Source organism: Adiantum capillus-veneris, chromosome 30 (genome assembly GCF_014529385.1).
Source record: "Adiantum capillus-veneris isolate H3 chromosome 30, ASM1452938v2, whole genome shotgun sequence".
In the NCBI taxonomy this organism is placed as follows: domain Eukaryota; kingdom Viridiplantae; phylum Streptophyta; class Polypodiopsida; order Polypodiales; family Pteridaceae; genus Adiantum; species Adiantum capillus-veneris.
Window position 1 is genome coordinate 18,105,717 of NC_140960.1, and position 144,179 is coordinate 18,249,895.

Genomic DNA, 144,179 nt, shown 5'->3' on the forward strand with positions numbered 1-144,179 from the left:
TAGGTGGAGAACCACTCCCTGTGGGGAGTAACATGGAAACTAGCACTTGAATCAATTATCCAATTTTGTGCATAACACTCATCAAGAGCGAATAACACATCTGGACTCAAATCTTAAGTGAAAACAAGTACATGTGACGGTTGTTGTACATCATGAACAACATTTGAAGGTGAAGATTCAACCACATTTATCTCCTCAATCTTTACATTGCTCTTTGGAGCTTCATGCTTCACAATAGCTTTGCCCTTTTCACGCTGCTGAATACAACAATCTTTCTTTAAATGGCCTTTCTTACCGCAATGATACCATTCTACATTTCTCAAATCACAACCTCGACTCTTTCTACAATTGTGACGAACTTTATGATCCATTGACGACCACGACAGAGACTACCTCCACCTCTTTGCCTATGGCAATTATGACCACTTGCCATATATGCATCTCCATGCCCACGTTTAATCTCTTTGGTAAGCAATGCACTAGTAACGTCAATGAACTTCCGTTTACCGCCCGGTGTGGAGTTACTAATCGCAACATTGAAAGTATCCCAAGAAGAAGGCAAAGAGCATAGCAAGAAAATGGATTTCAATTCATCATAGAAATTCAGCCCCTTTGGTGTCAACTGAGAAAATGTACTATAAAATGCTTCAAGTGTGCATTAATGCTGGTTCCTTCTTCATATTCAAACACATAAGTTTCTTCATCAAGAAAACATTGGGAAGCAGTGAAACATATCTTGAGATATATCAAGGGTTCAAACAACAAGTGCTTACACCTTGGGAACAGTGATGCATGCATAGTTGGATACACTGATTTTGATTATGTGGGTTGTGTGGACACTAGGAGATCCACGTCTGGCTACGTTTTCTTGTTTGCTGGAGCAACAATTTCTTGGAGATCATGTCTCCACAATTGCACTTCATCTTCCACCACTGAGGTCGAGTATGTTTCAATTTCTAGGGGTAGCAAAGAAGCTATATGGGTATCTCATCTAGCGGGAGACCTTGGTATACACCAAATTCCAGTGACGAGATGACCATATAGCAAAGAAGCTATATGGTTATCTCTCTAGTGGGAGACTTTAGTATACACCAGATTCCAGTGATTCCAATGTTACATTGTGACAGCCAGAGTGCGATTGCATTAGCAAAGAATCCAGTTTCATTCCAAGTTGAAACACATCGAGGTTAGGTATCATGTGATATGAGAGATTTTGGCTAGCAAACACATTGACTTAGCCAAATTCCACACTGATGACAACCTGGGCTACAAAGCGGTTCGCACATTGCATTGAGATGATGGGCGTAGGGTGAAGACTAATGATGCTTAAGATTTTGTACATATTTTTACTAACATAGCTCACTTGGGCCACTATGGCCTTCAGGTGGGAGATTGTAAGGATGTAGGTGGTTGGGCTTCGGGCACCACCCATCACTGTAAATCTAACCTTATTCTTTATAACTAAAAGTAATAATGAGTAGTGGTTTTTATCCACTAAAGCTCCACCCCAAATATAAGTGTACTGCTCTCTTGCACAACACACTGTACTCCTTCACTTCACGCTTGCACACCTCCACACGCCTCACAAAGTCAACATCACTAGTGAAGAAGACAATGGAGCAATGTGCTACGTAGATGTACTCTAACACACTCACTTTGTTCCTTTCCTACACCCTAGTTGCTTACAATTTTCTAGGGGAAGAATTTGTGCCCTACACCCTTGTTGACTAACATTCTGAAGGGGAGGGATTTTTTGGCCTACACCCTACTGCCACTACTCTCTAGGGAAGGAACTCCTTTGTACAACTATCTAGATGGGAGACTTAGACCCCACTAGAATGTACTTTTGACATTTGATGTGTTCAAACATAAATAGGGGAGGATTGTTAGGATTTGTGAGTAAGCCCACACCATGGAGCTTTCTCCGTACTCTATTCTGTTTAGATGCAATGTATCTGCCTATTAGACTTGCCTACCACTTTTAGTTGATGCTTGCATTGAGTCCACATGGTACACACAACCCACACACAGACACACACACTCATGGAGAGGTATGCACGACCTAGAAGAGATTTGGATTGATCTTGATGCCTACCATCACCTATGATGCCATTCAAAGCTCCCCCCAGAAGCCTATATAATGGCTCACTATGTACTTGCAAAACTAGCTCAATAAAGGAGTCTCCTAATTGTGCTTAGTGTGGCTACACATGATGCTCTCACCATCATCATGAAAATGAAAGCCTAATCTATCCACCTTAATCTATGTACTTAACATTTGTGTGTGTGTGGAGAGAGAGAGAGAGAGAGAGAGAGAGAGAGAGAGAGAGAGAGATAGAGAGAGAGACCTATATGATTAAAACATAGAAAGTGAACTAATTAGTTTAGACATATTTTGGGATTCGATTGATAAAGTGGATTCATAACCATGAGATTGCAAATGAGCTTGTTACATGCATCGATATAGTTCACAAGATTAGTTAATCTGTAGATGCATGAGCTTCTTAAGAGCATCAATACAGTTCACAAGATTAGTCAATCTCTACATCTCGTAGTTGAAAATAATTATCACAATTTCCATTTTGTCATGCATACATACAAACTACAGTCACATAAAGCTATATCTTAGGCTCTTTTACATTGAGTGCCATATGTGGCGCTCAAAGTATGCCAGATGACATGGATGACACTTGTTGCCTCTACATCTTGGGATGCAAAAATCTTGGGCAATACTTAGGCCCCGTTCAAAATTAAAGATCGTGTTCGCAACTTGAACCATTGTTTAGCGATCTAGAACGATTTGATCGAGCAAAGAGGCTACAAGTGTGCACTAAGACAATATTTTGGAATATGCTAGAAATATTGCTTATGTGTCCTCTTGTGATTTGTTTAAATTTGTCCATTAGTAGGGCTCCCGTATCTCTAATCTCTCAAAAGCCTCAAAAATCAAATAATCCCAAATAGATCATTGAGATGAAATATCATTCTTGGTATCATCTAGTTAGCCTTTTCACTACCAATCTTCACATTACAAATTTGACTAGATTTGCAATTCCACCTTAGAAATACACATTTTGACCTAGGTGTCTTTACTATGGCCCCTCTACCCTAAAGAAGGGAGTAATCTCAGACAAAAGGGAAGTTATCTAACACAATGAATGAACCTTTCAATGTTCTAGCCATCACTAGATATAGGAGGTGACTTTTTCTTTAAGCGCATAGTAAATTAGAGGTTGGAAATATGCCTCTAGAGTGAAGTCAAGTGATGAAGCATCCTTGAGAGAATTCACTTGCATCCATACAACACTAGTCTTGCTAAATTCAATCTTTATATCTCATTTGTGAGTGCCTAAGGTAAGCTTTAATGTGTGTGTGTGTGTGTGTGTGTGTGTGTGTGTGTGTGTGTGTGAGAGAGAGAGAGAGAGAGAGAGAGAGAGAGATTTAATGCACTAGTAACTTGTGTGTAGCAAAAATTGATAACATAGTGAGCATTTCATTAAGAACAAGTTCCTAATGAGCATAGTGAGAGTACTTAATTTGAGAAAGCAACCTAGTAATTTACACCTAGCTAATTTGGCATTGACAATACTTGAAACGGGAGAGAAATAGAACAATTGACAACAGTTGAGGATCGGATTTACATGGAGCCTGGTCCCCTCCATAAAGGCTTTGTATTATAGCTTCTGCCATCAAAGGAGACTTTTGTACAATACAATTCTTGTGTTCCTTGACAAAACTCATTGGTGCAATAAAGATGGAAGCTTCATGCACCAAATTATGCTTGAAAAACACACCTAGTGTCCCTAGCCTCAGTCCCAAGACCTCACACACCTTCAAAAATGGTGAGAGCTAGCACGGAATGAGGATGGATAGAGAGGAAGAAGAGGTATCTTATGAGAAAGAAGTATTCTCCTCACATAATCAATCTAATAGCATAGCTTAGCTTAGTAATTAGCATGGTAGAGGAGATGAACATGCCATTGAATCTTGGTTGGATTTGCATTCCATAGCCAAGAGTTGTTGGTGTAGGCCTCTACTTCTCAATGCTTGGAGAAGGAGATGGAGTTCTTGCTCAACACATAACATGTGTGTGTGTGTGTGTGTGTGTGTGTGTGTGTGTGTGTGTGTGAAAGTGTGTAAGCCTAAAAATGCCAAGCTCTCCCTCTCTCTTGGTCGACCCCTCTTGATTTTTTATCATGCTAGCCTCTCATTGGCTCCTGCAAAGCTTATCCAATCACAACTTAGAAGCATAATTGATAGCCTTGTGACATGGGTCCCCCTTTCCCCTTTTGTGAGAGCTTCAGGTAATTAAATAATTCAACTAATCTCTCATTGGACCTCTTAGTCTTCTAGCCAATAGGAACCAGGCAAGCCATTGGGCTGCTGAATGCTCATTGGACCCCTTGGTAGATTGTCCAATAGTCTTTTAGGGAGCTTAATTTCTATTGGTTCTTTTATGAAGCATTTTTAAATTGATTAGACTAATTTTACTCTAGCCTAATTCTCTTTGTACACCTCTATGGCCATCCAATAGGAGTTGAGGGGAGGTTGGGGGCAACTGGCCTAGGAGCCTAACATGTGTCCAGTATTCCCTTTTATGTAAAGGGGAAGCCTTGGAGTGTGTGTGTGTGTTTCTCTCTCATCCCCTATTGTCATGGCTCTCCCCCTCCTTGATAGGGATGTGGGAATACTTTTTAGTCTTCCCATGACCATCCAATTTTCCCCTATATTGGCCTTTAGACAATTGATTAAAAAATTAGGAACCTTAGCCTATGGAAGTATTAATGGAGCTGAACCTTAGGTCTTTTAAGCCCCATTGAAGCACATTGCTCTTTTGCAGATTGTCCCCCTTTGGATCCCTGTAGAGACCAGTCTAGCAGCCTCAATATTCTAGCTTTTACTCACTTGGTACTTCCCCATATTAAATGATCAATTTAACATGAGAAAATCATTTGGGAGTTTTAGATATTAGTTTTTATGACATTACCTCTCTCTTGAAATCATAGTCGTCCTCAACTATGAGGTAGAGAAGATAAAGCCTAGTCATTAGTGCATTTGCTAGCGGGTAGAGGATCCCTGTTTTACCCTACGACACCATTCCAGAATGGATGACTAGTCCATTTGGTGCTTGAGGCCTTAACTGCCACAAGCATGTCTGCACATTAGTCCGTATCAATCTTCCATAGTAGAGTGACAAGCTCTACTTGGTGTTCGAGAGACGTCGTCTCCACAAACATGATCCTAAGCATGCATACTCATTAACATGTGCGCACAATAAAGAAAAAGAGAGTCTTATAAGACAAAAAAATTTTGTTCATTTATACATATTCACATTTGCTTACTCTAGGGAGTCATTTTTGTAAGCGTTGACAAGGTTTAGGTTATCCTTTGGTTGTATGCCTTGCATCTATCTAGCATCTTCAAAAGGATAATTTTTAAACTTGATAAGATATCGGCCAACAATCTTACCGCTTTGTAATACCTTGTCTTCGTGTCGGAGAATGGACTTGGGCTGCAACACCTCTTCTTGGTCCTTGATCTCCGGTGGGTCTTCAATGATTGCTTCTTGAGTTGGCTCTCCTTTGTAAGGCTTTAGTAGGCTCGCAAGAAAAGCATTGTGTATGAGCCAGTGGTTGGGCAACTTAAGTTGATAGGTCATGTCATTGATTGGCCTAAGAATCTGAAAGGGGCCATAGTACCTTTTTTCTAATTTAGCATAGTACTTTTGGTGTCTCCTAGGATTCTTGTCATCGTGTGCCTTAATCGAGCCTTGGGAAACTTAAGCAAGACCCAATCATTTTGTTTAAAGGTTAGGGCTCTTCTGTGCTTATCAGCAGCAGCCTTTTGCCTTTGTTGAGAGATGGATATAGCATCCTTGATCTTTTGGAAAGATTCTTGTAGGTCTCGGCTATATTCATCTGCAGCGAAGATCTTCCCATGTACCTTGAGTAGTAGGGGACTTTTTTACCTTCCCTCTATCACCTCAAAAGGTGTTTTTCTCATGGAAGTATGTACAATGTTATTGTAAGCACACTCCACTAAGGGTAAGTACTTCTCCCATTGGGACTTTTGATCTACTTTTGTGACATAAGCTTTTAGTAGATCAAGAATTGTTAAGTTAGCTATTTCACATTGGCCATCCATTTGGGAATGATAGGCCGAAGAGAAGTTTAGCCTTGTACCTAAATTCTCAAAGAGACCCTTCCAAAAATTACTGGTCATTCTAGGATCTCTATCCAACACTATGGACATTGGCAAGCCGTGGTACTTGAAGATTTGTGATATAAGGAGGGTTGCCATTGATGGGCTTGATAGTCTTTTTGACAGGTATGAAATGTGCTTGTTTGCTATACGTGTCTACTATCGTCCATATTCTTTATTCCCATGGATAGACTTGGGCAATCCAAAGATAAAATCCATGGATATGCTCTCCCACAGTGAATTAGGGATTGGCAAAGGTTGAAGCAATCCAAGTTTCTTCCCTCTATCAAACTTCATCTTTTGACATATGACACATTTTGAAACATACTCTTGTATGTTTGCTTTCATGGCAGGCCAATAGAAATATGTTTCTATCCCTTTTAGGGTAGACTGAATCCCTCTATGCCCTACATAAGGAGGAGCATGATATTCATACATTACTTTCTCACGTAGTGAGTTAGTAACGTATAGCCTATTACCATATAGAAGATAACCATCTTGTAGGGTAAATGGTTCCTCTTTCTTTCCTCGTGCAAGGGCTAACATTACATCTTTAAAATCAAGATCGATAGCATACTCATGTATCATAGAAGATAGATCATTGTGAGTTGCTATGGAAACCGCATTTACTCTCGGTTGTCTTGAGAGTGCATCGGCTACTTGATTATGCTTGCCAGCAATGTGAGCAATATGAAAATGAAATTGCGAAAGGAAATCTGCCCACCTCATTTGTTTGTCGAAGAGCTTGGTCTGTGTCATGAAGTACTTAAGGCTTTGGTGATTCGTTCGCAAAATGAAAGGAGTCCCCAGTAATAGTGCTTCCACGAATCTAGAGCATGTAGAACTGCTAATAGTTCCTTCTCATATATGCCTAGAGTTTGCTCAATAGGGTCGAGCCTTCAACTTTCATAGGCCATGGCGTGTCCTTCTTGGAGCAAAACAACTCCAAGGCAATCACCACAGGCGTCACAGTGGACCTCAAATGGCTTTGAGAGATCCGGTAGTGTAAGCACAGGTTGAGAGATAAGCTTTTCAAAAGCATTTTTCTCCTTGGTGGACCATATATACCTAACGTTTTTCTTTGCTAGGTCATGTAATGGTCACGTAATTTGTGTGAACTTTTCTATGAAGCTTTTATAGTATGCACACATACCTATAAAGCTTCTTAGTTCATGTAGATTCCTTGGTTTAGTCCATCCTTTTATTACCTCTAGCTTTGATGGATCCTTTTGGATGCCATCTTGAGAGATAATGTGCCTAAATACTGAATCTCTTGGAAGTTTTCTTTTGATTAATATAAAGTTTATTCTCTCGTAAAACCTGAAATATTACTTGGAGATGTTGCTTGTGTTCGTCTAATGAATTAGAGTAGATGATTATATCATCAAAGAACACTCTAGTAAAGGTTTTGTGAGGCTTGGATAGCTTCTCCATCAAGCAGTTAAATGTGGATGGTGCATTGGTCAAGCCAAAAGGCATGACAATGTACTCGTAAAGGCCAAACATGTGCGAAATGCGTTCTTTACAATGTCTTTATCGACTATCCTTATTTGATGGTAGCCACTTTTTAGGTCAATCCTACTGAAGTAGGTTGACCCTTGTAGCTTATCAAATAGGTCTTCTACCCGTGGAATGGGAAACCTTTTCTTGATAGTGATCCTATTTAGTGCTCTATAGTCGACACATATATGATATGTGCCGTATTTCTTTTGCACTAATAACACTGGTGAACAAAATGGAGATGAGCTAGGCCTAACCATGCCTTTCTCAACTAACTCATGCACTTGCCGCATAATCTTCTCTTGTTGAGCTTGGGAAACTCTATAAGGAGGTTTATTAGGCGGTGAACTTTATGGAAGAAAATCAATTGCATGGTCATCATTGCCTCGTTTGGGAGGTAGTTCACAAGGGATATCAACAATAAAAACATCTTGGAATCCCTTGAGGAAATTCGAGAACTCTAATTTCTTTTGATTCTTTATATTTTCTGTTGCTAAAGCATTAGGTTCATTTTCAGAATCTTTAACAAAAATCATGTACACAGAAATATAGCTCTTTATTGACTTATTAAAAGCTTGCTTATGTACAAGAGGTATGGTACTACCCAAATCCTTAGCATCTATGTACATATCTTTTTCCAAGAACCTAAAGTAGATTTGTCTTTCAGGGAATTTAACATTGGCAGCCATGCGATCAAACCATGGTGCCCCTAGGATTACATCCTCGTGCTTGAGAGGAGAGATAAAAATCCTCCTTGTCCACATAGCTTTGGACATAGAGCCTCAATTTCCCAATTAAGGGAGTGACTGAGGCTTCTTGCCCCTTGAAAACACCATCGGCAGGTAGGACATCTCCCATCTCACAGGCTTGGATGCCTAGCTTGGTGGCCAACTATGTGGATATGAAATTGTGAGTAGAAGCAGGGTCAAAGAGAATAAAAGCATCATGTTCTCTTACCTTTTCCCAAGCATGGCATAGAGGAGGTCCTTTGTAATGAGCATCCTCTTCTTGAATTTGGACAAAGGTAGCTCTAGGAGGCTCATTACGTGTATTCTTGTGGGGGCAAGCATGATAGGCATGCCCTTGCTCCCCGCACTTGAAACAACGGTTATCTTTCCGATAATGCTCTAGCTCTTCAGGAGAGAGTTTATTTTTGCCTTTATAAACTCCCTTCTCCTTAGCTTTGTTGTTGTTGGCGTTGCCTTTGGGAGACTTTTGGACGTTGTCCTTCCCCTTAGGCTCGTTACGGTCCTTGTTTTTTGTGAGCTTAAGATTTCTCTTTGCCCCTTGTTGGAACTTGATTCATGAAGCCACCATGGTATGGTGTATGACCGCAGATATGGTGCGTGGCCTTTGGAAGTTAACACACTCCGCCATATCCTTAGTTAAACCCGCACAAATTTATTTTTTTTGCTCTCTAAAAATCCATCTTTTGAAGATAGTGGCTTTGAGATGTAAATCCCAAAACTTGTCTACATATTTGTGAATAGATTGGTAGGGACAGAGCTTCAAGCTTCGCCATTCGGTGAGTATTTTTGCCCATAGGCTAGACCACCATTGCTTGACAGACTTTTGAAAATGCATAGCTACATGATGTAGCTTAGAGGACTCCACGAAGCCCTCATCTCCAAACGCCGCATCAAGTTGTTGGATAAAGGCCAAGACTTTGTCCGTAGCACCAAAGGTGCCATCGTAGGTAAGGAAAGAGATGTTCTTTGCTCCCTCTTTGAACTTTTTGATCTTGGAAGACCTCTTCAGGCGGCATAGGATTTTTTATGGCCTCTTCTTTTAGGTGGTTCAAGAGCTGCACCATCACTTTCTTCAGAAGAGGAAGAGTATGAGGAGGATGGAGAAGAGGGTGACCTCTTTCTCGCCTTTTTCTTCCTTTGTTCCTCCTTGTCTGCACCATCACTTTCTTCAAAAGAGGACGAGGATGAAAAAGATGGAGAAGAGGGTGACCTCTTTCTCGCCTTTTTCTTTGCTTGTTTTCTCTTGTCCCTCTTTGAATTATGGTGTAGAGAAGTATGCGATGGTCTTCTCTGTTTAGGGGGGGTTGGAGATCATTTTTCCCGCCGTCTTTGTGGAGACATCTCCATCAAGGTGGTAGGAGACTCACTTATTTCTCGTTCTTTTGGTGGGGACTCTACCGTTGAAACTTGGGTTCTCCTTTGGGAAGGAGATGAGTCATTGAGTAGTAGATTTTTGAGCCCTTCATACGGATCCTCTTCTTCTTCCCTTATCGGAGTGAGTCCTCTTTTGGAAGTCTCACCAGGAGCTTTCCTAGGTATTCTCTCTTCTTGGTGAGGAGTTTGGAGAATACCATGGGTGCGCAATTGCTGTAGCACTTCACCTTGGAGGGTTGGGTTGTGTCAGCCAGACTAGCAAATTTTAGGTGTAAATTTTTACTTGTACTTTGGCACTTCAAGCCCTAGTTGCAACTCCTCTTTACCTTCAAAGATAGCACTCAAGCATCTATACCCGTGGCTTGAATATTATTAATTGCAAGGAATAGAAGAGAGGGTTCAAGAAAGCCAAGATAGCACTGGTTCTTGTCAAGTTTCTTATAGCTCAATAATGGTTAAGCCATAGGCAAGCCCCGTAGGACTCTATTATTAAGACCATAGCTCTCGACGGTGTCCCTATTTTACTGCATAAAGCAGGCGTGCTTCAAGGATGAAAAATCCCTATTCTACTTGCTTTTTTGCAATTAATAACACCAACCATTTGTAGCAACCTTGAGGACCTCTCTTCTTGAGCAAGAAAAGAGAAACCAATAGCTCTGATACCAATGTAACATTTAGTGCACTAGTAACTTGTGTGTAGCGGAAATTGATAACATAGTGAGAATTTCATTAAGAACAAGTTCCTAATGAGTATAGTGAGAGTACTTAATTTGAAAAATCAACCTAGCAATTTACACCTAGCTAATTTGGCATTGACAATACTTGAAAAGGGAAAAAAATAGAACAATTGACAACAGTTGAGGACCGGATTTACATGGAGCCGGTCCCCCCTCCATAAAGGCTTTGTATTATAACTTCTCCAATCAAAGGAGACTTTTGTACAATACAATTCTTGTGTTCCTTGACAAAACTCGTTGGTGCATTGAAGATGAAGCTTCATGCACCAAATTATGCTTGAAAAACACACCTAGTGTCCCTAGCCTCAGCCCCAAGAGCTTACACAACTTCAAAAATGGTGAGAGCTAGCAGGGAATGAGGATAGATTGAGAGGAAGAAGAGGTATCTTACGAGAAAGAAGTATTCTCCTCACATAATCACTCTAATAGCATAGATTAGCTTAGTAATTAGCATGGTAGAGGAGATGAGCATGCCATTGAAGCTTGGCTCTTGGTTGGATTTGCATGCCATAGCCAAGAGTTGTTGGTGTAGGCCTCTACTTCCCAATGCTTGGATAAGGAGATGGAGTTATTGCTCACACATAACATGTGTGTGTGTGTGTGTGTGTGTGTAGCAAAGTGTGTGAGTCTAAAAATGCCAAGCTCTCTCTCTCTCTTGGTCGACCCCTCTTGATTTTTGCTCATGCTGGCCTCTTATTGGCTCCTACAAAGCTTAGCCAATCACAAATTAGAAGCATAATTGATAGCCTTGTGACATGTGTCCCCCTTTCCCCTTTTGTGAGAGCTTTAGGTAATTAATTAATTCAACTAAACTCTCATTGGACCTCTTAGTCTTCTGGCCAATAGGAATCAGGCAAGCCATTGGGCTGCTGAATGCTTATTGGACCCCTTGATAGACTATCCAATAGTCTTCTTAGGAGCTTAATTTCTATTGGTTCTTTTATCGAGCTAGCGTAAGCGCCCGTGAGTGAGTTTTTTGAAGTGACACTTGTACATAATTAAAACTCATGTAAAAACTTAAGTGTAAAGGGGAAGCCTTGGAGTGTGTGTGTGTGTGTGTGTGTTTCTCTCTCATCCCCTACTCTCATGGCTCGCCCCCTTCTTGATAGGGATGTGGGAAGACTTTTTAGTCTTCCAACGACCATCCAATTTTCCCCTATATTGGCCTTTAGACAATTGAATAAAATATTAGGAACCTTAGCCTATGGAAGTCTTAATGGAGCTGAACCTTAGGTCTTTTAAGCCCCATTGAATCACATTGCTCTTTTGTAGACTGTCCCCCTTTGGATCCCTATTTTCTCTCCTTTGGATCCCTGCAAAGACCGGTCTGGCAGCCTTACCAATATTCTAGCTTTTACTCCCCTAGTATTTCCCCATATCAAATGATCAGTTTAAAATGAGAAAATCATTTGGGAGTTTTAGATATTAGTTTTTATGTGAGAGAGAGAGAGAGAGAGAGAGAGAGAGAGAGAGAGAGAGAGAGAGACCACATAAAGGAGAGTGGAAATGTATAGGTCCATATGTTAGTCATATAATATCAATCCTTAAAGTGGTTTTTTCAAAAGGTAGAATTGAAATGAGAACCAACACACTTAACCACATGAGTTGGAGGCAAATCCAATTCAACAAGGGTGATGAACCCATCTATCTAACAAGCATAAGGAACAACCCTCAAGGGCTAGGTGCCACCTGAACATCCAGGGAGGGTTGAACCCTAGACCTTAAACCTTGAGGATTTTGCTCTAATTAATTGAGCTAGGCCTTGTTTGGCGGTCCTTGGTGTACTGAAGGAAGGAGATAAAGAGGGAGGAGTCTTAGTTCAAAGGTTTCTACCACATTGTTACCATGAACTCAATGGAGATTTTAAGCTTGCTTAGTATACACATTCAATATGTACGTCTCCCTTCGATGATGGACAAACAAAGCAAGTGCTCTAACCAAGTTTATAGTCTTCTATTGATGATTTAGCTAGTCCAACTAATTTACATGAACTCTCCACATTTGTTTGTGTATTGGATTGAACTTTTGCTAATGGAGATGTGCATTAACATGCTCGAAGCTAATCTTTGACCAATTTGCTTTCCCAATATGTAAAGAATGTAAACACTAGAACACTTGAGGTTTGCCTATCCCAAGAATATGAAAGACATCATAGCTAAAGTTGATCACAATGAATCTTCTTTCTTTCTCAACCAAGGCTTCAAAACACTAACTATTTAAGTCCTCACCTTAATGTAGCAATGGAGGCTGTTCTTCCAAACTCGAGGGCTGATGTTTTGGCCATTGTGGTGTGCACCTTGGAAAATCTTGCCGCCAAGAAATTGCAAGTTTCCTGTGAGCTTCTGAACAAAGGCTATGATGACTTTCAGAGATATATTTTTACCTACAAGTACAGAATTCATGTCGTGTCGACTGCATCAACCAAATTATTTAGGTATGTAATTTGATTCCTTTCTATGAACTCTGAACCATCTTGTTGGTGCTTGGGGAATTCTCAAGCGTAGCATTTCCATAGACACGTTCTGCTGCTTGCGGATGGTTCTTTGCTTTGCTACAGTGAAATTTGAGTGCCGCAGCTCATGTGGCTAGAAGCTGGCGACATTGTCCATTCCAGCCATTTGTGATTGAATCGACAAAAAACTTATACAAGCGCTTTTTGGAGTGCATTCTAGTCTTGTGTTTTTGATGAGCAGTTGCTACCCCTGATACTTTCCCAACCCTTTGATAGGACAGCACCACTTCTTTCAAAGTTACGAATTTATGGGGCCTGTTTTTCGAGTTTCTTCGACATGGTTCTCTTAAGCAGCTCAATATATCCTACCGCTCACTCATGTGAGTTTGGGGTATGGTTGTGAAACAACTATAAGGAAGCATCTTTTGGCTACTTGGATCGCCTATGGACACCTGCCAGAAGAACCACCCAACCATAGCCACCATCCGATATCACCTCCTAGCTGGGCAATGTACGAGGACGTAGGTGCACACCTGTAAGCCCAAGCGTTCCATACCATCTGGCATCACCTCCTCCAGGTGACCTCATGCATGCCTAGTCTCATGGGTTGACCACGGACTCTTTGCTAATGGAGGTTGTTGCTATCTACAAATGAGGCCTTGCCTCATTTTAAAAGTGATCGGCCACATTGGCTGGGTTCACGCTAGGTGTGCTTGGACACTAGACACCCATCCTCGGTGATGAGGACGTAACCTGCTCCTCCGCCAAGGATCGTTGATGTTGTGCCAACCACTGAAGACGTGTCAACGTTGAGCCTAACCCTAGCCAACCTGCAGATCCCGGTCGATGGGCCTAAACCCTAAGAGAAGAAGCAGAAGAAGTTCTCATCAAGTTACACATCCTTGCCAAAGTGGCCTAAAAGTCATAAGGGGTTAGGATTAAAAACCCTAAATGAACCGAACTTACAGAAATAGGTCGAGAGGCCTAAAACCATAAATAAAGCAGAACGCCACAGACACACACGCACTTTGCGTAGGAACTTCTAACGTGGCAGCTGTGTACGAACTTGGCTGCGATTTGCGAAACTGATAGCTGACGGGGCAACGTGTACCGATAGCCCTTGGGACACACACTGCGTAGAAAGCTGATGATGTGGCATGCCACAAGCGAGAGCGCAGAGAATGCTGAAAACAAATAAACTCTCAACCAAAAGAGACGAGGGAGAAGATCGACATAGTATTGGGATAAGAAGATGGGTTGATCTCCCCCTTGAACAAAATCTACAAGCACAAGAACCCCTCCGTTCTTAATCTCAGATTCGATGGTCAATTCCTTCCCATGCGGGAAATTTTGAGAGGTGAACTCTCAATTCTGTCTGCATTCGGAGCATGAAACTCCGTATATTGTTCCGGGATTCCGTTTCCGGAATCCCCAAGCGTAGGCCGAGGCCTACTTGCTCCTTCTATGTGATGGAGTATGTGCAAAAAGCACAAACACAAAACAACTCGAAGAGCGTATTCACAATCTGAACTTGCTAGTGTGGAAAATTGATGCTCCCTCGAGGCTTCACGCGATCACTTGTAGATTCTCGACGGTAGTGCTCCTTGTTGCTAGCGCTGGCTGAATTGGGGGGCTGAGAGAGAAGCGGTGGCTGAATTTTTAGGCCTCGGAGGCCGGCAGGAATAGCCGGACCATAGGGCACTGGAATAGAGGTGGGAGCTGGCGTGGAGCATAGCGGCAAATTTGGCGAGAGGAGGGAGAGAAAGAAACGTACGCTGTTTTCAGCCTAGGCCCTAAAGGGCAGCGTTGGTGTTTTTTTCTAATACAATAAGCCTTGCTTTAATTAAGTGGCTGCTCACTTATTGAGTGGACAGCCGATCACTTAATAAAATATGTGAACCTGTGTCAAGCGCGAGCTGCAGCGTAAGAATCGACTAGAGGGCATGGCGTTGATGAACCAGAACAATGAATGCCATTGGATGCTCTGTTTCTCTATAGCTGCCTCCTTGTTTACACAAGGGGGCGGAGGAGTTTGAGAGAGTGGTGGATTTCCACCGCCTACGCAACCTTATTCTTTGTCCACGAGCAGGGGCTTGGCAATGGAGCGCTCCTTAGCTTGCTCTATCCACTGTCCCAGCCAGGAGCACCGTACACCTTTCTGGACAGTTTCATCTCTGCCACAAAAGTTCAAGCTTCTGTTCCGTAGTAGAAGATGGAGCTACATATCAGGTGAGAGAGAGAGAGAGAGAGAGAGAGAGAGAAGAGAGTCAAAACGAAATACATGAGCCTTGCCCTCAACATCTCTCACATTTTATATATTGCACCCATTTTAGAATTTTAGTTTCGGCCTTTTGTAAACATTTATACTCATTGGCATACCTTTTTTTTTTGGTAAATCTATTTTGATTGATCTACAAGTGGGAAACCTCAAAATGAGGAAAACCCACTAGAAAGATGAGATACAGAACTTTAAAAGCAAACACAGCAGAGTTGCAAGATGTCTAGGGATATGTCGTCAACGTCAAATGCGAAATGTAAGGATTGCCTAAGCAAAATCTTGAATGAAGGAAAAGGATTAGCCTCCTGCTGATGGAACATGCGGCAGGCGCCACAAAGACCATAGTGATCAAAATCTGACCTATGTGAAGAAGATCGCAAATTGTTGAAGGGAGATTGGGAAAATGTCAAAAACCCAAAATCGAGATGTCTGACAGTCTCGTAATCGGCGGAACATTTGACACAATGAGAAGAGATGATGCAACGTGTTGCAAGGAGAGTTCCATTAGAGAGAACCTCCTACAGACAACGCCAAAGAAACAGACGCTCCTTAAGGGACAAGTGGCACTTCTAAATTGTAGTAAGAGCCTTTCTCCATCATAGATCAAATTTATGCAAAGACCAAAGCGCATTGCAATGATGAGCTAGCCAAGACCCCTACAAAAGAGACGTAAATGTTGTGGGCAGAAATGGCATCAAGAGGAGTGTCCCATAAAGTCCAATCTGGCATACGACATCCATTGGCTAGTGGCGGAATGGGGAAGAAAGCAGCCAGCATATGCTCAAGTGCACTCCAAATCTGACGATAATGCACGCCCAACCCATAGCGTGTAGCTGCGTGAGAATAGGGAAGCATATTCCAGATGAATGCACTACATCATCCATCGTGCGTATGCCTCGGCAAAAAAGAAAGTATGCTTGGCGAGGTGAGCGGTTAGCAAGAGTAAGACAACATGTCCTACTCCAATGAATGCTTTCCAAGCACAACGAATTCCCATTCGATTGCTGTTTGCCATGCCAAAAAATCAAGCAGAGAGCAAACTAGAGTTGACCGAGCAACCAGGAATATGGCCGGTCATCTTGCCAAACACAATCTTCCAGAGGGAAATCTGTCAATGATTAAAAGTAGAAGTGGTAGCATGCTAACATAGTGCAACAATCATAACTGTCCATGGCCAAGACTGCTATGCAATAGTAGGCAATAACATGGCCTTCCTTGCTAAAGCATGGCAGCGAATATCCAACCTATTAAGCTCCCCAAAACGCTTCGGGGTGCAAGTTTCTCCATTGATAACAAACGGAGGCCTTTCTTGTGAAACCTAGTGTGCCACAAATGAGATACAATATGAGACATAAGCGAGGAGAGGTAAGAAAGAGGCCAATGCAACAATGGAAAGTAAAATTGAACATATGCCATCATGATACTTTTGGACAATGCGGAGTCGAACATGTAACGGCCATGTAGACAGTTTCCAGTAATGCAATTTGACATTGAGGCATTGCATGATCCAATCCACCTGCTGAGTATTGTTTACCTGCCAGCCAATAGGATACTCGAAGTGTCTGACAACCACATGCGAATCAAGAATTTCATCGGGCCACAAAAGAGGATGCTAGTCACACGCAGTAAGGGACATGAGTTTAGAGAAATTCGGGTGTCTGAATACTTTAGAAGCACTTTGCCGCCCGATCTTTTGAGGTACTCGCTTCGAACCAAGTTGTGATTGTTGATGAAAGTAACAATCTTATCAACAATGACTGGAGCGATCCATTCTAGCTTGCCGATGTCTTTTAGAAGGTTGTTCAAGTAGTGTGCCATGCAAAAGCACACTGTTACATGCGGATAGTGGCCCTCTACAATGGTTGCTGCTGCCCTATTTGATGCCTCCCCATGTGTGACAAAGGCCACTGCGTGTTGCTCACCGATCGTTTCTATGGCCGCTGTCCACTCTGCAAAGAGGACATCGGCGGTGTCACGTGACACATCCAACCCTATGGGTCCGTGGACAAGCTACAACATGATCAGGGTTCAATTAGTCCAGTCAAGTCTAGATTAGAAGTGATCTGGCACTTTTGTGAGTCTATTCGTAGACCGTGCATGCCCAGTCACTTAGTGTAGATGCATATCCTTTGGTTGCATACAGCATGATCATCAATATTTCCATTAGAATCCATTAGAATCAGTTAGGGGATTTTTCCAGTGCATTTAGCCTATTTTTCCTATTTTTGACATTTTTCACTTATTAATTTAAGGGACTTTCCAACAAAAGTAGGTAGGGCAATTTTGCTAAGAAAATAAACCAAAGTTAGCACTAAATGGCAGAAGAGGCAGCAGGAGCTCCACGCTCAACAGACAACTTCTCAACAGACACCCCCCCAGGAGACCTAGTGTTTTGCAGATCCAGCATCACCTAGCGTTTTTCCCCATCAGATCAGCCTCGGCTACTGCAGACAGCAAGAGCCCCAGCGTTTTTGCAAGAGATCAGCAGATCAGCCTAGCGTTTTGCATTTTGCAGAACCACGGCAACAGCAGGACCAAAATTCAGCCCTAGCGTTTTTGGTTGCAGATCAGCCCGACTGTTTGCACCTTTACCGCGACGGAAAGTCAAGGAACATTAGCGTTTTCAGTTTTCAGCAGTTAGTACCCGTAGATCAAGTCCCGAACCTCGCAGATCTCACCTTCTCGCAGCAGTTCCTCGCCGCACGGTCAGTTTCCGCAAGGTTTACAGTTTCAGCCCGGAAAACGCAGATTTCAGCATCTGCGTTTTCAGCGCGTCGTCGTCGCACCGTCGCCATCGACATCGTCATCGACATAGAGTCAGAATTCAGCAGATACAAGATTTGCAGATTTCAGCCCATAGCGTTTTTGGACAGCAGTAGAAAGATTGCAGATTTCAGCCCTTAGGTCGACTTCGTCATCACCGTCGTCATCGTCGACATAGCCTAGACTTGCATCAGTCTCATACATACCATTTGTACCAGATTGTGCAATCATAAGTAGACCACTCTCGCCGATGAGGGTGGGGCCTTTGGAGGAGGGTTTTTACAACGTCTCTGGTGTCGTATCTCTCTTCTCTCTCTATCTCTCAGTCTCATACACTTGCACGCACAGTGTCCATTCACTTTGTTTGTGATCATAACATTCTCTCATTAAGAACGGAAGGCTCTACCTTCCATAAGAACAAAAGGAACCTTGAGCATAGTTCGGAGCACTCATCTTGAGCAAAGCGCAAACATTCATTCCGCTGCACCTAACATTGGTATCAGAGCTTTGGCAGTGTTCTGTATCACTCAAGGAAAGAACCACAAGAATCACAGAATTTTTTTGCTTGTTGAGGTCGCACGAACCCAAGTTCGCTTGAGCATGTCAATTCCTAATCGTGTTTTTGAAGAGTGACAGGAATCCCAGGAAAGAAGGGCTTGTCTAGCCTCCCCTTGTGTCTCCTTTCACTCATTGAGAGCGGACCGTGCACTTAGCGGCCGGCCAATCGACGTGAGGTGGGAAAAAGCAACCTTGGTGTGAGCGCAAGGCCGCCAAGGGGCGCGCCAGGGGAAAAGAGCAGAACTCGGGTGAAGAGAAGATCCTTCTCAAACACGGTTTGCAAGCGAAAGAAAACCTCAAGAACCTCAAGAACTCCAGACCCGCAAGAACCCAAGTTCCTCGTGAACTTAAGAACCCAAGACCCTCAAGAACCCAAGTTCCTCGTGAACTTAAGAACCCAAGACCACAAGAGCCCACAAGAACCCATGACTTCAGAATGGTCATCACTCAAAGCGGAATGGATACTTCGCTTGGAGGTGATGAGCATGAGAGAGGCGAAGAAGAATTTTCCCCACCAGGAGGTTTTTCTGACCCTTCCCCATCTACGACAAAGATTGCACTAACTCCTGTGGAGGAGTTGAAGCAGTTGTTTATGGAAAGGAAGTTAGAACGCGAAGAAAGAAAAGCAGAAAGAGAAGCAGAAAGAAAGGCCTACAAAGAATGAAGGGCAGCCATAGATCGTGAATACAAAGAAGGAATGGCAGCCATAGAGCGTCAGTACGACTTGGAAGAAAAAGAAAGTCAAACCAAATTTGATCGCGAGAATAAAGCAAGACAAGCCGAATTTGATCACGAGAACAAAGCCATCAAAGAAAAGAGCGACCAACACATGAAAGAATTCTTGCGACTCTTTTCTCAAGTGCAGGCACAGATGCAAGAGATTCGGGAAAAGAGGACTCTCTTAGTCTCTTCTTCTCCAAAGCATGACATACAGGATTTGCATGATTGTGAGAAGCATGATGATGATTTGAATGACAATGATAAGCATGATGATTTGGATGACAATGACAAGCATGATGATTTGCATGATCAAGTTGTGATTTCTCACAAGCATGATGAGTTGCATGAAGATGATGTGATTGTTCACAAGGATGATGTGTTAGTGGATGCTTTTTCTAGCGAAGCTAACCTCGTTGTAGATTTGATCAATCACGAAGAATCGATCTTGACTTTCGAGTCGAGGTCCATAGAACCCCCACAGGAAGATTCGATCAATCACGAAGAACCAATCTTGGCTTTCGAGTCGAGGTCCAAAGAACCCTCACAGGAAGTATTATGTGTTCGCATGATTGATACGCACGCATTGTTCAAGTGTTTCATTCGTGATCGTTTCCTGTATTTTAGTCAGCATCTTTATGTGATCCCTTTTCCTAGGCATGACATATTGTATGTTGAGCATGTTTCACTCATGAATGAGCACGGATATGCGGATTTTTCATGAAAAGCTGAAAAGTATGTATGTTAGGAAGTCACATTCCATGTCTCTTCCTTAGCATGACACAGTTTCCGAACGAGCACATGACAGTATGAGCACCAACCATGGGCATTTCCATTGTGAATTGCCAAAGTTGATTGATATAGATCAGAAAGACAAGATTCGATCTCATTGTTTGCGTGAATTTTCAGCTTCGGAGATTCTTGAAGAAGATGGACCTACGTCCATAGACAGTTGAAGCATTGAAGGAGACTCAGAAGACTTTGTGTCGCTTTCGGCGCGGCCCAAAGAAGCAAGCATTGCAGACCTTTATGAAGTTCAAGTACCGCATGACCCACACATCATAGTGGGCCGGTGAAGAGTCTCTTCCAGGATTCCGGATGCTATTGGCGATCTCCCTCGACGCCATATAGTTCGGTACTAGTACCTCACTTTGAAAAGGAGGGGATGTCACGTGACACATCCAACCCTATGTGTCCGTGGACAAGCTACAGCATGATTAGGGTTCGGTTAGTCCTGTCAAGTCTAGGTTAGAAGTGATCTGGCACTTTTGTGAGTCTATTCGTAGACCGTGTATGCCCAGTCACTTAGTGTAGATGCATATCCTCTGGTTGCACACAGCATGATCATCAGTATTTCCATCAGAATCCATTAGAATCAGTTAGGGGATTTTTCTAGTGCATTCAGCCTATTTTCCCTATTTTTTACATTTTTCACTTATTAATTTAAGGGACTTTCCAACAAAAGTAGGTAGGGCAATTTTGCTAAGAAAATATATAAACAAACCAAAGTTAGCACTAAATGGCAGAAGAGGCAGCAGGAGCTCCACACTCAACAGGCAACTTCTCAACAGACACCCCCCAAGGAGAGCCTAGCGTTTTGCAGATCTAGCATCACCTAGCATTTTTCCCCATCAGATCAGCCTCGGCTACTGTAGACAGCAAGAGCCCTAGCGTTTTTGCAAGAGATCAGCAGATCAGCCTAGCGTTTTGCATTTTGCAGAACCATGGCAGCAGCAGGACCAAAATTCAGCCCTAGCGTTTTTGGTTGTAGATCAGCCCGGCGTTTTGCACCTTTACCGCGACGGAAAGTCAAGGAACATTAGCATTTTCAGTTTTCAGCAGTTAGTACCTGCAGATCAAGTCCCGAACCTCTCAGATCTCACGTTCCCGCAGCAGTTCCTCACCGCACAGTTAGTTTCCGCAAGGTTTACAGTTTCAGCCCGGAAAACGCAGATTTCAGCATCTGCGTTTTCAGCGCGTCGTTGTCGCACCGTCGCCATCGACATCGTCATTGACATAGAGCAGCGTCACCATGAAACACGTTTCGACAGGTCAGGACAGGTGAAACGTTTCGGGCCTTGAAACGTTTCGCTCACCAAGTGAAACACAAGCCGTTTCACTAACAAGAAGTTACCATAGTTTTAGTTTCAAAGTCGCTAAACGCACGTTTTGGTCTCATGTTTCACTTTGCTCTCATTTTGGATTGAAACGTTTCGTGGTAAAACGCCACGTTTCATGGTGAAACATTTTGGCCTTGAAACGTTTCGCTCTTACGTTGACATAGAGTCAGAATTTAGTAGATACAAGATTTGCAGATTTCAGCCCATAGCGTTTTTGGACAGTAGTAGAAAGATTGCAGATTTCAGCCCTTAGGTCGACTTCGTCATCACCGTCATCATCGTCGACATAGCCTAGACTTGCATCAGTCTCATGCATACCATTTGTACCAGATTGTGCAATCATAAGTAGACCACTCTCGTCGACGAGAGTGGGGCCTTCCGAGGAGGGTTTTACAACGTCTCTTGTGTCGTATCTCTCTTCTCTCTCTATCTCTCAGTCTCATACACTTGCACGCACAGTGTCCATTCACTTTGTTTGTGATCATAGCATTCTCTCATTAAATGGAAGGCTCTACCTTCCATAAGAACAAAAGGAACCTTGAGCACAGTTTGGAGCACTCATCTCGAGCAAAGCGCAAACATTCATTCCGCTGCACCTAACAGGCGGACTTGCCACTTTTGATGGCATCACGAGAGTACACAAAGTACATCTCTCCACTCGAGTATGCGACGAGGCCATGGATAGATCTCTTCCTTGTATCGCTCCACCTGTTGGCAATGAGGAAAACGCCATGTTTTGCCCAAAGCCGTTGAAGATTGAGTGTTGCTTGCTCCACGATCGCCTTCACTCGATCGAGCAAAGTGGTTTGGAGAGCCTCTGAAGATGGCAGCACATAGCCGGTGCCGTACTCTCCTATCCGTTGCACCATAACTTTCCAATACTCCGACCTATTTCGATCCACATAGAAGAGGTTAGTATCATTATTTATAGTTTAAACTTTAGAGATCATAGTGGCGGAAACGATGATAACGGAATAAATGAGAGAGAAGATCGATAAAACATACCTCGCCACCGCAAATGGGATATGGTCGTGATAGAAGAATCGGGCCATGGCGGCATCTACATCTTCCTTCTTCTCTAGGTTCCAAGAGGTGTCATAGGTCCTTTGGCGATGAATCGGACCCCATAAAGATCCACCGACACCAACATCGGGTAGAGAAGAAGAAGGGAAAATGAGGGTCTTCGGGTCGATACCTTTGCACGCGGGCTTGGATTTATGATTGAATTGCCGATCTTTTTCCTCAAGATCCTTCCTCTTCGCGACGCTTACGTTGGTGTAAAATTTCACCTCATGTCCGGGCACTCGAAGAAAGTGTGCCGTCACATTGTCATGCCCCCCCTTTCCGCGTTTAAGAGCATAACTTGCATGCCCATCCAAATCCTTGAGAACCAAGGTTCTCGCCTCTGGATCTCACCTTCCAGACTCAGGGCATGACATCCCTGCAACTCTCTTTTCCAACTCTGTTTCCAGAGTCCTCTTCCCACAGAACAACTCTGCTTTCCCGGACACGAAGTCCCTACTTGGGAATCCCAACTTCCGGATCACAACTTGAGAGACTACCTCTCTCCGATCCGTGGATCTACTTCCCAAACTCGGGTACGAAACCCTTGGGCTGATCTGGCTCTAGTTCCTCAAAGCGCTTTTCTCCTGCAGAGGCTCATGCCTTCCTCTGCTCCTACTTCCTCACGAAGAGGAAGTACACCTACAATCAAATACTTAGAGATCATAACATGAAAATCGTACCTTCAAAGTCTCGACGCTCGTAACGCAACTCGGTTCTCGAAAAAAGCAATTCCCCGGAAGAGATCTCTACATAGAAAATCCTCTCTTCCAATCCTACACACAAAAGAGGTGCGTTCTTGGGTTCCTTCTCGTAAATCAGCCCTGTCTACGACGTTTATGGGCTGAAAACAGAGAAAAACAGCAGCTTGTCGCGATGGAAACACCCTCCGTAGGAACATCTTCGCGAGGGAACTCGCGCACTGGGTCTTGGCGACATCGGGTACACTTGGGACAATCATGGGCATCATCGGCAAACGTCTTCTTTGCAAGTGAACTCTGCAGCAGCATCTCCTTCTTACAAAAACTGATCCTCCTTTTTGAGTGAGGGCATTTGATGCTTTTATAGCTCCTAGCCACAGGCACAATAGCTGCTCGCGTAGAGATCGCGGCCGTTTTTTTTTTCCGCTGTTTTGCCAGAAAAAGAGAGAGAGAAAATGCTGGCTGAAGTGTTGCCTTATTTATCAAATGGCTGCCCACTTATTAAATGGGCGGGCGGCGTATTTTAAAAATAGTCTGAATCTACCCAAAAACTCAATAAAACCTTATAAGTTTAAAGACAATGCTTTCACAGCACTTCCCAGGTGTCCCTGGATGCAATCACATGCACAATTGCAATGCAGACATAGACTTCCTTGCGGGAAAGGATCTGCTTTCCCGAAAAGCAATCCCGCTTTCTCAGAAAGCATCTGTTTTTTCCTCAAAGTTTCCTTTGAACCCATCTTCATTCAAGTGCTTGCTTTTCCTTGTGCACAATTCCAACACAGTTTGGAATTTCCTCTTGACTATGGATATCCCCTTTCCGATGCATCCGTCACCCACCTCGTGACGCATCAGTAATACCCATCACCTAGTCCTTTCCTACCGAACTTACGGTACAATCTCCTTCACGATGCTCTGTCACCCATCCTATGACGCATCAGAGATGTCCGTTCCCGTATGGTCGGTTACTTCTTTCCGATGCTCCCTGTCACCCATCCGATGTGACGCATCAGAAGTACCCGTTCCTGGTGGCCTTACAGATATTCCCGTTCTCAGTGCTCCCGTCATTACTTTAAATTATGCACTAGGAATACTCTGTACTCGGATGTCTCCAGTGACAAAAACCCTCCTACTTAAAATTCCAATAATTCAAATAGAATTATTTTTCCCGTTGTTCCAAGCGAGAAAACCCACTCACTTATAAATCCAATAATTCACTTAGAATTATCAGATAAAGCCAATTTAGCAACACAATCGTCTCAGGCATGCCATGTAATCTGAAGATCTGGGCCACAAACAGTCTCGCTAAGTGATCCGGCTTGACTGTTTTCTTCACTAGAATGAAATGAGCCTGTTTGCTAAATTTGTCAATAACAGTCCAGATACCATCGTGACCACTCTGTGTTCTCGGGAGATCAAAAATGAAATCCATTGCAATACTTTCCCAGGGGCGGGTGGGTATGGATAAAGGTTGTAACAATCCCTGTGCCTTATGCTTGTCAAACTTGACCTTCTGGCATACTAAGCAACTGCGCACAAACTCTTCCACATCCTTTTTGAGTCTCGGCCAAAAGAAGTATCTCTCTACCCCCTTCATGGTGGTAGCAATGCCGCGATGACCCGTAAAAGGTGGACAGTGGCATTCAGTCATAACCTTTTCCGTCAACGGCTGTGTAACGCACAACATGGTTTTTCTCATCAAGTAGCCTTCCCGAATGGAGTATCCTGCTACTGTCTCCCCATTCCGTATCCGTGTGAAAATATCTGCAAAATCTGTATCTGTGGCATATGGATCGACCATATCCTCGAAGCTCCTATGATGTATCGCGGAAATAGCCAGAACCAACGGCTTCCGCGACAAAGCATCTGCCACCACATTCTTCTGTCCGTGCACATGGACAATCTGGAAGTGAAACTGTGACAAAATGTTCGCCCACCGCATCTGCTTTTCCGAAAGCTGCTTCTGTGACAAGAAGTAGCGCAAACTTTGATGGTTTGTAAAGACAGTAAAATCCGCTCCGAGTAGGTAATGCCGCCACTGAGTAAGAGCATGGATAACCGCCAAAAGCTCTTTCTCATAGATCTGTGCTGTCATCTCTGGCCTAGAGAACAATCGGCTCTCGTAAGCAATGACATGGCCTTCTTGCATCAAGACCGCACCCAGACTACGATCACAAGCATCACACTATACTTCGAATGACTTCTGCAAGTCCGGCAAAGTCAAAACTGGTCCCGTAGTCAATTTCTCTTTCAATGTCTGAAAGGCAGTCACCTCTTTGGATCCCTACGAGAAAGGGACTCCTTTCTGTGTCAAGATATGCAAAGGGGAAGCAACCTCTGCAAACTTTCGTATGAACCGCCTGTAGTACGAACACAATCCCAAGAAGCTTCTAACTTCATGGACATTCTTCAAATCGGGCCAATCACGTATAGTCTCTATCTTGGCCGGATCCATTTGCACTCCTGCTGCTGAGACAATGTGTCCCGAAAAGTGTATCTCTGGTAGGAAAAATTCACTTTTCTTTGCATTAATCACTAACTTGTGATCTCGTAATGCCTGAAAGACTTGAAGCAGATGATCTTTGTGTTCTGCCTCATTCTTGGAGAAAACAATGATGTCGTCAAAGAAAGTGCCAACAAATAGCCTGTACTCTCGAAAATCCCTGTCCATCATCCGGTTAAATGTCGCAGGAGCATTGGTTAAGCCAAAAGGCATCACCAAAAACTCAAATAACCCAAAAGTAGTCCGAAAGGCTGTCTTGTAGATGTGTGCCAGCGCGATTCGGATATGATGATATCCACTCTTCAGGTCAATCCTGCTAAAGCACGAGGATCCCTGTAACCTGCCGAGTATATCATCGATCCTAGGAATCGGAAATCTGTTCTTGATGGTGATTTTTTTTTGTTGAGAGCTCTATAATCGATGCACATTCTCCAAGATCCGTCTTTCTTCAAAACCAACAACACTGGAGAGCAATACGGCGAAGTACTAGGCTGGACAAGACCCTTTTGCAAGAGGTCTTTCACTTGGTTCATAATCCCTTCATTTTGTGCTCGGCTCACACGATAAGGTGGCCGGTTCGGTGGTGTGCTTCCAGGTATCAGATCAATGGTATGATCTTCAGGACGAGTAGGTGGTAACTCGCCTGGTAGGCCCTCTAGGCTCTGAGAAGCAATCGGCGTGAGAGTGGAGAAAATCTTGGCGTTCTTTATCAAGTTTAGACATATTTGTCCTATCATTATCGCTCAATTCTTTCATAAAGATCGAGTAAACAAACAGACTGGATTTCATTAATTTTGAAATGGCCGAAGCCGATACAATAGGGACAGACTCGCCCTTCAGTTTAATATCAAATACAATGGTTCTGCCCTTCTCTGTAGTCAAAGTCGCTTTTCTCGCCCGATAATCGACCACGGCGTTGTTCTTGTGGTACGAGGGAATCCCTAAGAGAACATCACAACCCTCCAAAGGCATTATGAAGAAGTCCTCATGCCCCAAATACCCCTGACAATGCAACCGAAGTTTGCCAATGACAGGTGTAATGGTTACGTCCTTGCCGGGTGCTGCTAGAACTGCCTCCGCAAGTGGTCCCATCCGATCGGGAGTGATCTCGAGCCGCGCTGCCAATTCAGGTGAAATGAAGTTGGCCTTGGCTCCTCCATCAAAGAAGATCAGGGTCTCTTGATCTTTCACTTTGCCCCAAGCTCGGCAATGTTCTGTACTCTCGTCCATGGTGTCGGGATCGGTACCCACACAATCTGGAACCAGTCCTGTTTTCATCTTGCCTTTTCGTCCACGTTCCTCAGCTGCTCTCGAACTCTCAGTCTTGTCGTCGTCCTTATGATTCTGTTCTTTCTGTGCCTTTTTAGGGCACTTTGCGGAGATATGTCCATGTTCTTCGCATCCAAAGCACTTCCCCTCCTTGATGAATCGAGCTCGCTCCTGAGGAGTAAGGGTCGTGTATCCTTTTTCTCTGGGTTGCTCTTTTTCTTTCTACTTTCATTCCCAGAAGTCTGTTCGGCTCGTTGTGTCATGGCGTCATCTGTGGGGTAGGTCAAACTGCCAGAGTGAATGGCAAAGCCCCGCTTCGCATGACTCATCAACTCCTGAATAGAAGCTGACTTCTGTTCCAAGCAGTGATCTTGGATCTCTGTAGGTAGACCCAAGGTAAACCGCTCAATTTGTTCTCTGAACGAGATCTTCTTGAATGAAGAGGCGGGTAGAAAAGAGCTCCAGAATCTCTCATAGTAAGCATTGATTGTATCTTTCTTGGTCATCCGAAGATGGTTCCAAGCAGCTCGATATCTCGTTCATACTCTTGGGTCAACCAAGAAGAAATAAAAAGCTTCTTGAATTTCAGCCATTTAACTGGCGCAGTCTTATTTAGAGGAAGCGTGGACCACCAATGCGAGCATTCCCCTTAAAACAAGAGGCAACTCTCCGAATTGAGTGCTCTGAATAGCGTCCTCCCGCGAAAGCAATGTCAAACTGCTATATAAAAGACAAAGCCTCCGAAGCATCTGAGTATCCTGAAAAAGTATCAAATTTGATCGAGTGGCCACCTTCCTTAAACTCTCCGACTTTCTTGCTTTTATCTTTGAGAAAGTCACTACTTGTTGGCTTCATAAAAATTCTTCTTGTTCGCATAAAAGTTTCCGTCATCGAAATCTGAGCTGTCTGTAGATGAGTCCTCAGTAGAATTGTCAGTCTCTGGGCGAGAGTTAGCCTTCTTTGCCTTTTTCTTGTTTCTTGCTTCGCTTTTTACCTTTTCTGTCTTCTTCGGTTGAATCTGAAGAGCTAGAAGAACTGTCAGAAGAAGAAGAAGAAGAAGAACTGGGTACTCTTTCAAAGTGAACACGCTTCTTTTGTTTCTTTGCTTTGTCAAATGTCGACTGACGACCCAAATATCCCGGGAAGTTAGTGCTTTTCTTCTGCTTTTTGCCGTGCTTTTTGGCTTTCCTTTGCGCGTCAAAAAGCTGAGCAATCTGTGCATCAACCACCTCTTGTAATTCCTTCTTTGAATATTTCTTGTGAGCAGAGCTGGTTTCGGGGGTGGTGTAGTGGTTTTCTGCCACACTGCTCATGCACTTCCTGAAAAGAAGTCTCGCTCATATATTTTGCAAATTTTGGGTCCTTCGCAAAATTGAGCATCATCTTCGTTGCATCGCCGATCAACTGACGACGCTCCATCTCTCGTTGCTCCGCCTGAGTAGGCCAAGGCGGACCATACACGCTGCCGGAATCTTCGTTGTGATCCCTGCCCGTATCTCCAGATGCAGAGGGAGTCGACTGATCCTTGCGTGAAGCCATAGATGCCGTGGAAAAAAATTGGGGATCGGATTTCCCGTAGAAGAGAAATGGCCATGCTTTGATACCACTGTAACAGACTTGGACACTCCAAGTCAAGAATCAATCACCACAGCACCAAATAACCACTTCAAAACAATTCACAAATCACAATAGATTTGCACTGGCTCGGCAGAGTTCCGTGCCTAGAGATATTGGGCCCAAAGACTGGCGCCCCTTTCGGTATTTCTTTATGTATTAAAGTCAATGTCAAAGTACAAAGAGCGGATAGGGTTTCACTCTCAGACTCTGCATCCAGATGCTCTGAGAAGTGAGCCCCTCACTGCGTTTTTAAAGATTACAAGGGATGCCCAAAAACAGAGCCCCAAAAGCTTCCAGTTCAAAAGCAACCATTCTCTCTCTCTCTCTCTCTCTCTCTCTCTCTCTCTCTCTCAAGAGAGTAAATAAAGCAAAATATTCCCTTTCTCTCTCTGTATCCAAAGCGTAGCCAAAAAGCATACCAGATTGCGTCGCTAGGAGGAGAAAAAGAAGCCTCCGTGATTTTCGGAAACCCGTACACTGCTGCCACGTGGCATTGCCGCCTGCTTTTAGGGTTTCCAATCACTTTAGGGTTTCAGCCAGCAGTTAGGGTTAGGGTTTCCAAAAATTAGGGTTTGGAGGAATTTTAGGGTTTTTGGTAGAAATAAGGGTTTCTGTTGTCGGTAGCCACGTTATCACTTTGTGACAATGACTACCATGAGCATATGACCCGTACAATGATCATATGATCTCTGTGAGATGTGGAAGTGGGTACCCCCCTGGCCCCATAAATAGGTGCCCAAGGGGAGGTAGGGCAAGGCCTGATAAAAATCCCCACGACCCAACAAAAAAATGATATATGGAAATATATGTGGGCGCCCGGACAAAAGTGGGCGGCTGGCCCCAAACTCGGACGACCGGCGGACCAGGAGCAACCTAGACTATGGGTGGCTAGCCCGGAGACATACTAGCCGTACAAGTATGCCCTAGACCTGTGAAGCAGCAGAGTGGTGTAAGTCTAACACCCCCTCTCAGCACCGGATGCTAAACAAACCGCATGAAGCCGAAGATGTGAGACACTGGATGAAGATGTCTGCTGCGATGTCTCCAGCAGTCTAGGGTGTCCCAACTGTCAGGAAATCTTTGTGGAAAGATGCCGTCACAAGCGCTTGTAGCAGGCTATAGCGTCACTTCACAGGACAGACAGTTGGACAGTTAGCTACAGTTGGTCTGGTTCACACTGGACGGACCCTTTGGGCTGGGAGTGACACGTGGCAGGGCACCTACGGCGGTCTAGGGGACATCGTGGCCAGGTCACCACCACCACTCAGTTTGGAGATAGACTTAGCTGGCTGGACATTTATGGGCCGTTGGTGGCTCTTATGGTTGTACATATGAGTAGTCGTTTTGGGCAGTTCTATCTGATCTTGTACGTAGTCGTCTAGAGAGAGTCTTACACAGAGCACGGCTTCACCATCCCTGCACATCTGAGCCTCGACACCCCATTTGTACCTGTGAGTCCTGGGCTGGAGCTGAGTGTGCTGCCACGCCAGAGTCTGTACATGGTTCTTTGAGCTAGTCGAGTCCACATGTTCTGGTCCACTGTTGTGTCTCTGTTGTTATCCATTGCTTCTGTGTCTCATTCTGTTTGAGAGAGTTTCCATTTGTTTGAGTGAGATTGTCACGCACATTGCACTGAGGTGCACCCACTCTGTAGAGAGCACGACACATTATCCGTGCTACAGGTGCTCTCATTTTGGCGATCACGGTGGGACCTCAACTGAAATCTCACTCTGTGAGGTGCAAATCTTGAAGCTGGTTAGGTTGATCTAGCTTCGCCTTCCTTCTTCGCCGACCTTGCTTTGCAATGTTCCCCTCTCACCTGGTCCATTAGTCCTTGGTCTAGTCCTTTCTCGCCCTGGTCCAACTTATCCTCGTCCCTGGTCTAGACCTCCTCGACCCTGGTCTAGTCCTCCTCGACCCTGGTCTAGCCTTCCTCGTCCTTGGTCTCGTCCTTGGTCCAGCCGAGTCTAGTCATTTACTTGGTTGGTTTGGTGGAGTCTAGACCTGTCACAAGTTTCTTGCCCAAACTTGGTTGGACTGGTGGTCACTGCATGACACATACAAGGAGGTCAGTTGAGCGTCAAAGCCCACTACTGAGCCCTCTGAAGTACTATCACAGAAGACGACCTTTGACACCTTGTAGAAACCCTTCAACCTCATCACCTATACCTCCACATATCACATCACCCATTCCTTCATCAGGTTCCCCATCTTCCCGATCACCTTCTCCAGAAAAGCTCTCACCCATTCCTTCGTCATCAGGTTCCCCATCTTCGCGATCACCTTCTCTAGAAAAGCTCTCTCCTATTCTGCTACAGCAAGCTATTGTGCAACAGACTCAGCAAGGAATCATGTAGCCACTAGCTAGTGTTTTGGCCAAGGTGAACATCAAGTTCCCTACCTTCAAAGGGCTTTCTTCAGAAGATGCTGACGACCATGCAAGAAGATTTGTATCTCTCTGTAGGGGACGTGGGCTGAACAGAGAAGATGCTTACTTGGTACTATTTCCATCCACCTTGGATGGCCTAGCAGATAAATGGTACAGCCAATTTGCAGAGAACCATTTTGCAACTTGGGCAGCCTTAAGACAGCAGTTCTGTGCAGCTTTCAGGCCGGGTGACTACCAGGAGAAGGTGTTGGATGAGTTGGCCAACATGGTGCTCAAGCCTGAGGAGACTTTTGCGGAGCTTATGACTAAAACTAAGTCACTGGTGGCCAAGCTTCCCCAACAACCCGGTGAATTCATGGTTAAAAAGTGGGTGGAGAAGGCGCTTCCCAAAACTTCTCAACAAAAACTCCGAGAGTCTCTGACCCGATGCCACTCTCGACGAGTTCATCGCAGCTGCTACTAGAATAGAGGGGGCTAGGAAGCTCTTCAACAACTCTCCTCAAATAGATACTCCCTCTGTGTTCTCTGAAGGTAGATCTACTGATCCTTTAACTTCTTTACGCAGGGAACTGGAAGCCCTAAAGCTACAACGAGCTCTTCAAGAGGAGAGGTCCTTCTCTCTTAGACAAGAGAAGCCTACACATAATGAGGCATTGGAACAGATTAAGCGCGAGTTAGAAGAGCTCAGTGTCAGCAAGAGACTAAGGCTATGGTTTGGTGTAGCTCATGCCGCTCTCCAGGGCACCCCCCACAGGAATGCCCCCTTCGGGTTTACTGCCACTTCTGTGAAAAATCTGGACATGAGGATAAGGATTGTTACTACCTCAAGGGATTGCGACAAATACAGCAAAATCTTGGTCCTTCTCTCCAACAAGGGCTAGCACTTGCATCCAACATGGTCTCACCCTACGGCCATCAAAACGAGTTGCCTCTGCTGACAACACCCGCTATGCAGCAAGGTATGTACAACAACTTTGCACCCCACAGCTTTTATCATGCCAGTACTCCCTCAGTTCCCCAAGTTTCTACACCTCAGCCTCCAACTCCATGCAGCAACCACCTCGTCCCCCGTTTCGTCCTTCCAATCGGCCCATACTCTGCTACAGATGCGGAGAATATGGGCATTATCAGAGCAAGTGTCCTTTACCCGAGGGGTCCCCTCCTTGTCGTCATTGCCCTGATTCAAAGGATCACTACAGTAAGGATTGTTCCAAGCAAAGGGCATCCACGTCTTCAGGCTCGACTCAGAACTAGCCCGATTCACCTTTCCGAAGATAAATTTGATTAGTGTGAACACCGTGCCTCAACCTTCACCTGCTACTCATGTGGTTAAGCCTCTGCAAGTGGAGGAGCCTGCTTGTGTCCTTACTCGGGCACAAAGAGCAGCTCTTGGTCTCAGTCTACCCACAGGTCCACCTCGCCAGTCTCCACTTCCTCAATCTGGTCTACCTGACCCAAAGGACAAGTCCTTCCCAATTGCTCAGAGCAAACCAACTTCCTTGTTATCTGACATTGATGGAGCCTTCTTAGAAGCAGTGGCTGACTTGGAACAGATTAAGGTTCCAAAAGGAGCCTAGTTCGAAGGCGCCAAGCCCACAGCAGAAGCCATCTTGAAAAATACTTTTCAGCAGGTGTCACTATACGAAATGCTAAAGCTTGACGCAACACTTAGAAGTGACACCGTGTCAGTCATTCAGTCTCTGTACCCGGGGGCTGGGCCTAGTGGCGGGCACCTCCCTGTACAGCCCTCAGAGTCTTACTTGATTTCCTATCCAACTGCTCCACTCACCGATTATAAAAGTCCTCGTCTCACTGTATCTATTCTTGGACAACAGCTATCCGGCGTCATCGTTGATGGTGGATCTGGAATCAATTTGATGCCCGAATTCACTATGAGGGCCTTAGGTCTATAGCCTACCCGACCTGCTCCTTTCACTGTTACATTGGCTGATCAAAGAACAGTCTACCCAGTGGGCATAGTCGACAAGGTACCTCTGAAGGTACAAGATTTCACTTTTGACTTGGATTTTGTGGTAGTTCATCTTCCCCAGGTAGAGGGAGGTTATCCCTTGTTGATTGGTAGGCCATGGTTGCGACATACGAAAGCACTTCATGACTAGGGAAACGACGCCATGTGGATACATACCCCTGGCTCTCCAATGCAACAAATTCGTCTCGAAGGTGGCATGGATCCAGTCGTTCAGCATAGCTCTTTGTCAGTAGAGTCCAACCCTGACTTGGAGCAGCCGGTCCCTTCTGATGGGTCCGATGAAGACTTACTGCAGTGGTTAGAAGTTACATCTTCGATGCCATGCTATGTAGTCTCTCTTCAACCCTTGACAACAGATTCACCCTCTTCCCCTGATCCTACACTTGAAGCCAGTAATCCCAGTCAGCCAAGTGCGCCAGAACCATGTGGGCCAGTCTCTGATGACCATCCTTCAGAGGGTCCATTGATTGAAACCATCGGCCTGGGTGAGCCTATAACCCACCATAGAAGGGGGAAAAGTCTCCCTTGCAAGAGTTGGCCAACATCCCACTTCCCTCCTTAACCTCCATTCCATCTGAATCTCCACCCATGCCGGAGCACTTTGAGGTGTCTGAGGACTTACCATTCGGAGAGCTTCCATCAGGATGGTTGCAGGAAGAGTATGCTGATTTCAACATTGATCAAACGCCAGCTCATAATGTCCAGAAGCTCACAGAGGCGGCACGGTCTTCTATCCCTGACGCAGCCTCGCCCACTGCACTGCCTTACCTAGTCAGAGAGGTCAACCTAGGCGGCCCTGACAACCATCAGCCCATCTTGTTAGCCGCTTGGTTATGGGATCATCCCGCTATACTCGACCAGGTAATCTCTTTCATGCACTCTTTCAAGGATGTGTTTGCCTGGTCTTACCACGATTTGGAGGGAATTCCAGCAGAGCTAGGAGTCCACACAATTCCTCTGGTTGAGGGGGCTAAGCCAATCAGAGGAAGGGCTTACAAACTGAATCCCAAATATGCAGAAGCAGTCAAAATCGAGTTGGAGAAAATGCAAGAAGCAGGTATTATTGTACCAGTAGAGCACTCAGAATGGTTGTCCCCTATGGTTATTGCCCCAAAGAAGCAATCCAACAAAATTCGAGTTTGCGTCGACTCTCGAATTTTGCGTCGACTACCGGGCTCTGAATAAGGTCACAATACCGGATGGATTTCCAACCCCTTTCAGTGAGAGAGTCCTTGAAGATGTCGCTGGCCATGTACTGTATAGTTTTATGGATGGGTTCAGTGGCTACAATCAGTTAGGAATACATCCTGACGACCAAGTCAAAACAGCTTTTGTAACTCCCTGGGGTATTTTCATCTATACTAGAATGTCTTTTGGGCTTAAAATGCACCGCCTTCTTTCAATCGCATAGTATATCTCATCTTTTGTCCTCTGCTTACTGATCACCTTCGCATATTCATGGACGACTTTTCCACCTTCTCGGGTGCTCAATGTTCAACCCCAGTAGAAAATCTAAAGGAGCATCTTGCTCAGCTCTCTGCAGTCTTCCTCAGGTGCAGAGAGGCACGTTTGAAGCTCAATCCGAACAAGTGTCATTTTTTGGTCACCGAGGGCACACTGTTGGGCCATGTGGTGTCTGCTCAAGGTTTAGCACCTGACCTAGAGAAGATAGTGGCCATCTTGAAGTTACCTCCTCCCATAAATCCCAAAGCTGTTCAGAGCTTTGTGGGTCACACCGGCTATCATCGCAGGTTTATACGTATGTATGCACAGGTGGCTCAACCATTGACCCGGCTCACCAGTGCTGCTGTTCCCTTCCAGTGGTCTACACCAGAGGATGAAGCATTTGCATACCTCAAAAAACGCCTCACTGAAGCGCCCATTCTAGTTGCCCCGGATTGGGCCCTACCTTTTCATGTGCATACTGATGCGAGTCTGCTGGCTGTGGGTGCTGTGCTGACTCAGCCTAGCAAAGAGTTCAACTTGGATCGCCCTGTATATTATGCAAGTCGCCTACTCACCAAAGCAGAGCGCAACTATAGCACCACAGAGAGGGAAGGTTTGGCTATAGTATATGCTCTACACAAATTTCGGCACTATTTGCTAGGGGTCCACTTCACAATTATTACTGATCACCATGCCTTGCGCTATCTGCTTAATAAGCCACAGGTCGTAGGTCGAGTATGGCGATGGCTCCTCCTATTCCAAGAGTTTGATTTTGAAGTGGTACTCCGTCCTGGTAAGCAACATGTAATGGCTGACCACCTCTCTCGCATTCACACAGGTGAAGAAGCTACCGGAATTGCGGACGACTTTCCCGATAGTAGTCTTTTTAAGATAGATACAACACCGGAATGGTACGGCGAGGTCTTACATTTTCTATCTACTGGGCTGTACCCAGAGAATGCATCTCCACTGCAGAAGAGGAGATTGCTGTTGAAGTCCAGGCCTTTCACTTTGATTGGGGGCCAGCTCTATAAATCGGGACCAGATGGTGTGCTGAAGCGTTGTGTCTCACCTCATGAGGTGGAGCATATTTTGGAGGATGCCCACACTGGTCCCACTGGTGGCCATTACCCTGGTCACATCACTGCCCAGAAGATTCTACAGAGTGGTATGTGGTGGCCCTACATTTTTAAGGATGCAATAGCATATTCTAAGGTTTGTGATGTGTGCCAGCGATGTGGGCCGAAGCCGAGTAAGCAATCCAACCGTTCTCTGCAGGTCTCGATGGCGTGGCTACCTTTTGAGAGATGGGGTTTGGACTTTGTGGGACCAATATATCCCCCGGCTCAACCAGGTAATCGCAAATATCTGCTAGTGGCTACAGACTATGCAACAAAGTGGGCAGAGGTACTAGCGACAGTAGATTGCACCGGCAATACAGTGGCCAAATTTTTATATGAAAATATTTTATGCAGATTTGGCTGTCCCTTGGAGATCACCAGTGATAGGGGTAGTCATTTTTATCAATGACATGATGTCAACCTTGCTGGAAAATTACAAGATTTTTCACCGCAAATCGTACTCTTATTACCCTAGAGCCAATGGGCAGGCCGAGAGCACCAACAAGGTTCTGATCACCCTACTACGGAAAGCATGTCATCTCCATCCAGCATCTTGGGCTCAGGCTGTGCACGGTACCCTTTGGGCATACCGCACATCTTTCAAAGCAACAACTAATCACACGCCTTTTCAACTGGCTTACGGTTTGGAAACCATATCTTCTTTTGAGTTCAACTCCGGATCCCCTAGAGTGGGCAGTCTGCGTGCAAGTTCGGGTATGGAATGTACTTCTATATCCCGTCTCACCTTATTGGAGGAAAGCCGTCGCTTAGCTTCACATGCTCTGCAAGCGGAGCAACTTCGTCGCAAAGCGTGGCATGATCGCCACCTCAGAAAGCCGAAACTAACGCAGGGTTCTTTGGTGCTACTCTATCAGACAAAATATTTGAAAAAAGCAAAGAAGTTGGTTCCAGCTTGGCAAGGGCTCTTCGTGGTGGAAGAGATTTCACCACAGGGAGCAGTCCAAATAGTCACTCTAGAGGGCGTTCCTTTGCCACTGGTAAATGGATCAAGGATAAAGTGCTATAATTCGCCCTAATTATCTCCACATCTACTGATGATAGGATTCTCAACACCATATGATTATTCCCTCCTCAGTTCGGTATTTCTACCTAGCTTACCATTTTCCCTCTTCTCAAATCTTCCTCAGCTCTTATCTTTCAAAACTCCCTTTGTTTCAAGGCATGCACCAGTTACTGTTGTTTTGTCTCTGTCTCTGATCCCCTCTGTAATTTCCGAGGTTCAAGTCTCATTGACTAGATCTTTTGATCATTGGATATTGTTCACAATTAAACCAGCTCCAACTGCATCTCTCTATTCCGTCTCTAATTTTTAAATGCACTCTCACATTTGCATCCCTATCCTGGCTCACTCATGCAAGTTCAGTTTCTACCGGGTGGGTGGGAATTTTAACTGGTAGCTATTTCTGGTTAATGAGACTCTAACTCTATTTTTCCCGAGCTGTTCTCTTACCTAATGAACCCCTATTCGCCCTTGTTCCCTAGGGCCCTACTCTTGCTGGTGTTCTTTGCTTAAATTATCCCCAAAGTCTTCCATGCTGAAATCCATGCTGAAATCGCCCCTAATTCCTAATTTCCTCACGTCTTCCCCACTATCAACCCTTCCCCTCGTTCCCCTGTCGAGCCCTCGCCCCTCTCCAGCCTCGCCATGTCGACCCAGCTCTCGCCCCTCGTCCCCTGCATAGTGAGCCCCTCCTACCCCTCGCCCCTACCTAAACTCAACCCCCTCGCCCTATCCACTATCTACCCTCGCCCCTATCCTCCCACTCTCGCCCCTACCCTCTCCCACACCCCCTCTCGCCCCTACCCTATACCCTCGCCCCCTACCCTCACTTAAACCCCCTCTCGCCCCTACCCTCTCCCACACCCCTCTCGCCCCTATCCTCCCCTCTCGCCCCTACCCTCTCCCACACCCCTCTCGCCCCTACCCTATACTCTCACCCCTATCCTCCCCTCTCGCCCCTACCCTCTCCCACACCCCCTCTCGCCCCTACCCTCTCCCACACCCCCTCTCGCCCCTATCCTCCCCTCTCGCCCCCTACCCTCTCCCACACCCCCTCGCGTCCCTAACCTCCCACTCTCGCCCCTACTCTCTCTCAGCACCCCTCTCGCCCTACCCTCTCAAAGTTCACATTCGCCCTACCCTCTACCCCTGCCCTACTCTGGTTCGAATTTACCCCTACTCTGGTTCGAATTTGCTGCCTAAATCGTTTTGCAGCAAAACCAAAGCATTTGAGTGCTTTTCCATTGCCCCAGCTTAAATCGTTTTGCAGAAGAAAATCCAACTTGGCCTGCATCTGAGTGCTTTTCCATCACTTGGCTACTCAACGGCTCTGTTTGTCATCCGACCTCACCATGGCAGGGGGTAGCAAGCAATAGGGGAAACAGCAAGAAGGAAGTAGCAAGAAAAAGGTAGAGTTGAAGAGGAGGAAAGCTCTGGTTGAAAAATCAGAGAGCGAAACAGATGAAGTATCTGCAAGCAGCAGCAGCCATGACATAGATGACTTTACCTCTAGTGACCCAAGTGATGAGAGCTACAAAGCAGACTCAGCAGCTTCTGATGATTCCGATGTAAATTCCGAGTCGGGTGCTTCCAGTGATCAGGAGGAACATTCAAAAGTGGCTCAGAAAAAAGAAAAACAGCAAATCATCACTCATGAAATCAAGAGGCCTGCTTCTTCAAAGAATCACACAGCATTCTCATTACATTTTCATATGCAGCAACCTCGACCATCTCTCAGTGAGGTGCTTTCAACTGCTCAGCTACGGACTCTGGGCCTCACAGCATTGGCTGATGCAAATTTACCTGATACGGTTCCAGCAGAATTGATACATCAACTGTTGAAAAACTTTCCAAAGGTCCGGGGCCACAAGCTAACAGCTACAAGGCTTGGCCATGCCATGGGTATGACCAACTTTCCGGCTGTGAAGTCTACTACTCGCACTCTCTTTGTTGTCCAAGGATGCGACAATTCAAGCATGTCAAGAGCTATTGAGCTCGGATCACCCAAATTATGAGCGAAATAGACGGCTTCTCGCAATCTTCAGGTATTACTTTCTGGCTCGGGATGCCAAAGAAGACAAGGTTCAAACAGATATTCTCACTACATTCTCCCACTGCGACGGGCTATACTGTTTAATCCACACTATCCCATGTGGTTTCCACCAAATTCTCTTCAGCTCTTTGCAGTCAAGGGCTAAAAGATTTCGGGCCCAAGTGCAGTCTGTGCAGTTAACTTTTAGATGTTTTGCGGCACCTCTCTTGGCATGGATCATAAACATACCTATTAACATAAATGAAGTGGATGAGGAACAGGGAACCTCGAAAGGGAAAAGGAAAACCGTGAGCATGCAGGTTGACCCCACAGTCACCAAGAAAAAGAAGATCAAGGAGAAAGTGGTGAAGGATACAGTGAAGTCTCTACTCTCCTTGCCAGTTTCTGAGAGCCAACAGACTAGGGTACATCTTCAGCGTCATACGCCTACTTCTACACCTGGTTCTGCTGTGCCGGCACCAGTGTCTACTGCCGCTCCTCAGGACAGGATGGTCACTTCACCCATACAGGATCCTCTTCCTTCTTCTCCCATCTTCACTCATACACCGGTCAACATATCACTCGCTCCACCTACAACAACAATCTCCGAGGCACCTACTACACCAAGTGTCCCTACTTCTAGCTTGCCGGCTGTGCCACCAACTGCACCTACTTCTAGCTCGCCGGCAGTGCCACATGTGCGCCCTCCAGCATCACATCCATCTGAGGGATCTTCAGGTAGGACCAACTCCACTTCTTTGTTTCAGCTTTCAGAGAGGTTGCTTCAGGACTCCAGAGCTGCTATTGCCACCATCGAGCTAGGCGCGGAGCAACTAGCTGCAACCCACCAGCATCACTCCGCCACATATGCAGCTGAGGGATCTCTGCGAGTTGCCGAGAGTGCCATCGCAGATCGAGATGCAACTATTTTTGCACTACAGCAGGCATTGAAGATAAAGTCGAGGATTATTGATGACCTAAAAGCACAGGTGCACGGATTTCAAGAAATGCTTATGTATGATAACAGGCCTACCGTTTCCTGTGGGATATGGATGGACTAGGCCAGGGATACAGGTCTAGAATCCAGCAAGCTTTGCAGCGCCAGCAGGTCCCTCTCAGCCCTCTCAGCAGTTCATGGGACACTACCCAGCAGGTCCCTCTCAGCCCTCTCAGCAGTTCATGGGACACTACCCACAGCCCCAGTTCCAGTACTTCACTCAGCAGGGATCTCAGGTCCAGATGCCACACATGCAGAGCCAGAGTGTTCCTTGCTGTGACGGTGTTGCTGGTGCACACCGCCATGGTTGCGTTACTAGGCGTCCGGAGTTCACTTCAGGGCAGGTGCTCCCATCCGCTGTGCAGCAGATGGCTGCTACAACCACAGGAAACCGGGTTATGCAAAGCACAGTACAGCAACCGCATAGTTACACTATTGATCTGATGGCTCCTCCCGATCCGGATACTTCTGGAGCAGCACTGGGAACGACACTTTCCCTTGGGTGACAGGACTGTGCTCTTACCTCACCTTTCATTGTACATATAGTTACTTTTGTAGTTTCATTCAGTTTTGGCTCACCGAGACGGTGACCAGTCTTGTGGCGGGCAACCTGTAGCAGGCTACAGTGTCACTTCACAGGACAGGCAGTTGGACAGTTAGCTACAGTTGGTCTGGTTCACACTGGACGGACCCTTTGGGCTGGGAGTGACACGTGGCAGGGCACCTACGGCGGTCTAGGGGACATCGTGGCTAGGTCACCACCACCACTCAGTTTGGAGATAGACTTAGCTGGCTGGACATTTATGGGCCGTTGGTGGCTCTTATGGTTGTACATATGAGTAGTCGTTTTGGGCAGTTCTATCTGATCTTGTACGTAGTCGTCTAGAGAGAGTCTTACACAGAGCACGGCTTCACCATCCCTGCACATCTGAGCCTCAACACCCCATTTGTACCTGTGAGTCTTGGGCTGGAGCTGAGTGTGCTGCCACGCCAGAGTCTGTACATGGTTCTTTGAGCTAGTCGAGTCCACATGTTCTGGTCCACTGTTGTGTCTCTGTTGTTATCCATTGCTTCTGTGTCTCATTCTGTTTGAGAGAGTTTCCATTTGTTTGAGTGAGATTGTCACGCACATTGCACTGAGGTGCACCCACTCTGTAGAGAGCACGACACATTATCCGCGCTACAGCGCTATACTCCGTCGATACAGTGTGAAGGTACTGCGTGAAGGTCTCAAACTGAGTGTGAAAACAACTCCTTGTCGTAAAAGAAATGCCAATAGACCTGCAAGTGTCCTGCCTGATAGGATCTATGGTGTCTGTAGTCAAATCGTCTGGAGAAAATGGAAAAGGCCAGGAACCGTAATGAGAATGACCGGAAGCCTGTCAATGCATGAACCTGCAACCCGGTGTGGCCAGGTGGCTAAGTTGTGTAAAACTCTAGGAAGGCAAGATGTGGCAATCTGCGCCATAAACCCTTCCGAATCAAGGAAAGCCAGACTAAGCAGTCTGCACTGTAGAAGCTACCGTAAGTTGCAACAGTCATCGAGAGACCGCACGACCACCACCAGATGGTGTCCTGTCAGTAGGTAGGGTAATCCAAGATGAGGTGAAAGCCAGACTCAACAATCTGTGCTGTGAAGGGCCTTTGAGAAGAGGTGTGGTCAGACCAAGCTGTCTGCACCGTGATCATCCTGCATGAAGAAGGGAAGCCAGACTGAGCAGTCTGCGTTGTGAATATCCTCTGAGAAGAGGAAAGGCCAGACCAATCTGTCTGGGTTGTCTTGCCTGTATCTCCTGCCTCCAATCCTCCGGTGTCAACCAAAACAGAATCCGCGCCAACAACGCCACCAATGTGAATGAGCTGGGAGTGGCCTACTGCCCAGGCCGTGGGATGAGTCTGCTGTAAGGTTACCGAGGTTGAGTGTAAGCAACTTTGAAGGTAGCAATCCAAATGATCAAGAGTGTAGAAGAGGAGCTGCACTACCATCCAAGCCAAGCTCCGGGTGACTCCGGATGTAGTCGTAGAATGATGCCCGATCTCCCGCATCTCGCGGGTAAACTCTCCAAGAGAGTCTAAAGCACTGAAGTCCCACTCCAGTCTGTAGATCTAAGCAATGAATCTGTCCAAGAAGAGATCCAAGATCCTCTCCCTAAGTCCATGTAGATGCTCCTGTGTAAGCAAGTGATCTGACGTGTCGAGGTCAATTGGTAAGTGTCTGTCCACCCAAGATGGTGGTGTCCTCTCTGGGAATGTTGGAATCCCATATGCCATGAGCATGGTCATATCTCGTGTGAACTCCTCTGTTGAGTGCATAGGTGTGTCCATAACAAACCACAAGTCACCACCCCCTCTAGAGTGCGCAACCGCCGAATGATGGCTGGAATGAATGGATCTCCCAAGGATCATACGCCTGTAGATGATCAAACCGACGTCAAAGATACCGTGTACTGCAGTAGTCACTGAGAGACCGCACGAACCACCACCGGATGGTGTCTTGGCAGGAGGTAACTTCATCCTTTGTGAAAAACACAAGCCATGTGTGTGCTGTCCACCCAAAAACGCAATTGTGAGGTGATGAAAACGCTGCTGTCCAGTGATTTTCAGCGTGCTCGTACACTCCCGGCAGGGTCCGGAGCAGTGCAGAGGGTGTAGGGAGGGGTGGTGAATCACTGCTGAAAACAGAGAAAACAGCAAGGGGTAATGGCTGAAATCTGTAGATTTGAAGAGGAACTTTGCCGGCAAGGCATCGGATGCCAAGGCCGGGTAAGTGGTGGCAAGATCCGGGGCCAGAAGCTGAGCGTTGCCCTCCTGCTGCAAAAACGCAGGTCAATTTGCAGCCCACTTTTGCTGCACTTTTTGGCACCAAAAACCTTTTGTATGCTGAAAAAACAAAGGCTTGATGGGTACCCTAGGTGCCCGCAACTTGTGGAAGGTGTCAATGACACAAAGTGACCAATAAAACCGTCGAAAATGGGCTGAAAACCCAAAAACGCAGATGAAGGTCAAAAACACAAATGGAGGAGGGGCATTTCCGGCGACGAAACTGTCCCAGAAGTGTAGCGCTAGCAGGGAGTCATCAAATCTGATGTTTCTTGCAAAAAATGCAGGTTGAGGTGAGGTCCTCCGCGATAGAAATGGCTCCCGTTTCTACGCTTGCCTGGCTGATGTAAAAACGCTTGCAGATCTGGCTCCAATTGGAAAAAACACTGGCTGATCCGGCCCTTGGGAGAAGAACCTGATGCGATGTAGCGCCTTAGAATAGGCAGAGCCTGAAGGGCGTCACACACACACACACACACACACACACACACACACACACACACACACACACACACACACACACACACACACACACACACACACACACACAGAGCACAAACGCTAGAGATGGTGAAGAGGGGGCGATCAGCCCTCCATGACTACCATGAGCATAAGACCGATCCGTACAATGATATGATCGCTGTGAGATGTGAAAGTGGGTACCCCCCTACCCCCATAAATAGGTGCCCAAGGGGAGGTAGGGCAAGGCCTGATAAAAATCCCCAGGACCCAACAAAAAAATGATATATGGAAATATATGTGGGCGGCCAGACCAGGAGCAACCTAGACTATGGGTGGCCAGCCCGGAAAACATACTAGCTGTACAAGTATGCCCTAGACCTGTGAAGCAATAGAGTGGTGTAAGTCTATTAGAGAGAGTATAGCTTGAATCCTCTGTTGTAGTCTTCATCGATGCTGTGTAGCTCCTCTCCTCAATCATGGTCGTCTGAATCTCCGTAGCTCCAGTACTCGGTCGACAGTAGTGGTCGAGTGAGTGGACCGAGCTCTGTCTGCTGTAGTCTTCGTCAAGGCTGTATAGCTCCTCTCCTCAGTCGTGGTCGTCTGGATCTCCGTAGCTCCAGTGCTCGATCGACAATAGCGGTTGAGTGAGTGTGGACCAAGCTCTGCGACGGTGGCTACTCCTCTGGCTGTCCCATATCTAGTGAAAAGAAATCTGTAATCTGTCTCTGGGTGTTGCTAATTGGACTATTTTCTTATGATTAATCTTTTCTTTTTATGATATTTTATTATGTGCACTAAGAACTGTTAAAAGATTGTAGCTACAGGAACTGCCATCAGGAACGGACAACTCATATGTGTCATTTGATGGGTGACGGTAAACATCGCGAAGGAGTTTCCGTAAGTTCGGTGGAAAGGGCCGGGTTACGAGTGCCCCTGATGCGTCACATGATGGGTGACGGGTGCAATCAGTAAGGGGGCATCCCATAGGCTAAGGAGGAAATCCGAACTGAGTAAGAAAGTACGCGTAAGAACGCAAGCACAAGAATAAAGATGGGTTCAATGACGCTTTTAACGAAAAGCAGGAACAGTCGCGGGAGGACAGATGTTTTCCCGCGAGGAGTCTGTGTTTGCATTGCATCTGTGTCGTGTCCTGCACCCGGGGACGCCTGGAATGTGTCCGTGTAGCATTGTTTTCACTAACTGAGTGAGTTTTAAAGTTTGAACAGGTTCACACTTTATTTTATAAAGTGACCGGTCACTTTTAAGTGACTGGCCCCTTTATTAATAAAATAAAGCAAGCAAGGCTCCTAATAAAAAAAAGCCAGCGCTAAAACTAAGGCAGGGGGCTGAATTGCGATCTCTCTCTCTCCTCTCTCTAGAAAACGCGATTTTCTCTCTCCTCTCTCTAGGAGCGCCAAGCTCTTCTTTTGGACCCCTATTCCTGCTGGGTGTCAGACCCTATAAAAGGGTAGCAAGCGTTTCAGTTTGAGAGGGCCGGAAGCAGCAGAAAAGCACTAGCGCTAGGATTCTGGAGAAGAGAGTGGCGACAGAATTTTGCAAGTGTTCGCGTGACGACTGAGTACGGAGGTCGATTCTCCTAGCAAGGAGCGACAGGTATAAGGTGTTGATACGCATTGAGAATTGTTGCTCTGTGTGGTTTGTTTTGCAGGAAACTCCCGTCTCACGGGGAGGCCCTTCACGGGAAGTACGGCTTCATGCCTAAGTTCCTTACGGGAAAGTACGGCTTCACGCCTAAGTCCCTTACGGGAAAGTACGGCTTCCCACCTAACTCCCTTACGGGAAGGAACGGCCTTGTGCCCAAGCCCTTTACGGGGAAGCACGACCTTCGGGTCTAAGATTACAGAACGGAGGGGTTTCCTCGGGTTCTCGTGCTTGTATAAGAATTCTCCCTGAATAAAAGATTACTCTTAACGGGGGGGGGGGACCAGCCCATCTTCTGGTCCCCAATATTGTGTCGATCTTCTCCCTTCTCTCATGTTTTCAAAGAATTATAATTTTCAGATTTTCTAAGTGCTCGTGTACAGCGCTCCCGTTTTGTGACACTGGGACTGCCTCTCTCTAGCTTTCCCCAGTAAAGTGTCTCTATGCCTCTGTAACTCAAGTAGATATAGTCCAAGACATCTTTGGTCCTCATAACTCATGACCCTAGAAAAGGACCGAAACTCTCTCTGAATAGGTAGTGGAAACGGCCCCGTATCTCATAGTACCCTATGCAGTGACATATGTAATGTAACTCTGTCTCTGGTTCTATCTAGCATAAGCGACATATCCTGTTGTCTGTTGGTATCCCTTTGAATCTACTAGTCTCAATCTCGAGCTGATGTGAGGATGTGCGTATCTGACGAATGGCACAACGCAAACCATGACATATGTGTGTCCATGTAGCTGGGTCGAATCACAAACCCATCTCTTGTGATGGGGAGAAGATGCTCTTTATAGAAATCCATCTTCGTGTTCAACTCCTGAGGGGGATCTATCCATGTCCTCTTGGTGTCGAGCTGGATAAGGTCTTGACAAACGAGTCTAGTAATCTCCACCCGTGTAAGAGACAGTGAGGGTGCCTGAAGAGAGTACTGGAAAGGAGGCAGCCTGTTCATGGTGAAGGCATGCGTTTGAAACCATGATGGCATTTGTGCATACCAGCATGAAGTGTCCCCCTGTAGAGCTAAATGTCTGGAAGACTCAAGGGCCAGTCTAGCATATCTGTCTCTACTAGTATCCCATAGGCTGTGCACAAAGGAGCTTGATCCGGTAAGCGCCTCAATCTCCATAGGGGGGGCAGCTAGCTTTGCCCGAATGATAGCGTGAGGCGCACGTGTGCACACACACACGTACGTGCACGCGCACGCGTGCGCGCGCGCGCGCGCACACACACACACACACACACACACACACACACACACAGAGAGAGAGAGAGAGAGAGAGAGAGAGAGAGAAATGAAATGTTATATTAACGTCTTCAAAAGGCCATAGTGACCTATGAGACCAGAAAGTTACAAGGTGGTGGATCTGATACAAAGTCAGAGTAACAAAATAACCTAATCAACAGTACAAAACAAAGATATATATTATGGGATTCTAGATAGGTCGATGTGAGCTAAGCCGAAAAACTAAGCAAAAATGGGCGGCTAGTTGGGATAGCTGAATCACAAAAGATCTAGCATCGGTCGTTGGCGAATCTCATCAATTTCCTCCATGGTTAGTAGTCTGACCGGGCGTCGTGCATGCCTGGCCAGCGTGCTCTGAATCTTTTGACGTAGCCTCCGTCGATGCTGTGTAGTCGTGCGCAGTCGTGGGCGCCTGGATTTCCCCAGTTCAATCGCTCGGTCAATCAATGTGCCTCTGGTGTGAGACGGGGGGAAGCTCTGCTGTGGGAGTGGCTCTTGCGGCTGTCCCGTGTCTGCTCTGAAGAAGTTTGTAATCCGTCTTTGAGACTGGTTAGCCTCGCCATTCATCAGGCTCTCTCCGTGTCTGCGCAACTCGAGCAAGAACAAACCTAGGCATCTTTGATCTTCGTATCTCATTACTCTTGAGAGTGGTCCAAAACCCTCTCTGAACAAGCGATGGAAGCGGCCTCGTATCTCGTAGTAGACGGGGCAGCGGCATGTATAATGCAGCTCTGTCTCAGGTTCCATGTCACACAAGGGGCATGTCCTGGCCTCTGCTGGTCCTCCGCTATATCTCCGGGTTTCAATCCGCAGCTGGTGAGACGATGTGCGTAACTGGCCAATAGCACACCGTATCCCATGAGACAGGTGGGTATCCATGTATCTGGGTCTCATCACAAAACCATCTTTCGTAAGCTGGAGAAGGTGGTCTCTGTAGAAAGCCATCTTTGTGCCCAGTTCTTGTGCTGGTTGTATCCATGTCCTTCTGGTGTCTAGCTGGGTTAGGTCTTGGCGGATGAGCTTGGTGATCTCCGACTGTGTATGAGAGATGGTGCGTCCAATGAGTACTGGAATGGTGGCAGCCTGTCTATGCTGAACCCATGCGCCTGAAACCATGATGTCATCTCCCCATATCAGCATGTTGTATCTCCTTGTATGGCTAACTGTTGGGAGGACTCAAGTGCAATGCGAGCGTATCTGTCTCTGGGAAGTTCCCATGTGCGGTTTATGAAGGAGACTGATCTGGTGAGCGCCTCTACCACTAGTGGGGGGGCTGCCAGCTCTGCTCGGATAATGGCCCGTGGTACTGATGCCTTGGCTCTAATGAGCCGCGAGATCATAGAGACGAGAGGCTTCTCCATGTTCCCCCATCCGTCTGTGCGGCCCGGCCTCCCATGGTGATCCAATGAAGGTCCCCATATCTCAGCCCCATAGAGCAATGCTGAGGCCACCAAGGTGTCAAAGAGCCAGAGCTTCGTCCGGGGTTCCTGAAACTGAACCTGTGAACACATCCTCTCCAATCTACCCAATGTTGCGTGGGCTCTAGTCAGTCTGGTCTCTGCTGCTCTTCTGAGTGAGAATGTGGGTCTAGTAAAAACCACTCCAAGGTAAGTGTAAGTGTCTGTGTACTCCACAATCTCCTGGCCGTATGTGAATGTAGGTGCCGATCTCCTGATCCATTGTGGGGTGGTATTAAACACCATAACCTTGGTTTTACCAAGGTTGACAGACAAACCACTTTCGTGGGCAAATGTATGCAAAGCATCCAATTGGCGTTGCATTCCCTCTGGGGATTCGGAGATCAACACAATATCGTCCGCATATAACAAAAGTGGAATCCATGTCCCTGCCAACTGTGCATCTTTATCCCCGTCCCTGTCAATGTAGTCAGAAACCTCATCCACATACATACCGAAAAGAGTAGGAGAGAGCGGGCAACCCTGCTTCACCCCAATAGTGGAGTGAACCGGTATTGAGAGTCCCTCCGGGGTGCGTACATGCCCTACTACTGATCTGTGTAATGCCATGATCCCCCGAATGAGCTCTGTGGGTACTCCCATTTCCTGTAATCTGCGCATCAGTCTAGTTGTGGGTACCGTGTCGAAAGCTTTGCGGAAGTCCACAAAGCTACAATAGATCCGTCTCCCATGAGATCTGCCTTTCTCGATGATGGCCCTGAGTGTTAGGATGTGGCCAAGAGTAGAGAAGCCTCTCCTGAATCCTGCCTGCCCAGTTGCACGCATTCCTTCCCTCTCTGCCCATCTACTCAGTTGTTGCTCAAGAATGGATGCATACAACCGTGCCAGTGTGTGCCCGATCATAATAGTGCGATAATTCCCAGGCTCCATGGGGTCTCTTGATTTGAAGATAGGTACGATCGTAGATAGGCTCCAAGTGTCCGGTAGGCCCTCACACATGGCACGGTTAAACATAACTGCTAGAAGCTCTTCTAGTAGGTCTTTGGCATGCATGAAATGCTCAGCTACTAGGCCCATGATCATATGCTCTCCCAGTCTTCATCCTGTCAATAGCTTTCTTCACCATCTCAGCGGTGAAAAAGACACATGTATGTGGGCATGGGTCGGGGGGGTTGGGGAGGGGCGGCTGTTCAGGTACTGTGTACAGAGATGATGCGTACTGACCCCAGGTCTCTGTGGAGGAAATAGCAAGGGGGGGGGGACTGCTCATGAAAGAGCCGCCACGCCTCACACGAGTCTTGACTCATGAATAGCTGATAGAGATCCTGCTCGAGTTGGGCCAAAAAAGCCCTCTTCTTCCACCGCACCAGGCGTCGAAAGTCCATCTGTGACTGTCTGTGAGTGACGTCCCCCAACAGCACCTCCCTCTGAAGTCTGGCTCTAGTCTGGCGGCACTCCTCATCGTACCAGCTGTTCTGAGGCATGCTCCCAGATCGGCGGCTCTGCTCAGGCTGGGTGTGTGGGTATGCTTCTGTTGCTGCCTCATGTAATGTCTGTGTCAGTATAGTAGTTAGCTCCTCCAGAGGTCGCCCCGGGTCCTCAGTGCATAGGCGTCTGTAGATTCCGTCCATGTATACAGAGTCCGACTCCCTTGTGAATGTGTAGCGAGTAGGGGCTGCTACTCGTGGCCTGTGTGCTACACTGAATTGGAAAGAGATAGTCAATGACACCAGAGCATGATCCACTGCCACCCCGACCGGTCTGGGCCCAACTGTGAGATCCTGGATACTAGAGATGAGATTCGGTTGTGCCATGACATAGTCCACCGTGTTGGCTCCATGTCTGTGTAGGAAGCATGTGAAACCTCGCGCAGCAGGAAATCTCTGTAGGGCGTTCAAGATGGCCAATCCATGTGCAGTGCCCATGTCTATCAGGTGTCGCCCATACTCAGTATATTCCATATCGTGTGATAGTTTGGAAAGGCCCGTATCTACCACATCTATCTCTCTTAGCATCTCCTCTGAAGTATCATAGAATACTGCCTGGTGATGGGCAGTCCTAGCATTGAAGTCCCCGAGGATGATAATGTCCCCGTCCCTAGAGAACTCCCATATGTCATCATCCAAAATAGAGAAAGGGGATTGTCCCCTAGGTGGTGCATAAACTGATGTACTCGAGGGAAAGTAACAAATAGCTAGATAGAGGTATCTGCCCGTCTCTGCTTTCAGTCTCACCTACATGTATCTGGCCTGCTCGTCCCTGCGGGCTATATGTATCAGTGGCTGCAGATCCTCTCTAAATAACACTGCCACTCCTCCCGAGCCCCGCCCTCTGTGCTCTGAGCGTCTCTTGTCTGTAGGCTGTCTCCCACCTATATCCACTGATGTGAGGCATGGATTGCCCCGGGGCCTGGTGCGTCTCAGAGTAGAAGATGATGTCTCTTCCAGTAAAGCTATCCTCAAAAGCACCCACATCAAGACGCATAGATCCATTGCAATTCCAGGCAGCTACTTTGAGTGTGGTCCCATAAGTCTCGCACCGTCATGTGGAGCGTCGCTCCAGTATTACTACTTTTCCGTCTCGGTAGAAAGCGATCTTGCCTTCCCCCCTTGCCGCCCTAATCTCCGGCATTACTTCCTGCATAGGGGCGATCTGCGAGAGGGTGAGATCGTCCCCGAGAAAGATGCCAGTCTCCTTAAGAGTTGGTCTTTTCTTCAAGAAAGACTTCTTTGCTTCCATGGAGGGAAAACGGAGGATGAGTGCTCTTTCTTTTGAGGTTTCTCCACTGCCTCCATTTTTCTTTATGTTGCCCACCCTCCATGCCCTTGTGTGTGTCGGCTCATGAATCCCCATCAAGGCTGTGAGTTCTTTTACTTCTTCGTCCACATTGCCTTTGTCTTTAAGACCGCAAATTCTCACATGTAAAGTGCGCACCCTTCTCCTCTGCTCCTCCTCTAGTGTCTGGTTAATGATGTTGTTGGGTGTGGACGTGGGTGTTATCTCCTTGTCTTAACCTTTCTTGGCCACCTTGATCCATTTCTCGGCTTCGTCCGCCTTCTGTTGGGTTTTGGTAAGAACATCCACCCAAGAAGTCGTCATTTCTTTGTGCTGTTCTTCTCCCTCTTTGATGGCCCGTACTTGTTCCTTGATTGTGTTGATTTCTTCAATTACTGAGGGTTGCAGTTCGCCCTCTTCCAGTGTGTTTCTTGATCGGGTTTCGGCGAGTTCTTTCTTGAGTCACGCGATCTCTTCCTCTTGGGTCGTCACTTGGTCTTCCAGCGTGCTTATCTTGCTCTCTTGGATCAGCACACGTCCTTCGAGAATGTTTATTGTGCCCCAGAGATTGCGGTTCAACTTGGTGATGGTCTCCGTCATTTCCTCTTTGCATTTTCGAATGGCATCCTCTAGGGGGTCGGCTTTATCGTTTGTCTTCCTCATGCTTGATCGTTGTCCGCAAGGGGAGGGGGGTTTAGATGTACGTATGCACCCACACTAGCAGCGGTCTCGGCGAGTGGTAGAGCGGAGGCGGTACGGCCCGGGGGTGAAAACGTTAGTTACGAGAGAGAGAGAGGGGGGGGGGGGATATGGGTATGGTAGATGTACGGCCCGGGGGTGAAAACGGTAGTTACGAGAGAGAGAGAGAGAGAGAGGGGGGGGGGGGGGGGGGGGGTGGGAATAAGTATGAGTGGGGGGAACGGGGGCGGAAAAAAAAAATAAAAAAAAAAATAAAAAAAATAAATTGATGTCCTACGCGTAGAGGATGGACGTCCTACGCGTGAAAGAAAAAAGGGGGGAGGTGTGGGGGGGGGGAAAGACATGCTGCGCGTAGGAAAGGGGGGGGGGAGACATTCTACGCGTAGAGGTTGGGGGGCTAGGGCAGCGCGCGAGCAGGGCAGGGCGGCGGGGGTGTAGGATGACGGGCGCGCAGGGGTGCAGGGCGGCGGGCGCGAGGGCAGAGGCGGGGGGGGGGCAGGGCGCAAGCCAGGCAGCAGCGCGCGCGAGCAGTGAGCAGCACAGAGAGAGGCTCAGCAGCGCGCGGGGCTGCAGTTGGGCACAATGGCGTGCGGGCAGGGGCAGGGGCAGGGGCAGGTGCGGGGGGCAACGAGCAAGGCGAGGGGGCAGAGAGAGAGAGAGAGAGAGAGAGAGAGAGAGAGAGAGAGAGAGAGAGGAGGAGGAGGAGGAGGAGGAGAGAATTTTTAACGTCGTGGGAAACTATCCCAAGAGACCTCAAAGATCTATCCGACGAGAGTTGAACTCAAGACTTGTTATTCAAGAGGGAAATGGCATAACCAATCTACCACACTTGGGTGATAGAAAGGATATACGATTTTCCTCTTTTTATTAACCTCCCCCCCCCCCCTCCCCCCCCCCACGAGAAGAATATAAATTTTAACGTTGTGGGAAACTATCCCAAGAGACCTTAAAGATCTATCTGACGATAGTTGAATTTAAGACTTGTTATTCAAGAGGGAAATGGCATAACCAATCTACCACACTTGGGTGATAGAGAGGATATACCATTTTCCTCTTTTTATTCACACACACACACACACACACATCCGAGGAGAAGAGAATTTTTAACGTCGTGGGAAACTACCCCAAGAGACCTCAAAGATCTATCCGACGAGAGTTGAACTCAAGACTTGTTATTCAAGAGGGAAATGGCATAACTAATCTACCGTGTGTGTGTGTGTGTGAGAGAGAGAGAGAGAGAGAGAGAGAGAGAGAGAGAGAGAGAGAGGACTTACCTCCTTCATGCAGCATATTTGAAATCTGGATTAAACGACGGGTATGTGACTGCTAAGCAGAACACCTTTGGTTTCTCTGTACAAGCCAAGGACAAATGGAATGCAAACGATGACGAAGAAATGCTGAGACTCATGGAGGGGTTTACAGATACTCTTCCAATCATAAGGACCTACAAGAACGATTCATGTACTCTAGAGATTTGTGGTAGTGCCCCTCGTTCATCAGTACTTACTGCAATGGCTGCAGATACAAGCTACTTTGCTGCTTCAAACTTGTTAAGGGGATGCCCTTTGACAATACGTCAGACTGTTCTTCCAGGCGCTGCTGGTGTTAACAGTACAATCTCAACCAAACTTGTAAGTGGTGTCTGATAAGGAAAGTAGCTGTTTCTGATGTAACGGTTTTGAGCTAAGGGGTGTTTTCTAAAGATGATATATCATGTGGGCCTTTATTCGTTTGTCACATTTTAATTGTCAAGCATTCAAATTTTTTTAGTTTGCGCCTAGTCTGCAAGTGGTTGAGAGAGCCAAAAAGTTGTCGCTGCCAAAGGGATTGTCCACTGGGGAGTTTCTGCACAAGTTCTTTGAGGCTGTTGAAATGGTTCATCTTTCAAAGTTTTATGTTGAAATTAATGCCCTTGGAACTTCAAGAAACATGAGTGCATTGGATAAGGAGGAGAGGGTAAGGCCAGATTTGCTACTGTTATTTTATCCAATGCATGTTTTTTGTTGGCAACGGGTACTTACATATCTTGATGTGTAGATTCAACCGCTCTACAGTTTTGAGGCTTCACACATGGGTGCCCTTAATCAAGTTGGCAAAGCCCTTTCTATTTATGCAGTTTTTGGCTTGAAGAGTAAAGCAAGTGGCAATTCGTTTCTGAATTTAAAGAAGATGTTATGGAACAAACCTGAGTGGGTTCCCAGTCAAAACTCTCCTGTAAGGTTTCGTGTGCTGTCAGAAGAGGAGATCGAGAACAAAGCAAAGCTTATAGCAGATTCCATAGTTTCTGAAACTAGGGAAAGGCCCGATTGTTTATGGTGGCCAGCTCCAACTCTGGCATTGGAAACTGCAGAAAGATATCTGGATAAAGCCACACAGGATTGGATTTATGAGTATGTGCCCATGCACAAGATGCATATTGACCCAGAGGTACTTGATGCTCAAGGTGTGAAAGATGTTAGTCTACAAAGGCAGCCTGAAGAATTCGATCTTACGCATACGCAATTGGTAAGACTCTATGATTTTTGTGCCATTTAAACAAAGCCTTACCAACAGTTCCATTTAAATACAAGTTCAACATTTTAAATAAACTTTGTGTTGGACTGAGTAAGTGAGCTGTTTTTTAAACGACTACAAAAGTGCTATATAAGAAATGCTCTGCATTGTAATTGCAAATTGAGGTTAAGGTTTTTGTTGCTGGATCATAAACATTGTCACATGCAAAGGCTCAAGTTGTAAAAGGAGTTCAAAATGGGCAATCTACTGTCTCAGATCGTACTGTATTCAAGGCACTTGTTTGACTTCTTATTATATACTTATTTTACAACATTCCATCTGCATACATCATGCCTTGTGCTTTGGCCTGTTAGGAAGTTTCTTCAAGGATATTGATAGCATATGGTGCATTCTTCTCAAGGGAAAGCGTCGAATCGCCTGTTGAAGGCCAAAGCCTTAAACTGTCGTGAATACCATGGAATGTACCAAATGTAACACTATCTCCTCCGTCGTCTTAATCCTTTGTTTTCTAGTGGAGTCAACTGATCATCAGAAGTCAGCCTCAGTAAGTTGTTTCTGGGTCCTCTAAAAACAAATCTAGTAGATGGTGCCCTCAATACGTACCAGGTATCATGCCGTACACACCCTCTGGTTGGAATCCTTGCAAACCTGACATCAAGTAGTTTCCTTGCATGCTTGCCATCATGACATATCCTCCAAAAAGTCTCTATTCATATCCTGGTACAGCTGCTCTAGAGCACCATATCTACCTAAATGCTGGCCTAGAACATGTCTTCTTTGGTGGTGTACCACCTATAAACCCAAGGAAATTTTGAGGATTTCCTGCATGTTGTTGCAATCTTTGTGATGACTTGCATCTCTCCTACCAGTCGTCTTAGCTCTCTGCCTTTACTTTTGGTTTAGAGGGCTTCATCTGATCCTTCCACTGCTGAAAGATGAATTGCATGGCCTTATCTTCCATGTGCTTGACATAGAGGGGTTCCTTGTGAATTTCAGCACGTGATCCAATAAATCCACTTTAATCTTTGTTTCGGCATCTTCTCTGTCGGCTAGATGGAGGTTTTGATTTTCTTCTATCCAGCAATTCTGAGGCAGTTGATGGATTGGATTTCTTGATGAAAAAAACACCTTCAGATATAGACAATCATCTGTATGGAGAGGGCAAAGTCCCCCTGCAAAGAAGCATTGGCTCCTAAGGTTTGTGCCCGTGGTGATAGTTCTTTTTTTGAAAAAATGTCCAACAAGTTACAACCTTGACTTCTGAAACTTTTGAGAATCGAGCAATTATGTGCCTTGTCCGAAACTCGGATGCTAGTCTTACTTTTTTAGCTCCTGAATAGCTAACAGCAAGTCAATTTACAACAATAGTATATTGCTAAAAGCTTCAATGTTGGAATAAAGCTGACGCTGGAATAGCTTTTGCGTTCTGCTGGCTGCCAGATCATCACTCGTACTAAGTCACCAATTGCCACTTCAGATTCCATGTGGTCATCTGCCACAACAGCAGGTGGTGACATAAATCCTTTTTGAGGACCGGGTTCCCTCTTGCTATGTGAGGTGGATTGATGGGGACTTGCCACTTGTGTGCCGTGATTTGCTATTCCCAACCTCTGGTAGCTATTTTGATGATGTGGAGGTATTGGTTCATTCTCTCCAAGGTGACTGCATTCATGAACCTTTCCGATGCAAAATAGATGAACAAGGTCGAAGCGGGACTTCGTAGAAGCATGATGTATCCGCAAGATACCTTGCAGATGATGGAGTCAATAGTGTGAAAGCTGAAGATTTACATTCGAGCTTAAGAGGAGTCTAATCTCCACGGTGGGATAAGAAGCATAAAGAATCCTTTTTGTTGCCTCCCATAGAAGGATGTGCTATCATCATGGGAAAGCTTTGGAGGAATATGAACTCCCTAAATCCAGAGTTTGTACAAAAGGATGTGCTATCATCATGGGAAAGCTTTGGAGGAATATGAACTCCCTAAATCCCGAGTTTGTACAAAAGACTCTCAACGTCAAGTGAGAAGGCAAGTCTTTGATAGAAAATCACATCTATGAGAAATCAATAAAGTGCGTTTTTGCTCACTTGCTTTTTCGTATGAGATGAGGATGTGTGTGACAAAGAGGACTCTATAGTGTTGATAAGAGTTAAAAGTGAACTTGAAAATTTTTCAGATGAAGCGGTCTTGTGAACCACTCTCAAGATCACCAATTGATTTGGTATCTGGTTGTTCTCCATCAGATTACTTACTCTCTTGGGTAAGATTAGCATCTTCTGAAAATAGTGCCCAAAAGCTCTCCGAGTTTGACATAAAAACTGCCATGTCAGCGTTCGTAATTTGCGTCTCAATTTACAGAAGCCAAGTCAGCATATCCATATGGTAGGGCCACGTCATCATTTGCGATCTTTTTTTAACTGTCTCGGGCCGGCGGTTAGTGCCACGCCATCATTTTTGTGACATACCATCTCTTAAGAGAAGAGTGACGCCTACAAAATAGACAGGGGATAGAGAATAGCTTAGTAGACATTGACTCGATGCTTTTATGCATTTGACCACTTCAAACCACTCACTGACACAAAGATACAAGCCTATGAACAATCATAATCACATTCATATAACTATCCTCGTGGGGATCTTAGACATGAACTGTGACCATTATGACTTACAAGGTGGATAGGTACGATAGATACGGTACAAAAAAAACGATAAAAATTGTTGTACAACATGGGTAATCACTGTCAGTGCAAAAAATACGTTAAGTACAGATTACAAATAGACGTACATGTCTACTTGTATCGTACGGTATGGGAAGAATGAGAAATACGAGTTTGGAATGCAACCTTGATGGCCTTATTAGCCATCCTACCCAAACTGCAGTGATCTCTCACGGAGGACCCCATGGTAACACCCTCGTGCGACACATTATGACCCAAGAAGCGTATCTTGCTCATTGAGAGCTTGCTTTTATTTCTGTTGATCATAAGCCTATGGTCTCTCAACGTCCTAAACACGTGTGCTAGATGCTCTTGGTGTACTTTGGACTTGGAGAAGATATTATCAAAGAATGTGTCCACATACTGCCTATACTCTCTTGAAATCCGGTCCATCATCCTATTGAATGTTGTAGGAGCATTGATAAGCCCTCTTGTGGTGCTTCCATTTCTATTGCTTAAGTTGCGGTTACAAGTGTCGGTGTGCGCCAACTCATAATCGTTGAATGATAATGGCTCACCCCTGGCCGCATATCTATAGGTGTTGGAATTGACAAAGAAAAATTGCTCTACACAGTACTCAAAAGCACCAAAAGTATCCGCTCTTTCAATAACTAGTGGGCCAAAATGTTCCGCCACGTTAAACAGTGCCACATCAGCAAATCCGTTTGCTGCCATTTCATCAGCCATCCAAATGCTGCCATGTCAACACTTGTGCGTATGATCGCTCTGCGTTTTGCAGGTGCTCTGGCGCGGGCTTTGGTCTAGTCGGCGGTTGAGCCTCTGGTGGCCAATGGTAGGACGCTTCTCGTGATGGTGTAATTTTTGACTTTGTTGTGCCCATTGAGTCTGCTCTTCCTCTCTCGGCCAGGCATGATTGCGAGCACCGACCGTGGGGCCTAAAACCCTAAAAACCCAAAGCTTGAACTCTGAGGAGGTTTTCCATAAAACGCGTTGCATGCTGACGTGGCCCACTATAGGGATGCTGACGTGGCAGCTGTTGTACAGATTTTCCGCGTTTTGTGCTGCTCCTACCACGCGGTAGGCTGTACGGATTTCTGCAAATCATGCTGGCAGCTTTTGGCAGTTTCTAGGGCGAGCTTTTGGGAGCATATGCTTTTGGGGCTTAGTGCTTTTAAGGAAAGTGCTTTTGCAGCTCTGCTTTTAGGTAACCCTTGTAATGTTTATAAGGAACCCAGGGCCTCATTTTGCAAAGCATCTGGACGCAGAGTCTGAGAGCAAAGGACCCTCGGGAGTTGTACCTTGTCGAATCAATAAGAAAGAAATACCAAAAGGGGCGTGAGTCTTTGGGGCTAGTGCTTCTGGGCGTTGAACTCCTCCGTGCTGTGTTGACTCTCAATGGAGAGATTGTTAACATTGTAGGAACAATCCAAGAGAACTCGAAGATCTATCTAACGAGCCTTAAACTTAAGACCTAATACTCTAGGGGGAAGGAGAATGATCCATAGCTGAGAGAGGGAAGGAGGGGGTGGGGAGTGGGGGAGACCATTCAATGAGTGCATGGCACTCTACAATATAGAATCGATCTTTTCTAGAGTGAAAATTTGACAGTGCCTTACTTGATTATTGACAATGATGTCTTGGGCCCATTGTCTCAATCGGCGTAACTGCATAGCTCGATGACCAATTGTTGACTGCTGGTCGATATGAGAGGAAAAGAGAGCCATCAGCTACATCTTTTTTGGAGCTTTGGGTACTCCTCAAGTCTGTCTCTCTAAGCTGAGAATCTCTACCAATACAAGTGGAGACATCGCTAAACCAAGGAATCCTCAACTCTGGTCTTTTAATTGCATAATAAATAGGATAGTGACTTATTAAGTACTCCTCCATCTTTGATACTGATTGAATCAAGGTGATTATTTTGAAGAGCCTGATTCGTGCAAGCTCAGCATTGGAAGTGGTTTCATTGCTAAACCTTGCGGGAATCAGCCCTGAAACCAAGAAGATATTTGGTTTATAGGCCTCTAGAAGCAGAATAGAAGATGAAGAATTTTTGAAGAATGATATGAAGCTGGAAGTTGTGTAGAGAAAGAAGCGTTATGACTGTATTTTTTATGTGGTTGTGACCATAAGGAGGCAAGTGAGAGTCTTTCGTTTTTCTGTCTAGTGTTTTTTTTCTCCTCTCAAACTGACTTGCCTGCTGCCTCCACTTTATACTTCAATGTTGATTTGTTTAAAGTGGTAAAGCAAGACCTGCCTACTTTTTGGCACATCAGTCTGCTACATCTATTATATGTTTTGACGTTTGTTTTTCTTTGATGGTGCCTTGAAGTGGTTAAGGAAGTCTTAGTTATTATCTTGTACATCCATACCTATTACATGCTTACATTGCTCATATCATGTTATTTCTGTTTATAGGTTGATTTGGCAGGTGTTTTTGATTTATTTTACGAGGACAGATTTACTCTCTCGGATAAATTTTTTGAGACTGGAGCCACCTTGGATTTTCATTCTGTGTCTAGAAGTAAGGTGTGCTATCCCTTTACATTGTGCTTTATTTGGTGTCGATCTGTGATTTTGGAGCAAAATTTGAACAGTTACTTGTTTGTCTTGCTTTTGCTGTGTGCAGACGGCTCGGTTTCTTGAAGTGATGACCCTTGGTAGTCTTATTCTTGGGGCCGGCATTTTTGCATGGCTTGTTTCCGCACGTTTGAGGGTTCCTTCCAATAGAACAGCTGGCAATCTTGTTTTGAATACTGTTGATGTGGCAGTTATCTCAAAGTCTGAACTACCTTCTATTGGGACAATCAAGGAAGTAGGTAGCCCTATCATTTTACCTGAAAGTGCATGCCTGGGTTAAAGTACAACATATGTTATTCTTCTTCCTTATTTATAACATGTATTCTGATTTCAGTCAAATTTACCAGTCAATAAACAGTTATCTGCAGAAGAGATGCAGTCTTTTTGTAAGTTAGTCATTTCCAAGCTTGTAGGGGCCTTAGCTTGGAATGTTGAAATACAAAGCCATCCATCAAAAGGGGCATGGACCAAAAGTCCAAGCTCTGAGATAAGGGGGACTCAAAATCTCATCAATACTCATCAAGAGGATGTATCTGATACAACCAAAGAACTCATGGAGTCAAGCTCGCAGACAGAAAATGAGATAAAAGGTGACCATATCCTTGAAAATGATATCCAGAAAGAGAAATCTGATCGTGCTGATGACAACAAAGAAATTCCTATCTTTCAGGTGAGCAACATCCCTGTTTTAGGTATTAGGGGTGTGTGTGTTTGTGTGCTTGTATGTGGATATTGCACAGAGAGCGCGTGTGAGAGAGAAATGAAGCGTCTCTCCCCCATAATGAAAACTTGTGTGGGCATTGCACGATCCCTGGCAACGATGCCCTAGACTGGTTGTTTATGTGGTGCCTGTACAATGATGCCACTTTGAGCCTGGGCCATCTCAACCATTGTAAGTGTATAGTTTTGTCAGCTAGAATCAGTGTTAGGATTTGAGGGTCTCCCTATTCTTTCAAAAGACAGGCATCGAGAAATAGTACCCTTCTTCATGGAAGGGCATATTTTCATTTTGCCCTTCTAATGACAAAATATCCTAAAAATTACAGTCATCATTTGTAACTTAGGGACATGTTTGGTGAAGAATATGAGAAGGCAGAGTGTTTGGTGAGAAATATATAATTAGAATTTTTATTTACAACCCTCAGTGAAGGGCAAACATTCTCCATGAGCACATCAATGCTAAAAGGGACTCCTACTTTCACATGCTACTTTTATGTTTTCAATACTGTATCGTGTTTGTATATTTTAATTTAGACGGACATCTTAACGCACTTCCATTCCATTTACAGATTCCCTATTTTATTCCCCTTAATCCTGTCACAGGCCAGAATTCCTCGTGAGATTGCAGCCCCTGCTGACTGTTGGTACAAATACAAGCCGCTACATCTCTATCATCCGTACTATGAAGAAAGTTCTTTTGATAGAAAGCTATAGGTCTCTAGCTCCTATGTCGGTGCGAGTCAAGTACCTTTCAAGCTTGGTTATGTCATCTCTGATGAGCTGGAGCATGGCTAATGTGTGTGTCCATCTATACGAGTGATGGAGCATCCAATGTGTCACAAATAGACGGAAGCGTAAACTGACTTTTAAATGCTACTCAAAAGAATTGGGGAGAGAGAGAGAAAGCTTGACACATCATTGGGGAGCTTCCAAAATCTCATAGAAGAGGGAAAAAACCCTCTGAGTAGTTAGAGAGTTCTCACTCTCTCAGGAGTCAGTCGGAAGCAGAAAAAGATCAAAGAAAGAATAGAGGACGGCATTTTCCCCGTTCTTGTGCTTTTAAAGATTCTCCCTTAGTAATAAAGATAATCTCTTTTGGGGGGGGGGGGGGGGGGGGGGGGGGACCAGCCCGTAATCATTCCTACAATGAAGACGAGGAAGAAACACGCAAAACGTGCACACACACACACGCTTGCTGTAATTTTCTGCATATAACCTGGAATTCTTACCTGTGAACGCACCAATGCTGAAACAGAGGCCTTTTTCGCGATGGGACTGCACCAACCTTTGTGCATGCGTAGGGGAGGTAGAGGAGACGGAGAGTCTACAAGTGCTCTGCTGATATTTTACTCTAATAGAGGTGATTAGGGGCTGAAAACAGAGAATTGGCAGCCACTACACTCGAATAGGAGAGTGTATGCAACAGCTTTTCGCGACAAAACTTTGAGAGAAGACGGCTATGGCTGTGAGAGCCCTTGTTCTAGACTATGGGAGCTCAAGGCTACCACATAGGTCGCAAGGGAGAGCTCCACCGCGTAGAGCATACACATTGGGGGGGTAGATGCACTGCCAACCTCCCAAGAGGGGGAGGGGCTACTCTTATGTAGTTAGCTAGAAGAGGGGGCGCTAGAAGAGAGAGAGAGAGAGAGAGAGAGAGAGAGAGAGAGTTTGCATGGGTAAGTGTGCCACTTGGCACACTTACCTTATAACTTAAAAGCCATTCAACTTTTAACTTTAAAAGTTCACGATGTTATTAATAAAATGTGCAATTCACTCACAACTGAACACATGAATGCTACTTATGAAAACGTCAGCTACTTCCCGGCACGTCGTCGTACTGGTACTGCTCAGCGTTGCTCCTGCACCATCTTTTCGCACTTGTCCAACCATTTGGCCCGGGCACCAATAATTAGTTTAATAAATTAGCTGACCCCAAGGCCTTATCAAAAATAATTCCGGCCTTAGGATCACTATTCTAAGGACCCCATCTTATTCCTGCGCTCGCACTGACGCGCATAATTTAGAGAGAGAGAGAGAGAGAGAGAGAGAGAGAGAGAGAGAGAGAGAGAGAGTGAGTTTGCATGGGTAAGTGTGCCACTTGGCACACTTACCTTATAACTTAAAAACCATTCAACTTTTAACTTTAAAAGTTCATGAGGTTATTAATAAAATGTGCAATTCACTCACAATTGAACACATGAATGCTACTCATGAAAACGTCAGCTACTTCCCGGCACAACGTCGTACCGGCATTGCTTCTGCACCATCTTTTCGCACTTGTCCAACCATTTGGCCCGGGCACCAATAATTAGTTTAATTAATTAGCTGACCCTAAGGCCTTATCAAAAATAATTCGGCCTTAGGATCACTATTCTAAGGACCCCATCTTATTCCTGCGCTCCCACTGACGTGCATAATTTTTTGAGGCTAAAATTTTGAGGCTACTGTCAACCCTTTTTCGAAGGCCCGATTTCCCAATCACTAGGGCTTCAAGGTATTTTGTGCTAGGGCCTCCCCGAGGTTCTCTGGCCTACATTTAGGCGCACCAAAGGCCCTAGAACTACTTGATCTATTCTTGTGTGCACACAACTATTTCAGTAATTATCTTCTAGCAAATAAATTAATTATTTACAAAAACTTACATAGTTACACTATGGATACTGAAAAGGGAGCAATTTATGCATCCTGAAGCTACTTAACTCAAATTGTATTGAAAGTTTGTGCACACCAGCCCGTAGTATGTCACTCACTAGCTTGCTGTCAAGATGAGTCCAGAGGTATTTGTCAAGTGTGTGGGGAGCTCCTCCCACGAGTGGTCTAGTAAGTAGCTCAATAGTGATGGGAGCGGCACCAAGCTCCGCTTTGACAGTCTAATGTGGGGAAGGAGGGATTACTCCCTATGATCCTGGTTATCATAGCCACAAATTGTTTCCCTTCGACCTCCACCCATTATAATTACTACCTGGCCTCATACACATGCACAGAGGATTTTCGTTACAGGATGGCTTGGCCAGTGCCTACTTTGCCATGAGATGGGCCTCCTAGCTAGAGCCTATCCTGGGCAGCCTTGCCCTAGACAACAACAGCAGAGAGAGTCTGTAAAGCAGCAGCGTCAGGCTGACCAGCCTGGACCTGCTCACTGTCATGATAGACAGGGCTTGGGTATAGAGTCCCATGAGGGCTCCTATCAGCCGGCTAGAGCAGGAATGGCAACCGATTGATGGCTCTTGCACCCCCCATGGAAAGAGACAGAACCTTGCTGCTCGTCTGCAGGAAACCCTAAATGCGTGCCCCTTGTTGCAGCTATTCCCTCCCTCCTCGCGCTTGCCTCAGTGTCAGCTTGTCACAGCAGCCAGTGTGGATAAGTTTCCCTGGGCACTGCTGTTGGTAGATGCTCTGAACGCTGCCCCCAACCTCTCGCCATTACTCCAAGCCTCCATCGCGTCTGCCTTGCCTGCTACTGTTGTTTTCAATCAGCCAGTCAGCCGAACCTTAATCCGTCCATGTTGTGCTGCCTTAACGCAGAATCATGAGCTGACATCCTTGCCCTGCCCCAACCCCTAACTTAGCTCTGAAAACCTGAAACCCTAACTCAGCTCTGGAACCCTAAACCCTCCCTCGCCATGAGACCTTGGCCGCCTTCATCATCTGCTTCCTGTGTACCTCCCTCACCCACCTTGGTTTTCGGCTAGCGTGGGTACTTTTTGGCCCGTAACGCATACTCTAATGTGCTCGCTCTCCACCGGATCCCCAAAGTATTAGGTTGTGGTGATCGCTTCATTCGTATAGTGTAGCATACACCACTTGGAGGGGCTCCCCAGTTGGGGCTGAATTGAACTTTGCAAGCACAGAACCCTACATCAAGTCATGTTTGTTGGTCCAAAACTTGCTCAACCTGGCAAAGTTGCGGTATAGGTTGATGGGCAGGACTTTCTTTTTGCTTGCCTCGTTTTGGTCTCTTTCAGCTTGCAGTCCTTGCTTTTGCTTTTGTGTGTGCGCGTGCATGTGTGTAGAGTTTGGTTTTTGCAAGCTTGTTTTTTTGAACTCTTAAAACTAATTTCCGGGGGTGCGGGTGTGCGCATGCACGTGCACAGGTATGGGTGAAGTCTGGTTTTAGAGCATTTTTTGTTCAATTTTATTGTTTTCCTACTTTTGCTTTTCCTTCTTTGTGTTCCTCGTTTGCCTTGATTCCTTGTGCAATTGCGGTTGTTTGTGTAACGAGGTGGACACCACATTCCAACTGAAGGAACAGACTGAGATAGACATTTAGCACTTCAAACATTTGAAAAGATAGAAAGAGAGAATCCACACGAGACATGGAGTGATAGAATTCCATTCCCTAGCAATGGCCCCAAATGATGGCGTCCCTTTTGGTATTTCTTTATATTGCTTCCACAAGGTACAACTCTGTGGCTCTGCTCTGCAGCTCCCATGGGTAGATTGCAAGAGAGAACCCGCAACACATATTTGAAGGCCCTATGCCCATCCAAATGCAGTTACATGAAAGCAGCATGTTCTAAAAGCATTTGGTTCAAAAGCTAGTAAAGGGCCGTTCGTACGGTGCTGCCGCGTCATCAACAACCATAGCCTACCATGTCATCAACTTATACGCAATTTTGGAAGGAGGGGGGGGGGGGGGGCTATATTTTTAGGTCCCATCTGAAGGGGTATTATAGGAAGGATTATTAAATTCTAACTCCTTGTATTTTTAGGCCACTCAACAAGAATTTGTAAGCTGGTTAGCCCTTCTTCTTTTGCTTCTAATAGGGTTTAGGCCTCTCGGCCAGAATTTGCAAGTTGGCTAGGACTAGGCTCAGGGAGTCCTAAACCTCTGGGTCTTCATTGGCTTGACACTTCAGCAGTTGGGGACATCACCCGTTCTTGAAAGAAGAGTAATCCTCCGAGATTATTAAATTCTAACTCGTATTTTTAGGCCACTCAACAAGAACTTGTAAGCTGGTTAGCCCTTCTTCTTTTGCTTCTAATAGGGTTTAGGCTTCTCGGCCAGAATTTGCAAGTTGGCTAGGACTAGGCTCAGGAGTCCTAAACCTCTGGGTCTTCATTGGCTTGACATGTCAGCAGTTGGGGACATCACCTGTTCTTGAAAGAAGAGTAATCCTCCGAGATTATATCTGCAAAACAACTCAAGTTAGATAAATATATCCGAGGTTCATTCTGTTTTCTCATTCCATATCGAAGCGCTTGATATTATGGCATAGCAAAATTATCCATCACACCCATATCACTTTGATTTGTAGAGGGGTGACTCGATGCACTAAAGTTACATACCAAGGAAATCTCACCCAATTCGGAATATTTAGTGGTTGACACATCATCATGCAACACAAATGCTTACATATGCATGCTATAAGACATTAAAGAAAACATAAAAGCAAACAGCCCCGTTGAGCACTCTTCCTAGACAAATGGTCTTAGGTATGAAGATACTTCTCAACTACCTCCTCACTCCCCCCGCAAACAAAAGGTTAGAGCCATGAGCTTAGAGGACTGATACAACCAAACACTCCCCAAACCGTAGCCTGCATTGCTTGGAGGCTATAAATACAACTAAAGGCTCCCTAGACCAGCCTGCATTGTCTAGAGGTTTTCCAGCTTACAACTAAACGCTTCCCAGACCACCAATTTGCGTTGTTCAGAGGTTCCACATCAAACATGAACACTCCTTTCAGGAAAGTAGCTGAAGATATTCAGAAGACGGCATAAAAAACGAAGCATTCTCAAATTGGCACCACAACAAGTTCAAAACAATTCATTTCTATTTCAAACAATTTCTCAAATAGTCAATAGAGCAAGGGGGCCCTTGAGGGTGGTTGGGACCTGACATGCGGTGTCGTCTCTCTCTCTCTCTCTCTCTCTCTCTCTCTCTCTCTCTCTCTCTCTTTTTCTTTCATTGTGTTCAATCCTCTCAAGTGAAGTAAAGTAACCTTGTGTTTGTGCGGAGTACTAGATCTGAGCTAAAATCCCTAAACCATTCCGTTGCCCTTGATACGAGGTCTCTTTGAAGGGTGGCTATGTGGGAAGGCTTGTGTTGTTGCATCATGTGGTGTCTCTGTTAGAACCAATATGAGCTCATGAAGAGGACACCCATGTCCCTCCACGCAGAGAAGCATGTATATCTCATCAATATAGACAGTCTTGTCTCCCTTGTAAATGTATAGCGAGTGGGCCTGGGTGCCTGCAACTGTGTAGCTATACTCTAAGAGAACATAAGCATAAAAGTCAGAACAACATGATCTACTACCACCCCAACTGGCCTAGGGCCCACCACAAAATCATCAATACATGGAATGAAACTGGGTGTACTCATGACATGATCCACTATTCTAGCTCCATGATGATGGGGGAAACAAGTGAAAACGCTCGACTCAAGGAATCTCTTGATACCATTCAGGATGGCTAAACCATGCGTACTACCCATCTCAGTAAGAAATCTGCCATACTCTGTCTGCTCTCTATCATGTGAGACTTTGGCTAGACCCATGTCAATGGTATCAAGCTCTCTCAATAGCTCTGTAGGCTTGTCATAGAAGACTGGCTGGCACTATGCTGTCCCATTTTGAAATTCCCCAAAATCATGTCTATGGAAAACTCCTATATATCCTTATCCCGATCAATAGATGGTGATTGCGCTCTGGGCACTGCATAAGCTGACGTACTAGGTGCAAAATAGCATATAGCAATATATAGATATTTGCCAGTCACTGGCCTCGATCTCACCCACATATACCTAGAGGCTAGCATGTTTGTCGCTACGAGCAGTGTGTATCATTGGCCGTAACTCCTCTCTATGAAGTATAGCCACGCCGCTAGACCTTCTTCCCTTGCGCTCTGATCTCGTCTCCTATCTACTAGCCGACGCCCATCTATATCCTTTAACATGTGGGTAAACTCTGTCAAGGTGCTTGATGCATCTCCTAGTAAAATGCAATGTCCCTCCCATTGAAACTGTCCTGAAAGGCTCCTACATTTAGTCTCAAAGACCCATTACAATTCCAAGTAGCAATGTTGAGGTTGGTCCCATGGACCTTGCACTGTCATGTGGTGGAACGCCTCTCTATAATTACAACATGGCTGTCTTTGTAGAAAGCCACTTCTCCCTTGTCGCCTTGATCTATGGCATGACCTCCATCGGTGTGCTAGCTATGCCAAGGTAGGATCATCTTCTAAGAAGACACGTGTCTTCTTGAAAGTTGACCTCCTTTTCAAGAACTTCTTTGCTTGCATTGAGGGGAAGCGGTAAATTATCCCCTTTTCTTTGACTGAGGATGTGCCTATATTTGCCTTCCTTTTCCCCACCCTCCATGCTTTGGTATGTGTGGTGCTGTCACCCCCATCATTGTCATAAGCTCCTCAACTTCCTCATCCACAATATTACGGTCTTTAATACCGGATATGCCTAGATGCCTGGATTGTGTCCTTCTCCTTTGTTCTTCCTCCAACGTCATGTTAATGATAGTTGGGGTTGGTGTAGGCTCCTTGGTCTCTTGGTCTTCTTTTTCTTGGCCACTTTAATCCACTTCTTGGCCTCCTCTCTTGCCTCTTGCTTGAGGTTCTTCTTGACAGCTTCGACCCATCCGTTCTTCTTTGCATTGAGCTGACATAGATTGTAAGGTGCAACGGAAGTGAATGTAGATATTGCTCAAGATGACTACTCCGAACTGTGCTCAAGGGTTCCTTTTACTTACGGAAGGGAGAGCCTTCCGTTCCTTTAGAGAGAGCGTGCAATGATAAAAAAAAAAGTGAATGCTACTGTGAATGAAAGTGCTCAGACTGAGAGAAGAGAGAGAAGAATACAACTCCAGTGGTTCTCAAACCCTCCTCCAAGGGCTCCCCTCTCTATGGCGAGAGAGGTCTATGCTATAGATTGCACAAATATGGTACAATGGTCTAGATGCAATGGACTTGCCGACGATGTCAATGACAATGATGACGACGACGAGGACGAGGACGGGCTGAAAACTGAAAAACGCTAGGGTTGAAATGCTGAAATCTACAAACTGCTGACTTTCTGCTAAATGTTGACACTGTGTCGACGAGGATGGCGATGACGACAACTCGACGACGATGTGCTGAAAACGCAGATGCTGAAATTTGAAAACAGCGTGCTGAAATTGGAAATGCTGGTTGATTCTACAGTACGGCGAGGTCTGCTGCGTGTAGTGGAGATCTACGAGGCTAGGGGCTAAATCTGCAATGGCTAAGTGTTGAAAACTGAAAATGCTGATGTGCTTGGCTGATCTGGCGCCTGAATCTGCAAATGCTAGGCTTGATCTGCAAACTGAAAACGCCAGGCTGATCTGTAGTAGAAAACGCTAGAGGATCTGCTCCAAAAACGCTAGCTGCTGCTGTTGGCTGAGAACTCTAGGCTGTCTTCTGCCGGTCTTGCTGAGGAGAGAACAAGTTGCTGGAACTTCTTCTGTCTCTTTTGTCTTCTACTGCTAGCGCTAGGTTTCTTTTATATTCCCTTAGGAATTTGCCCTACCCACTTTTCCAACAAAAGTCACTTATTAATAAATAAGTGAAAAATGTGTATTTTGGGAAAAAGGGTTCTATGCTCTGTAAAATGCTTATGATGGGTACTAAATGCCATGCTAATAAATATGATGTGTACAACCAGAGGATATGCAACTAATCTAAGTGCCTGGACATGCACAGCCTGCGCACAGGCTCACAAGGGTGCCATAACACTTCCTAGGGTTACCTGAACCCTAGACTTGAGATAGCTTGTTCACATGCACATAGGGTTAAATGTGCACTTCACATCCCCTCCTTTTCAAAGTGAGGTACTGATACCGAGCTGCATGGCTTCCTTGTAGTCTGCCAACAACTCTGGATAATCTCTGGAAAATTCTTCGTTGGCCCACTCTGACGCGTGGGTCGTGCGATACTTGAACTTCACAAAGGTCTGCAATGCGTGCTTCTTTGGGCTGTGCCGAAAACGACACAAAGTGATCTGTTGCGGCTTCAATGCTCCAACTTCGGCTTTGGTCGTGGGTCCACCTTCAAGAATCTCCGAGGAGGAAAATTCTTGAAACCATGTCCAACACAAAACCATAAATATACCCATTCCATGTAGAGTAACCGGAAAAATACTTTTTTTCCTAAATGACTTTGCATGCAATGCAGATGAACAAAGTGACGGAGTGCCAAACCATTCACGAAACACACGCAAAAAGTGGCATCGAAACTTGACTTTTCGACCTAAACCTATCAACTTGGAAAATCACAATGGAAATGCGGATGCTTGATGGACAATCTTTTGCTCGTCCTCTTTCTGAGACTGTGTCATGCCAAGAAAGAAACATGTAAAAGCGATTGACAAAATGACAATCGGGAAACAATGTAAATTCATTAAATGCATACTTTTTTCTTTTCGAGAGTGATCCGCATATATCCGTGCTCATCCGTGAGTGGATCATGTGCATCGTGCAATACGGCATGGCTGTGAAAAGGGAACACATAAAGACGGTGACGAAAATACAAGAAACCGTCACGAATGAAAAACTTGAAAAATGCATGCTGACTAATCATGCAAACACAAAATACTTCTTGTAAGATTTCTTTGGATCTCGACTTGAGAGCCAAGATCGGTCTCGCGTGATTGATCGTATCTGCAATGAGGTTAGCCTCATTAGAAAAATCATCATCTAACCATCATCCTTGCGAACAATCATATCTCTATCATGCAAAAAATGTGTGTCGTGCTTCGGAGAAGAAAGGACTGAGAGAGTCTCCTTCTTCTGTTTCTTTTCAAGCTTCTCCTGCACACTAGAAATGAGAGGTAAAGAATGAAGACCCTCCTCACCACGAATGATAATGGGAGAGTCACTTTTGGCACTTAGAGTGAGTGTATTGTCTGCCCAATCAATGAGAGGGTTATGCTTACGAAACCATCGAATGCCTAAAATCATATCACATTCTGAGAGAGGAAACATGACTAATTTTCATGGAAGGACGCTTACTGAATAGTGAATAACACATCAAGGCACTCTCGTGTAATGAGAGAGTCCATACTCGGAGCGAAGCCCGACACCTACAGAGGAGTTGTCTGGCTAACCGCCAAGCCGACTCTTTCTACAAGAGGCACCAATCACATCATGCATACTGCCTGAATCAAACAATATGACAAAATGCTGCCCTTCACATGACCATAATATTTAAAGAGAGACTCATCAATGTGTGTGCCAGAAACATGTGGAGACTCAGCTTGGTTCACTAAAGTGCTTGTGGTAGCTCTCGGTGCTGTGGGTTCTTTAGGTGGTGTTGTCTTAGGACAAGCCCTCTTAATATGACCCTTGACGTGACATTGATAACATCGACCTTCCTTAGCATAAATGACTTGTTCTTCTGGCGTTATGTATCCTCCTATAATTCCTTGTGCGGCTTTTTCATCCAGGGTTAGCTTAGGTTTAACAGGCGTTTTAGCTTTACCCTTGAATTCATTTTGAGAGTTCTTTTCCGAAGGATTAGAAGAAGATTGGCTAGATGAGTTACTTTCTCATCGTTATTACCGTTCTGTGGGTTCTGAGGAGTCTGAGAGGTACTGTGAGAAGACTTATTCTCCTTAGGCTTTCTTTTGTTGTGCTTCATCTCCTGTGCGAGAGCAATCGCTACCGCCTTGTTGAGATCCACGGGATCGAGTACCTCGACATTAAACTTGATATATTCGTCCAACCCAAAAAGGAATGCCTCTTTGCGCTCATCATCCGATTTGCGTAATTGGGTGCCGAACTGCAAAACATGGTTAGAGAAAGACATGACTAGCATACCATTTTGCTTGAGATTGCGCCAATGTTCTTTCAATCGCGCTAAGTACTGAGGTGGCATAAACCGCGCCTTGAGCTTGTCTTGGAAGTCGGACCAATTGAATGAAAGGGGCACGTTGTCTTCGGCTTCCTCTAGGTGCCCGGCCAACTATGCCTCTTGCCATGCGTGACACCAATTAATTTCATCACCGGCAAGATACATGGCTGCCGTCAAAACTTTGCTATTTCTTGTTTTCTTAGTTGTCGCAAAGTAAGCATTAAATTGATGCAACCAAGAATGAATAACATTAGCATCCATCTTACCATCATACTTACTGAAGTCAACTTTTCAGTGACTAGATTGTTGGAGTCCGCATCTCGACTTGAGCTACTTGAGGAACTGCCTACATCTTTGACCGGCTCGGATTCGAGGTGAGTACTTGTAGGACCAACTCTTGCATGCGTTGGTCTCTCTGCGCCTCACGCTCTAATTCCAAAGCCGTTTGCCTTTCTTCGGCCGCTATGCGTTGGGCTTCGCGTGCTTGCTCACGCTCACGCTCCAAGGCTACCTTTCTTTCTTCGGCTGCCAAGCGCGCTTGCTCACGCTCACGCTCCAAGGCTGCCTTTCTTTCTTCGGCCGCCACGCTCACGCTCACGCTCGAAAGCTGTCTTTCTCTCTTCGCAGTCGCGATCCAAGGCGGTCTTTCTTTCTTCGCGCTCGCGATCCAAGGCGGTGCGTTGCGCCTCTTGTTGTAGCATCATGTCCATCATCGACTTGACCAAAGCCTCCATAGGATTTGGTACAACCCGTGGCGTAGATGGGGATGGGGGAGGATCGGGAAAAAAACCTCCTGGTGGGGAAAAATCTTTGTCACCAACTCCACTCTCATCACCTTCACGCAAAGTATCCATTCCGCTTCGGATGATGACCATACACTGAGATCTTGGGTACTCAAGTGCTTGAGGAACTTGGGTTCTTGAGGTTCTTGTGTTCTTGAGTTCTGTAGCTTGCAATTGGTGTTTGAAAAGGCTTTTCTCTTACCCGAGCTCGACTCTTCCTTGCGGGCACCCCTTGACGGCTTTGCACTCACACCAAAGTTTCTTTTCCCTACCTCACGTCGATTGGCTGGCCGCTAAGTACACGGTCCGCTCTCAATGAGTGAAAAGAGGAACAAGGGGAGGTTGGACAAGCCCTTCTTTCTTGGGTTACCTGTCACTCTTCAAAAACACGATTAGGAATCGACACACCCAAGTGGACTTTAGTTATGTGCGACCGCAACAAGCAAAAAATTTCTTGTGGTTCTTTCCTTGAGTGCTACAGAACACTACCAAAGCTCTGATACCAATGTAAGGTGGAGCGGAAGTGAATGTTGATATTGCTCAAGATGAGTGCTCCGAAGTGTGCTCAAGGGTTCCTTTTACTTACGGAAGGGAGAGCCTTTCGTTCCTTTTGAGAGAGAGTGCAATGATCGTAAACAAAGTGAATGCTACTGTGAATGAAAGTATTGAGACTGAGAGGAGAGAGAGAGAAGAATACGACACGAGTGGTTCTTAAATCCTCCTCCAAGGGCCCCACCTCTCTATGGCGAGAGAGGTCTATGCTATAGATTGCACAAATCTGGTACAATGGTCTAGATGCAATGGACTTGCCGACGATGTCGATGACAATGATGACGACGACGACAAAGACGGGCTGAAAACTGAAAACCGCTAGGGTTGAAATGCGGAAATCTGCAAACTGCTGACTTTCTGCTAAATGCTGACGCTATGTCGACGAGGATGGCGATGACGACGACTAGACGACGATGCACTGAAAACGCAGATGCTGAAATCTGAAAACAGCGGGCTGAAACTGTAAACGCTGGCTGACTCGACGGTACGGCGAGGATCTGCTGCGTGTAGGTGAGATCTACGAGGCTAGGGGCTAAATTTGCAATGGCTAAGTGTTGAAAACTGAAAATACTGATGTGCTTGGCTGATCTGGCGCCTGAATCTGCACACGCTAGGCTTGATCTGCAAACTGAAAACGTCAGGCTGATCTGTAGCAGAAAATGCTAGAGGATCTACTCAAAAAACGCTAGCTGCTGCTGTTGGCTGAAAACTCTAGGCTGTCTTCTGCCGGTCTTGTTGAGGAGAGAACACTCCAAGTTGTTGGAACTTCTTCTATCTCTTCTGCCTTCTACTGCTAGCGCTAGGTTTCTTTTATATTCCCTTGGCAATTTGCCCTACCTACTTTTCCAACAAAAGTCACTTATTAATAAATAAGTGAAAAATGTGTATTTTGGGAAAAAGGGTTCTATGCTCTGTAAAATGCTCATGATGGGTACTGAATGTCATGCTAATGAATATGATGTGTGCAACCAGAGGATATGCAACTAATCTAAGTGCCTGGACATGCATGGCTTGCGCACAGGCTCACAAGGGTGCCAGAACACTTCCTAGGGTTACCTGAACCCTAAACTTGAGATAGCTTGTCCACATGCAGATAAGGTTAGGTGTGCACTTCACATTCCCTCCTTTTCAAAGTGAGGTACTGATACCGAGCTGCATGGCTTCCTTGTAGTCTGCCAACAACTTTGGATTATCTCTGACAAATTCTTCGTCGGCCCACTCTGACGTGTGGGTCGTGCGATACTTGAACTTCGTGAAGTTCTGCAATGCTTGCTTCTTTGGGCCACGCCGAAAGCGACACAAAGTGATCTGTTGTGGCTTCAATGCTCCAACTTCGGCTATGGTTGTGGGTCCACCTTCAAGAATCTTTGAGGAGGAAAATTCATGAAACTATGTCCAACACAAAACCATAAACATACCCATTTCATGTAGAGTAACCGGAAAAATACAATTCTTCCTAAATGACTGTGCATGCAATGCACATTAACAAAGTGACGGAGTGCCAAACTGTTCACCAAACACACGCAAAAAGTGGGATCGAAACTTGACTTTTCGACCTAAACCTATCAATTGTGGCAAATCACAACGGAAATGCCAATGCTTGATGGACAATCTTGCTTGTGCTCTTTCTGAGACTGTGTCATGGCAATGAAGAAACTTGTAAAAGCGATGGACAAAACGGACAATCGGGAACAATATGAATTCCTTGAATGCAAACCATTTTTCTTTTCGAGAGTGATACGCATACATTCGGCTCATCCGTGAGGGAATCATGTGCATCGTACAATACGGCATGCCTGTGAAAAGGGAACACATAAAGACGGTGACGAAAGTACAAGAAACCATTACGAATGAAAAACTCGAACAATGCGTGCTGACTAATCATGCGAACACAAAATACTTCCTGAGTGATTTTTTTGGACCTCGACTTGAGAGCCAAGATCGGTCCTGCGTGACTAGGTTAGCTTCACTAGAAAAATCATCATCTAACCATCATCCTTGCGAACAATCACATCTCTATCATGCAAAAAATGTGTTTCGTGCTTCGGAGAATAAAGGATTGAGAGAGTCTCCTTCTTCTGTTTCTTTTCAAGCTTCGTTTGCACATTAGAAATGAGAGGTAAAGAATGAAGACCCTCCTCACCACGAATGATAATGGGAGAGTCACTTTTGGCATTTAGAGTGAGTGTATTGTTTGCCTAATCAATGAGAGGGTTATGCTCACGATACCATCGAATGCCTAAAATCATATCACATCGTGAGAGAGGAGACACGACAAATTTTCTACGGAAAGACGCTTGCTGAATAGTGAATAACACATCAAGGCACTCTCTGTAATGAGAGTCCATACTCGCAACGAAGCCCAACACATCGAGAGGAATTGTCTGGCTAACCACCAAGCGGGCTCTTTCTTCAAGACACATCATGCATACTGCCTGAATCAAACAATATGACAAAACACTGACTCTTCACATGACCATAACATTTAAAGAGAGACTCATCAATGTGTGTGTTAGAAACATGTGGAGACTCAGATTGGTTCACTAAAGTGCTTGTGGTAGCTGTCGGTGCTGTGGGTTCTTTAGGTGGTGCTGTATTAGGACAAGCCTTCTTAACATGACCCTTGACGTGACATTGATAACATCGACCTTTCTTAGCATAAATGACTTGTTCTTCTGGCGTTATGTATTCTCCTATAATTCCTTGTACGGCTTTTTCATCCGGGGTTAGCTTAGGTTTAGCAGGTGTTTTAGCTTTACCCTTAGATTCATTTTGAGAGTTCTTTTCGAAGGATTAGAAGAAGATTGGCTAGAAGAGTTACCATTCTCATCATTCTTATCGTTCTGTGGGTTCTGAGAGTCTGAGAGGTACTGTGAGAAGACTTTTTCTCCTTAGGCTTTCCTTTGTTGTGCTTCATCGCCTGTGTGAGAGCAATCTTTACCGCCTTGTTGAGATCCACGGGATCGAGTACTTCGACATCAAACTTGATATACTCGTCCAACCTGAAAAGGAATGCCTCTTTGCGCTCATCATCCGATTTGCGTAAGCCGAACTGCAAAACGCGGTTAGAGAAAGACATGACTGGCATACCATTTTGCTTGAGATTGTGCCAATCTTCTTTCAACCGTGCTAAGTATTGAGTTGGCATAAACCGCGTCTTGAGCTTGTGTTGGAAGTCAGCCCAATTGAAAGAAAGGGGTACGTCTTCTTCGGCTTTCTCTAGGTGCGCGGGCAACTGTGCCTCTTGCCATGTGTGATACCAATTAATGGCATCACCGGCAAGATACATGGCTGTTGTCAAAACTTTGCTATTTCCTGTTTTCTTAGTTGTCGCAAAGTAAGCATTAAATTGATGCAATCAAGAATGAATAACATTAGCATCCATCTTACCGTCATACTTAGTGAATGTCAACTTCTCAGTGACTGGACTGTTGGAGTCCGTATCTCGACTTGAGCTACCTGAGGAACTGTCCAAATCTTTGACCGGCTCGCGAGGTGAGTACTTGTAGGACCAACTCTTGCATGCGTTGGTCTCTCTGCACCTCACACTCTAATTCCAAAGCCGTTTGCCTTTCTTCGGCCGCTATGCGTTGGGCTTCATGTGCTTGCTCTCGCTCAAGATCCATAACTGTCCTTTCCTCGGCCGCCAAGCGCGCTTGCTCATGCTCACGCTCCAAGGTTGCCTTTCTTTCTTCGGCCACCAAGCGCGCTTGCTCACGCTCACGCTCCAAGGCTGCCTTTCTTTCTTCGGCAGCCAAGCGCGCTTGCTCACGCCCACGCTCGAAAGCTGCCTTTCTTTCTTTTTTTTTTTCCGAGAAAAAGATCCTTCTATTAGTTAATGAAAACTGCCCATAGGGCTACAACCACCTCTGTAAGAGAGGGCTACAACAAACATGATGGGGAGACTCTCCCAATGAAAGAACATCATATATACAATGAGGCTAAATCAAGAGATGGGAGGAGGGAAGAGCCACACAGGTGGACGGTAGTGCCATCTGAGCACACCTGGACAGTGGTGTAGAAAGGCCCAGGGCGCTAGAGTCGAAGGAAAGCCTCGCGGCGCTCCCGCATGCGGTCGGAGCTGCCCTGTAGTCCCTCAAGCTGTCCTCTGAGAGTATGGATCAGCTCTAGCCAAAAGTCACGAACAGTCTCTGCTGTGGCACAGAGCGAGCCTCAAAGATGCGGAAACAGCGGGCCCGCCAGATGAACCAAAGTGTCAGGCCAGTGATGAGCTCCCAACACTCCTCTCTCTCACTGCACCACTCCTATGGAGTAAGCTCTGTAGCAGGCTGGAGTGTAGGTCGCCCCCCATGTATTACTATCATCCTGCTGGTGGAAGATAGCTCAAACTGAAGTGCCGGGCCCGTGAGAGTGGATCAAGCCGCTGCCCCCCAAGTGTACTGTCTAGCCGTGTAGAGAGTAGGCATCAGCCGAAGAACTCGTAGCCACACCTGCTGGGCCTAGGGACAGTCCCAAAGACAGTGATGCTGACTCTCCAACTGGTCATAGGCTGCACATGCGGTCGAGAGACCACAATGCACTAGCCAGCTCCCTACTGCTGTAGCTCTGTGTGCAACCAGCCACTGAAACAAGGTGACGCGCCTCGGCTGTCTGGAGTCCCACAGCCTCTCCCAAAAGGATGCCAAGAACTCGACTGTGAGGCCCTCCTCGTGCCAATGACGAGCTGCAACGGGGCGGGCCTCTCTCTGTGCTGCAAGTATATGACGTCCAAGCCGAAGTGTACTGAAAGAAGGGGACTCCTGGGTGGTCTGTAGAAGAGAAGGGGTCCCTCCATAGCCACTCATCAGGATCCCACTGTACTCGTGCTAGTGGACAACACTCCCAAGCCCATAGCCTCCAGTGTCCAGTCTCAAGAGCTGCTGGGTCAGGGTCTATGATGCAAGTCCTCCCACAGATGCCCACAACTCGGATCCTCTGGAAACAGCACTGCTACCTGTGAGGCCTCTACTGCAACTCACTGTAGTCGTCCCCCACCCTGAAGCTCGAAGAACAGGGCTGGGACAGTCTCTGAGCAGGCCCTGACAGAAATGAGATCCTCCAGTCGTGTGAAGGCTCCCATCCACCGGGGTGCTACTGGCTCGAGAGGCGTGAGCCACTCAGCTGGAACTGACTCTGACATGTCCTGACACATGCGTGGGCACCCCTCTCAGGCCTTGTAGCTGGAAACCCTGCACCTCCTCTGACAAACCTGTGAACTCTAGCTAGTCACCTAGAGAGCGCGCTGGACCTGTTGCCATGGGACCCCAGGAAACATGAGGCCGACTACCAACCAAGTGGCCTCTCTGAGTGCGAACCATGAGGTTCCAGACGAGGGGCTGCCGTAGGCGCTGCTCCGTGCACGTCGGCTGTCTCTGCTCCAGGCCACACCGTAAGAGCTCCCAAGATCGAAGCAAACTCACAGCGAAGCGGTCCTCCAGTCTCCTGCTCAAACCAACTCGGCGCATCTCTGTAAAGATCCATCTGGTCGAAGGTTGCCAAGGGCCTCCTGATTAAGGCACTCTGGCACGAAGCCTCTGCAGCAAGAACTCCTTCCAGGGCTCCTCACCTGGAAGAAGTCCTCTGACTATGAACTTCCCAAGAAGGGCTCTGCTCTGCTGTGCTGGATCAATGATTCCAAGCCCTCCCTGAGAACAAGGAAGCGTGATGACAGGCAAGCCATCTTGGCTCGGGCTATCTGAGTGTCACGTCCTGACCAAAGGAAGTTCCTGATCAGCCTCTCTACCTGGCTGATACAAGAACTCGAGAAGATCCAGCAGGAAGTGATGTACCACATAGTCGCCAACAACACCTGATTGGCAAATACTACTCTACCAGCCAAAGAAAGTCGTGCTGAGCTTCAATGTAACAGCTTTCTCCTGATGGACAGGAGAAGAGGAGCAATCTGCTACTCGGGAGACAAGTCCAAACCAACCTGACAACCCAAGTACCGAACTACAGTCCTTGGGGGAATCCACCTGAAACCCTCTCCTGGCATCCAATCTGGCACAGGAGCACTACCAACCGAGAAAGCCACTGTCTTTCTCCAGTTGATCAGTGCGTCCGATGCACAATAGAAGGTCTCCAAAGCCTGCTCACATCTGTGAAGATTGGCCTCCTGGCCATCTAAGTACAAGGCTGAGTCATCGGCAAACTCAGCGTCCAGTAGCTCATCTCCCCGAATAGGGAGTGCTAAGCCCCGTAGACCAACCTGTTGTGACACCAAAAATTTGCTCATCGCCTCCGCATAGAACAGAAAGAGAAAGGGGGCAAGAGGACAACCCTGTCTGACCGAGCGTGTAAGCATGAAGCGCTGACCTCTACCTCCTGCCAAAAGCACCTGACTGTGAGCCTGTCTGTACAAAGCTGACACCCCTCTGATCCAAGCATCTGAGAAGCCCATCCTGCGTAGAGTGCCCTCTAGAAAGTCCCACTCAACTCTGTCGTATGCCTTCTCAAAATCGAGAAGAAGAATCACAAGGTCCTGACCACGGAGCCTTGCCAGGGCAGAAGCCTCCCAAAAAGTAAAGATGTTGTCAAGGATACTGCGTTCCTTGACAAAACCTGTCTGAGTCCCATGTATAAGGCTCTCTAAAAGTGGCTGAATCCTCAAACTCAGAGCCTTGGCAAGAATTTTGTAGGCTGAGTTGAGGATGGTGATGGGGCGCCACTGTCGAATCTCATCCAAGGAGCCACCCTCCTTGGGAATGAGGTAGATCAAGCCCTCACTCATGCTGTCAGGCATCACTCGTGTGTGCAAAATGTACTGGAAAGCTCTACAAAGATCTGGGCCAAGCAGGTCCGAGTACTCCAAGAAAAAGCTGGGAGTCAACCCATCCTCACCTGGACAGCTACCACGGGGGAGGGCCCTAAGAGCCGTGTGCAGCTCCTCAAGCTGAAGTGGCATCTCTAGCCTCTGGCGCATCTCCTCTGTCACAAGACATGGCATCTGTGCCCAAACCTGCTCCCTGCATGCATCCTGCCGCTCTGATTGGGGCTCAGCAGACAATAACTCACGGTAATAGTCAGTAGCAACTGCACGCATATCCTCGGGCTCACAAGCTACTGACCCATCGGGCCTCCTCAATTGACTGACCTTGGCATGCGAGTGCCGAGGTCCCACCATCTCAAAAAAAGCACCAGTCACTCTGTCACCCACTTGAGTCCACTGAGATGCCTGTCGGTGGAAGGCAAACTCATGACGCCTCTCCTCTGTGCTAGCAAGCTCCTGCCGAGCCTGCTGTAACTGCTCCTCCAACCATGGACTGTCTGGATGCTACTCCTGCATCCTCTGTAATGAAGCAATGCCCTGTTTGAGACGCTGCTCCGCCTCTCGCTGCAGCCCGGCGAGCCAGAGACTCCTGAAGAAAAAAGTGGCTAATCTGAGCTAGGCCTGAGGCCACTCTGTCTGCAGGAGAATCCTGTCTGTCCATGCCCTTTGTCCAGAGAGCCTCTACCCTCTCTCTGAGTGTTGAGTCCAACAAGACCCGCTTTGGGATGCGGAGCATCGTGCTCCCACTCCTCTGCCTGTCTTCCACTGTGAGGATCACTGGTGCTTGGTCCGAGAAGGAGGTCCTTGCGAGGATGCCCATTGATCCTCCCAAGTCACTGAAGTGGTCACTAGTGTAGAAGCGATCTATCCGCGATAGATTCACTCCTCCCACTCTGCGGTCCGATCTAGAGAAGGCAAGACTGTCTGGGGGCCTCACAAAACCAGAGTGCTGCCATGTATCCGAGACCCTCAAAGTCATACATAACCTCTCCCAAGCTGCCAACTCGACTCCAGCACAGTAGCATGGCTGCCACCAATCCTGTCAGAAGGTCCTCCAATATGTTGAAGTCCCCTCCTATGCACCAATGATTGCCTGCGGCAGAGACTCAACAATCTGTGACCAAAACTCTGCACGAGCACTCGCCACATTGGGCGCATAGATGTTCAGGAAACCCACAAGGCCACCCTGAACCTGCATAGTAATCCACTGAGCCCTACCTAGCACAATAATCCCTCTGCCCACAATGGCCTGCTGCAATGAGTCCGCAATAGTCATACATACCCCACCCTGGATGCCTCCAGGTCCAAAAGCAGCTGACCAAAAGGTATTATATCGTCCACACAAAATCTGACCACATCGCCGAATGCGGCTCTCACACAGATGGTGCTCCTGAAGCATAAGGAGATCAATCTCTCCTCCCACAAGGCAGCGCTGAAGCTCCTAACGCAATCGGCCCCGCTGACGCTGAAACTGGGGTCCACCTAGTCCCTGCACGTTCCATGAGACGATCCTCATGGGGAGCGAGAGAGAACAGATGCTGCCGCAGCAGCTAGACGGGCTATCTTCGAGGCAGGCTTGGATGGGGAGTAATCCGCATCCGAGCGTCCTCTAGATAGGCGTGACTGCAGTTAGTGCCTAGCCCAAGCACAAGCAAAACGAGCCGTGCGTAAAGCAACCTCCTCTGTCCAGGAGTCCTCATGAATGTATACATAGCAAGGCAAACATTGCGTATCAGCAAAGAAGTACACCACAATGTCTGCATCCTGTTGAGTCTGGGGGTGTCACCGCAAACTTGGCCAATGGCCACAAAGTCTGTAGCATATCTGTAACTCCAAGTTCTCCCATGTGGTGAGAGAACTCTAGGATCTGTGTATGCAACCATCCCAACACTAAGTCGAGGGTCCACTCTGTCTCGGCCCTGCCACAGAGGGGGAAGGAGAAACCAACTGTTGAGTCCAAGGCCTATGTCCCCCTAGCGGCAAGGAACAAGGCATGGACCTTGAAGCAAGCTGCCTCATGGTCTGCTGCGGAATCGCCGAGAAAACGAGTGAAGCCGTAGTCGAAGAAGTCCCAGCGGCGTCGGATGTCAATGCTCGTCAGACCACGAGGGATAGCTGCTAGGGAAGATGTCTGAATCTGCAGAGGGGGCCGTAAGAAAGGCTGACCCTCTCTTGCTAGGCGACTCGTGGCAAAGGCGCTGCCAAGAGATCTCCTAGCCGCCGAAGAAGGCCCTGCCCCCTGGGTCGACAGGGGAACTGGAGTAGGAGGGGGGGGGAGAAGGAGTTGGGGGGAGTGGTGGAGAAGAGGGGCGGGATGGGGCAACAGAGGTAGGGGGGCGAGGTGGAGAGGCGAGGGGAGCAGAAGGTGGGGGGGAGGATGAGGAAGAGGGGGGGAACTCTGGGGTGGGAGAGGCTGTCGAGGGTGAAGCGGAGGTGGGGGCTGGCGCAGGGATCTCCTCCTGCTCAAGAGGACCAAAACGATTCCCCGTGGGAACCCATTGCTGCTGAGTAGACGCCTGAGGGCCACTCTGAGTGCTAGGCTGACGCTGTGGCCCCTGTCGTCGTTGACCACGGACTTGCTGCCACCCCTCCTCTGCTGGAGCCCCAAGCTCGGAGGGTGGCTCTGCATGTGTGCGTTGAGCTACTGGTTGTGGCTGTGGCCAGCCCGCCAGAGGCTGTGGTGTAGGTCGCGGCCTCCTCCGTGGACAGGTCTTTGCTAGATGGCCCATCTGTCGACAATGAAGCACTGGTTCCGGAGGCCCGAGTACTCCACACTCTGTCTAAACCAATCCCCACTCACCCGAGGCAAAAGGATAACCTTCAGGAGCGTGTGGGTATCTTTGACCAAGACTCAAACTGAGGGAATGCCAGCCGCCTTGGCAACTACTGATGGTGCCGTACGAGGTGTCTCCAGGACAGTCCCAATGGCGGAGCCAATCCTGGATAGAAGTGGTAAGTACTCCCTTCGTAAACCCGGAAAGCAGACCAAAATGGGGATGTCTGCCTCCTCTACTAGAACATCCGAAGCCGGGTCAAAACCATGCCGCCACTGTCGAAAGTGGGCACGTGATGCTCGGATGGCTAGTGGACTCATAGCTATGACCTTGGACGCCATCTCGGAGGTCTCAAACTTGATCTGATAGTAACCCCGTGCGAGAATCTGGACATCCAAGATCTTGCCCACCTCTGCGAGAAGGCGGGCCTGGAGAAGGTCTCGCAGCTCTCCTCTGCTAGGTCGGGTGCGCCTGCAATCGCTCTACCTCTACGGCAAGGCTCGCTTGCTCTGTCGGCGAGAGAGAGAGTCGAATAATGGGCTCAGCGGGGTCGGGCGAGGGGGCTTCTGACGAGTCCCTTTGTGGCGAAGCTGGAGTCTCCATCTGTGTCTACTGCTGTGGCGTAAGAAGAGGGCGACGGGAGGATGCTGCAATAAGGTGTACAAAGCACTGTCCCAATGACTGACGCAGTGCTTGAGGGGCCGAATTGCAAGGATCTGTTGGGGTGAAGAAGAAACACAGGCAGGCAACGGACGGGTGGGGGGGGGGGGGGGGGGGGGGGCAGCGGGCTGGGGCGGCTAAAGCTGTAACGCTGGCAGCAACGGGAGGGGATGGCGGGGGCGGCAGTGGGCAGGTAGCGCGGGTGGGCAGGCAGTGTGGGCGGGCAATGGCGGGCAGGCAACGCGGGACAGCGGGGCAACGGGTGGGGGGGGGGGGGGGGGGATCGAAAAAAAAACCTCCTAGTGGGGGGAATCTTCGTCACCAACTCCACTCTCATCACCTTCACGCAAAGTATCCATTCCGCTTCGGGTGATGACCATACACTGAGATCTTGGGTACTTAAGTGCTTGAGGAACGTGGATTCTTGACGTTCTTGGGTTCTTGAGTTCTGTTGCTTGCAATCGGTGTTTGAGAAGGCTTTTCTCTTACCCGAGCTCGACTCTTCCCTGCGGGCACCCCTTGGCGGCCTTGCGCTCACACCAAAGTTGCCTTTTCCCACCTCACGCTGGCCGCTAAGTGCATGGTCTGCTCTCAATAAGTGAAAAGAAGAACCAGGGTAGGCTGGACAAGCCCTTCTTTCCTGGGTTACCTGTCGCTCTTCAAAAACATGATTAGGAATCGACACGCCCAAGTGGACTTGGGTTACGGGCGACCGCAACAAGCAAAATTTTTTTTTGTGGTTCTTTCCTTGAGTGATACAGAACACTGCCAAAGCTTTGATACCAATGTAAGGTGCAGCGGAAGTGATTGTTGAAATTGCTAAAGATGAGTGCTCCGAACTGTGCTCAAGGGTTCCTTTTACTTACGGAAGGGAGAGCCTTTCGTTCCTTTAGAGAGAGAGTGCAATGATCATAAACAAAGTGAATGCTACTGTGAATGAAACTGCTGAGACTGAGAGGAGAGACAGAGAAGAATACGACACCAGTGGTTCTCAAATCCTCCTCCAAGGGCCCCCTTCTCTATGGCGAGAGAGGTCTATGCTATAGATTGCACAAATCTGGTACAATGGTCTAGATGCAATGGACTTGCTGACGATGTCGATTATAATGATGACGACGACAAGGACGGGCGGAAAACTGAAAAACGCCCCCCCCCCCCCCCCCCCCCCCACCAGGAGGTTTTCTTTCGATCCTCCCCCATCCCGTTGGCGGCCTTGCGCTCACACCAAAGTTGCCTTTTCCCACCTCACCCTGGCCGCTAAGTGCATGGTCTGCTCTCAATGAGTGAAAAGAAGAACCAGGGTAGGTTGAACAAGCCCTTCTTTCCTGGGTTACCTGTCACTCTTCAAAAATATGATTAGGAATCGACACGCCCAAGTGGACTTGGGTTACGGGCGATCGCAACAAGCAAAATTTTTTTTGTGGTTCTTTCCTTGAGTGATACAGAACATTGCCAAAGCTCTGATACCAATGTAAGGTGCAGCGGAAGTGATTGTTGAAATTGCTAAAGATGAGTGCTCCGAACTATGCTCAAGGGTTCCTTTTACTTACGGAAGGGAGAGCCTTTCGTTCCTTTAGAGAGAGAGTGCAATGATCATAAACAAAGTGAATGCTATTGTGAATGAAACTGCTGAGACTGAGAGGAGAGACAGAGAAGAATACGACACCAGTGGTTCTCAAATCCTCCTCCAAGGGCCCCCCTCTCTATGGCGAGAGAGGTCTATGCTATAGATTGCACAAATCTGGTACAATGGTCTAGATGCAATGGACTTGCTGACGATGTCGATGACAATGATGACGACGACAAGGACGGGCGGAAAACTAAAAAACGCTACAGTTGAAATGCTGAATTCTGCAAACTGCTTACTTTTTGTTAAATACTGACACTATGTCGATAAGGATGGCGATGACGACGACTCGACGACGATGCGCTGAAAACACAGATGCTGAAATCTGAAAACAGCGGGCTGAAACTGTAAACGCTGGTTGACTCGACGGTACGGCGAGGATCTGCTGCTTGTAGGTGAGATCTAGAGGCTAGGAGCTAAATTTGCAATGGCTAAGTGTTGAAAACTGAAAACACTGATGTGCTTGTCTGATCTGTCGCCTGAATCTGCAAACACTATGCTTGATCTGCAACCTGAAAACGCCAGGCTGATCTGTAGCAGGAAACGCTAGAGGATCTGCTCCAAAAACGCTAGCTGTTGCTGTTGGCTGAAAACTCTAGGCTTCTTCTGCCGGTCTTATTGAGGAGAGAACACTCCAAGTTGGAACTTCTTCTGTCTCTTCTGCCTTCTACTGCTAGCGCTAGGTTTCTTTTATATTCCTTTAGCAATTTGCCCTACCTACTTTTCCAATTAAAGTCACTTATTAATAAATAAGTCAAAAATGTGTACTTTGGGAAAAAGGGTTCTATGCTCTGTAAAATGCTCATGATGTGTACTGAATGCCATGCAAATGACTATGATGTGTGCAACCAAAGGACATGCAACTAATCTAAGTGCCTGGACATGCATGGCCTGTGCACAGAACACTTCCTAGGGTTACCTGAACCCTAGACCTGAGATAGCTTGTCCACATGCACATAGGGTTAGATGTGCACGTGACATAGATAGATAGATATATAGAATTATCGTCCACGGAGGTTAAATATGACCTATTGGACCGAAAATAAAACATTACATTGGGTTAGGGATTGTCAGATACATCTCAGTTAAGGACTGAGGGTCTAGCAAGGTGTGGGAAAAAATAGAAGAGAATATGAAAACCTAAAGAGGGATGTGTAAGGGGGAAGCTCGTTTGAGAGTTCGGAACTCCTGGATAATGGCTTTGCCTCCTCAGTAAACTGTGCATTTTCCTGCCGCATGCGTTTCTCGCATGTTTTGTAACTCTGCCTTCTTCTGTTTGTGTTGGACGAGTGTAAGGTCTTTTGCATTCCCAAATTTTTGTGTCCTTGAGAAGCCTCTATTGCTCAAGGAGCTTGATTCGGTTCGCCTTGGTCTTGAAAGTAAGAATTGCATGGTTGGTGCGATGCTCGTGTGTAACAGAGGTAATTGCTGCCAGTCCCATTGTATCATGTGGGTTGTTGCTTGGATGCGAGCAAGGGACTCGAGGAACTTGAGGCCCCCCTCCCATTTCCAGTCGCTTGGAAGCCCGCCAATGCGAACATTGAGGGCGATATCTGCTTGTCTTTGTTGTTCGCGTAGCGTGGACGCCACATGGGCTTCAACTTTGTTAGAGATGACCTCTTGCACTTGATTCTTGACAGCTTTGTGAGAGTGGTTTCTACTTCTGCCTTTGTTTCGTTGAGCTTGGCTTCTATCTGTTCTACCTCATCCTCCTTGTAGTTCTCCATTGTGGTGAGCCGAGCCTCGATGGCAACGATTCTCTGTTTCAGCTCGTCGTTCTCCTTGTAGAGTCTTTCAACTTCATTTTGAAGGTCGGCAGTGCTGTCTATGTTTGGGGGTGTTGTCACGACCCCGACGAAGGTGAGTTTGCTGCGGGACGAAGCCCGAGTGGCCGTGCTTGTGTGCTAATAGATTCCTATGGTGGAACTCGAGACTGTTGTTAGAGCTCAAGGCTCACTTCGGGGCCAGAGTGCGAATTACTTTGGGGCCAGATAGTCGGGGGGCTGGAGATTAGGAGGCAGAGTGTTGCAGTCGCGCTCAGGCCGGGGCTGGAGGGTATGAGGCAGAGTGTCGCAGAGATTCTCAGGTTCAGAGATTCGCAGGTTCGCAGGTTTAGGTCGCGAGCAGAAGATGGCGGGCGGGCAGGTACAGTGCTGGTTGGAGCAGAGCTTGTGTATTGGCACCCCTCCCACAGGGGGGCCCCTCGCCCAGGGGAGGCTGAGGGAAGCTTTGGAGAGGACGACCCGCAGAGGCAGAGAGCTAAGGCTAGGGTTGAGAGAGAGAGAGAGAGAGAGAGAGAGAGAGAGAGAGAGCTGCTAATTTTCTTTTCATGCAAAATGCAGGTTGCTCTTTCAAGAGATGGCACAGTTTTCGGTTTTCAACCATTGAATGAACCTGCGACCCACTGTTGGGCCACCATGCCTTTTGCACGGAGTCTACACAATGTTAGGCAACTTAAGCCAGGTATGTGCTTGCATCTTTGTGAAAGTTTTCACTTGAAGATTTTTGTGCCCAAGTCACGTGCCATTGATGAATGCAGGTTTTTGGGAACGGCCACTGAAATTTAGGAGACTTCCATCAGATGTTGTGGTGTTGGAATTGCATGTGGATCCAGCCTCATCATATGCTTTTGCTAGGCTATTTCCATTGTAGTTCCAAACCCCTACAGAAAATAGAACGTGATTATTGATCGTATGCTTTCCAGCTTTAAATACAAACACAGATTTCCAGCCTTTAAATACAAACACAGCTTTCCACAGATGCATTGCGGCAGCTACTAATGCGTCCAGGATGGCTGGTGGTCCAGTTTACTTTTGAGGCAAGCATCTGCAGTGGATTGAGGTGGTAAATGGTAAAGCTCTACCTTGTTTATACATAGAAAGCTGAAGCAGTTATCAGTTTTTGAAAGTCATTTCTCGCAAAGTTGACAGTCTTTTGCGTGGAACTTTTGGTCAAGGAGAAGTGTACAGCTTGGAACCTTGTCATGTTGGCAAACCATTTGACGACTCCTTGATGTTTTGACGAATTGAAAGATTCCATTTAAGTTTTCATGAAATCAAGTATAAGGTGGATGCCGGAAGAGCTTTGCTCTTGGCCTCTTTGACCTATAGAAATATAGTGCTTTTTAGCATGGAGCACAAGGTTTTGTTGGTGCTCTTAGCTTGCCCACCGGCTTGCGGGTGATAGGGTGCTGATTTCCTCAATGTGCCATCATGATAGAGCAATGTGACTCATTCTTAATCGACATTCCAAAATTGTCAAAGATTCATAGATTTGTTGTTGAAACGTTATCTGCTTTCCGTGCAGATTTCTCCAAGCTACCTCTCTTAATTATTCTGTCAGACCTTTATAGGCTTGAAACTCAGTTCCTTTTTGGGGGAAAAGGTTTTACTCTGTATGACATCATGTTATGTCAAAAAATCGCATCATTTCATCATATTCAATACCGATCGATGCAACTTCCTAGCTAGGTTCCAAAAGGTTCAGTAAATTTTTTGTTTTTCCTCATTTGCTGAAATTTTTTCTTGTCTTTGATTTGGTGTACCGGTGTTGATTTTTTGAATGTGCCAGATGAGGATAGCTTGCAGCTGATGGAAAAATTGGTGGTTATAATTTGTCTAATTTACATGCTTTTATGCTGTCCTGCTCCAATCTCTTGGTGTTCTTGATCGTTCTGATTGCGATAGACTTGAGTAGCAAGAAGATGGTTATGAGAGAGAGAGAGAGAGAGAGAGAGAGAGAGAGAGAGAGAGAGAGAGAGAGAGAGAGAGAGAGAGAGAGAGAGAGAGAGATGTAAGCGTGCATTTAAATACTCAAGAGTTAATTTAACTGTTCGAGGCAAGATTCTGCACAAAAAATAATATTGGGAAACAACGCAGAAAAAGGATGCAGCACTAAGGACCAGAAGATGGGCTGGTACCCTCCCTTGAGGACATTTTGTATTATGTGTAGTATGGTATCTATCTCCTCTCAAATAAAGGAACAAGTGGGCCTCTACCAGTACCTCATCATGATAGCTTGGATCCTTTGTAAGCGGCATATGTACGGTGATCTCCCTCCAAGTCTAGTACATCTCGAGTGCTGTATCTGAATGGCTTAATCCACTAGGATGCATGTTGTAGGAGCTTTGATTATATCCCATGTGTTAGCTTGTAATCCGTCTTTGAAAAGGCTGTTTGTGCACACTTTCTTTGCATATCTCTAGCAAGTATAAACCTAGACACCTTTGATCCGGATAGTCCATGACTCTATAAAGTGGTCCAAATCCCTCATTGAATAATCAATGGAATGTCCTCTCACCTCATAATTATCAGGAGAATGGCAAATGAAATGCTGTTTGTCCTCTAGCACCAACATATAAACTCAGCACATGCGTTGCTCCCAATGTGATCCATTGTATCTTTGTCTCTTGTGTGAGGAGGCGCGTATCTGACCAATGACAAGTCTCAACCCACGTGAGAGATGCATGTCCATATATCTAGAGGGTGAATGACAGCCATTTTCAGTACTATGGAGAGGCAAATGATAAAGCCATCTTCAGTACTATGGAGAATATGTAGCTTGTAGAAAGACATCTTTGTGCCCAACACTCATGTATGTGAAAACCGTTCTAGCTAACATCAAGATGCCTAAGATCTTGGTTGATCACCGATTGGTTGAAGATGAGAGTCGGAGCATCAAGAGAGTATTGAAATGCTTGTAATCTCTCCATACTAAATCCATGTAGCTCAAATCATGCTGACATCTATGCATACCAACATGTAGTGTCCCCTTTGTTTGCAAGTTGTCTAGAGGATTTTCTAAGGCTATCATTGCATATCTATGTCACAGTAGCTCCTATAAGCTATGCATATATAATATTGATCTAGTGTATGCCTCCGCTATGATAGGTGTATCGCCAATCTATTCTCTAACAATCTCATGTTGTGGGACTTAACTACGTTGGATCATCTTGGATATATCATGGTGACCAAGGGTCTCTTATCGACCTCCATCAATCGACCTTGTTAGCTTTGATGATCCATGCGGTCCCACACTTGGATCGTATATAATGTATTGAATGTAACTAGAGTATCATATAACCACAACTTTGTGCAAGAATCTTGGAATTGCTCCCATGAATACATCCTCTCCAACCCCCCCCAAGACAACATATTCATAAGTCATTTAAACATATGCAGTCCCTCAAAAGGAGAAAGATGGGCAACAAAGTTCTTTTGCCTAATAAGGCATCGAAAACAAATTTGTTTTTGTCTATGGGCAATGAGCTCCAAAGCAATCTCCCTCTATAGACTAGCTCTCATTTCTTTGCGTTCATGATCATACTAGCTGTTTTGAGGCATTGTGGTATGTTGAGGTCTCCTTGAGCCAAAAGAACGCGGAAAAGTTCGGTACAACTGTTGTGTAAGCTTCTCTAGAGGTATTTGAGGATGTATGTCACCTAGAGATTCAAAGATATCCACCATGTACACCTCAATTGCTCTAGTGAACTAGTAACAAGGAAATTTGTGTGTAGTACATGTGACCTCCCGAGTGTGTGAACATTTTGCAACATAATGAATGAAAGATATGAGTGATCAATAACTACTCTAATTGGTATGGGTGATATCTCCAAATCTCCAAATCGTGTAATTAGCTCACGAGGTGCCAAAATACAATCAGCTAAGCTCCCCTCCATCCGTGTATTGCAAAGGATAACGAGTCCTTCCCCCACTGACCATGTGTTTAGGCCATTAAGAATGACCAATCTATGTGGTGCTTCCATCTCCAGTAGATATCTACCATAGTTTGTCACCTCGCCTACGTCCTATCAAGCTCCCACAATGCCCAAATCATGTGCTGCAATATCTTCTCCGAAGTATCATAGAAGGCTACCTGATGATTGACAGTCCTTGTGTTGAAGTCCCCTAGAAAAATCACATCTCCACCTCTCAAGAGCTCAGTGCCTCCATAGGGCCAAGGCTCTCAGACAAGGCTTGTGTTTACGTCTAGCACTACCTTAGTTTTCACCCAATGTTGCTAGTAAGATCTTCTCACTAGTGACTTGTTTCTTTTTAGAGCTACCAAAAGTCTTTAGCAGCTTCTTGTTGGTGATACATTTTGTATAAAGTTAGTGTTTCTAGTTTATTTAATTAAATAATAATGATGCCCTTCGGATTTTTGCTTGGTTGCAATCTCCTTGCTTTGCAAATTCAAATGTCTTGAATCCAAGTTGTACTTGCGCTATGCAAAATCACCTATGTTTCAAAAGTGGTGTTTTTCCATTCTAATTAGACCCATTGTTTGAAAAGAAATTTTCCCTTTTATTGCTCCAAGCAATCTATTCTAGATATAAACTATGATAGAGCAAGCCTCTACAATCATAAACTTGGGAATGAGAAGCATGCTCAAGCATTGTCCAAGCCATCTTTAGGATCATTCAATATCTTTTCTTGAAAACTCCCTTTTGCAATGGATTGTAGGGATTATTTAAGTGGTGCTAAATTCCCTTGATATTCCATCAATGTGTAAACTTCTTGGACCTCTATCTATGCGAGGAGTGACAGTCTTATGATCCTTCTCTTTCTTAACTATAGTCCTTCAATCTTTGAAGTAGATAAAAGCCTCTATCTTGTGTTAACGCTCACGGCTCACGGACACCCTATTACCTACGACGGACGTTGTAACCTACGGCGGACATTGTATTATTTATTTGGTAGAGTCAGGTACCGGGCTTGTCGGTCCAATAGGAAAAGGGTAAGAGTGATCGCCGATGAGAGGCGCACTCTAACTGGAACATTCAAGGGATTAGTTGGCTAAGCATGGGCGCCCAAGTGTGAATGGGGCGAGCTCATATAAAAGTCAACTAAACCTAAAATTCATTCATTCTCTCATTTGTGCAATAGAAGAGTGCTCTTGCTCCATCTCCATCTCCATCTTCTTATTCTTCACCTCCTTGTGTGTGTGTGTGTGTGTGTGTGTATGTGTGTGTGTGTGTGTGTGTGTGTGTGTGTGTGAGAGAGAGAGAGAGAGAGAGAGAGAGAGAGAGAGAGAGAGTGGGCGATCGAGCATTACGAAGGCACGACGGCGGTCAAGCGGTTGAGTGCGGCGAAGCGGCGGGTCCTTCTTCTTCGCGGCGAGGAATCCTCCACGAAGCAAGCGTAGAGCGGTGAGTGACACACCATCGCCTTCTTTGAGCTTACTAGTTTAGGCTTGTTGTGTGCTTGGAGCCATTTGTGGCTCGCACACGGTGTATCGGCAAGTTCCTTGCATTGACACGTGCGACATACGAGCACATTTTTGGCGCCGTTGCCGGGGAGTGCCATACATGAAGCTCGAGTAGCACTTTGTGCTTCTCCGTGGTGCAATTTCTATTGTAGGAAAGGTAAGGAAGGAGTGTGTGTGTGTTGAGAAGAGGGATTTGGTGTTATACTGTGTGTTTTTTTTTGTTAATGGAGTTTTCAAAGGTTCTGTAAACATTCTCTGTGTATTAAAGTAGTTAGTTTTCTTTGGTAATAGAGATTTCAAAGGTTCTGTAAACATTCTCTGTGTATTAAGGTAGTTAGTTTTCTGTGTACAGTAAGTAGGAAGTAGATTAGTGAGAGTTAATAGAGTGTGTTAGTGTGTAAGAGTAGGTATATTAGTTAGAAGTAGGTAGAGAGAGTGTGTGTGCTCTCGCGCAGGCCGCGGCGGCCTTATCCTTCAAAATAAAAATAAAAATTTAAAGGTAGGATCGGGATCGGGAATATCTCCCAGATCCAAGCCCAAGCTCACGCTCAGGCGTAGGCCTCAGTCGCTTTTTAAAAAAACGAATTATTAGCTTCACACGTAGCTAAAAATTGATTTTTGAGGATCAACGGAAGGTCAGATGCCCGAAAATTGTGCTGTAAAGCACACAGCGACCCTTTAAGTGATACACTCGTTTCGAGCTATCACACACTTCAATCAAAAAAATCAAACATTAAAAAAATATTAAAAACGTAAAACACGCGAGTGAGAGCGGACGCTTAAAAAAGGTAAGCGGTTAATCTTCGAGGTTATTCGCCGACACTTGTAGGGCACCCAAAGCACATGTATCTACGCTCTGGTCGTGTGCTAGAGTCCGAACAACTAGCTAGTGCTTCGATTTACAAGGGTACTCACTATCCTTCCACGCTAGGGTCTACGCTCTCGGCGGGGACCCAAGGTAGTGCAACCCAAGACCCAAATATAGCGGCTAGCGACTCTTCCTTTGACTACGATATTATGGAAGAGCATCTTACACAAAGCCCCTGGGGAACAAATGAAACCGTACCTAGCTAGGCCCAACAACCTGGAACTAGTGTTTTTAGCCGTTTGATGGAAACTTTTATTAGAGCTATGGGCTCTGAACCTACGACTAGTGAAGTAAACGAAGGGGGTGGGGAAGTAGAATCACCATTCACATCTCCTGTAGACCCCACACTCCCTCAGAGTGTCCACGTGGACAGTCTACCTACCTCATTTAATGAGGGCCCTACCGAGCTACCACCTTCCAAAGTCGCCTCTAAGGTAGCGGTGACTAAAAGTCAAAACACGGGAAGCAACATTGCATCCACCTCACGACAACCCTCTAGTACACCAAGTTTGGACGAGGTATTTCTCAATGACAATTGGGAATATGACCTACACATGGAGACTTTGACCGACCTATACATGGGCTACACATACCATGTGGGTTGGTTAGAAGTTGTACAATCCACATCTAGTGCCACTAGTCTGGAGGAACAACAACACATGATCTGCAATGTCATCCATAGGATTATCCAGTCTGAGAGGCAAAATCGAGGAATAAACATACCTTCGACGGGTCCTATGCGATTTTTAGACACGGGCAAAGGGAAACAACCCACTCTATCACAAATGGAGACTCCCCCAGTGAGTCCCATCGATCCCCCATATGTTGTTTCGCCAGGGGTCTCAATGCAATCTGAGCCCACAAGTGATAGCTTTCCTTTTCCAAGTCTAGCTCATCTTTCCCTTGATGACACCACAGCTACCATGCCTACCCCAATGATGGGCATGCCAAGAAACACACCATGGACCTCGTTTGTTAGTAAAGCACCGCTACATGGTAGCTCAATGCCTGCAATAGTACCTACAAGTGCGTACCAATCGTATGCACCTATGGGTCATCACACTCATGTAGTCCCTACCCCTCCCATTGTTTCAACTACTTATGCTCCACAACCACAACACCCAAGTTCTTATTTCCATGGGACTATACCAGCTAGCATTAGCATGTCACATCCGACGTCTGCTATGTCAAGGGCCACTCATATGAACTATGGACCACCACATGGCACAACATTGTACCCAACATGGAACCCAAGGGCTTTGTATGCGCCAAGCCCAATGCCAATACCTACTCCACATGTAGTCTCTGGAGCACCTTCACCCACGGTGCCTGCTCACTTAGGTGACTTGGCAACATTTGCTCAAGCTATTGGTCGATCTATTGCTGAGAATATGCGTAACACGCCTGATAGAGAGCCTAGAAGTAAGGCAGTACAAATAGCCAAGCTCACACAAAAATTTAGTGGAGACGGGGATGTGAGAAAGCATATCTAAGTGTTTGAACAAATATGCGATTCTCTAGGAGAACACAATGACCTACATAAGAGCAATGCTTTAAGCCTAATCTTAAGTGGAAAGGCTGGGGATTGGTATAGAACCCTAAGGGTGGAAGAAAAAACAATTTACCCTACTCTTAGGAGACTGTTCTTAAAGGAATACATACGAGAGGGAGTGCTTTGGGGTGTAGCTTCTCAGCTCTAGAAAGCCCAACGAGAGGAAGGAGAGTCGGTGAGAGACTTTATAAGTCGCTTGAAGCATTTGAATTCTCGTTGTAATCCAAATGAGCGCTTCAACAATAACCAATTGCTTGATAGATTCATTAGGGGATTACGACATGAGGATATCTACAATGGCCTAGTCATTAGAGGTATCACCACTTGGGAAGCAGTCACCACCAATGCGATCCAATTGGAGGATAATTTAATGATTCAAGGAGAAAGAGTGTCTGTTGAGCCTAAATCTATTAGCTCGCAAACATCGGGGCATCAACCAATGACCCTAAAGCCTATTGCTAAGGAGCCAAAGATATCTGAGATGACTTTAGCAGATCTCACCAAGGCTATTCAAGAGAGTCTTAGAGACAATCGTGCTCTGCAAAACAATCATATGTATCCAAGAAGGGAGCAGCAATGGTGCTCAGTATGCTATGGACCTCATAGTACAAGTGAATTCCCTACTTTTAGAGTAAAATTCAATGGGAATTGCAATGAGTGTGGGAGGTATGGTCATCAAGCTAAGGATTGCATAGTATTTAAGCGCGCGATGGCCAATAGACCAACCTTAGCATGGACAGACACACCTCGAGTGCCTGCATTGATGCCGGCCCCACCTCATGAACAAACATCACAACATATGGTCCCTAGGGCCCAAAATGTTGTTCAAACAACACCCTTACCACCTCCAGTGCTAGGACCGCAACCACCACATCCGAGAATCACTTCTGTGAATCAAGTGGGTTGTGAGTCATCTATTTCTTGTTTGGAAGGCTATGAGGAAGATATAGATCCTAATATCGCCTATGGGATGGATGTGCTTGAAGAAAGTCCACAATACTACATGGAGGACTATTGGGGACAAGTCAAACCTGTATATCAAGTAGCTGCTCTTGCGGCAAGGGGCCAAAACATCAATTACACCGCTAAGAGACCACCTCTTCAATGCTATAAGTGTGGAGGTCCACATCGTGTAGCCGAGTGTCCTATTAGGCTACAAAAGAACGCCACACTAATGCAAACCAATCAAGCGAGCACGTTTACAATGCCGATACTCATGTGTAATCGATGTGGCATAGATCATTTGATTGCCCAATGTCCAAATAATCCAAATGCACCGAAGATCACGCCATTAAACTTGATTGAAGTTACCGAGGAGCCATCACCAAGTACACCCGTGGTACCAGTAAAAGTACTCACACGATCGATGCTCCAAAAACAAAATTATATTCTTGAGGAAAGAGACACGGCATCAATTGCCCAATCTCAGAAAAAGAAGAAAACACGAAGAAAGAGATCGCGAAAAGCAGCGAAGTCAGACCCCAGTTCAAAGACCAACATAGGGACTGCTGATGACCCCGTATATATGAACGACGCTGAAGAAGATTCTGATTCAGGTGAAACCATGGAGACCAAAACGACCACTAACATAGAAACCAACAAGGAAGATCTTCATGAGCCACAATGGACAGGATCCAAAAAGAAGATAGGAACTTACCCAAACCCTATAGAGGAGATTGAGCGAGTCAAGCAATTACGGAGTTTGGTAGAAGATACCCAAAGGGATCTAGAACCAGCACCTAGGAAGATCCAGATTACAGACACCGTGTTCCCTATGCAACAACAACCTCACCAAGTCCATAGACCCTTGGACATACCTAGTATCATCCAAGAAGAAAGTGACTTAAAGTCATGGGAAAGTGGGCGTACTCACTTCTTGATGGAAAGAATGTTTACAGAGGGACTACCTGATCCTATCGAGGAAATGGAGATCCCATCTTCCCCATGTAATGGGAATGGCCTATGAACTTAGAGAATAGCGGAATTAAGAGAATTAGAGTGAGCAATTTTGAGAGCATAGAGGGTGAACTTAATTGGTAGTAGCAACTCTATCATAACACTTAATTAACTATGCATGAACAATACTTTTACAAGAGAGAGAGTGTAGAGAATATGACAACAGTTGAGGACCGGATTTATGTGGAGCCGGTCCCCCCTCCAAAAGGCATTTGTATTATAGATTCTCTCATTAAGAAGACTTGGTACAATACAATCTTTGTGTTCCTTGAGACCTCCTTGGCAATATGAAGATGGAAGGTTCACACACCAAGCTTTTGCATAATTTCAACAATCAATCTTAGCTTGGAAACAATCAAGAACTTGTGAACATCATTAATCTTTGTGTTCCCTAAATCATTTGAGTGCATGAAGATGTATACTTTTATGCATCAACTTGTGCTTAAAGCAATAATTAATCTACCTTGCAATACAATTAATCTACTTGCATTACGTAATTAATCTACTTGCAATAAACCATTAGCCTTCTTGCAATAAGCATAACATGCACTTGTAGAAAGCATTAACTATCCCAAGCCTCAATCCCAAGACCTCAAACACCTTCGAAGGTGGAGAGAGCTAGCAGGGAATGAGGGTAGGGAAGAGGAAGAAGAAACATTTCATTGGAGAAAGAAGTAGTTCCTCACTTATCATACTCTTGTTGCTAGCATACATAATAGCATAGTAATGAAGAAGGAGGAGATGGCAAGCTTAAGCATTGAAGCATAGCTCTTGGTTGGATTTGCATTCCATAGCCAAGAGAGTTGGTGTAGGCTCTCAACTTCTCAAGGAGCTTGGAGAAGGAGATGGAGCTCTTGCACTTTGCATAGCACACAATGAGAGTGTTTGTGAGTGTGTGTGGGTGAGTATACCCCCTAAGAAACCCCCTAGATTGCATGGTCGACCCCCCCTTGTAGCTCATGATGAAAGCTCATTGGACCCCTCCAGGCCTAGCCAATCACAAGCAGGAGCCATTACAAGCAACATGGGTAGCCTTGGGACAAGTGTCCCCCTTTCCCCTTTGAGAGAGAGGACTTGATAAATGCAAAATCAATTAATTAAATATTCTAAATTATCATTGGACCCCTTGGGTGGCCAACCAATAGGCTTCAGGCACACCATGAGGGCAACATGAGGAGGAACTTGACAAGTGTCCTTGCTGCCTCTTCAAGCTGGGGCTTCCCTTGTGTGTGTGTGTGTGTGTGTGTGTGTGTGTTGTCTCTCATTCCCCCCCTTGTAGGCTTGCCCCCCTCCTTGTAGGGATCTTTTTGACTTTGGATGAGCAAGCCCCTTAGTCATCAAGCATGACAAAGCACTTGAACTAGGGGGTGTTCCCACAAGCATCTCAGGCAAGCATCTCAAGGCACCTCAAGCACCTTAATCATGTAGCAAGTCAAGCACCTCAAGCATGGAGCCAGTCAAGCACCTCAAGCAGCTTAATCAAGCACCTCAAGCATGTCAAGCACCTCAAGCACGACAAGCACCTCAAGCTTAGGCCGGGTTCCCACCTCAAGCTCAGCCCTAGGTTGCCTAAGGTCAAAGGACTTTTACACACATTATTGGAGGTCTTCAATGAAGCTAACCCTAAGGTCTTATGCTCCATTGGTTAGCCTTGCTCTTTGATAGACCATCTCTCATTTGGGCCCCTTAACCATTGGCCCCGTGTTGAGATAGATCTATAAGCACATGTCTATATCTTCACCCTTGTTCCCGTGTATTCTCCCACATTAAGTGATCAATTTAATATGAGAAAATCATTTGGGTTGGATAGATATTAATTTTTATGACATTACCTCTCTCTTGAAATCATAGTCGCCCTCGAATTTGAGGTAGAGATGGTAAAGTCTCACCCATTAGTCCATTGGTCTTAGCGGGTAGAGGATCCATTTTTACCCTACGACATCATTCCAGAGTGGATGACTAATCCACTTGGTGCTTGAGAGACATTGTCTGCCGCAAGCATGTCTGCTCTTTTTAGTCCATATCATACTTCCAAAGTAGAGTGACAAGTTCTACTTGGTGTTTGGGAGACCTAGTCACCACAAACATGATCCTAAGTATGCATACTTTAAAATTTGTGCACAAAACATAAAAAGAGAGTCCTATAAGACAAAAACATTGATCATTTAAAATGCATTTCTTTTACATTTGCTTACTCTTTTGTGTCATTGTAAGCATCATTAACAAGGTTCATATTATCCTTAAGCCATGTTCTTTGCATGCATTTAGCATCTTTGAAAGGATAATTAAATAAGATACTGTCAGTAATCTTACCATTTCTTAATACCTTGTCTTCTTGTTGAAGGATGAACTTGGGTTGGAGCTCCTCTGCTTCATCCTTGATCTGTGGCGGGTCTTTATTTGTGTATAATTTGCCATAGATGAGCCTTGGGGAAGTTTAGTAAGACCCAACTTTTTTTTCTTTTCTTCTTCTTTAAAAAAAAAAAAAAGGATAAGGCTCTTTTGTGCCTAACGGCAGGAGCCTCTTTTGCCTAGCTAATAAATGGATATAGCCTGTTTAATCTTGTAATAAGATTCGTTTTGATCTCGGCTATACTCCTTTGCAATGAAGATCTTCCTAGGTATCTTAAGCTACAAGGGACTTTTGGATCTCCCATCTTTAGCCTCGAAAGGTAGTTTCTCCTTAGAAGTATGTTCACGTTATTAGAGACATACTGTTGTTAAGATAAGTACTTCTCTCATTTTGAGCATTGATCTACTTCGAATCACAGGCTTTTAGTAGATCAAGGATCATTAGTTTTGTAACTTTGCTTTTGGCCATCCGTTGGAATAGTAGGCCGACATAAGAGGATTACTCTAATTCTGATATAGACTCTATCAAAAATTAGTGGTCATAGTAGGATTTCTATTCGACACAATTGGATGTTGGCAAGCCATGGTCCTTTTTTCATACTTCATCTTTTGGTATACCATACATTTTGAAACATTCTCTTGTATGTTATTGTTTCTTGGTAAGCCAATACAAGTATGCTTTTACTCCTAGCAGAGTAAATTCGAATTCCTTTTTGCCCCGCATATGGAAGGAGCATGGGAAGTAAGGAAGATATAGCCTATTGAGGTATGGAAGATAACCATCCTTTTACGTGAGTGGTTCTTTTTCTTCCATTTGTAAGGCTATTATTATATCCCTAAAGCCTGGGTTAGAAGCATATTTAACTATCATAAAACATAGCTCATTGTAAGTTGCTATTGATATCCTATCTACCCTTGGCCATTGGGAAAGTGCATCGGCTACATGATTGTGCTTGGCAACAATGTGAGCAATGTAGAATTTAAATTGCAAAAAGAAATTTTCCCACCTCATTTGATTGTCCAAGAGCTTGGTTTGCATCATGAATGGAGTCCGCAAGAAGTACTTCCATGTGTCTAGAGCATTTAAAACAGCTCATAGGTCCTTTTGTATATGACCAACATTCGCTCATTGGAGTTGAGTCTTTGAATCTCGTATGCTATGGTATTTCCTTCTTGAAGCAAAGTTTTGCTCAAAGGCAATCATCCAGGCATTACAATGGACCTCAAATAGCTTTGATAGATCCCATAAGTTGAGAAATAAGTTTCTCTTTAAACTTTTTAGAAGTATTTTTCTCTCTTTGCGGTCCATGTATACTTAACGTTCTTTTTTGTTAAGTCATGTATTGGACCTGCTATAAGCATGGATTTTTCCTATGAAGCATCTCTAGTATGCGCTCATACCTTTAGAGCTTTGCAACTCATGTAGATTCCTTGGATTAGGCCATCTTTTATTACCTCTACTTTTTGTGGATCCATAGAAATACCACCTTTAGAGATAATGTGACCTAATTATTGAATCTCTCTCGAAACTTACCAGTCCATGTTATTGCCTTTTCGAACTCCTCTTGTGGAGCTTGTAAAGCTCAATAAGGAGGCTTATTAGGCAGTGAGCTTCATGGTAAAAGCTCCATTGTATGGCCATTGTCCCCTCATTGTGGAGATAGCTCACGGGGATATCATCAATAAAAACATTTTGGAATCCATTTAGGAATTTAGACAATTCTAATTCCTCTTGATTCCCGTTTTTTTTATAATAATATTGTTATTGGTTGAAACATTAAATTCATTTACAGACTTTCTAACAGAAATCATGTATATGAAAATATAAATTTTCATTAACTTGTGAAAGCATGCATATTTACAAGAAATAGGATACTACCCGACTCATAAACATGTATGTACATATCTCCTAGCATAGGAAAAACAAAAGCCTTTTTCTATAAGCATCCTCTTTTGGAGTTTCCAACATAGAAACTCAAGGTGGCTTGTTGCGTGCATTTCTTTGGGGACAAGCACGATAGACATGCCCTTGTTGTCCACACTTGTAGCATTTGTTATCCTTATGATAACACTCTAGCTCTATTGCAGAGAGTTTATTCTTACCTTAATAGACTCCTTTCTCCTTAGCTTTGTTATTGGTGTTGCTAGAGTTGCCTTTGGAGGAAGTTTGAGCATTATTCCTCCCTCTATGCTCATTTTGATCCTTCACTTCCATGGATTTAGAGTTTCTCTTAACCCCTTGTTGGGAATCGATTTGAGAGGCGACCATAGTATGGTGTATGACCGCCGATATGGTATTAGGCCTTTGTGAGTTAATATACTCGGCCTTCTCTTCAGAAATACCCGCACATAATTGTTGCTCTTGCTCCCCAAAGTCTATCTTTTTGTAGATAGTGGCTTTGAGAAATAAATCCCAAAACTTATCTACATACTTTTGGATAGACTCGTAGGGAGAGAGTTTCAAGTTTTGCCATTCTGTGAGGACATTATCTTGAGCGTTGCTTGCCAGAAACTGTTTTATGATGGAGGCTCTTAAAGCCTTCCATGTATTTGGAGCTTTTCTTTGGGCTCGTAGGCTATCCCACCATTGTCGAGCGGAATTTTGGTAATGCATAGATACTTGACGCAGTTTAGAGGACTCTGTGAAGCCCTCATCACCAAAGGCCGCATCAAGCTGTTGGATGAAGGCCAAGACCTTGTCCATAGCACCAAAGGTGCCAGCATAGGCAAGGAAAGTGGTGTTCTTCCCTCCCTCTTTGAACTTCTTTAGCTTCTTGGACCTTCTCCATACCGGATAGAACTTGCGATGGCCTTTCCTCTGGGGTTCTTTGAGAGAAGAGCCGCTACCTTCATTGGAATATGAGGAAGTTGATGAAGATGGAGAAGAGGGTGACCTCTTTCTCTCCTTTTCCTTTATTTGGTACCTCTCTTCCCTTTTGTGATAACGAGGAGGAGGACTTTGCAGTGATCTTTCCCCTTCGGGGAAGTTGGAGATCATTGAGGCTGCCGTCTTCTTGGAGCCATATCTTTGGAAGTATTGGAAGACTCACTTCCTTCTCCTCCTCTTGGTGAAGGCTCTAAAGTAGAGACTTTGTCTTTCTTCTTGGATGGAGGTAAGCCCGCTAGTAAACATTTAAGCGCTTCGTATGGGTTCTCCTCTTCTCTCACCGTAGAGAGACCTCTCTTGGAAATCTCATGAAGAGACTTCTCAGGTGCTCTCTCTTTTGGGGGAGTTTGGAGAATCCCAGAAATATGAAGTTGTTGGAAAACTTCACCTTGTAGGAATGGGTTTGCCATAGCTTGTTGCAGCTTAGAAACAAGACATTTGATAAGCATGGGAGCATCATCATTAGCACTTTCATGTGCAAAATCAAAGTTATCAATGTTCATTCTACTCTCTTGATTATTGTCAGCCATGTTAACAGAATTTATGTATATACTTAGTGTATGCTTTGGCAATTCAAAACCTTAGTTGCCACTCCTCTTAGCCTTTGAAAATCGGCTCTTAAGTATCTACACCCACGGCTCAAAGTGGTTAATTATAGAGAGTAGAGGAGTAGGTCTAACATAGCAGAGTTGCCAAGGGCTAGCTCCTTTCGGACTTCTTATGGCTCAATAATGGTAAAGCCGTAGGCAAGTCTAAAAAGAATCCATTATTAAGTCCAAAGCTCCCGAGGTGTGCACCAACCCCCACATAGTGGGCTTAACAAAACCGATATTAGATCCCAGTTCCACTTACCCTATTATAATTAACAACATCAACCATTTATAGGCTACTTAAGGACCTCTCTTCTTAAGTAAGAAAAGAGAAACCAAATGCTCTGATACCGATGTAATGGGAATGGCCTATGAACTTAGAGAATAGCGGAATTAAGAGAATTAGAGTGAGCAATTTTGAGAGCATAGAGAGTGAACTTAATTGGTAGTAGCAACTCTATCATAACACTTAATTAACTAGGCATGAACAATACTTTTACAAGAGAGAGAGTGTAGAGAATATGACAAGAGTTGAGGACCAAATTTATGTGAAGCCGGTCCCCCCTCCAAAAGGCATTTGTATTATAGATTCTCTCATTAAGAGAGACTTGGTACAATACAATCTTTGTGTTCCTTGAGACCTCCTTGGCAATATGAAGATGGAAGGTTCACACACCAAGCTTTTGCATAATTTCAACAATCAATCTTAGCTTGGAAACAATCAAGAACTTGTGAACATCATTAATATTTGTGTTCCCTAAATCATTTGAGTGCATGAAGATGTATACTTTTATGCATCAACTTGTGCTTAAAGCAATAATTAATCTACCTTGCAATACAATTAATCTACTTGCATTAAGTAATTAATCGACTTGCAATAAACCATTAGACTTCTTGCAATAAGCATAACATGCACTTGTAGAAAGCATTAACTATCCCAAGCCTCAATCCCAAGACCTCAAACACCTTCGAAGGTGGAGAGAGCTAGCAGGGAATGAGGGTAGGGAAGAGGAAGAAGAAACATTTCATAGGAGAAAGAAGTAGTTCCTCACTTATCATACTCTTGTTGCTAGCATACATAATAGCATAGTAATGAAGAAGGAGGAGATGGCAAGCTTAAGGCATTGAAGCATAGCTCTTGGTTGGATTTGCATTCCATAGCCAAGAGAGTTGGTGTAGGCTCTCAACTTCTCAAGGAGCTTGGAGAAGGAGATGGAGCTCTTGCACTTTGCATAGCACACAATGAGAGTGTTTGTGAGTGTGTGTGGGTGAGTATACCCCCTAAGAAACCCCCTAGATTGCATGGTCGACCCCCCCTTGTAGCTCATGATGAAAGCTCACTGGACCCCTCCAGGCCTAGCCAATCACAAGCAGGAGCCATTACAAGCAACATGGGTAGCCTTGGGACAAGTGTCCCCCTTTCCCCTTTGAGAGAGAGGACTTGATAAATGCAAAATCAATTAATTAAATATTCTAAATTATCATTGGACCCCTTGGGTGGCCAACCAATAGGCTTCAGGCACACCATGAGGGCAACATGAGGAGGAACTTGACAAGTGTCCTTGCTGCCTCTTCAAGCTGGGGCTTCCCTTGTGTGTGTGTGTGTGTGTGTGTGTGTTGTCTCTCATTCCCCCCCTTGTAGGCTTGCCCCCCTCCTTGTAGGGATCTTTTTGAATTTGGATGAGCAAGCCCCTTAGTCATCAAGCATGACAAAGCACTTGAACTAGGGGGTGTTCCCACAAGCATCTCAGGCAAGCATCTCAAGGCACCTCAAGCACCTTAATCATGTAGCAAGTCAAGCACCTCAAGCATGGAGCCAGTCAAGCACCTCAAGCAGCTTAATCAAGCACCTCAAGCATGTCAAGCACCTCAAGCACGACAAGCACCTCAAGCTTAGGCCGGGTTCCCACCTCAAGCTCAGCCCTAGGTTGCCTAAGGTCAAAGGACTTTTACACACATTATTGGAGGTCTTCAATGAAGCTAACCCTAAGGTCTTATGCTCCATTGGTTAGCCTTGCTCTTTGATAGATCATCTCTCATTTGGGCCCCTTAACCATTGGCCCCGTGTTGAGATAGATCTATAAGCACATGTCTATATCTTCACCCTTCTTCCCGTGTATTCTCCCACATTAAGTGATCAATTTAATATGAGAAAATCATTTGGGTTGGATAGATATTAATTTTTATGACATTACCTCTCTCTTGAAATCATAGTCGCCCTCGAATTTGAGGTAGAGATGGTAAAGTCTCACCCATTAGTCCATTGGTCTTAGCGGGTAGAGGATCCATTTTTACCCTACGACATCATTCCAGAGTGGATGACTAATCCACTTGGTGCTTGAGAGACATTGTCTGCCGCAAGCATGTCTGCTCTTTTTAGTCCATATCATACTTCCAAAGTAGAGTGACAAGTTCTACTTGGTGTTTGGGAGACCTAGTCACCACAAACATGATCCTAAGTATGCATACTTTAAAATTTGTGCACAAAACATAAAAAGAGAGTCCTATAAGACAAAAACATTGATCATTTAAAATGCATTTCTTTTACATTTGCTTACTCTTTTGTGTCATTGTAAGCATCATTAACAAGGTTCATATTATCCTTAAGCCATGTTCTTTGCATGCATTTAGCATCTTTGAAAGGATAATTAAATAAGATACTGTCAGTAATCTTACCATTTCTTAATACCTTGTCTTCTTGTTGAAGGATGAACTTGGGTTGGAGCTCCTCTGCTTCATCCTTGATCTGTGGCGGGTCTTTATTTGTGTATAATTTGCCATAGATGAGCCTTGGGGAAGTTTAGTAAGACCCAACTTTTTTTTCTTTTCTTCTTCTTTGAAAAAAAAAAAAAAAGGATAAGGCTATTTTGTGCCTAACGGCAGGAGCCTCTTTTGCCTAGCTAATAAATGGATATAGCCTGTTTAATCTTGTAATAAGATTCGTTTTGATCTCGGCTATACTCCTTTGCAATGAAGATCTTCCTAGGTATCTTAAGCTACAAGGGACGTTTGGATCTCCCGTCTTTAGCCTCGAAAGGTAGTTTCTCCTTAGAAGTATGTTCACGTTATTAGAGACATACTGTTGTTAAGATAAGTACTTCTCTCATTTTGAGCATTGATCTACTTCGAATCACAGGCTTTTAGTAGATCAAGGATCATTAGTTTTGTAACTTTGCTTTTGGCCATCCGTTGGAATAGTAGGCCGACATAAGAGGATTACTCTAATTCTGATATAGACTCTATCAAAAATTAGTGGTCATAGTAGGATTTCTATTCGACACAATTGGATGTTGGCAAGCCATGGTCCTTTTTTCATACTTCATCTTTTGGTATACCATACATTTTGAAACATTCTCTTGTATGTTATTGTTTCTTGGTAAGCCAATACAAGTATGCTTTTACTCCTAGCAGAGTAAATTCGAATTCCTTTTTGCCCCGCATATGGAAGGAGCATGGGAAGTAAGGAAGATATAGCCTATTGAGGTATGGAAGATAACCATCCTTTTACGTGAGTGGTTATTTTTCTTCCATTTGTAAGGCTATTATTATATCCCTAAAGCCTGGGTTAGAAGCATATTTAACTATCATAAAACATATCTCATTGTAAGTTGCTATTGATATCCTATCTACCCTTGGCCATTGGGAAAGTGCATCGGCTACATGATTGTGCTTGGCAACAATGTGAGCAATGTAGAATTTAAATTGCAAAAAGAAATTTTCCCACCTCATTTGATTGTCCAAGAGCTTGGTTTGCATCATGAATGGAGTCCGCAAGAAGTACTTCCATGTGTCTAGAGCATTTAAAACAGCTCATAGGTCCTTTTGTATATGACCAACATTCGCTCATTGGAGTTGAGTCTTTGAATCTCGTATGCTATGGTATTTCCTTCTTGAAGCAAAGTTTTGCTCAAAGGCAATCATCCAAGCATTACAATGGACCTCAAATAGCTTTGATAGATCCCATAAGTTGAGAAATAAGTTTCTCTTTAAACTTTTTAGAAGTATTTTTCTCTCTTTGCGGTCCATGTATACTTAACGTTCTTTTTTGTTAAGTCATGTATTGGACCTGCTATAAGCATGGATTTTTCCTATGAAGCATCTCTAGTATGCGCTCATACCTTTAGAGCTTTGCAACTCATGTAGATTCCTTGGATTAGGCCATCTTTTATTACCTCTACTTTTTGTGGATCCATAGAAATACCACCTTTAGAGATAATGTGACCTAATTATTGAATCTCTCTCGAAACTTACCAGTCCATGTTATTGCCTTTTCGAACTCCTCTTGTGGAGCTTGTAAAGCTCAATAAGGAGGCTTATTAGGCAGTGAGCTTCATGGTAAAAGCTCCATTGTATGGCCATTGTCCCCTCATTGTGGAGATAGCTCACGGGGATATCATCAATAAAAACATTTTGGAATCCATTTAGGAATTTAGACAATTCTAATTCCTCTTGATTCCCGTTTTTTTTATAATAATATTGTTATTGGTTGAAACATTAAATTCATTTACAGACTTTCTAACAGAAATCATGTATATGAAAATATAAATTTTCATTAACTTGTGAAAGCATGCATATTTACAAGAAATAGGATACTACCCGACTCATAAACATGTATGTACATATCTCCTAGCATAGGAAAAACAAAAGCCTTTTTCTATAAGCATCCTCTTTTGGAGTTTCCAACATAGAAACTCAAGGTGGCTTGTTGCGTGCATTTCTTTGGGGACAAGCACGATAGACATGCCCTTGTTGTCCACACTTGTAGCATTTGTTATCCTTACGATAACACTCTAGCTCTATTGCAGAGAGTTTATTCTTACCTTTATAGACTCCTTTCTCCTTAGCTTTGTTATCGGTGTTGCTAGAGTTGCCTTTGGAGGAAGTTTGAGCATTATTCCTCCCTCTATGCTCATTTTGATCCTTCACTTACATGGATTTAGAGTTTCTCTTAACCCCTTGTTGGGAATCGATTTGAGAGGCGACCATACTATGGTGTATGACCGCCGATATGGTATTAGGCCTTTGTGAGTTAATATACTCGGCCTTCTCTTCAGAAATACCCGCACATAATTGTTGCTCTTGCTCCCCAAAGTCTATCTTTTTGTAGATAGTGGCTTTGAGAAATAAATCCCAAAACTTATCTACATACTTTTGGATAGACTCGTAGGGAGAGAGTTTCAAGTTTTGCCATTCTGTGAGGACATTATCTTGAGCGTTGCTTGCCAGAAACTGTTTTATGATGGAGGCTCTTAAAGCCTTCCATGTATTTGGAGCTTTTCTTTGGGCTCGTAGGCTATCCCACCATTGTCGAGCGGAATTTTGGTAATGCATAGATACTTGACGCAGTTTAGAGGACTCTGTGAAGCCCTCATCACCAAAGGCCGCATCAAGCTGTTGGATGAAGGCCAAGACCTTGTCCATAGCACCAAAGGTGCCAGCATAGGCAAGGAAAGTGGTGTTCTTCCCTCCCTCTTTGAACTTCTTTAGCTTCTTGGACCTTCTCCATACCGGATAGAACTTGCGATGGCCTTTCCTCTGGGGTTCTTTGAGAGAAGAGCCGCTACCTTCATTGGAATATGAGGAAGTTGATGAAGATGGAGAAGAGGGTGACCTCTTTCTCTCCTTTTCCTTTATTTGGTACCTCTCTTCCCTTTTGTGATAACGAGGAGGAGGACTTTGCAGTGATCTTTCCCCCTTCGGGGAAGTTGGAGATCATTGAGGCTGCCGTCTTCTTGGAGCCATATCTTTGGAAGTATTGGAAGACTCACTTCCTTCTCCTCCTCTTGGTGAAGGCTCTAAAGTAGAGACTTTGTCTTTCTTCTTGGATGGAGGTAAGCCCGCTAGTAAACATTTAAGCGCTTCGTATGGGTTCTCCTCTTCTCTCACCGTAGAGAGACCTCTCTTGGAAATCTCATGAAGAGACTTCTCAGGTGCTCTCTCTTTTGGGGGAGTTTGGAGAATCCCAGAAATATGAAGTTGTTGGAAAACTTCACCTTGTAGGAATGGGTTTGCCATAGCTTGTTGCAGCTTAGAAACAAGACATTTGATAAGCATGGGAGCATCATCATTAGCACTTTCATGTGCAAAATCAAAGTTATCAATGTTCATTCTACTCTCTTGATTATTGTCAGCCATGTTAACAGAATTTATGTATATACTTAGTGTATGCTTTGGCAATTCAAAACCTTAGTTGCCACTCCTCTTAGCCTTTGAAAATCGGCTCTTAAGTATCTACACCCACGGCTCAAAGTGGTTAATTATAGAGAGTAGAGGAGTAGGTCTAACATAGCAGAGTTGCCAAGGGCTAGCTCCTTTCGGACTTCTTATGGCTCAATAATGGTAAAGCCGTAGGCAAGTCTAAAAAGAATCCATTATTAAGTCCAAAGCTCCCGAGGTGTGCACCAACCCCCACATAGTGGGCTTAACAAAACCGATATTAGATCCCAGTTCCACTTACCCTATTATAATTAACAACATCAACCATTTATAGGCTACTTAAGGACCTCTCTTATTAAGTAAGAAAAGAGAAACCAAATGCTCTGATACCGATAAAATGGGAATGGCCTATGAACTTAGAGAATAGCGGAATTAAGAGATCTAGAGTGAGCAATTTTGAGAGCATAGAGAGTGAACTTAATTGGTAGTAGCAACTGTATCATAACACTTAATTAACTAGGCATGAACAATACTTTTACAAGAGAGAGAGTGTAGAGAATATGACAACAGTTGAGGACCGGATTTATGTGGAGCCGGTCCCCCCTCCAAAAGGCATTTGTATTATAGATTCTCTCATTAAGAGAGACTTGGTACAATACAATCTTTGTGTTCCTTGAGACCTCCTTGGCAATATGAAGATGGAAGGTTCACACACCAAGCTTTTGCATAATTTCAACAATCAATCTTAGCTTGGAAACAATCAAGAACTTGTGAACATCATTAATATTTGTGTTCCCTAAATCATTTGAGTGCATGAAGATGTATACTTTTATGCATCAACTTGTGCTTAAAGCAATAATTAATCTACCTTGCAATACAATTAATCTACTTGCATTAAGTAATTAATCGACTTGCAATAAACCATTAGACTTCTTGCAATAAGCATAACATGCACTTGTAGAAAGCATTAACTATCCCAAGCCTCAATCCCAAGACCTCAAACACCTTCGAAGGTGGAGAGAGCTAGCAGGGAATGAGGGTAGGGAAGAGGAAGAAGAAACATTTCATAGGAGAAAGAAGTAGTTCCTCACTTATCATACTCTTGTTGCTAGCATACATAATAGCATAGTAATGAAGAAGGAGGAGATGGCAAGCTTAAGGCATTGAAGCATAGCTCTTGGTTGGATTTGCATTCCATAGCCAAGAGAGTTGGTGTAGGCTCTCAACTTCTCAAGGAGCTTGGAGAAGGAGATGGAGCTCTTGCACTTTGCATAGCACACAATGAGAGTGTTTGTGAGTGTGTGTGGGTGAGTATACCCCCTAAGAAACCCCCTAGAGCATGGTCGACCCCCCTTGTAGCTCATGATGAAAGCTCACTGGACCCCTCCAGGCCTAGCCAATCACAAGCAGGAGCCATTACAAGCAACATGGGTAGCCTTGGGACAAGTGTCCCCCTTTCCCCTTTGAGAGAGAGGACTTGATAAATGCAAAATCAATTAATTAAATATTCTAAATTATCATTGGACCCCTTGGGTGGCCAACCAATAGGCTTCAGGCACACCATGAGGGCAACATGAGGAGGAACTTGACAAGTGTCCTTGCTGCCTCTTCAAGCTGGGGCTTCCCTTGTGTGTGTGTGTGTGTGTGTGTGTGTTGTCTCTCATTCCCCCCCTTGTAGGCTTGCCCCCCTCCTTGTAGGGATCTTTTTGAATTTGGATGAGCAAGCCCCTTAGTCATCAAGCATGACAAAGCACTTGAACTAGGGGGTGTTCCCACAAGCATCTCAGGCAAGCATCTCAAGGCACCTCAAGCACCTTAATCATGTAGCAAGTCAAGCACCTCAAGCATGGAGCTAGTCAAGCACCTCAAGCATCTTAATCAAGCACCTCAAGCATGTCAAGCACCTCAAGCACAACAAGCACCTCAAGTTTAGGCCGGGTTCCCACCTCAAGCTCAGCCCTAGGTTGCCTAAGGTCAAAGGACTTTTACACACATTATTGGAGGTCTTCAATGAAGCTAACCCTAAGGTCTTATGCTCCATTGGTTAGCCTTGCTCTTTGATAGACCATATCTCATTTGGGCCCCTTAACCATTGGCCCCGTGTTGAGATAGATCTATAAGCACATGTCTATATCTTAACCCTTGTTCCCGTGTATTGTCCCATAGTAAGTGATCAATTTAATATGAGAAAATCATTTAGGTTGGATAGATATTAATTTTTATGACACCCCACGTCAAGGGACTCAAGGCCAAAAGGTGCTGTTAAACATTGCCAAATTGATGGATTTCATGTCTTCAGAAGTTAGAACCACCATCATGTCCAAACTATATAAAGACCCCGAGCTAGTCTCAGCTCTTCGAGCCTTCCTCAATGGAGAACTGAAGTTTGGGCTACCACAATTTGCACAGATGGATGGAGCTGGGGAGATGCCAATAGAGGAGGAACACTTAGATCCACAACCCAACCTAGATGAGAACCTTGTTATAGAAATACCTGTTAACAAGTTGGGACAATACTTTGAGGGTGATGAATCCAATGCGACTATACCAATCACTACTAAGGGATTAACTGTGAAGGGAATCCTTGATGGTGGCGCTGGGGTTAGCATTGTGACTAAAAATTGTTGGGAAACTATGGGAAGACCTCACCTTGCGACCACAACTATAGTAGTGAAGATGGCCAATGGGTCTATTGTTAAACCTATTGGGATGCTAGAAGATCTCAAGATCAAGGTCTTTGGACATAAAATAAGAGTTACCTTTATTGTTATGGATTTCTCCAAACACACTATGGCATCGGAGATGATCTTAGGACGTCCTTTCATGAGGGAAGTAAAAATGGTGCATGACTGGTCTAAAAACCATGTCTACTTGCAGTTCCAAGATTCTGTCATTCGAGTGGATCTTGTTATTGGTCGAGCACATCCTCTAGGAAACAGGTTTATAATTGATCATAGCTCTGACACCACAGTTCACTCGGCCCCATTGCAGTATTGTTACACCTGTAAAGCGGACACTGATGTGGGGGAAGATTCTCCTTATATGGATGTACTACCTGGGATGACTGAGTCTGACAATGTGGATTGGGTCCACCTAGCAGCAACTATAGACACTTGGGAAAATAGGGGGACAACCTGGGTAACACTTGAGGGGGATGAAATGCCTGTACCCTTAAATATGCTACAAGAAATGCATATAGCTTCCGACAAGACTCATCCTAATATAACGAAGAAAACATACAAGTGGGTCCCTAAAGCTTCTTTAGCGACCATGGCTGATGCTAAAAAACAGAAGCCTCATAAGAAACCTACCACTTGCTCCAAAAACATGGCATTGGATTCCTAAATGACTATTGGAAGCCCAAGGCTACTATCAAGGAAATGATCAAATCTGGGTGCCCAAACGTAGATTGTATTCTTACCTGCCACCTGACCCATGTGAGCCCAATCCCGTAGCTCCAAAACGAATCGACAATCACGGAAAGAAAAAAATCACAGAATGTTACACACCTGTTCCAGAGCTAGTTTGGGTACCAAAGAAAGAACGATTTGTTCCATCTAGCTCAGGAAGGGGGGAGTCCCATGAAGCTTCTAGCTCCTCATGTAATGCATCCACAGAGGTAAAAGCTTCTCCACAGCCTCCACCTACAATAGTGGACCTCCATGAAGCTACAAAGGAATCCACACCTCCTAGTTTTCAGGAATCACTTGATGAACCACTTCAAGTTCGATCCTGGGAGAGGACCTTACCACCGTTGCAACTCGATGAGGCACCTAAGGTAATAGAAAACTACTGGCAAAAATCCTCACCTATTATCGACTAGAACAATTGGTTTCAAAGGGTGACAAGCTCATTTCAAACGGTATGATCTACCCAAGGAAGGGGGGAGTGTTTGCTTACAGTTATCATTCACTTGCTTCCCTCTCAACCTTTTTCCCTGACCTCTCAATCACCAATCTTAGGGAATGTACATATAAAGCTTTATACTCACAAAAAACAAAAAAATAAAGAGCAAGAGCAATTAGCAAACGAATATGCACAATAAAAGTCAAAACATTGACCCAGACCTACACATTCACATCTGGTACACTAAAACAAAAACCTATGCCATAAAACACCTTTGATCCTCATCACTCGAGTGATGGAGGGTAGGTAGAATTAGTACGATAGGAGTGTTTCTGTTTTAGAGTTGAGTGATTAGCAAAGTTCCTTTTTCCCACTGATGTGCCTCCTAGAGGTATTCTTTGTGTTTCTTATAGTGTGTATAGGAACGTGTTGCTGTGGTTAGGATTTGGACCTTCATGGAATCTTTATCTCGACTCACTCTTCAAATCAAGCGCGACCATCGACACAAACAGGTGTTTCTTGTCCATTAGCATTGCCCCTTATCTTTTTGCATCCATGTTTTTCTGCTTTGATTGTGATTGGTAGCATAATATTCAACGCATTTGCTTAGTACCAAACATTAAATTCAATGTAATTTTTTGTCATAATCACTTGTCTAGGTTTAAAAATCGAGCAATCCGACTAAGCTAGTTTGACCAAGTTAGGTGTTAGAGATCTTCTCTTAATACCATGGGGAATGCCTTCCTAATAATCAATGGTTACTTAGGTTCTTAATCTGATTTAAGCAGCATTGTGTGAAATGTACTAGGGCCTTCTAGTGGGCTTGACCCTATTGACCTTTAGCTTAAGTATTATAAAGGGAGTTTACTAGTGTGATGAGCCTGGGGAGGTGTATCAGTTTTAAATGACCTCCCAAAGTTACAAAATTAAAATGCTGAAAACGAACAAACAAAATTAAAGTGCCACAATGTAAAATCTAAAGCGGAAAGAGAAATCTTAGCTTTGATTTGGTACTTCACTCACATGTATCGCCTATGGTATTAGAGCCCTAGAGGTTCCCAATGTGGGCGCTTTTCCTTGAAAAGCAAAAGACCCAAGGCATACAAAATAAGCACACACATCAAAATTGAATCACCGTGAAAAGACTTTGGGGGGTCAAAGAAAAGGTACTCAGTCAGGTGATGATTTCATGAGAAATTCCTTTTATCGTAGCTTAACTACTAGGTCTTCTAGGTATAGCCTCTAGTCAGCCCTCGAACATGAAATACTTGGCTCTCGCGATTAAACAACTTAATTGACCAGAGAAAATTGAGAAGCTTACCCATGGTATTAATAGTCGATCTCTAGTGCCTTTCGATCGTTAATATAGCGACCCCAGACTTGCTTAATTTTTTACCTTTACATCTGTTTATGCATTTGATTATATTGCAATTTAATGTTTATTGCTGACAAATTGTTTAAATTCTGTTACCAATCAATCTGTCTACCTAAAACTGCATATGCTTTTTAATCGCTTATGAGAATGCAATTACTGTGCCAATGTTGTTTGATTTTGCAGTGACTGAAGAAGGCTAAGGACATTCATCTCAAATGCTCTTCCACCTCGACGAACGAGCTTCGATTCAATAGCTTCCGAGGATGGAATCTACATCAGGAAGGGGGGCATGTTAACCCTCATGGCTCACGGACACCCTATTACCTACGACGGACGTTGTAACCTACGGCGGACATTGTATTATTTATTTGGTAGAGTCAGGTACCGGGCTTGTCGGTCCAATAGGAAAAGGGTAAGAGTGATCGCCGATGAGAGGCGCACTCTAACTGGAACATTCAAGGGGTTAGTTGGCTAAGCATGGGAGCCCAAGTGTGAATGGGGCGAGCTCATATAAAAGTCAACTAAACCTAAAATTCATTCATTCTCTCATTTGTGCAATAGAAGAGTGCTCTTGCTCCATCTCCATCTCCATCTCCATCTTCTTATTCTTTACCTCCTTGTGTGTGTGTGTGTGTGTGTGTGTGTGTGAGAGAGAGAGAGAGAGAGAGAGAGAGAGAGAGAGAGTGAGAGTGTGGGCGATCGAGCATTACAAAGGAACGACGGCGGTGAAGCGGTTGAGCGCGGCGTAGTGGTGTCTCCTTCTTCTTCGTGGCGAGGAATCCTCCACGAAGCAAGCGTAGAGCGGTGAGTGACACACCATCGCATTCTTTGAGCTTACTAGTTTAGGCTTGTTGTGTGCTTGGAGCCATTTGTGGCTCGCACACGGTGTATCGGCAAGTTCCTTGCATTGACACGTGTGACATACGCGCACACCTTGAGATTCAAGAATTAAACCTAAGTGTACCAATCGTCCGCAAGCACCACCATGATCAAAGATCTAGTAAAAGAAGGAATCAACACAGGTCCAAATATGTGTGCATGTAAGTGGCTTTGAAGCACAATTTTGGGCTTGCTTCAAAAATGCCTCTCAATGTTGCTTTCCCAATTGATAAGAAATGCAAATGATTGGTTGAGCATAAACGGTATACAATACCTCCATGAGAGACTCCTAGCAACTAGCCATAGTTCAAGTGGCCAAATCTTGCCTATTACAATGAAGAAGATCCTTCTCCTTGGGAAAAAGGAGCACTAAGCTAGAACAGAGAGCCATCTTGCTCACCACAAGTAAGAATAGATTTTATCCATAAATTGGAGATTGTACACTTGCCCTTGCTAGAGAGTATTGATGATGTGTAGGTTTCTAGGTTAGCCACTTATAGTAGGTTGAAGGCCATCTTTGGAACACAAAGGGCCTCCTTTGTGTTGTATTTTGGATTGGTCAAACGAGTGAAAGATGGGTGTATGGCCCGCATCATGCTTGCAAACCTCATGAAAATTACTCAAGATGATAAACTCCTTTGATTTCTTCCTCTTGTAGCAAAATCAAAGAAAAAAAGCTTCCCTCTACCGAGTGTGCAAAATCTACCTTTTGCATTGCTTAATACAAAACCAAAAATAGTTTAAGGCTTATAAGTCTTTATTAATGGTAACTGCCTCATAGATGCACATGTATTTTGGAATTGCATGCTAAAATGCGATCTCTAAATAGGCCACCATGGAAGCAATATAAAGTGATCAATTTAATGTCAATCATCGAAAATTGTGCATGCAAAAAATAATGTAAGAACTTTACACATGCAATGATTGACAACAAATTTTTTGGGAATGATAATCAAGCAAAAAGAGTCACAATCAAGTCCAAACCCTTAAGTTAGTAAGTGGACCATTGGATGTGACTCTTAGCTTTTACGGAATTCTTTGTGCTATCTCGTCTGCAATTTAACCATAGGGTTTGATAGTGTGAGACATATGGACATACTATGAAGACCTCCAAGTGGCTCCCTCAAGTTGTTATTAAACTTGGTAGGATAGAGTCCTTTAACCACTTCCTCATCAGACTCATGAAGACAGTAGCACCATTTTCCAAAAGCTCTAAAATGGGACACAATGAGACCCATCTTTGTTGTAGGGAGCAAGAGGTGCCCTTTGCATATTTTATAAATTGCTATAGAAGGAGATTTCTTTTCCTTACCTTCCTCATCCTTCTTTGTCCTTCTGACATTCAACTTCCACGTGCCCTTCCTTCTTGAAACAATGACAATGTCCTTTTTCTTCTTCTTAAAACCCACATCTTGCTTCTTCTTGCCTTTGTCACCCACCAATGCCCTTTAGAATAATGACACCATCCGCCGTTGCAACAATTCTTTTAGCTTGATACTCTAAGTGGTGTGGTAATGCATATGTAGTGAGACTGCACTTACGATTGTGCCAATGAATCTAAGGATTCTAAATGTTATTGCAAAAATTATCGTGGTTTCATGCACAATGTAGAATGCTATTATTTCCATAAGAAAGGGGATTTCTAAGAAGGACTGTAGATCATGGCAGAGAGACAAGACGCAGCCTCACGATGAAAAGGTGTGAGCATTGATCTACTTCTGTGACATATGTCTTTAGTAGATTGAGAATCGTAAGATTGGCTATCTCACTTTGGCCATCCCTTTGTGGGTGATGGAATGAAGAGAAATTCAATCTTGTACCTAGATTTTCAAAGAGACCCTTCCAAAAATTATTGGTCATTCTAGGATCTCTACCCGGCATGATGGATGTGGGTAATCCATGGTGTTTGAAAATCTAAGATATGAAGAGGGTGGCCATTAGGTGTGCCTTAATAGTATTTTGGAGAAGAATAAAGTGTGCTTGCTTGCTAAACTTGTCGACTATTGTCCATATTTCCGTATTCCCATGGATAGACTTGGGTAATCCAAAATTAAAATCCATGGATATACTCTCCCATGACAAATTAGGGATGGCAATGGTTGGAGTAATCCAGGATGCTTCCCTCTATCATACTCGGTCTTTTGACATACCACACATTTTGAAACATACTTTTGTATGTCCACTTTCATGGTAGGCCAATAGAAGTACATTTCTACTCCTCGAAGAGTAGGTTGAATGCCTCGATGCCCCAGGGTGATATGGTTTATCGAGCGGAGGGCGAGCAGCCAAAAGCGAGCAAGAGATAAAAAATCAAGAATCATAGCATCGTAGGGTCCAAATAAACATTGAGTTTGCAAATAAGTGATTCTAGTTTTCTAATCTTAAAAAAAAGGAGTGAATTCTCTGTTCAAAGAAAGACAACATTAAAGTTATTATATTAGGATAGCATTTTTATATGGACTAAACTTTATGTTATTTATTTGGTTCGTGGACCCTCCACCATGTTACCAATATGTTTACTAAAACTTATCAAGTAGTGTGAAAGTAGTGTACTCTCATTACAAATTAGGTGGGCCAAAAAAAATATAGATGCTAGTTTGTACAATGGAACAAGGGAACACAATACCAACAAGAAGTGGGAAAGAAAAGTGACAATCCAAATTAAGTTTTCCAGTACTCCTTTCTTCTTCATAGGAATATTTGAGGATGTCCAAGTATGGGATGAAAAGCAAAAGGAAAAGGTGATGCAAGGGACACATCTCTCTCTCTCTCTCTCTCTCTCTCTCTCTCTCTACTTGTGTGTTTTGTGAGGTAGTAGCATTCTGCATCTCTGTCACCAAAAGGTTGGATCATATGGGTAGATAGGAACTTTCGTGTGGAGAATGGAGGTGGTGCATTCCCAATGGTGGGTATGGGGCAAGATCAAGAAGGCCACCTAGTTTATGCAGGGCAAAAGTTGTGGGTGATGGTCTTGCATTTGAGCACGGAACAAGATCAACATGGCAATCTAGTTGATGCAGATAAAGAGAATGTGAGCACAAAACGAGTGGGCGAGAAGAAAGGGGAGGATCTCCACCCTTGTGTCCTACGTCTCTCCTACTAGCACTCCACATGTCCCTCTCTCCCTTTGTCTTGCTTCATTGCATGTTGCACAGCATGCACACATGTGCCTCATTTGGGTGTCCTACTTGGTATACAACAAAGAACGAAGGTGGGGGGGAGGATGCTAGCAATGCACATGCGGAACACAGGGAGGGGAGGGTGAAGGGGGCAAGAATGCAGGAGGGAGTGAGCGTTTGATTTTTGGAATTCGAAGAAGATTTTGCTAATAGATGTGGAATAGAGCACGTAGTATATCATTATAGGAAGCCATTTTATGCTTATTGATATTTGATCCTCACCTCTCATTTCCTCTACTAAATCCACTAAATCCATTTTTTTAATTGAAGTCTATTATCGTTTGTTTAAGCTTAGAATGAGCTAATTTTTAATCGCTGTGCACTTTGGATAAGCATTTCTAAATGCTATTATAACATTGTTGGTGACAATATCATACGATCACCACCTCGTTGTGCCATTTATACAAGCATTCAAAATGATAACACGGGTAGATCTGCAGGATATGAAGTGATAAAATGGATTCAAAAGAATGAGAAGGTACCTAAGGTTCCCTTTTTTGGGAAGCATTTTGCAACGTTGATAATGTTAAGCACTAAGTGACAAGATAAATGACTTCTAAAAATGAGGGGCCCTAGGTTTCACGCTATGTTCATCAATTCTGTGTAGGTTGCATGAGCTTGGGGGCCTCGCGATTAGTTGTTGTAGGGGATGGGAGTAGTGGGAGATGATATCGAATGTCAAGCCTGGAGGCGTTGTTGCATGCGGAGGGAGGATCTGTGCCGCAGACGGGTGGGGGATCTTCTCACGTGGGAGGAGCCTGGCCCCTCTATGCTTCCTAGTGTATGCGATCTGCTTGGCCATATTATTTTTGGTTTTAGGGTTTGTCGACAACCCCTCCCTCAATTAGGGGAGAATCTAGCTCGCCTTGCCTGGTTAATGTCCTTGCCGTGCAATGGTTTGATAGGAGTTGAGGTATGGAAATCTCTATTGTCTGGTGGTTTCAATTTGATGTGTGGGTTGGGGCTTGGCCCCCCCGTTGCATTGGCCTACATGTCATTGGTTGGGCTCCGGCTCGGGCCTTCAGATGGTGTTCTGGATCTTTTCATCACAGATATCTTAAAGTCTGGAGGTTTTTGGTTCTTAGCTTGTCTATTGGGGAATTGTTACTTTTGTTGGTGTTCCTTGGTGCTGTTGTTGGTTCATAGCGATCGGGGTCTGGCTGGTGGAGTCCCGGTCCCGGTCTGGTTCGATGGTTGGCTGTCATGTTTGATGTGGTGAATTCTGGAGGTTATTGGAATACATGTCTGATTCTTTTTGGCTCTATCCTCTTGAGGGATGGTGTGCTCTAGTGATAGAAGAGCTCCTTTTGTGCCACCTCTTGAGTCCCAACTGGGTAATGGGGGCTATGGGCCTTGTCCCCTTCTCCGCATGTAGTTTTTTGTTTGTTTTTATATTGAGTGTGGCACCCTGTTCAACCATGTACTTGGATATTTTTTCGGTCGACGGGGTGGCTTCCCTTATTTAGCCGATGTACTTAGTCTATGATGTCATGGAGTGTGGTTGTCTCATGTTGTCGTGCGAAATGGGTATCCTTGCTTGATTCTGAGGAAGGTTTTTATGTTGTAAATTTTTTGGTGATTATTAATATAACATCACTTATATATTGTGAGTTTTGTTAAAAAAAAAAAAGATAAATGGCTTTAAAAAGTGAGAGTGTCAACCCCTTCACCATTAATCGTTTTAATAATCTTGGAGGCCTTTGGAGGCAATAGTGTAAAGCACAACCAAAACCACGCCCCCGCCCCCCCCCCCCCCCCCCCCAACCCAAAAAAAAAAAAAAAAAAGGTGAAGCTTGGAACATAGAAGGTAAGTAGGCCTTTGGAGGCAATAGTGTAAAGCACAACCAAAACCACGCCCCCCCCCCCCAAAACCCAAAAAAAAAAAAAAAAAAGGTGAAGCTTGGAACATAGAAGGTAAGTTGTTTTAATAATGGGCGACTTGAATACACCATAGCCACTTGAAAAACGTAGGTTGGGTGAGAATATTTTTTTTTTTCAAAAATTGAGTGAATACTCTAACCCTCACCATGACTTGTTGGGAAGCGTTTGGAAACGCTTGTGTAGAGTGCTTGGTGAGAAGAGAGGGCAAGGCTTATTGTTTCCAATAATTGATTGAGTACTAATCCTCTCACCACGATTTATTGCGAAGCATTTGGAAACGCTACTCCAAAGGGCTCGGTGAGAAGAGTACTCTTGGTGAGCACTAAATGCGTATTGAATTGCTCACTATCGCCTTTTACAAAGTGTTTGGAAACACTACTCCAAAGGGTTCGGTGAGAAGAGTAAGCTTAGTGAGCACCAATCATATATTGATTTGCTCACCATGGCCTTTTACAAAGTGTTTGGAAACGTTGCTCCAAAGGGCTCGGTGAGTAGGCTTGGTGAGTACCAAGTGCAAATTGATTTGTTCACCATGGCCTTTTGCAAAATGTTTGGAAACGTTACTCTAGAGGGCTTCGTGAGAAGAGAGGGATAAATGAGTACTAATTGTGTTGTGATCCTCTCACCATGTTCTTTTGCAAAGCGTTTGGAAACACTAGTGTATAGGGCTTGGTGAGAAGGCCACCTCCTTTTAGTCATTGCCAAGGTGTTTCCAAACTTGTCGCGGTGGAGTTCAACGGCCAAGGTGGTGGTCTTGTGATGAGAAGGAAAACCAAGGTGATGTGGGAATCCAAGGTCAGTGTACAATGTTAGGTCAAAGAAGAATAGACAACACCGTTTTAACGATGTTGTCTACATGTACCAATTGGCGAGAACGATTGTAGTGGATTCAGATGTAGATGACCACAACCCATCGGTAGGTTGAGCTCATATAGCAACTGCTATGCATTGAACCAGTCAATCCACCTTGTATCCACTTTCAACAGTGCTAAGTGGAGGTCCTCATACCACATGAAAGGTCATGTCATATAGTCCCACCAACAATGAGCACATCATTTAAAACACCTGTCGATCGTTACCACTAGCTATTGGTTGAAGGGTATGATGAAGGGGCCATGCATATCTAGTCATGTTGCAGTCTATGCCATCTTTCATCAAGCATGTACTTCACATATCAACCTAGTTGTTGTACAAATTGAGTCAGCACTACACTTGTAACCTCCATTTTGAAATGCTATTAGCTAGGGGATGGCGAAGGCAACAATTCACAATTTGCTCCGTGTATGCCCATGAAGAAGTGATAATAAAAAATTTAACACCTAAGCAGTAAACTTGGTCTTTTCAACTTGTGATTTGAATGCTTTGTGACTAGATCCAAGCTTCTTTCATTTGCATTCAGCCTATTTTCTTCCTCTTGCTTCTCTTATTTTCATTAATTGTTTTTTCTATAGGATGTTGCAATCAAGGCCCTTGGCTATGGGTCAGTGGATATGGGTCAGACATAGGTTGTGATTGTTTACTATTATAAATAGTAACTACTTGGATAACATTGAGTGACTAGATTAAAGTCACAATTGTGTCAATGTATGGCTCCTCCCAATTGACTGTATAACTAGGCACTTGCATTGTCATCAAAGACGCATGACAAGGGTAATCTTCAAGATTTGCTTGCATATTTGATAAGGTACTTGCCAAGGATAAATTGGATGTTTATTGGCTTCTTTACATTAATTTATTGCTTTCCCAATTGGTGCCATATTGTGGCCATGCAACTTGTTACATACCTACCATTAAGGCTATCAACAATTGGTGTAAAAAATAAGGTCCACCTTCAAGGATAGACATGTTTGCAAGGAACCTCTCATATACCATGCTCTTAGTATAACCCTCTGCATGATTTCCATCTGTGTGTGTGTGTGTGTGTGTGTGTGTGTGTAATCAACACTTTCTGAGTGTTTCCCTTTCCCCAACTCTTCTTACCTTGTGTTTTGAAACTCTATCTACCTCGACAAAAAAAACCTTCACTTTGAGGATTGGCTTTGAGAGAAAAAACAATAAACTATTTAGCACTTGGGAAGGTAAACTTTGACCCACTTGCTTTTGGAAATGCTATTTAATAGGGCTCATTGAAAATAAGGAATCTTTTTTTTTTGCAATACCATCCAAAACGAGAGGGCTGAAATATATTATAGCATAACTCAAAGAAATACAAAAACTTCATGCCCATATTGAGCCATGGATTCTTCATCATACTTAATGAACTTAACCGTGCATCTAGAGTCCATATATGAATCTTATATAGTTAATGAAATTAATGAATTTTATACACAAGATAACCTCATTCATGATTTCCATGCACTCCTATCTTGCTTTGATTAATAAAAAATGTAGGGTCGAAGAAGAAAAAGTGAGAATATTCAAGCATAAATTATCTTTGTGGAAAAGCTAAAGAGAAAGACTCCTTCAATGTATATAGCATATAATACCAACTTCTTACAAAATTTCCTTTCTTCCTATTGACCTCCAAGCTACGTGAATCAATTTGGTCTTGGTGGAAAGTTAAGTTGAGACACCCTTTTGTCTTAGAATTTCCATATGCCTACTAACCATTTTGACGACAAGTCTATGAATATTGAGCAATATCCACTCAAGGGCTATAATATACTATTGTGTAGCTGTAGAACTTCTATATCTTTGCCCAATTAGAAACAAATATTTGTAAATACATTAGTATGGATGTCAAGGAAAGTGATGTTAATGATTGATACAGTAAGGATAATGATCTCTTTGCTAGTTCAAGTGTTGCATCACATTATGCAATAATCACAATAATAAAATAAGAAACAGTTGCATCACATGATACAAAAATCACAATAATACTAATATTGAAAAAGAGGACGAGGATGTGACTAGCAAAAATGTGGTTTATATGGGTGATGTTCCCTTTGTTGTAGAGAACTTTAGGCCTTCCCAAAACTCTCTCTCTCTCTCTCTCTCTCTCTCTCTCTCTCTCTCTCTCGCTTGTGGACGGTTAATATTGGTGTTGATAGCAAACCAAGTCAATTATTTACCAAGACATTGCAATAGAAATAAGTCATTCTTTTTAAAACAATATTCTTTAGAGTGTGCATAATAAACACTAAAAATTGGTGATTGTGTAAAATTTGTAGGGAAGATATGATAATGTGTGAGACGCACTTGCGTGTTTTTTTAAAATAGTATTAGGATTTTAATTGATGCATACAAGCATTGAGAGTGGTTGGAGTTTAAGTTGATTGTTAATTAAGTAATTTAAAAGAATTAAATCCTTCACGTATAGTGAGAAATATAGGGCATAGGAAATAACCATTTTTTGTATTGCATACTTGTAGAGATACTTGATACAAGGAACATATGTTCTCCTATTGGGGGCAATGTATAAGCAGAAATCTTCACAAAAGGATCAATATTAGGAGCTAAGAGCATTAAAATGTGATCTATGTGGTCTCATATCTCCATGTTCCTCGCTCGCTTTATATCCCTTGCTCGCTTTTTGCCGCTCATTAAATGATACCACCCGATGCCCCACATAGGGAGGAGCATGGGATTCATACATGACTTTCTCACAAAGGGAGTGAGTAACACATAGCCTATTGCCATGGAGAAGATAACCATCCTGCAAGGTGAATGGTTCTTCTTTCTTCCCCAAAGTAAGGGCTGGCATTACATCTCTAAAGTCAAGGTTAGTAGCATACTCATCTATCATAGAAGATAGATCATTGTGAGTTGCTATAGACACTGCATTGACTCTTGTACTTCATGATAGTGCATCGGCCACTTGGTTATGCTTACCAGCAATGTGGGCAATATAAACATTAAATTGCGAAAGAAAATTTTCCCACCTCATTTGCTTGTCGGAAAGCTTCATTTGTGTCATGAAGTACTTGAGACTTTGGTGGTCCGTTTGTAAGATAAATGAAGTCCCCAATAGATAGTGCTTCGATGTGTCTAGGGCATGTAGAATAGCTAAAAGCTCTTTTTCATATATTCCCATGACCCGTTCATCGGTGTTGAGCCTTCGGATCTCATATGCTATGGCATGCCCTTCTTGAAGAAAGACTGCTCCAAGGCAATCACCACAAGCATCAGATTGGACCTCAAATGGCTTTGAGAGATCTGGAAGCATAAGCACTGGTTGGGAGTTAAGCTTCTCCTTGAGCGTGTCAAAAGCATTTTTCTCTTTAGCAGTCCATGTGTACTTAACATTCTTCTTTGTTAAGTCATGTAATGGTCCTGGTATTTGAGAGATTTTTGCTATGAAGCATCTATAGTATGCACAAATACCAATAAACCTTCTTAGCTCATGTAGACTACTTGGATTAGGCCATGCTTTTATTACCTCTAACTTTGATGGATCCATACGGATACCATCTTGAGAGATAATATGACCTAAGTATTGAATCTCTTGAAGAAAAAATTCACTCTTCTTTTGATTGATGATAAAAAGCTGGTTCTCCCTCAAAGCTTGAAAAATTACCTAAAGATGTTGCTTGTGCTCCTCCCTTACTGATTGATTTTGGGAGTACACATTCTTTCATCTCTCCTAGGTGCATTAGAAACCTCATTTTTCTTGAACACCCCGATTCAAACCTTATAGTGGAATTAGCTACAGGTATGAAGGTTAAATCTTCAACTTTAGTGGGTAACTTGAATTTTTGTTTTGGATGGTCACAATACTTCTACAAACTGCAGTCTTACCCATAGGAATCTATGATGGAATCCTAGGAATGGATTGGCTTAAGGCCAATGCTCACAAACATTGTAAGCATCTTGGTTGTTTTTTGCTTTTGTTGCTTAAGCCTTTACTTTGGCATCTTGGGAATCCAACTCCCGAAGGTTGGGCAATGAAATTGCAATGGAATGGCTTCAAGATGATGCTTCAGATCAAATATCTGATTAGGCAATCAACATCTTGGATTACTACATAAGAGTGCGGTGATATGGGCCTCTTTCTTAATTAGTTCATTGTTGAGAGGTCACATGCTCTCACTCTTTCTTCTTTTGGTTATCTTGGGCTTTGTCTTGGTCTTTTTCTTGTGGTTGGGATTGATCAATCTTTTCAACTTTGTTCTTCTCTCGATTCTCAAGAGTGGTCTTCTTCTTCTCTTGGTCATTCTAATTATCCTCAAGGTCTTTTGGTTCTAGAGAAACCTGCTTTTGATCTGCATTCTTCTTTTGAGACTCCTCTTTGTCTTCTTCAGTAGAAGATGGTGTTGTCGGCTTGGAATAAAGTGTTGCTTGGTCTCCATGTAGGCTTCTTAGGTGTCACTTTGCCACCTCCTCCTATGGTAGTTGTTCTTATGTTCTGTCTGGTCTTTTGGGGGAATCTTTTGGAGACTCTAAATCATCCATATTTTATTTTTTTGAATCCTCTTTGGCTCTTTTCTTGGCCTTTTGTTTGAGGACCTTGTGGATATGTTGTTGCGTGGTGCCAACGAGCTCCACTTCTTGCACTGCTTTTCTTGTTTTATCTTGCTTGATCTTCTCTAACCGCTCGGATTTTCTTTGTTCTAAATTTTTGTTAAGCTCCCCCTCATCTTCATCATCAGCTTCCGAACCTTCATTATCCACTTTATTCTTTTCCTCTGCAAGCTTCTTGAGTCTCTCCTCTCGCAATCTCTAAGCCTCTTCCATTGATCTTTGAATTTGTGTTATGGGTATATGCTAAGTTGGTCGACATGTGATTGTCACCAAGGGAATGGTGATATCATCTCCTTTGTCTTCCGCACCAGCCGGCTAGAATTCAGACGGCATGTCTCTATTTTTTTGGCTTTATTTTGTTGCTGAGCTCAATATCCAACTCTGCTGATTTTCTATTCGCCCGTGACTTTGGCTTTAGAGCTTTGTGCCCGTGTTCTTATTTTGGTTGAATTTGAGGAAGAACCCCCTACCGCTATTATAAAATGATTTTATTTTGTGCAGTAAGTTGAGCTTAAACTCTGCAAGCAGTAGCTAGTCTATTATTCCCAATGCCTGATAGGCGACCCATGTTAATACTCATCCAACATTCATCTATGATTTGTTGCAGTCACTTTCTTGCAGGCTAGCTTCTACTAGAGTTTCCAAGATTTAGTTTCCGAGGTTACATCTTATGACTCATTGCTTGGCTAGCCCCATAGCCATGACCATTGTAATGTGTCAATTTGTCTTTGTGCATCTTGGGGGACTTTTGCACCTTCAAATGTTGAGAGATAAGTCGCAAGGGGAGCTTCGTCTCTGTATAGATGAGGTCCTTGTAGGTAAATTTATGCCCTTGTTGCTTTGTAAATGTTTTGTCATTAAGATGGTCTCTCCATTGTATTGGATTGAGCTCATCAACTTATGTCCCCTTTGGAAGCCGGTTCCCCAAGGTGGAAGTCCTAAAAAAGTATCCATCTATAGGCACCTCGACCCTTCAGCCACCTCCTTTGTTGGTGCAATGCCCACAACTCTTTGGGGAAAATACTAGTCTTTACTTTGGTTCTGTCAGCAGCTTGAAACTTGTCGATGAACATGTTGACCAGAATCTTTGCCAACTCCTCTTTAAAAATGTGGCTCTTCTCATTGGATGTGATGTCAATTACTTCATAGGGTGCAACCTTCCACTTCTTTTGGCCCTTCTCTGAGGCATTCTTGCACCAGAAAATCAACTTGTCAACTTCTCAAATTCATCAAAAGGTTGTTGAAAAAAGTTGAAAAAATGTAAACTTGACCATAAAATGAAAAATGAGCATGACCTAATCAAAACAAGTCCAAATTTGACCAAACTTCACTAGTGCTCTAGGAAAACTACAAGCACTAGGTCATGTGGCTACATGTCAGATTCGGCTTTGGAGGTACACAAATGACAATCCATGTTGGAAGACATTTGGGGCTTCTGATGATACCATTTGATTAGGCATGTTATGAGAATGCTATGGTTCAAAACGTTTTAAATTTCAATCACTGATAAAGATTTATGCCACATTTTGGAAAATTTCCTCAAACTTGGAGAATTTTGGAACTTTAGCCAGGGTTTTGAAATCAAAATGACTTGAAACTTTAGGTTAGGGATTTCGTGACATTTAGGACCTGATGGTATGGGTTTGACTGTGAAAACCAAAAAAGGTACAATGATCACGATCCATGCTTGGCAACCTTTTGAGATAAAACTTGGTGCACATGTTCCTATTGCCTATCCTAATAAATTGGTGAAATCTTTTCAAATTTGGACAACAATTTTCCAAGTTTTCTCAATTTCCCAGTTTCGACAAACTTTGACATGTGTCTAATCCCATGCTTGAAGCTCTTGCTTTGTAGATATGGCTGTTAGTAGCGGCTAACACATGTTACACCGATTATGCACCAAGGTAGGGATGTGCTATTGATGTGCTTAATATGTTTTATTCACATTGAATAATGTCTTGGGCTCATTTAGGAGTTCCAAATTGTATAATCTAAAGGGCTCAACTTAACCCCATAGTAGAAAGGCTTGGATCCCATGCCTTTATAAAAAGCTCTTTCATGCAAAGAGGATTCATTCTTGAGTAGTCATTCTTGAGATCTCACTCTTGAGTGCTCAATCTATGTATGGCCTAGCCTTGAGCTTAATGAACATGCTTAAATGGATAGTGCTAATCCTTTGTAATTAGAGAAGCTCTTCTTGATTAATGTAATCTCTATTTTTCTCATTAATCTTGTCTTCTCTACATTTCATTAATGTCATGAAGTAGTTTTACAATCTCATTATTCTAGATTTGAGAGAGGTAATGAATTCTTGCTTTCATCTAACTCTCTTCTACCACAAGTATTTCAATTAGTTGATGACTTATCTAATTATCTTGATTAGTGTGGTGTGTGTGCACTCTTGGCCATGTGATTAGAGTCTGTGCCCAATTGTGTGCTTAAGTGTGTGAAGGTTTAAAAGCCTTGAGCTCAATGTTAGGAAATATGATGTAGCTAAATAGATATTTGAGTAGATTACTTAATGGAGAGATATAGATTTCACACACAACAGATTATAGAGTAGAGAGAGAGAGAGAGAGAGAGAGAGAGAGAGAGAGAGAGAGAGAGAGAGAGAGAGAAAGAGAGAAGACACATGATATACGTGGTTCACCCAATGTGGGCTACATCCACGGGAAAGCAGCTACTCAATGGCTTTAGTACTTCAAAACAAGAAGTAGGTTACAAAGGGATTATACCCTTTTGGAGCTCCCGCTTTGCTTCACTCTCACCACCTCACTCCCACCTTGTTGCATTAACTTCACACTGTGAAATGTGTGTAGAAATGGCCTCCTTTTATAGGCCAAAAGGGCTGCCCTCTCTCATGAGAGGCAGCCATGTGTAGCCGCCCTTGTGTAGATAAGTCCAAATTGGACCCTCCAATCCACCCATGTGTGGCTGCCGTTGAGAAGACAAGTCCGCTTTTGAATTCGGCCACCGACCAGCAGCCATTGACTTTCGACCACCAGCCACCGGCCATTGACTACCAGCCATCAGCCAACCGGCCAACCGATCGGTCTTTTTCCGACCACTTTTCGGCCCCGCCGTCCGGCCATAATATTCCGGCGAAGCCAATCTCGAGATTTGCTCGAGATTGGCCATGAAAATTTTGGTTTTTGGAGAGTGATTTTTATTTCCGACGAGTGATTTTCCTTCATGCACGATGGCTTCTCCTCATAATGGGGGCCTTACAAATGTGTGTTTTTATCACAGAAAATTACAAGGGGTAAATCAGGCTCCATACTTAACACTCAATGCCACTTGTGTGTGATATGATTAGAGTACATTGATTCACATGTGATGATTAGAGAGGCCAACTTTGATGCAATTAGTGTGTCCTTTGGTCATGGATTCTTGTATAGATGATGTGCTCTTGTGAATCACGAAGATTGGCAAGTCGGACTTTGGTGGGCTTGATGCGTGTAGGAGTTGCTTGACTAGTGATTGTAGTGTGATTAGAGTTAGTCATGCCATGGCTAGTCTCTACTTGCATTGGAGAATCATCTCATACTCATGGTGTACCATGACACTCGCACACTTCATTGTGTGATGTTTCCATGCCCTAGTCAGGTGATGCTCTCTCGCGATTGATGATTTTATCGAAGTTGGCCTATGCTATGACTACCTTCTACAATGGTGTTTATTTCCAGAACTTGAATTTGACTTTCCTGGTGGTGCCCTGAGGGTTTTATTTTAGAGTGTGTCCTTACCAATTTGGAATTGCACTGTATGTATGCATCCATGAAGCTCCCAAGATTATCTTTTCATTGAGTTCAGTGTCTGCCATGACATGAAATGGATGTGGGTATTGGTGGCTATCAATGTTGATTGATTGGCTTGTCCTAGGCTGACCATTGTCCCTTTGTGCTGATCCGAGCTTGATTTTCGTTGGTGTCACTATCTCATTCGTCAATTTAAGATACAATGCTTTATGGCGTTGACAATATCCATTTGTTAGTTGTACATTGATTTGCACATCCATTTCTCCAAGCCAATCTGGCTCAATTTGAATTTCTTCAATAGGAGGCATCGCCTCTGGTTGTCAAATTTGTGCAATATTTTGTTGTTCTTTGCGCTTTAAAATTTTCAACCTTGATTTCTCCTTTGCATGGTCTTGAATGGCTTGAGATTTTTGCTTCCACTCTTTTGCTTGGTAATCTTTTCTAATATGTCAGCAGTGAGAGGTAAGTGGTGTTTCTTTAATTTGCAATCATTGATCCAATTAGGCATCTCCTTTCCCTCAAATGTCACAAGTTTTATAGAACCAGAAGATGATATGTCATTGATAAAAAAGGGGCCATTACCTCTTTTTTTCAATTTCTAGGAGTGCTAATTGAAGGTAAAGACTAAGACATAATCTCCCTTTTTAAAATACTTGTTTATTAATTGTTGGTCATGGAACTCTTTGATTTGGTGCTTTTGTACATCTATGGTTGCAACAGTCTTGAGTCACAATGTGTTGCAATTTTCAAGATCTTGATCATGATGGATCATGATTTTGGTACCTTGTGGATTGCAACTAGACTTGGTAGGATAGTGTCCCTTGACATTTATCTCCTTGTTGCATTTCAACTTTGTTTGAGTGCCAAAATGGTGTGACGACCAAGAGAAGTGAGACAAGACATAGGCAGATTGCCTGAGTAGAGAGTGATGGTAGATTTGCTAGTGCTTTAGATAGCTTGGTTCCATAGGTTCACTTCTTGAGTTTGATACCCTCAAAGAGTCTTTGTTTCCTATGTAATTTTCTTTCCTGAGTATTGACATTGTGTTAGTGCTAGACATTTATGTTGCAGACGTCAGATCATGGTGACCCGCTAACATTGATGTAGTTATCAGGGATCAACATGAACCATGAGATTGATCCTGGGGATATAAAGTCTTTGTACAGAGATTTAGGGAGATAAGTATCTGCAAAAAGAAAACCAAAGACGTTAAGGATTACCTTCTTTTGTTGGGGAACACGAGACGAAATCAGAGGTGAGGGTTGTGCTGTCTCAATGGAGTCCAATTCCACAAATGAAGAACACGAAGAGCTTGCATGAGCTAATGTCTTCTCCTATAAGATACACCATTACGTTTGCCGCGCTACTCAAGATCAAACCATATTTATGAGGTTAAATGAGTAAAGAACTGGAAAAGATGGGGTTGAAAATCCCTTCACGTGATAGACTTCCATATGAAAACATGAATAAAACTCAATCCGAGAAACCAAAAGCAAAGCTGGTACAAGTGAATAAGGTTGGTGATTATTGTCAAGGAGAAGTAGGAAACACCACCTTACTACTCGATTATAAGGGAGTGAAAATAATATCCATACTCGATAGTGCGGCTGAGGCAAGTTGCAACCATCACTACAAAGGAAACCTGGAAGAAGTGGGGCAGACTAGCTCTTGTAGCTAGCAGATGGATTTGTAGAGAGATCCTTGGAAATTCTTGAATAAAGAATCGTATCTTCTTGTGTAATTGAGTATGAGCACAATTTTGATGTAGTAAATTTTGGAAAAAGCAACAACTTTGAGGTTATTTTGGGATGGCCATTCATGCGTCAACTTAAAGTGGTTCAAAATTGAGACCGTGTCTGACCTAAAATCACAAGAAAACCATTGAAGTTAGCATCTTTACGGAAGCAAAGAAAATAGAAACGCAAGGACACAATGGAAACATTAACAAAAATGTTAAAAATTGAACGAAAGTGTGGATACCAAAAGCTAAAATAGACATTGAAAGAAGTTTGGACAATGAAGATGCAGAGTGAAGAGGAGACTAACACGGAGAAATTTGACACTCTCTCACTATAAAAAGTACACCATCAAAGATAGACGGATTGTGGTTCAACAACCAATATGGGAGCTTAAAGAACCAGGAACATCCTATGATGGGCCAGAGAATTCCAAGAGGATTGACCTAGCTGAACCAGGGAAAGCACAAAAATTGGCTTACATAGCAACACATCTCATGGAGGAGGAAGAGCAGCTTTTAATAGCTACTCTCAAACAATATAAATATGTGCTTGCTTGTTCGTACAAAGATCTCAAGGGAGTAGACCCAAGCATATGTCAACATACAATACCCCTTAAGAGTGATGCTAAACCACGTAGACAATGTCCCTATACTTACAATGAAACCTTTGCAAAGAAAATCAAAGAAGAGATAGAAAATCTTAAAGAGCTGGAATTTATCTACAAGATCAAGCACACAAGTGGGTGTCACGAATTGTGGTAGTACCCAAAAAGAACGGTAGATTGCAAGTGTGTGTGAATCTCAAGTAGGTAAACAGTGCCACAATAAAAGAAAACTATCTCTTACCTATCATAGATCATAATTCTAAGAGAGTCACAAGCAAGGAAGCTTATAGATTTCTCGATGGATTTTCAAGATACAATCAACTCAAAAAAAGGTCAAAGGATCAAAAAAATGCCTTTGCAATAGAATGGGACATATTTGCTTATAGGGTGATACCATTTGGGTTGACCAATGCACTTGCCACATTCTAGAGGTAGATGAGTCACGCTTTTAAAGGATATCTAAGACAATTCCTAGAAATTTATATGGATGACCTAAAGATCTTTGAGAAGTCCAAAACTTATCGTATCTGGTTAAACCCTAAAAAATATGTCTTCATGGTAAGACAAGGGAATATTTTAGGGTACAATTGTATCTAAAAATGTCATTTCCACATATCTTGAGAAGATACAAGTTATTGTTTCTCTTCCAAGAGCCACAAAATCTAGAGTGGTACAAGTCTTTATAGGCCATTGTGGCTGCTACCAAAGGTTTATCTATATGTATGCAGTTATTGCAAAAACTCTCTATGCTCCCATCACAAAATTCAAGTGGACTAAAGAATGTGACAAAGCGTTTCAATAGTTAAATAAGAGATTGATTTCTATCCCAATTTTGGAAGATCCTAATTGGAATAAGATCCTCCAGATCCACGTCGATATGTTGGCATATGCAATAGGGTGCATTGTAGCACAACCTAGAGAGGAAAATATGGTTTTTCCAATCTATTCGTCCAATAGACAACTCAACAGTGTGGAACAAAATGATCTATGCAATCAAAATGTTTAGACATCACCTTCTTGCAAATGAATTTGTATTCTCTGTAGATCATCAAGAGCTATTGTAGTTAGTGAACAAACCATGCAATATTGGCCATATCCTTCGATGGTTCATATTATTGCTAGAGTTTGATTTCATTGCAGTAGTCAAGAAAAGGACTACTCATCATAGGGTGGACCATTCGTCTCAATTGATTCATGGAGAAGAACCTCTAAGAGTTGACAATGATCTACGAAGTTCCTCCACCAACCAATGCCTCCTATGCTACAAAGTCTTCGACGGTTGGAGCGACCATTATATATTGCCATGTGGACACTATTACCATCTTATATGCTTGGTGAGGCGAATGAAAAATATTTCCACATGTGCATTGTGTGGTGCGGCAATCAATGAAGGCCTATATACCATAATTGGCATGGCCAATGAATACAAACCACTGGCGTTGCAAGAGGCAACTCCTAGTGTACTTCAAAATCTATTCCAAGAAAGATAATTGTACTCTTTTACTAATGACACTCTTTCTCAAAGCCAATGAAACAATTGCTTAATATTAATTGTTATCATTTTACAAGATTTTGTCATCTATGTCTACTTTGTCGAATGCTTGATTGAGCTTGTCTGAGTCTATATCAAGATTTTCCTCTAGCTCAAGGCTTGTGTAGAACACATGTCCAATGTCAAAGTGTTTGTCTTCTACACCATCGCAATCATAAACCCATCTGGACATATCTTCTTAATATTCTTTGCTTTCAATGTTTTGCAAATTTTTTTCATTGCAATACATGTAAATAAGCTTATCTGCACGATCCACAAGAAGTTAATTGCGGGTAGTGCTGTGAATATATTTGAACATGATCCAATTTCTTTCTGAGCTTGAATTCAAAGAGCCCTCGCTTAAAACCTTCATTGCAAGATAACACAACAAAGCATAGTGTTCTCCACCATTCATCATCTACCATTTCCATGCAAGATGCTCTTTTGCCATTTGTTGAACAAGAGAGTTTGAAAATAGACCTTCTTTCAATCGAAAGAAGGACATTTCTTTTATGCATCTTACATGATCATCAACATTGGCATAAATAATGTTTACCACTATTAATAGTCATGAACCACTTCAACATCGGACATCAAGTCCATATTTTAATATTCAAGATCTAGTATGTAAGCAACACTGTGTAATGGTGTATGTGCCCCAGTCCATCTAACATGAAAGTACTTCAAGTGGAGTTTTCTTTCTCGATGAGAGAATGGAACATATGAATGCTTTTCCACCATTGATTGCTCTAATTTTTTAGGAAACTCCAAAATCTTTGGATGGTCCACCATTGCATCCATACTTTTTGAGATTGGGCACCCTTTGGTCAAGATTGTGTATGGCATACATAACAGGCATCATTACATGATATGCATCCATCACACTACTCCACAAAGTTTTTTCCAATACCATTGCCCTCAATACTTTGATGTTCTCTTTCACTTTTCTATTTTGCTCACTCTCCCATTCATGAATTCCATACATGTAAATGTAGTTATGACTGCATCTCTGTTTTGAAGAAGAGACTCAAAAGTGTAGAAGTGAGTGCAAAATCTAGTCTTTGTAGGTAGTTTTAACATTATTGACATGCGAGGTCAAAACATATCTAATACTCAATATCTTTTGAGCATAAATCTCACAAGCTGGCATGTAGTATCAACTATAGAGGCAAACCATTTGGTATCGTCACTTTTATACCAATATTTTAATACAAGATTCAAACCATGTGTATTGCACCCGAAAGGAAAAACATGTGGGTGCCTTCTCTTCAAGATTTTGCTGGAATTCTTGCAATTCTTTGCATTGTTCATCATAATTTGGACTACATGTTTAACACCCACTTCCTCTATCACAGAGGCAATTACGTCAGCAATATAAACCCCAAACTTAATTGAACCATGTGAATTCACAGTATGAACAAATCGTTTGCTTCTAAATGAAATGATCATTAAATTAATTAGTGGTTTTCTTTGTACATTGGACCAACCGCGTCGCTGACTATGGTACATCCAAAAAGCTCTATATTGCTAAAAATTACCCTTTGCACATGTTCTTTTACTTGAACATAGCATCTATCTAGTAGATCATTTTGCATAGCATGGTATGTGGGTGGTGAAAACCCTGATCCAATCTCACCAATTTTCTTCCATGCTCTCTTCTAATGCTCATTGTCCACCATCATCATAGCACTTCTTGAAAAGTAAATCGCTTCAGTAAGAGCAAGTTGTGCATCATTGAGTAGACCGCTATGTAAGATTTCTTGCAATGAAGTTTGATACATAGACACCTTTTCCATGTCAAAATGATGGTTTAATGAAGATGTACTGGGTAGATTTCTTTCTGGCTGCACATTGGGATTCGAAGTGCAAGCCGGTGATGCTTCCGGAGTTTGTTGGTTGAAACCAATATGTTCTGGCATTGTGAAGACATTAGCAGTAGATGTTTAATGTTTCTTTGATTCTTTCCTTTGAATTTATTCCCTCAAGCATTTGACCACTATAGTTGCATTGGGGTGGCTACATGTGCGACCTCGTTTCTTGGGTCCACCTAGAAAATGTTCCCTTAGTCAAGGTGCATAATTATGGACCAAATAATCATTGAAAGAATGATTGTCCCAAACCGGATAAGAATGCACGACCTACAAAGGCTTATTGTGGGACATGTGGACGAAGAGGGAGGACACTTTCCTTAAGATTGTCCTAGGAACACAACCAACAAAGGAAGAACTGCTATAAACATAACTTCAATCATGCCAAGTAGCTCATCAGAAGGGGAACCAACAATTCCTGTTCAAGTGATGACTAGAGCCCAGGACAAGAAGAACAAGCGAAAAAACACAAGTGGATCTGAAAAATCCAATAAATCCTCTAAAAATTCCAGGAAAGAAAGACGTAAGAGGTACAAACTTAAGAGACAAAAATGGAAAAAAGAGATTGAAGAGAATACACAGAAGGAAATAGAAGAGAGAATTTAGACTCCTTCAAAAGAATTCAAGGCACCAAAATCAAAATCAGTTGGATCAGTACTGGTCAACCGAATCTTCAAACCAATCAATGCATCTTTGAGGCTTTCCAAGCTAAGTTGAACACGAGTCAAACCTTGGAAAATCAATGGAAAAATTATCCAGCACTAGATATAGAAGCAACTAGACTAGAAGCTTATAGAAACCTTGTGCAAATCACACAAACCATGATGGAAAAACAGAATCCGCAACAATAGGTTGCGGAAAAACCGGCTGAAAATGAGACGGAAACCATGAAGGAAAGAGCTCAAGAAAAGGACAAGTTTGGACACATGGCAAACGATAATGCACCATCACCTAAATGTTGGAATTAGAGTTGCAGAGAAATGCACACAACTTGGAGAAGACAAAGGAAGCTCAAGGCACACAAATGAGAGTATGTTACTTAGTGTGAAATGGAAAGATAGATAGCCCTAGAATGAATGGGTGTATATGCAATGCAAGGGGAAAAAAACCTCCTAAAGAGGGAAAAATGCCCTAGTGGTCCTAATGTGTTCACATACATCACTACCACATGTATATGGTAACAAATCCCCCCCTGGGGTGATGTGGTGAACAAGAGTTGGCACATGAGTAAAGGGAAGTGCCATGCCCTGAGGACATGATTAGTCCACAAAGGGGAGTAAGCCCAAAGCTTTGCGGAAAGCTTGGAACTTCTCACGACACAATGCCTTTGTGAAAAGATCTACAAGGTTGTCCTGTATTGGCACATAAGCGAAGCTAAGCTCTCCTGCTGAGAGCCTCTCCCTGACATAGTGGTAATGCACCTCAATGTGATTTGTTCGAGCATGAAAAATTGGGTTCCTCGCAACTGCCAATGTGCTCTGACTGTCAGTGTAGATAGTGTTGATAGTGTCTTGTCCAACACCCAAATCAACCATAAGGCGTCTGAGCCATACGCACTCAAACGTAGCTATGAAGACTGCCCTACACTCAGTCTCACAACTCAAAGTGGCCATAGTAGGTTGCTTCTTGCTCAACCATGATATACATGAACTTCCAAGCATGAAACAAAAACCACTTGTGGACACTCACGTGTCAAAACAGCCAGCCCAATCTGAATCCGAAAAAGCATGTAAGTCTGGCGGCAATGATCCCCCCTTGGGATAAAACAAGCCAAGATGTAAAGTGCCACTAAGGTAGCGGAAAATCCTCTTGACAGCTTGCCAATGATTATACCTTGGGCTATGCATAAATCTGCTGACATGTGAGACTGCAAAATGAATATCTAACCTTGTGTTGCATACATAAATGAGGCAGCCAACAACAACTTGGTAAAGAGTGACATCAGTAGGATTTCCATCATCATGTAGACTCAAACCTGCTTCCATGGGAATGGCAATAGGTTTGCAATCCTCAAGTCCAAACTCACATAGCAATGTCTCTATATAACTTTTTTGACACAAGGCATTACCACCATCACACTACTTAAACTCTATGCCCAAATAATGATGCAACAGCCCCAAATCTTTCATCTTGAAAGTAGCATTCAAATCAGACTTAAATTCAACAATATGTGCCTCATTGGGACCAATGATCAGTAAATCGTCCACATAAAGAATAAGTACATCACCCTCACGCTTTCCATAAACTGTGCTTTTTGTTGGATTGTTACGAAAGACTCGTTTGACCAAATGAGTGTCAGCCTTCTCATACCAAGCACGAGGAGATTGCTTCAACCCATACAAAGCCTTCTGTGCGCTCCTTGCCGCACTGTCGAAGCAAGGGACTTGCCAATACACCGTATGCGAGCCACAAACGGCTCCAAGCACACAACAAGCCTAAACTAGCAAGCTCAAGAGAACAAAGGGTGTGTCACTCACCGCTCTACGCTCGCCTTCGTGGTGGATTCCTCGCCGCGATGAAGAAGAAGCTGCAGTCGTGCCGCGCTCAACCGCTTCGCCGCCGTCGTGCCTTCGTAATGCTCGATCGCACACACACTCTCCCTCTCTCTCTCTCTCTCACACACACACACACACAAGGAGGTGAAGAAGAAGAAGATGGAGATGGAGCAAGAGCACTCTTCAATTGCACAAATGAGAGAATGAGTAAAAATTAGGTTTAGTTGGCTTTTATAGGAGCTCACCCCATTCACACTTGGGCGCCCATGCTTAACCAACTAATCCCTTGAATGTCCAAGTTAAAGTGCGCCTCTCATCGACGATCACTCTACCTTTCCCTATTGGACCGACAAGCCCGGTACCTGACTCTAAATAATACAACGTTTATAGATCATAGGGTGTCCGTGTGCCGTGAGGGTTAACATGCCCCCCTTCCTGATGTAGATTCCGTCCTCGGAAGCTATTGAGTTGAAGCTGGTTCGTCGAGGTGGAAGAGCATTTGAGATGAATGTCCTTAGCCTTCTTCAGTCACTGCAAAATCAAACAACATTGGCACAGTAATTGCATTCTCTTAAAAAGCATATGCAGTTTTAGGTAGACACATTGATTGGTAAAAGAATTTCAAACAATTTGTTAGCAATGAACATTAAATTGCAATGTAATCAAATGCATAAACAGATGTAAAGGTAAAAAATTAAACAAGTCTGGGGTCAATAATTTGACGGTCGAAAAGCACTAGAGATCGAATATTAATACCATGGGTAAGCTTCTTAATTTTCTGTGGTCAATTAAGTTGTTTAATCGCGAGAGCCAAGTATTCATGTTCGAGGGCTGACTAGAGGCTATATCTAGAAAACCTTGTAGTTAAGCCACCATAAAAGGAATTTCTCATGAAATCATCGCCTGACTGATTACTTTTTCTTTGACCCCCCAAGGTCTTTTCACATTGATTCAATTATGATGTGTGTGCTTATTTTGTATGCCTTGGGTTTTTTGCTTTTCAAGGAAAAGCGCCCACGCTGGGAACCTCTAGGGCTCTAGTACCATAGGCAATACATGTGAGTGAAGTACCAAATCAAGCTGAGATTTCTCTTCCAGCTTAAAATTTTACATTGTGGCACTTTGATTTTTTGTTTGTTCATTTTCAACATTTTAATTTTGTAACTTTGGGGGGTCATATAACACTGTTACATTCCCCAGGCTCATCACATTAGTAAACTCCCTTTATAATACTTAAGCTAAAGGTCAATAGGGTTAAGCCCACTAGAAAGCCCTAGTACATTTCATACAATGCTGCCTAAATCGGATTAAGAACTTAAGTAACCATTGCTTATTAGGAAGGCATTCCCCATGGTATTAAGAGAAGATTTCTAATACCTAGCTTGGTCAAACTAGCTTAGTCGGACTGCTTGATTTTTACACCTAAACAAGTGATTATGACAAAACATTACATTGAATTAAATGTTTGATACTAAGCCAATGCGCTGAATATTATGCTACCAATCACAATCAAAGTAGACAATCATAGATGCAAAAAGATAACGGCAATGCTAATGGACAAGAAACACCTGTTTGTGTTGATGGTCGCGCTTGATTTGAAGTGTGAACGAGAGAAAGATTCCATGAATGTCCAAATCCTATCAATAGCAACACGCTCCTGTACACACTAGGAAACAAAAGGAATACCTCCAGGAAGAACATTAGTGGGAAAAGAGAACTTCGCTAATCACGCAACTCTAAAACAGAAACACTCCTATCGTACTAATCTTACCTACCCTCCATCACTCAAGTGATGAGGATCAAAGGTGTTTTATGGCATATGTTTCTATTTCACTGTACCAAATGTGACATGTGTAGGTCTGAGTCAATGTTTTGACTTTTAAGGTGCATACTCGTTTGCTAATTGCTCTTGCTCTTTTTTTTTTTTTTTTGTGAGTACAAAGCTTTATATGTACATTCCCTAAGATCGGAGATTGAGAGGTCAGGGAAAAAGGTTGAGAGCGAAACAAATGAATGATTACTGTCAGCAAACACTCCCCCCTTCCTTGGGTAGATCATACCGTTTGAAATGAGCTTGTCACCCTTTGAAACCAATTGTTCCAGTTGGTAATAGGTGAGGATTTTTGCCAGTAGTTTTCTATTACCCCAGGTGCCTCGTCAAGCTGCAAGGGTGGTAAGGTACTCTCCCAGGATTGAACTTGAAGTGGTTCATTAGGTGATTCTTGAACACTGGGAGGTGTGGATTCTTTTGTAGCTTCATGGAGGTCCACTACTATAGATGGAGGCTGTGTAGAAGCTTTTACCTCTATGGATGTATTACATGAGGAGCTAGAATCTTCATGGGACTCCCCCCTTCCTGAGCTAGGTGGAACAAATCGTTCTTTCTTTGGTACCCAAACTAGCTCGGGAGCGGGTGTGTAGCATTCTGTGATTTTTTTCTTTCCACGATCATTGATTCGTTTTGGAACTACGGGATTGGGCTCACTTGGGTCAGGTGATAGGTAAGAGCACACTTTACGTTTGGGCACCCAGATTTGATCATTTCCTTGATAGTATCCTTGGGCTTCCAATAGTCGTTTAGGAATCCAACGCAACGTTTCTTTACATTTCTTGGAGCGAGTGATACGTTTCTTACAAGGCTTCTGTTTTTTTGCATCAACCATGCTCACTACAGAGGTTTTAGGGACCCACTTGTATGTTTTCTTCGTTACATTAGGATGAGTCTTGTCGGAAGCGATATGCATTGCTTGTAGCATATTTAAGGGTACAGGAATTTCATCCCCCTCAGGTGTTACCCAGGTCGTCCCCCTATTTCCCCAAGTGTCTATGGTTGATGCTAGGTGGACCCAATCCACATTGTCTGATTCCGTCATACCTGGTAACACATCCATGTAAGGAGAATCTTGGCCAATGTCTGTATCCTTCTTACAAGTGTAACAATATTGTAGTGGGGCCGAGTGAACTGTGGTGTCAGAGCGATGATCAATAATGGTTTTACTCCCTAAGGGGTGTACCTTACCAGTCACCAAATCCACTCTAAGGACAGAGTCTTGGAATTGCAAATAGACATGATTTTTAGACCAATCGTGAACCATTTGTGCTTCCCTCATGAATGGTCGTCCTAAAATCATTTCATATGACATAAGGTGTTTAGAGAAATCCATTACAATGAACGTATGTCGTACCTTGTGTCCTAGAACTTTGATCTTAAGATCCTTGAGCATCCCCATAGGTTTGGCTATGGTACCATTTGCCATCTTTACCACAATGTTAGTAACACTGAGGCGGGGTTTTCCCATGGATTCCCAACAATCTTTTGTAACGATGCTAACTCCCGCACCACCATCAAGAATTCCCTTTATAGTTAATCCCTTGGTAGTGATGGGTAGGGTCGCATTAGACTCGTCGCCTTCAAAATACTGCCCTAATTCGTTAATGGGTACCTCGATCACAGACTCGTGTCCATCTAAGTCAAGTGATTGCACATGATTTTCCTCATCAATCATAATCGAGTCAGGCCTATTTGGTTGCGCAAACTGCGGTAATCCCGTTCGTAGCTCTCCGTTAAGGAATGCTCGAAGTGCAAGGAATAACTCAGGATCTCCATACAGCTTTGCTATGATCGTGGTTCGGACCTCAGAAGACATGAAGTCCACTAGTTTGGCAACATTCATTGGCGTTTTGCAGGGTGTAGGTCCTTGACTAGGAACTAGTGAGGATGGAATCTCATATTCCTCAATGGGATCAGGTATTCCTTCGTTAAACATCCTTTCCAACAAGAAGGGTGTATGCTCACTTTCTGATGTCCTGTCCTCACTCCCTTCTTGGATGATACTAGATATGGCTAACGGTCTATGGTTCATGTGGGGTGGATGAACTTGCGTGGGAAACACTGTGTCATGAATTTTGACCTGCATGGGTTCTGGTTCTAGTTTCCTTTGAGTCTCCTCCACTAAACCTCTTAGATGTTTCACCTGCTTAATCTCGTCTACAGGGTTTGGGTACGTCCCAATCTTCTTTTTACGATTTTTCCCTTTTTGCCCCTGCGATTTATCTTGGGGGTCTTGGATTGGATTTGGAAACACTTGTGGTGTTTTCAGAGGCTCTTTATGGTTTTCTCTTATTCGGTTTTCATTTGGTTCCATGTTACGGTTTTCCTTGTCGGTCTTTCCCTTTGTGGTATTGGTTCTAGTCTCCATTGTCTCGACTGAATCTGAATCATCCTCGAGGTCATTCATATACACGGGGTCATCTCCTGTTCCTATGTTTGTTTTGGAACTTGGCTTTGAATTTTCCGTATTCTGCGACTTCTTCCTTCGTGTCTTCTTTTTCTTTGCTTGGATAACTGAAATGGTATCTCTCTCTTCGAGGATATGGCCTGGCCCTTGAAGCATGGACCGTGTAATCGCATAAGCAGGTGCGACGGGTGGTATTGGCGATGTCACACTAGCAATTTTGACCAAATTTAGGGGTGTGATTTTAGGCGCATTTGGGTTATAGGGGCATTGGGCAATCAAGTGATCTATGCCACAACGATTACATGTGAGTATTGGCATTGCAGACGTGCTCCCTTGATTCACTTGCATCTGTGCTGCATTCTTTTGCAGCCTAATAGGGCACTCCGCTACTCGATGTGGTCCACCACACTCGTAGCATTGAAGAGGTGGCCTCCTAGCCTGGGTGTTGATATTTTGACCTCTGGATGCGAGAGCAGCAGCTTGATAAACCGGCTTGACTTGTCCCCAACAATCTTCCATGTAGTATATAGGACATTCTTCCAATGTATCAAGTCCGTAGGCAATACTAGTGTCTATTTCCTCCTCACAGCCATCTGGATAAGCATTTGATGGCTCGCAACCCACTTGGTTCATAGGGGCGACTCTTGGATGCGGGGGCTGCGGTCCTAGCACAGGAGGTGGTAGCGGTGTAGCTTGTACAACATTTTGAGGTCTAGGGACCATGTGTTGCGGTAGTTGCTCAACAGGTGGAGTAGGCATCAATACAGGAGCTCGAGGCGCATCCGTCCAGGCTACAGGTGGTCTATTTGCCATCATACGTTTGATCATTAAACAATCCTTAGCTTGGTGACCATACCTACCACATGCGTTGCAAGTTCCATTAAATTTTACTCTAAACGTAGGGCACTCACTAGTGCTATGTGGACCTAAGCAAATGGAACACCATTGTTGCTCCCTTCTTGGATACATGTGACTATTTTGAGGGGGTCGATTATCCTTAAGAGACTCTTGGATTGCCTTGGTGAGGTCTGTCAAGAATGTCTCAAATACCTTTGGCTCATTGGCAATGGGCTTTGCAGTCATGGGTTCATACTCAATGGCTTGTGAGCTAGTGGATCTCGTGTCGGTAGACACCCTCATGCCTGCTATCATCAAGTTGTCCTCTAATTGGATTGCATTGGCAGTGACATCTTCCCAGGTTGTGATACCTCTAATCACTAGTCCATTATAGATTCCTTCATTCCTCAACCCTCGAATGAATCGATCAAGGAGTTGGTTATTGTTGAAGTGCTCATTTACAGGGCAACGAGAGTTTAAGTGCTTTAGACGACTAATGAAGTCCCTTACTGACTCTCCTTCCTTACGTTCGGCCTTCTGTAGCTGAGATGCTACACCCCAAAGCACACCTTCTCGTATGTACTCCTTTAGAAACAACCTTCAAAGGGTAGGGTAGATTGTTTTCTCGTCCACCCTTAGGGTTCTATACCAATCTCCAGCCTTCCCACTTAATGTCAAGCTTAAGGCATTGCACTTATGTAGTTCGTTGCGTTCCCCTAAGGAATCACATACTTGTTCAAACACTTCAATGTGTTTTCTAGCATCTTCGTCCCCATTGAATTTTTGCGTGAGTTTGGCAATTTGTACTGCCTTACTTCTAGGCTCTCTATCAGATGCGTGACGCATATTTTCCGCGATAGATCGACCTATGGTTTGAGCAAACGCTGCCAAGTCACCTATGTGAGGAGGTAGGGCCGGTGGAGGTACTCTTGGAATCATATGTGGGAGAGGGACGGGTACCGGTCTTGGCATATGTGTGGATGATGCAGGATATGGAACATAACCGGGCATAGGTCCACTCGGATAAGAGCTAGGGAGCGGCACTCGAGGAGCATAAGCAAGTGGTACAATTGGAGGTGTGGGGGCCATGTGTGCATAAGGGGCTAGAGGCACATATGGTCGAGGCCCCATATTAGGTACTACGACACTAGGTAGTGGCACTGCGCTAACCGTAGATGTCATCGGTACATTCTCTGTCAGGCTTATCCCTGGAGTGAGCACTGGGTTTTCCTTAATAGAGGGTTGAGCCAAGTTAGGGAAGCTAAAGTTTTCGCTCGGAGGCTCAGATTGCATAGAGACCCCAGGTGAAATGACGTAAGATGGGTCCATGGGGCTCATTAGAGGAGTCTCCATTTGTGATAGAGTAGGCTGTTGAGCCTTGCTCGTATCCAGAAATCTCATGGGGCCAGTTGAGAGTATATTTACCCCTCGGTTTTGCCTCTCTAATTGAATAATGCCATGGATAACATTACAGATCATTTTCTGTTGATCTTCGATGCTCGTGGCACTAGAGGTGGATTGTACAATCTCTATCCATCCTACATGGTAGGCGTGGCCAGAGTGTAGATCCGTCAACACCTCAGTGTGGAGGTCGTATGTCCAATGATCATTAATGAACAATCCTTCTAGAGTCAACATGTTAATGGTTTCTTGTGAGGTAGAAGCAATGTTGCTCCCCGTGGTTTTACTTGTCACCAACGGTACTCTAGAGGGAACTTCTGAAGGAGGCAGCTCAACAGGGCCTTCTTGGTAAGAAGTTGGCAGGATATCCACATGGACACTCTTTGGGGGTGTGGGGTCCACGTGCGATGTGAAAGGAGAGTCCACTTCCCCACCCCCTTCGTGTGCTTCATTTGCATCAGGTTTCGAGCGAGTAGCTCTACCTAATGTTTCCATGAAACGGCTAAACATACTAGTACTAGGCTGTGGAGCTTCGGGAGGTGCATGTCCTTCTCTCTCAGTGTTTTGGTTAGGGTATGCTTCCATGATTTCTGAGTCGGAGGAGGAATCACTAGCGGCTATTTTAGGGTCTTGGGTGGTGCTACCTTGTGTCCCCGCTGAGGGTCTAGAGCTTATCGTGGATGGGTAATGGGTGTCCGTATGAACAGAGGCACCCTCAATATGCTCGTGTTCTAGCACCCGCCCAGAGCGTAAGTGCATGTGCTTTTGATACCCTAAGGTGTCAAAAAGCTGCTCTAGGAGGCCTTGTGACTAGTTTTTAGCGTGTTTTTTGTTTGTTTTTTTGCTAGATTTTTTAGAGCGTGTCGTGGAATGGGCCGTGTGATAGCTCGAAACGAGCGTATCGGTCAGAGGGTCGTGCTGTGCTTTACAACCCTCCGTTTGGTCACTCTATGCTCTCGGAATCCCTAAAACTGTCAATTTCCAGTAGGGAACTAGGCCCAAACTAGAAAGTCTAAGGGTGCAAGTGGGAAGAGAAAGGAGGAGAGTGGAGGACTTGTCCCACATGCTCTCATTCTCTCTTGAGGGAGTAGGGTATATATATAAGAGTGAGTTTAGTATATATCATAAGACTGAGGACTGAGGCCTGGGCCTGGGCTTGGGCTTGGGCTTGGGCTTGGGAAAATGATCCCGATCTATCTTTTATACAAACCAACCCGTCCGTTTTAAGAGTCACGTTTTTTATTTTCAAAAAATTTAGCCGCCCGCTTACTCGCGTTTTTGATTTCCGAATTTTTATTTTTATTTTTTTGGAGAAAAAATAAAAAACTTTTTTTTTTTTTGGGCTGCAGAAAATACAGGAATTGAAAACGCAGATATGCAAAAAATGCAGAAAACGCAGATATGCAGAAATTGAAAAAACGCAGATATGCAAAAAATTGAAAAACGCAGAAATTACAGAAATTGCAGAAAAAAACGCAGAAATTGCAGAAAATGCAGAAATTGAAAACGCCGAACTTGAAAATGCAGAAATTACGGAAATTGAAAAAACGCAGACAATAGCAGAAATTGAAACTTGACAGCAAATGCAAAAAACGCAAAAAACAGAAATCTCCACACACTCCTTCCCTGCCTTTCCTATGATAGAAATTGCACCACAAGGAAGCGTAAAGTGCTAACCGAGCTTAGTGTAGGGCATATCCCCGGCAACGGCGCCAAAAATGTGCGCTCCTTGCCGCACTGTCGAAGCAAGGGACTTGCCAATACACCGTATGCGAGCCACAAACGGCTCCAAGCACACAACAAGCCTAAACTAGCAAGCTCAAGAGAACAAAGGGTGTGTCACTCACCGCTCTACGCTCGCCTTCGTGGTGGATTCCTCGCCGCGATGAAGAAGAAGCTGCAGTCGTGCCGCACTCAACCGCTTCGCCGCTGTCGTGCCTTCGTAATGCTCGATCGCACACACACTCTCCCTCTCTCTCTCTCTCACACACACACACACAAGGAGGTGAAGAAGAAGAAGATGGAGATGGAGCAAGAGCACTCTTCAATTGCACAAATGAGAGAATGAGTAAAAATTAGGTTTAGTTGGCTTTTATAGGAGCTCACCCCATTCACACTTGGGCGCCCATGCTTAACCAACTAATCCCTTGAATGTCCAAGTTAAAGTGCGCCTCTCATCGACGATCACTCTACCTTTCCCTATTGGACCGACAAGCCCGGTACCTGACTCTAAATAATACAACGTTTATAGATCATAGGGTGTCCGTGTGCCGTGAGGGTTAACACCTTCTTACATCTGCACACTTTGTCCTCTTGTCCTTTCTTGACAAAACGGCGAGGCTGCGTTACATAAACTTTCTCAA

The 144,179-nt window shown here is 44.4% G+C and overlaps 1 protein-coding gene across 2 annotated transcripts; it reads left to right on the plus strand.

The window, feature by feature from the left end:
• Positions 1-14,787: 14,787 nt before the first annotated feature.
• On the plus strand, positions 14,788-86,620 carry LOC147417620 (deneddylase). 2 transcript variants are annotated; one of them, XM_086506900.1, is made up of 9 exons: positions 14,790-15,242; positions 51,968-52,311; positions 52,451-52,636; positions 52,718-53,185; positions 58,286-58,396; positions 58,497-58,682; positions 58,782-59,117; positions 85,498-85,618; positions 85,695-86,620. In XM_086506900.1, the coding sequence occupies exons 1-9, from the start codon at positions 15,113-15,115 to the stop codon at positions 85,805-85,807; spliced, it is 1,995 nt and encodes a 664-aa protein (XP_086363026.1). In that variant the 5' UTR covers positions 14,790-15,112; the 3' UTR covers positions 85,808-86,620. The 2 variants fall into 2 exon arrangements, with proteins under 2 accessions (XP_086363027.1, XP_086363026.1); XM_086506901.1 differs by lacking the exon at positions 58,782-59,117 and having other exon boundaries at positions 14,788-15,242.
• Positions 86,621-144,179: the final 57,559 nt, after the last annotated feature.

Bases quoted from the DNA above. Each gene is read 5' to 3' on its own strand.
- LOC147417620 (XM_086506900.1), top strand. From the start codon at position 15,113: ATGGAGCGCTCCTTAGCTTGCTCTATCCACTGTCCCAGCCAGGAGCAC. The intron at 58,683-58,781 runs GTAGGTAGCCCT...TTCTGATTTCAG, and splicing joins CTATTGGGACAATCAAGGAA to TCAAATTTACCAGTCAATAA. The intron at 59,118-85,497 runs GTGAGCAACATC...TGCAAAATGCAG, and splicing joins AAGAAATTCCTATCTTTCAG to GTTGCTCTTTCAAGAGATGG.